General features: G+C 47.1%; 1 protein-coding gene, 2 long non-coding RNA genes and 1 pseudogene across 4 annotated transcripts; 3 read left to right on the top strand and 1 right to left on the bottom strand.

The window, feature by feature from the left end:
* The first annotated feature begins 43,456 nt into the window (after nucleotides 1-43,456).
* Nucleotides 43,457-86,330, top strand: LOC308610398. Its single transcript, XR_014014541.1, has 3 exons — nucleotides 43,457-43,617; nucleotides 44,765-44,861; nucleotides 86,254-86,330. It is a non-coding gene; the product is annotated as an uncharacterized lncRNA (long non-coding RNA).
* LOC308610396 (putative ATP-dependent RNA helicase DDX28) lies at nucleotides 78,458-84,283 on the bottom strand (annotated as a pseudogene). The gene is made up of 2 exons (XR_014017849.1): nucleotides 82,489-84,283; nucleotides 78,458-78,542 (listed from the first exon to the last, which is right to left on the bottom strand). The product of XR_014017849.1 is annotated as a putative ATP-dependent RNA helicase DDX28 (transcript).
* An 18,572-nt stretch (nucleotides 86,331-104,902) lies between the features above and the next one.
* On the top strand, nucleotides 104,903-112,503 carry LOC308610399. The gene is made up of 4 exons (XR_014014542.1): nucleotides 104,903-105,220; nucleotides 108,367-108,498; nucleotides 109,229-109,305; nucleotides 112,448-112,503. It is a non-coding gene; the product is annotated as an uncharacterized lncRNA (long non-coding RNA).
* Nucleotides 112,504-113,068: 565 nt separating this feature from the next.
* LOC308610400 (uncharacterized protein) lies at nucleotides 113,069-121,659 on the top strand. Its single transcript, XM_081259547.1, has 5 exons — nucleotides 113,069-113,386; nucleotides 116,533-116,664; nucleotides 117,395-117,471; nucleotides 120,614-120,745; nucleotides 121,476-121,659. Exons 2-5 carry the CDS (start codon nucleotides 116,580-116,582, stop codon nucleotides 121,554-121,556), a joined length of 375 nt encoding a protein of 124 aa, XP_081115673.1. The 5' UTR covers nucleotides 113,069-113,386; nucleotides 116,533-116,579; the 3' UTR covers nucleotides 121,557-121,659.
* The last annotated feature ends 2,873 nt before the right edge of the window (nucleotides 121,660-124,532 follow it).

The raw sequence follows: 124,532 nt of genomic DNA on the forward strand, positions 1-124,532 counted from the left end.
TAGGAGGAGCATAAAGGCCTCTATAGGCTCAGCATCAGGGGCTGGGGCTGCGGCTGCGGCTGGACCTGGGGCCTTAGTTAGAAACAGTGTCAAGGCCTTAGTTACCACATTGTCAGGGGAAGGCCTAGGAGGATCATAAGGGCCTCTATAGGATCAGCATCAGGGGATAGGGCTGGGGCTGGGGCTAGGGCTGGGATTGGGGCTAGGGCTGGAGTTGGGGCTAGGGGTCGGGCTAGGGCTGGGGCCTTAGTTAGTGTCACTCTCAGGGCCTTAGTTAGGTTTAGCATCAGAGCTTTCGTTAGGTATAATGACAGGGCCTGAGTTAGTAGTAGTGTCAAGGCCTGAGTTAAGGACAGTGTCAGGGCAAGGCCTAGGAGGAGCATGTGGGCCTCTGTAGGATCAGCATCAGGGGATGGGGTTCGGCCTGGGGCTGGGGCTAGGACTGGGGCTGTGGCTGGGGCTAGGGCTACAGCTAGGCCTGGGGCTGGGACTGGGGCTAGGGCTGGGGCTGGGGCTTGTGCTGGGGCTGCGGCTAGGGCTAGGGCTACGCCCTTAGTTAGGAATAGTGTGAAGGCCTTAGTTAGGGTCACAGTCAGGGCCTTACTTAGGGTTAGCGTCAGAGCCTACGTTAGGTATAATGTCAGGGCATGAGTTAGAAGTAGTGTCAGGGCCTTAGTGAGGGACAGTATCGGGGCCTCGGTTAGGACGAGTGTCAGAGCTTTTTTTATGTATAATGGCAGGGCCAGAGTTAGGAGGACATACAGTCCCTTAGACAGGGACACTGTCAGGGCCTTAGTTAGGGACAGTATCACGGCCTGAGTTATTAGTGGTGTCAAGGCCTGAGTTAAGGACAGTGTCAGGGCAAGGCCTAGGAGGAGCATAAGGGTCTCTGTAGGATCAGCATCAGGGGCTGGGGTTGGGCCTGGGGCTGTGGCTGGGGCTGGGGCTAGGGCTAGGTCTGTGGCTGGGGCTAGGGCTGGGGCTGGGGCTGGGGCTGGGGCTGGAGCTGGGGCTGGGGCTGGGGCTGGAGCTGGGGCTGAGGCTAAGCCTAGGGCTGGGTCTGGGGCTAGTGCTGGGGCTGGGGCTGGGGCTGGGGCTGGGGCTATGGCTAGGGCTGGGGCTAGGGCTGGGGCTGGGGCTGGGGCTGGGGCTGGGGCTAGGTTTAGGGCTAGGCCCTTAGTTAGGAATAGGGTCAAGGCCTTACTTAAGGACAGTGTCAGGGCAAGGCCTAGGAGGAGCATAAAGGCCTCTATAGGATCAGCATCAGGGGCTGGGGTTGGACCTGGGGCTGTGGCTGTGGCTGGGGCTAGGGCTTGGGCTAGGGCTAAGTCTGGGGCTGGGCCTGGGGTTGGGGCTGGAGCTGGGGCTGGAGCTGGGGCTGAGGCTAAGCCTAGGGCTGGGTCTGGGGCTAGTGCTGAGGATGGGGCTGGGGCTGGGGCTGGGGCGGGGGCTGGGGCTGGGGCTAGGGCTAGGCCCTTAGTTAGGAATAGGGTCAAGGCCTTACTTAAGGATAGTGTCAGGGAAAGGCCTAGGAGGAGCATAAAGGCCTCTATAGGATTAGCATCAGGGGCTGGGGCTGCGGCTGGGGCTGGACTTGGGGCCTTAGTTAGAAATAGTGTCAAGGCCTTAGTTACCACATTATCAGGGGAAGGCCTACGACGATCGTGAGGGCCTGCATAGGATCAGCATCAGGGGCTAGGCCTGTAGCTAGGGCTGGGACTGCGGCTGCGGCTGGGGCTAGGGCTGGGGCTGGGGCTTCGGCTAGGGCTGGAGCTGGGACTAGGTGTTGGGCTAGGGCTGGGGCCTTAGTTAGGAATAGTGTCAAGGCTTTAGTTAGTGTCACTGTCAGGGCCTTAGTTAGGTTTAGCATCAGAGCTTTCGTTAGGTATAATGACAGGGCCTGAGTTAGTAGTAGTGTCAAGGCCTGAGTTAAGGACAGTGTCAGGGCAAGGCCTAGGAGGAGCATAAGGGCCTCTGTGGGATCAGCATCAGGGGATGGGGTTCGGCCTGTGGCTGGGGCTAGGACTGGGGCTGTGGCTGGGGCTAGGGCTGGGGCTGGGGCTTGTGCTGGGGCTGCGGCTAGGGCTAGGGCAACGCCCTTAGTTAGGAATAGTTTGAAGGCCTTAGTTAGGGTCACAGTCAGGGCCTTACTTAGGGTTAGCGTCAGAGCCTACGTTACGTATAATGTCAGGGCATGAGTTAGAAGTAGTGTCAGGGCCTTAGTGAGGGACAGTATTGGGGCCTCGGTTAGGACGAGCTTCAGAGCTTTTTTTATGTATAATGGCAGGGCCAGAGTTAGGAGGACATCCAGTCCCTTAGACAGGGACACTGTCAGGGCCTTAGTTAGGGACAGTATCACGGCCTGAGTTATTAGTAGTGTCAAGGCCTGAGTTAAGGACAGTGTCAGAGCAAGGCCTAGGAGGAGCATAAGGGCCTCTGTAGGATCAGCATCAGGGGCTGGAGTTGGGCCTGGGGCTGGGGCTGGGGCTAGGGCTAGGTCTGTGGCTGCGGCTAGGGCAGGGGCTGGGGCTGGGGCTAGGGCAGGGGCTAGGGCTGGGGCTGGAGCAGGGGCTGAGGCTAAGCCTAGGGCTGGGTCTGGGGCTAGTGCTGGGGCTGGGCCTGGGGCTGGGGCTAGGACTGGGGCTAGGGCTAGGGCTGGGGCTAGGGCTGGGGCTGGAGCTGGGGCTAGGTTTAGGGCTAGGCCCTTAGGTATAGGGTCAAGGCCTTACTTAAGGACAGTGTCAGGGCAAGGCCTGGAGGAGCACAAAGGCCTCTATAAGATCAGCATCAGGCGATGGGGCTGCGGCTGGGGCTGGACCTGGGGCCTTAGTTAGAAATAGTGTCAAGGCCTTAGTTACCACATTGTCAGGGGAAGGCCTAGGAGGATCGCAAGGGCCTCTATAGGATCAGCATAAGGGGTTGGGGCTGGGGCTGGGGCTGGGATGGGGGTTGGGGCTAGGGGCTAGGGCTGGGGCTGGGGCTGGGGCTGGAGCTGGGGCTGAGGCTAAGCCTAGGGCTCGGTCTGGGGCTAGTGCTGGGGCTGGGGCTGGGGCTGGGGCTGGGGCTGGGGCTGGGACTGGGGCTAGGGCTAGGGCTGGGGCTAGGGCTGGGGCTGGGGCTGGGGCTAGGTTTAGGGCTAGGCCCTTAGTTAGGAATAGGGTCAAGGCCTTACTTAAGGACAGTGTCAGGGCAAGGCCTAGGAGGAGCATAAAGGCCTCTATAGGATCAGCATCAGGGGCTGGGGCTGCGGCTGCGGCTGGACTTGGGGCCGTAGTTAGAAATAGTGTCAAGGCCTTAGTTACCACATTGTCAGGGGAAGGCCTAGGAGGATCGCAAGGGCCTCTATAGGATCAGCATAAGGGGATGGGTCTGCGGCTGGGGCTGGGACGGGGGTTGGGGCTAGGGGCTAGGGCTGGGACTGTGGCTGCGGCTAGGGCTAGGGCTGGGGCTTGGGCTCGGGCTGGGGCTCGGGCTGGGGCTGGGGCTGGGGCTAGGGCTGGGGCTATGGCTGGGGCTGGGGCTAGTGCACGGGCTGGGGCTGGGCCTGGGGCTGGGGCTGGGGCTGGGACTGGGGCTAGGGCTAGGGCTGCGGCTAGGGCTGGGGCTAGGTTTAGGGCTAGGGCCTTAGTTAAGAATAGGGTCATGGCCTTACTTAAGGACTGTGTCAGGGCAAGGCCTAGGAGGAGCATAAAGGCCTCTATGGGATCAGCATCAGGGGCTGGGGCTGCGGCTGCGGCTGGACCTGGCGCCTTAGTTAGAAATAGTGTCAAGGCCTTAGTTACCACATTGTCAGGGGAAGGCCTAGGAGGATCATAAGGGCCTCTATAGGATCAGCATCAGGGGCTAGGGCTGGGGCTGGGGCTAGGGCTGGGGTTGGGGCTAGGGCTGGAGCTGGGGCTAGGAGTCGGGCTAGGGCTGGGGCCTTAGTTAGTGTCACTGTCAGGGCCTTAGTTAGGTTTAGCATCAGAGCTTTCGTTAGGTATAATGACAGGGCCTGAGTTAGTAGTAGTGTCAAGGCCTGAGTTAAGGACAGTGTCAGGGCAAGGCCTAGGAGGAGCATAAGGGCCTCTGTAGGATCAGCATCAGGGGCTTGGGTTGGGACTGGGGCTGGGGCTAGGACTGGGGTAGGGCTGGGGCTGGGGCTGGGGCTAGGTTTAGGGCTAGGCCCTTAGTTAGGTATAGGGTCAAGGCCTTACTTAAGGACAGTGTCAGGGCAAGGCCTAAGAGAAGCACAAAGGCCTCTATAGGATCAGCATCAGGGGATGGGTCTGCGGCTGGGGCTGGACCTGGGGCCTTAGTTAGAAATAGTGTCAAGGCCTTAGTTACCACATTGTCAGGGGAAGGCCTAGGAGAATCGCAAGGGCCTCTATAGGATCAGCATAAGGGGATAGGGCTGGGGCTGGGGCTGGGACTGCGGCTGCGGCTGGGGCTAGGGCTGGGGCTGGGGCTTCGGCTAGGGCTGGAGCTGGGACTAGGGGTCGGGCTAGGGCTGGGGCCTTAGGAATTGTGTCAAGGCCTTAGTTAGTGTCACTGTCAGGACCTTAGGTTTAGCATCAGAGCTTTCGTTAGGTATAATGACAGGGCCTGAGTTAGTAGTAGTGTCAAGGCCTGAGTTAAGGACAGTGTCAGGGCAAGGCCTAGGAGGAGCATGTGGGCCTCTGTAGGATCAGCATCAGGGGCTTCTGTTGGGCCTGGGGCTGGGGCTAGGACTGGGGCTAGGGCTAGGGCTGGGGCTAGGGCTGGGGCTGGAGCTGGGGCTAGGTTTAGGGCTAGGCCCTTAGGTATAGGGTCAAGGCCTTACTTAAGGACAGTGTCTGGGCAAGGCCTGGAGGAGCACAAAGGCCTCTATAAGATCAGCATCAGGCGATGGGGCTGCGGCTGGGGCTGGACCTGGGGCCTTAGTTAGAAATAGTGTCAAGGCCTTAGTTACCACATTGTCAGGGGAAGGCCTAGGAGGATCGCAAGGGCCTCTATAGGATCAGCATAAGGGGTTGGGGCTGGGGCTGGGGCTGGGATGGGGGTTGGGGCTAGGGGCTAGGGCTGGGACTGCGGCTACGGCTAGGGCTAGGGCTGGGGCTTGGGCTCGGGCTGGGGCTGGGGCTAGGGCTGGGGCTGGGGCTCGGGCTGGGTCTGGGGCTAGTGCTGGGGCTGGGGCTGGGGCTGGGCCTGGGCCTGGGGCTGGGGCTGGGACTGGGGCTAGGGCTAGGGCTGCGGCTAGGGCTGGGTCTAGGTTTAGGGCTAGGGCCTTAGTTAAGAATAGGGTCATGGCCTTACTTAAGGACAGTGTCAGGGCAAGGCCTAGGAGGAGCATAAAGGCCTCTATAGGATCAGCATCAGGGGCTGGGGCTGCGGCTGCGGCTGGACCTGGGGCCTTAGTTAGAAACAGTGTCAAGGCCTTAGTTACCACATTGTCAGGGGAAGGCCTAGGAGGATCATAAGGGCCTCTATAGGATCAGCATCAGGGGCTAGGCCTGGGGCTGGGGCTAGGGCTGGGGTTGGGGCTAGGGCTGGAGCTGGAGCCTTAGTTAGAAGCCTTACTTACCACATTATCAGGGGAAGGCCTAGGAGGATCGCAAGGGCCTCTAAAGGATCAGCATAAGGGGCTAGGCCTGGGGCTGGGGCTAAGGCGGTGGTTGGGGCTAGGTCTGGGACTGCGGCTGCGGCTAGGGATAGGGCTGGGGCTGGGGCTCGGGCTGCGGCTGGGGCTAGGGCTGGGGCTGGGGCTAGTGCTGTGGCTGGGGCTGGGCCTGGGGCTGGGGCTGGGGCTGGGGCTGGGGCTAGAGCTGCGGCTAGGGCTGTGGCTGCGGCTCTGGCTGGGGCTAGGTTTAGGGCTAGGGCCTTAGTTAGGAATAGGGTCAAGGCCTTACTTAAGGACTGTGTCAGGGCAAGGCCTAGGAGGAGCGTAAAGGCCTCTATAGGATCAGCATCAGGGGCTAGGGATGCGGCTGGGGTTGGACCTGGGGCCTTAGTTAGAAATAGTGTCAAGGCCTTAGTTACCACATTGTCAGGGGAAGGCCTAGGAGGATCATAAGGGCCTCTATAGGATCAGCATCAGGGGCTAGACCTGGGGCTGGGGCTAGGGCTGGGGCTGGGGCTGGGGCTGGGGCTAGAGCTGCGGCTAGGGCTGTGGCTGCGGCTCTGGCTGGGGCTAGGTTTAGGGCTAGGGCCTTAGTTAGGAATAGGGTCAAGGCCTTACTTAAGGACTGTGTCAGGGCAAGGCCTAGGAGGAGCGTAAAGGCCTCTATAGGATCAGCATCAGGGGCTAGGGATGCGGCTGGGGTTGGACCTGGGGCCTTAGTTAGAAATAGTGTCAAGGCCTTAGTTACCACATTGTCAGGGGAAGGCCTAGGAGGATCATAAGGGCCTCTATAGGATCAGCATCAGGGGCTAGACCTGGGGCTGGGGCTAGGGCTGGGGTTGGGGCTAGGGCTGGAGCTGGGGCTAGGGGTCGGGCTAGGGCTGGGGCCTTAGTTAGTGTCACTGTCAGGGCCTTAGTTAGGTTTAGCATCAGAGCTTTCGTTAGGTATAATGACAGGGCCTGAGTTAGTAGTAGTGTCAAGGCCTGAGTTAAGGACAGTGTCAGGGCAAGGCCTAGGAGGAGCATAAGGGCCTCTGTAGGATCAGCATCAGGGGATGGGGTTCGGCCTGGGGCTGGGGCTAGGACTGGGGCTGTGGCTGGGGCTAGGGCTGGGGCTGGGGCTTGTGCTGGGGCTGCGGCTAGGGCTAGGGCAACGCCCTTAGTTAGGAATAGTTTGAAGGCCTTAGTTAGGGTCACAGTCAGGGCCTTACTTAGGGTTAGCGTCAGAGCCTACGTTACGTATAATGTCAGGGCATGAGTTAGAAGTAGTGTCAGGGCCTTAGTGAGGGACAGTATCGGGGCCTCGGTTAGGACGAGCTTCAGAACTTTTTTTATGTATAATGGCAGGGCCAGAGTTAGGAGGATATCCAGTCCCTTAGACAGGGACACTGTCAGGGCCTTAGTTAGGGACAGTATCACGGCCTGAGTTATTAGTAGTGTCAAGGCCTGAGTTAAGGACAGTGTCAGAGCAAGGCCTAGGAGGAGCATAAGGGCCTCTGTAGGATCAGCATCAGGGGCTGGAGTTGGGCCTGGGGCTGGGGCTGGGGCTAGGGCTAGGTCTGTGGCTGCGGCTAGGGCAGGGGCTGGGGCTGGGGCTAGGGCAGGGGCTAGGGCTGGGGCTGGAGCAGGGGCTGAGGCTAAGCCTAGGGCTGGGTCTGGGGCTAGTGCTGGGGCTGGGCCTGGGGCTGGGGCTAGGACTGGGGCTAGGGCTGGGGCTAGGTTTAGGGCTAGGCCCTTAGTTAGGTATAGGGTCAAGGCCTTAGTTAAGGACAGTGTCAGGGCAAGGCCTAGGAGGAGCACAAAGGCCTCTATAGGATTAGCATCATGGGATGGGGCTTCGGCTGGGGCTGGACCTGGGGCCATTGTTAGAAATAGTGTCAAGGCCTTAGTTACCACATTGTCAGGGGAAGTTCTAGGAGAATCGCAAGGGCCTCTATAGGATCAGCATAAAGGGCTGGGGCTGGGGCGGGGGCGGGGGTTGGGGCTAGGGCTGGGACTGCGGCTGCGGCTAGGGATAGGGCTGGGGCTGGGGCTTGGGCTAGTGCTGAGGCTGGGGCTGGGGCTGGGGTGGGGGTGGGGCTGGTGCTGGGGCTAGGGCTAGGGCTGCAACTAGGGCTGAGGCTGGGGCTGGGGTGGGGCTAGGTTTAGGGCTAGGCCCTTAGTTAGGTATAGGGTCAAGGCCTTACTTAAGGACAGTGTCACGGCAAGGCCTAGGAGGAGCATAAAGGCCTCTATAGGATCAGCATCAGGGGCTGGGGCTGCGGCTGGGGCTGGACTTGGGGCCTTAGTTAGAAATAGTGTCAAGGCCTTAGTTACCACATTGTCAGGGGAAGGCCTACGAGGATCGTAAGGGCCTCCATAGGATCAGCATCAGGGGCTAGGGCTGTAGCTAGGGCTGGGACTGCGGCTGCGGCTGGGGCTAGGGCTGGGGCTGGGGCTTCGGCTAGGGCTGGAGCTGGGACTAGGGGTCGGGCTAGGGCTGGGGCCTTAGTTAGGAATAGTGTCAAGGCCTTAGTTAGTGTCACTGTCAGGGCCTTAGGTTTAGCATCAGAGCTTTCGTTAGGTAAAATGACAGGGCCTTAGTTAGTAGTAGTGTCAATGCCTGAGTTAAGGAGAGTGTCAGGGCAAGGCCTAGGAGGAGCATAAGGGCCTCTGTAGGATCAGCATCAGGGGCTTGGGTTGGGCCTGGGGCTGGGGCTAGGACTGGGGCTAGGGCTATGGCTGGGGCTAGGGCTGGGGCTGGAGCTGGGGCTAGGTTTAGGGCTAGGCCCTTAGGTATAGGGTCAAGGCCTTACTTAAGGACAGTGTCAGGGCAAGGCCTGGAGGAGCACAAAGGCCTCTATAAGATCAGCATCAGGCGATGGGGCTGCGGCTGGGGCTGGACCTGGGGCCTTAGTTAGAAATAGTGTCAAGGCCTTAGTTACCACATTGTCAGGGGAAGGCCTAGGAGGATCGCAAGGGCCTCTATAGGATCAGCATAAGGGGCTAGGCCTGGGGTTGGGGCTGGGGCTGGGGCGGGGGTTGGGGCTAGGGCTGGGACTGCGGCTGCGGCTAGGTGTAGGGCTGGGGCTGGGGCTGGGCCTTCGGCTCGGGCTGGGGCTGGGGCTAGGGCTGGATCTGGGTCTAGTGCTGTGGCTGGGGCTGGGGCTGGGGATGGGACTGGGCTGCGGATGGGGATGGGGCTTCGGCTTGGGCTGGGGCTGGGGCTAGGGCTGGATCTGGGTGTAGTGCTGTGGCTCTGGCTGGGGCTGGGGATGGGACTGGGCTGGAGCTGGGGCTGGGGCTGGGGCTGGGGCTAGAGCTGGGGCTGGGGCTAGGGCTTGGTCTGGGGCTAGTGCTGGGGCTGGGGCTGGGGCTGGGGCTGTGACTGGGGCTGGGGCTAGGGCTGGGGCTAGGGCTGGGGCTGGGGCTGGGGCAGGGGCTAGGTTTAGGGCTAGGGCCTTAGTTAGGAATAGGGTCAAGGCCTTACTTAAGGACTGTGTCAGGGCAAGGCCTAGGAGGAGCATAAAGGCCTCTATAGGATCAGCATCAGGGGCTGTGGCTGCAGCTGGGGCTGGACCTGGGGCCTTAGTTAGAAATAGTGTCAAGGCCTTAGTTACCACATTGTCAGGGCAAGGCCTAGGAGGAGCATAAGGGCCTCTGTAGGATCAGCATCAGGGGCTTGGGTTGGGACTGGGGCTGGGTCTACGACTGGGGCTAGGGCTAAGGCTGGGGTTGGGGCTGGGGCTGGGGCTGGGCCTAGGTTTTCGGCTAGGCCCTTAGTTAGGTATAGGGTCAAGGCCTTACTTAAGGACAGTGTCAGGGCAAGGCCTAGGAGGATCATAAGGGCCTCTATAGGATCAGCATCAGGGGCTAGGGCTGGGGCTGGGGCTAGGGCTGGAGCTGGGGCTAGGGGTCGGGCTAGGGCTGGGGCCTTAGTTAGTGTCACTGTCAGGGCCTTAGTTAGGTTTAGCATCAGAGCTTTCGTTAGGTATAATGACAGGGCCTGAGTTAGTAGTAGTGTCAAGGCCTGAGTTAAGGACAGTGTCAGGGCAAGGCCTAGGAGGAGCATAAGGGCCTCTGTAGGATCAGCATCAGGGGCTGGGGTTGGGACCGGGGCTGGCGCAGGTACTGGCGATGGGGATGGGGCTGGGGCTCCGGTTGGGGCTCGGGCTGGGGCTCGGTCTTGGGCTGAGGCTGGGGCTCGGGTTGGGGCTGGGGCTGGGGCTGGGACTGCGGCTGGGGCTGGGACTGGGGCTGGGACTGTGACTGGGGTTGGGTCTAAGGCTAGGCCCGTAGTTAGGAATACCATCAAGCCCTTTGTTAGGGTCACTGTCACAGCCTTAGTTAGGGTTAGCATCAGAGCCTACGTTAGGTATAATGTCAGGACTGAGTTAGAAGTAGTGTCAGGGCCTTAGTTAAACACACTGTCAGGGTAAGGCCTTGGAGGAGCAAAAGGCCCTCTGTAGGATCAGCATCAGGGGCTGGGTCTAGGGCTGGGGATTGGGATGGGGCTCGGCATGGGGCTGGGGTCGCAGCTGGGGCTGCGGATAGGGCTGGGGTAGGGCCTGGGGCTTGGGCTAGTGCTGGGTCTTGGGCTGGGGCTGGAGCTGCGGCTAGGTCTAGGGCCATAGTTAGGAATAGTGTCAAGGCCTTAGTTAGCATCACTGTCAGGGCCTTTGTTAGGGTTGGTATCAGAGCCTTCGTTAGGTATAATTCACGGCCTGAGTTAGAAGTAGTGTCAGGGCCTTAGTGAGGGACAGTGTCAGGGCCTTGGTTAGGACGAGCGACAGAGCCTTTTTTATGTATAATGGCAGGGCCAGAGTGGGGAGGATAGTCAGGCTCTTAGTTAGGCACACTGTCAGGGCCTTAGTTAGGGACAATATTACTGCCTTAGTAGTAGTGTCAAGGCCTTAGTTAAGGACAGTGTCAGGGCAAGGCCTAGGAGGAGCATAAGGGTCTCTGTAGGATCAGCATCAGGGGCTGCGGATGGAGCTGGGGCTCGAGCTGGGGCTAGGGCTTGGGCTGGGGCTGGGGCTGGTACTGGGGCTAGGGATGCGGCTAGGGCTGGGGCTGGGCCTGTGGCTAGGTCTAGGACTAGGGCCTTAGTTAGGTAAAGTCTCAAGGCCTTAATTTGCGTCACTGTCAGGGCCTTAGTTAGGGTTAGCATCAGAGCCTTCGTTAGGTATAATGTCACGGCCTGAGTTAGAAGTAGTGTCAGGACCTTAGTGAGGGACAGTGTCTTGGCCTTGGTTAGGACGAGTGTCAGAGCCTTTGTTATGTATAATGGCAGGTCCAGTATTAGGAGGAGATTCAGGCCCTTAGTTAGGGACACTGTCAGGGCCTTAGTTACGGACAGTATCACGGCCTGAGTTAGTAGTAATGTCAAGGCCTTAGTTAAGGACAGTGTCACGGCAAGACCTAGGAGGAGCATAAGGGCCTCTGTAGGTTCAGCAATTGGGGCAGGGTCAGGGGCTGGCTCTGGGACTGTGGCTGGGGTTAGGGTTGGGGCTGGGGATAGTGATGGGGCTAGGGCTGGTGCTGGGGCTCGGGCTGGGGCTATGGCTGGGGCTGGGGCTGGGGCTGGGGCTGGGGCTAGGGCTAGGACTAGGCCCTTAGTTAGAAATAGTCTCAAGGCCTTAGTTAGGGTCACTTTCAGGGCGTTCACTAGGGTTAGCAACAGAGCCTTCATTAGGTGTAATGTCAGGGCCTGAGGTAGAAGTAGTGTCAGGGCATTGGTGACAGACAGTGTGAGGGCCTTGTTAGGATGAGCGTCAGAGCCTTTTTTATGTAAAATGGCAGAGCTACAGTTAGAAGGAGAGTCAGGCCCTTAATTAGGGACACTGTCAGGGCCTTAGTTAGGGACAATATTACGGCCTCAGTTATTAGTAATGTCAATGCCTTACTTAAGGACAGTGTCAGGGCAAGGCCTAGGAAGAGGATAAGTGCCTCTGTAGGATCAGCATCAGGGGCAGGGTTTGGGGCAGGGGCTTGGGCTGGGGCTTGAGCTAGGGCTAGGGCTAGGGCTAGGACCTTAGTTAGAAATAGGGTCAAGGCCTTAGTTTGGGTCACTGTCAGGGCCTTAGTTAGGGTTAGCATCAGAGCCTTCGTTACGTATAATGTCACGGCCTGAGTTAGAAGTAGTGTCAGGGCCTTAGTGAGGGACAGTGTCTGGGCCTTGGTTAGGAGGAGCGTCAGAGCCTTTGTTATGTATAATGGCAGGTCCAGAGTTAGGAGGACACTCAGGCCCTTAGTTAGGGACACTGTCAGGGCCTTAGTTACGGACAGTATCACGGCATGAGTTAGTAGTAGTGTCAAGGCCTTAGTTAAGGACAGTGTCACGGCAAGACGTAGGAGGAGCATAAGGCCCTCTGTATGATGAGCATCTGGGGCAAGGGCTGGGCCTGGCTCTGCGGCTGCGGCTGGGGCTAGGGCTGGGGCTGGGGATAGTGATGGGGCTAGGGCTGGGGCTGGGGCTGGGGCTGGGGCTGGGGCTGGGGCTGGGACTGGGGCTGGGGCTGGGGCTGGGGCGAGGGCTAGGGCTGCGGCTGGGGCTGGGGCTAGGGCTAGGGCTGCGGCTGGGGCTGGGGCTGGGGCTAGGGCTAGGGATGGGGCTAGGGATGGGGCTGGGGCTAGGGCTAGGGCCATACTTAGAAATAGTGTCAAGGCCTTAGTTAGCGTCACTGTCAGGGCCTTAGTTAGGGTTGGCATCAGAGACTTCGTTGGGTATAATGTCAGGGCTTGAATTACAAGTAGTGTCAGGGCCTTGGTTAGGATGAGCTTCATAGCCTTTTTTATATATAATGGCAGGGAAAGTATTAAGAGAAGAGTCAGACCCTTAGTTAGGGACACTGTCAGGGCCTTAGTTAGGGACAGTATCACAGCCTGACTTAGTAGTAATGTCAAGGCCTCACTTAAGGACAGTGTCAGGGCCAGGCCTAGAAGGAGCATAAGGGCCTCTGTAAGATCAGGGGCTAGGGCTAGGGCTAGGGCTCTGGCCTTCGTTAGGTATAGTGACAAGGCCTTAGTTAAGGACACTGTCAAGGCAAGACCTAGGAGGAGCATAAAGGCCTCTGTAGGATCAGCATCCGGGCCTGGGGCTGGGGCAGGGGCTGAGGCTAGGGCTGGGGCTAGGGCTGAGGCTGGGGCTGGGGCTGGGGCTAAGGCTAGGCCCTTAGTTAGGAATAGTGCCAAGGCCTTACTTAGGTCACTGTCAGGGCGTTAGTTAGGGTTACCATCAGAGCCTTCATTAGGTATAATGTCAGGCCTGAGTTAGGAGTAGTGTCATGGCCTTAGTGAGGGAGTGTGAGGGCCTTGGTTAGGACGAGCGTCAGAGTCCTTTTTATGTAAAATGTCAGAGCCAGATTTAGGAGGAGAGTCAGGCCCTTAGTTAGGGAAAATATTACGGCCTGAGTTAGTAGTAGTGTCAAGGCTTTAGTTAACGACAGGGTCAGGGCAAGGCCTAGGAGGAGCATAAGGGCCTCTGTAAGATCAGCATCAGGGTATGCGGCTGGGGCTGGGTCTTGGGTTGGGGCTGGGGCTGGGGCTCGGGTTGGGGCTAGGGCTAAGGCTGGGGCTGGGGCTAGGCCCTTAGTTAGGAATGTCTCAAGGCCTTACTTAGTGTCACTGTCATTGCCTTAGTTACGGTTAGCATCAGAGCCTTCGTTAGGTATAATGTCACGGCCTGAGTTAGAAGTAGTGTCAGGGCCTTAGTGAGGGACAGTGTCAGGGCCTTTGTTAGGATGAGTGTCATAGCCTTTTTTATGTATAATGGCAGGGCCAGAGTTAGGAGGAGAGTCGGGCCCTTAGTTAGGGACACTGTCAGGGCCTTACTTAGGGACAGTATCACGGCCTGAGTTAGTAGTAATGTCAAGGCCTTAGTTAAGAACACTGTCAAAGCCTTACTTTCAACTAGCTTCAGAGCTTTTGTTCGGTAACATGTCAGGGCCTGATTTAGGAGTAGTGTCAAGGCCTTAAATAGGGTCAGTGTGAGGAGCTTAGTTAGGAGTACTGTCAAGGCCTTACTTAGGATTAGTGTCAGAGACTTAGTTAGGATTAGCATCAGAGCCTTCATTAGGTATCGTGTCAGCGCCTGAGCTTGGAGTAGTGTCAGGGCCTTAGTTAGGGACAGTGTCAGAGTCTGAGTTAGGACTGGCATCAGAGCCTTGGTTAGGTATCGTGTCATGGCCTGAGTTAGCCGTAGCATCAGGCCCTACTTAGGGACTGTGTCAGGGCCTTGGTTAGCACTACCATCAGAGCCTTTGTTAGGCACAGTGTCAGGGTCTTGGTTAGGACTGGCGTCCGGGCCTTGTGTTAGGTACACTGTCAGGGCCTGAGTCAGGCATAGGGTTAGGGACTTTGTTAGGGACAGTATCAGGCCCTGATGCTGTCCCTTATAGTCTCAGCTGTCACTAAATAATGCCCTGATCCTGTCCATAACTAAGGCCCTGAATATGTCCCTAAGTGCATCTCTGACGATGTCCTTAACAGCCTGAACTCTCTTCAAGTTATCTCTGAGGCTCTGACACTGGCCCTTCCTAAGGCCTCACCCCGGCGTTGTCCCAGGCTGCTGGGCAGTTTTCTCTTGTCCGTATCTCTGGCCAGCTGCCTGCCATTGGCCACTCTAAGTTTCTGCGATGCAGTGGTCCCACGTGGGATGTGCCTGTGTAGGCTCACCTGTGGGAGGAGAGTCATGGCCACTCCGCCCTGCAGGGGACTGCGGCTCAGGGTAGGAATCTCTCAGCCAGTGTCTGGAGAACGGGTTCTGTGTCCTTGTTTGTTGTAAATCCCTTGGAGTTACCTCTAACATTTTTTAAATGGATATCCCCCTCAGGATAATTTGATAATAATTTGATTACATCAATAATCAAATTACTGATAAATAATATAAATTATTTACCACATAAAAATTCAGGAATGACATTATTAGAATGAGCAGGAAAACACTGGATGCCCCCCACCCCCAATGATCTATTACTTGCAGGATTTAAAATTCTAATGAGAAAACACTCACTCTCCTCACCCTCTTGGGCGTCAGCACAAGGCGGGAAGCAGCTGCATCCTTTATTTATCCCTCTGATTTTCCAGAGCCTTTCCTTCAAGGAGAAATCTCTGGGCTCTGCGGGAGCTGTGAGTGGTGACCATCAGGTAAATCTGAGACTGAAAAGCAAGAGGAAAAGAGATAGAGGAGGAGATGAGAATCGGTGATGGGGAGAAGCAGGGGCATCCCCGTTCAATTGCAGGTCGAGGGTCTGGGTTAATCTCCAACGAAGCTAAGGACCACCAGGATCTGGCCCCACTGGCCTTGTCACCTGGTGTGGGGACTGGGGACAGCCAAACCACCATGGCCACTCTCAGAGAAATAAAGAAGGTGGGAGGGCACCCCGAGAGCCAGACTGAAAATGGTCATGCTGTGAGATAGTAAGATGCCCTTTTCAGAAAAGTGAAGACTGTTCTCTTGGCTCTCAAAGACTTGCAAATACTCTGTGTCCTTCTGGAGGCATGCTGAAGGCTTCAGCCTTTGAGGGCAATAATGGGAGTGCATCAGGGCTCAAAACCATCCAGCACTCACTCACTCCTTGAGGGTGCCGAGGATGACCAGTGACAACCCCTCGGGTGCCGTGGGGCCTGAAATTCCCTGATCACCGAGGATGGGAGGGGCCGCACAGACACTCCACTGGACCACCGGGGGCTTGGCCGGTGGGCTACATACAGTCCTTTATCAGATACATGGTTTGCAAACATCCTGCGCCATTTTGGATGGTGGATTATCTTATTCCTTGCTCCTTTTACACACAACTCCTTTTCATTTTGAGGAAGTCTAATTCATCTATTTTGTCTTTTGTTGCTTGTGCTTTTGGTAGACCTAAGATATCATGACCAAATCCAAGGTCATGAAGATTTACTCTGTTTTCTTCTATGAGTTTTATAATTTTGGCTCTTGCACCTAGGCCTTTGGTCCGTTTTGTGTTGATTTTGTATGTGGGGTGGGGGGAGGTAAGGGTCCAACTTTACTCTTCTGCATGTGGGTATCCAGTTGTTCCAGAACCTGTGCTGTTTGGGAGAAAATACCTGCAAATGATGCGACCAACAAGGTCTTAATTCTAAAATATACAAACAGCTCATACAGCTCAAAAAAGAAAAAAAAATCAAAAAATAAGCAGAAGGTCTAAACAGACATTTCTCCAAAGACATACAGATAGCCAACAGGCACATGAAAAGATGCTCCACATCGCTAATTATTAGAGAACGCAAATCAAAACTACAGCGAGTTATCACCTCATAGTGGTCAGAATGGCCATCATTAAAATGTCTAGAAAGAAATGCTGGAAGGGGTGTGGAGAAAAGGGAACCCTACTACACACACTACTGGTGGGAATGTAAATTGATGCAGCCACTATGGAAAACAGTATGGAGGTTTCTCAAAAACTAAAACTAGAATTACCATATGACCCAGCAATCCCACTCCTGGGCACATATCCAGACAAAACTATAATTCAAAAAGATACATGCACCCCAGCATTCACAGCAGCACTACTCACAATAGCCAAGACGTGGAAGCAACCTGAATGTCCCTCAGCAGATGAATGGATATAGAAGATGTGGTACATATATACAACGGAATATTACTCAGCCATAAAACAGAATGAAATAATGCCATTTGCAGCTACATGGATGGACCTTGAGATTATCATACAAAGTGAAGTAAGTCAGACAGAGAACAACAAATACCATATGATATCACTTATATGTGGATTATAAAATGAGACCCAAATGAACCTATCTACAGAACAAAAACAGACTCACAAATACAGAAAACAGACCTGTGGTTGTCAAGGGGAAGACAGGGGAGAGGGATGGATTGGGAGTTTGGTATTAGTAGATGCTAATTATTATATATAGGATGGATACATAAGGTCTTCCTGTACAGCACAGGGAGCTGTATTCAATACCCTGTAATGAACCATAATGGAAAAGAATATGAAAAATATGTATATATGTATGTACTTATGTATGAATCACTTTGCTGTGCTGCAGAAATTAACACAACATTGTAGGTTAACTATACTTCAGTATCAATTAGTTTGAAGGCACTTTTATAAATTAGGTCTTAGTTCTCTTGTCCTTTCATCCTGGGACAAATGTATAACAGAAACTAACCTGGATTACTCCGGGATGAACTCATATCACACAGAACTTTAACTGTTGAACAAACCATGAATACCAGTTACACCATGGGATGTCCTGATCCAATATGAAGTTTGTAAACCTTGTATCAAGCCTGCAGAATCCACTAAATTTGGAAATTCAAACTGAAATGAAGCCACCTATCCCATGACTTCTCCACAACTAGTTATACAACATCAACTGGAAACCATATACGATCAAATGAATGTAGACAGAAACAACTATAGCCTTCCTTTTTTTCCCTTTCAGATGAAGACGGTATTTAAGGTGATGTCTTGGGCCGTTTCAGGGTGTTACTCAATTTCCTGGGTATCTGCCATGCACACAGGAGGTACACATGTTAGTTAACTTGTTTGTGCAACTAAATGAAGGTAGTTAATACCACAAAACTGTATACATAAAGTGAATTAAATGCTAAAGTCATGTTTTGTATTTTTAATGACAATGAAAAAAAAAGTGTAGCGCTGATATTTGTTACAAAAATGAACGTTAAAAACATTCTTAGTGAAAAAAGCAATACAGAAAAGGCCCCCTAGATCCCATACTCATCTTGACTGCTTCAAATCCATCAAGGTTGTCCAAATGAGGGAGAAACTCAGTCATGGTTCCAGAAAAAGAAAACTGGATCAGGATGGAAAAAGACATTTTCATACCGTTCGGACAGTAGGTGAAGGTTGAAGTGGGGCTGAGTATTAAATTATAATGTGGACATCAGGATTTCTTCATTTAGGGGTTATGTGCTGGTGCCTTGGGCAAAACACACTGAGCATTTTCTGTCAAGTGGCAAATGTGAGTACTTTTTGCCATTATTGCAACTTTTCTGTACATTTTAAATTACTGGAAAGTAAATTACTTTTCTAGACAACCATGTCAGGATCATGCCAGAAAATCAGAGAAGACAGACATCAAATTTTTCTTATAGAGGCCAAGACTTACCCAGACCACGTTCAACCAACGTTGTGATACTTATTTCCCTTGTAGGAGTCCGCATGGGATTAAGAGGCACCGTGGGAAGAGTGTATTAGTAGCTACCATGTCGTGGGTCCTGTGGATCACCTGGGGGGCAGTAGAAATGGTGAGATTTTAGTCTTGCAATTGTTCACATTACTTCAAAAACTATGTTAAAAAATAAATTCAGTAAAGTTGCAAAATATGCACTCAATATACACAAATCAGTTTCGTTTCTATACACTAATAATGAACCACCAGCAAGAAACATTAAGAAAACAATCCCATTTACTATTCCATCCAAAAGAACGAACTATTTAGCAATGAACTTAACCAAGGACACGAAAGACCTATACTCAGAAAACTATAAAGCACTGGTAAAGAAACTGAAGACGCAATAGAAAACAGTATTCCATGCTCATGCGTCAGAAAAATTACTATTATTAAAATGTTTGGGAGAGGGGGAAGATGGCGGAAGAGTAAGACACGCAGATCACCTTCCTCTCCACACAGGTACATCACAAATACAGCTACACATGGAACCACCCCTACAGAACACCTACTGAACGCTGGCAGAAGACCTCAGACCTCCCAAAAGGCAAGAAACTCCCCACGGGGCTTCCTTGGTGGCGCAGTGGTTCAGAGTCCGCCTGCCGATGCAGGGGACACGGGTCCGTGCTCCGGTCCGGGAAGATCCCACATGCCGCTGAGCGGCTAGGCCCGTGAGCCATGGCCGCTGAGCCTGCGCGTCCGGAGCCTGTGCTCCGCAACGGGAGAGGCCACAACAGTGAGAGGCCCGTGTACCGAAGGAAAAAAAAAAAAAAAAAAAGAAACTCCCCACGTACCTGGGTAGGGCAAAAGAAAACAGAATAAACAGAGACAAAAGGATAGGGCCGGGACCTGCACCAGTGGGAGGGAGCCGTGAAGGAGAAACGGTTTCCACACACTAGGAGCCCCTTCGCGGGCGGAGACTGCGGGTGGCGGAGGGGGAAAGCTTCGGAGCCGCGGAGGAGACTGCAGCCACAGGGGTACGGAGGGCAAAGCAGAGAGATTCCCGCACAGAGGACCGGTGCCGACCGCCACTCACCAGCCCGAGAGGCTTGTCTGCTCACCCGCCCGGGCGGGCGGGGCTGGGAGCTGAGGCTCGGGCTTCAGTCAGAGCGCGCTGGCGGCGTGAACACAGCCTGAAGGGAGTTAGCCGGGAGGGAGTCCGGAGAAAAGTCTGGAGCTGCCGAAGAGGCAGGAGACTTTTCCTTCCCTCTTTGTTTCCTGGTGCGTGAGGAGAGGGGATTCAGAGCGCTGCTGAAAGGAGCTCCAGAGACGGGCGCGAGGCGCGCCTGAAAGCGCGGACCCCAGAGACGGGCGTGGTACGCTGGGGCTGCTGCTGCCGCCACCAAGAAGCCCGTGTGCGAGCGCAGGTCACTGTCCACACCTCCCCTCCCGGGAGCCTGTGCTGCCCGCCACTGCCACGGCCCCGGGCTCCACAGACAACATCCCCGGGAGAACGCACGGGCGCGCCTCGTGCTGACGCAACGTCACGCCGGCCTCCACCGACGCACGCTCGCCCCGCCTCCGTGCCCCTCCCTGCCCCGCGGCCTGAGGGAGCCAGAGTGCCCGAATCAGCGGCTCCTTTAACCCCGTCCTGTCTGAGCGAAGAACAGACGTCCTCCGGCGACCTACACGCAGAGGCGGGGCCGAATCCAAAGCTGAGCCCCGGGAGCTGTGCGAACAAAGAAGAGAAAGGGGAATCTCTCCCAGCAGCCTCAGAAGCAGCGGATTAAAGCTCCGCAATCAACTTGATGTACCCTGCATCTGTGGAATACCTGAATAGACAACGAATCATCCCAAATTGAGGAGGTGGACTTTGAGAGCAAGATTTATGATTTTTTTCCCCTTTGCCTCTTTTTGTGAATGTGTACGTGTATGCTTCTGTGTGAGATTTTGTCTGTATACCTTTGCTTTCACCATTTGTTCTAGGGTTCTATCCGTCCGTTTTTTTTTTTGGTTTTTGTGTTTTTTACTTAAAAAATTTTTCTTAATAATTCTTTATTTGAATAACTTTATTTTATTTGACCTTACTTTATTTTCTTTTATCCTCTTTCTTTCTTTCTTTCTTTCTTTCTACTTTTTCTCCCTTTTATTCTGAGCCGTGTGGATGAAAGGCTCTTGGTGCTGCAGCCAGGAGTCAGTGCTGTGCCTCTGAGGTGGGAGAGCCAACTTCAGGACACTGGTCCAAAAGAGACCTCCGAGCTCCACGTAATATCCAACGGCAAAAATCTCCCAGAGATCTCCATCTCAACACCAATACCCAGCTTATCTCAATGACCAGCAAGCTACAGTGCTGGACTCCCTATGCCAAACAACTAGCAAGACAGGAACACAACCGCACCCATTAGCAGAGAGGCTGCCTAAAATCATAATAAGTCTACAGACACCCCCAAAACACACCACCAGACGTGGACCTGCCCACCAGAAAGACAAGATCCAGCCTCATCCACCAGAACACAGGCACCCTCCACCAGGAAGCCTACACAACCCACTGAACCAACTTTAGCCACTGGGGACAGACACCAAAAACGACGGGAACTACGAACCTGCAGCCTGCAAAAAGGAGACCCCCAAACACAGTAAGATAAGCAAAATGAGAAGACAGAAAAACACACAGCAGATGAAGGAGCAAGATGAAAACCCACCAGACCTAACAAATGAAGAGGAAATAGGCAGTCTCCCTGAAAAAGAATTCAGAATAATGATAGTAAAGATGATCCAAAATCTTGGAAATAGAATAGAGAAAATGCAAGAAACATTTAACAAGGACCTAGAAGAACTAAAGATGAAACAAGCAACGATGAACAACACAATAAATGAAATTAAAAATACTCTAGAAGGGATCAATAGCAGAATAACTGAGGCAGAAGAACGGATAAGTGACCTGGAAGATAAAATAGTGGAAATAACTACTTCAGAGCAGAATAGAGAAAAAAGAATGAAAAGAACTGAGGACAGTCTCAGAGACCTCTGGGACAACATTAAACGCACCAACATTTGAATTATAGGGGTTCCAGAAGAAGAAGAGAAAAGGAAAGGGACTGAGAAACTATTTGAAGAGATTATAGTTGAAAACTTCCCTAATATGGGAAAGGAAATAGTTAATCAAGTCCAGGAAGCACAGAGAGTACCATACAGGATAAAGCCAAGGAGAAACATGCCAAGACACATATTAATCAAACTGTCAAAAATTAAATGCAAAGAAAACATATTAAAAGCAGCAAGGGAAAAACAACAAATAACACACAAGGAAATCCCCATAAGGTTAACAGCTGATCTTTCAGCAGAAACTCTGCAAGCCAGAAGGGACTGGCAGGACATATTTAAAGTGATGAAGGAGAACAACCTACAGCCAAGATTACTCTACCCAGCAAGGATCTCATTCAGATTGGATGGAGAAATTAAAACCTTCACAGACAAGCAAAAGCTGAGAGAGTTCAGCACCACCAAACCAGCTTTACAACAAATGCTAAAGGATCTTCTCTAGGCAAGAAACACAAGAGAAGGAAAAGACCTATAATAACAAACCCACGCACATATGGTCACCTTATCTTTGATAAAGTGGCAGGAATGTACAGTGGAGAAAGGACAGCCTCTTCAATAAGTGGTGCTGGGAAAACTGGACAGGTACATGTAAAAGTAGGAGATTAGATCACTCCCTAACACCATACACAAAAATAAGCTCAAAATGGACTAAAGACCTAAATGTAAGGCCAGAAACTATCAAACTCTTAGGGGAAAAACATAGGCAGAACACTCTATGACATAAATCACATCAAGATCCCTTCTGACCCACCTCCTAGAGAAATGGAAATAAAAACAAAAATAAACAAATGGGACCTAATGAAACTTCAAAGCTTTTGCACAGCAAAGGAAACCATAAACAAGATGAAAAGACAACCCTCAGAATGGGAGAAAATATTTGCAAATGAAGCAACTGTCAAAGGATTAATCTCCAAAATTTACAAGCAGCTCATGCAGCTCAATAACAAAAAAAACAAACAACCCAATCCAAAAATGGGCAGAAGACCTAAATAGACATTTCTCCAAAGAAGATATACAGACTGCCAACAAACACATGAAAGAATGCTCAACATCATCAATCATTAGAGAAATGCAAATCAAAACTACAATGAGATATCACCTCACACCAGTCAGAATGGCCATCATCAAAAAATCTAGAAACAATAAATGTTGGAGAGGATGTGGAGAAAAATGAACACTCTTGCACTGCTGGTGGGAATGTGAATTGGTCCAGCCACTATGGCGAGCAGTATGGAGGTTCCTTAAATAACTACAAATAGAACTACCATATGACCCAGCAAACCAACTACTGGGCATATACCCTGAGAAAACCATAATTCAAAATGAGTCATGTACCAAAATGTTCATTGCAGCTCTATTTACAAGAGCCAGGAGATGGAATCAACCTAAGTGTCCATCATCAGATGAATGGATAAAGAAGATGTGGCTCATATATACAATGGAATATTACTCAGCCCCCAAAATAAACGAAATTGAGCTATTCGTAATGAGGTGGATGGACCTAGAGTCTGTCATACAGAGTGAAGTAAGTCAGAAAGGGAAAGACAAATACCATATGCTGACACGTATATATGGAATTTAAGGAAAAAAATGTCATGAAGAACCTAGGGGTAAGACAGGAATAAAGACACAGACCTACTAGAGAATGGACTTGAGGATATGGGGAGGGGGAAGGATAAGCTGTGACAAAGTGAGAGAGTGGCTTGGACATATATACACTACCAAACGTAAAATAGATAGCTAGTGGGAAGCAGCCGCATAGCACAGGGAGATCAGCTTGGTGCTTTGTGACCACCTAGATGGGTGGGATAGGGAGGGTGGGAGGGAGGGAGACGCAAGAGGGAAGAGATATGGGAACATATGTATATGTTTTACCGATTCGCTTTGTTATAAAGCAGAAACTAACACACCATTGTAAAGCAATTTTACTCCAATAAAGTTGTAAAAAAATGTTTATTCTACCTAAAGCCATCAACAACCAGTGCCTGGAAAACTAGACACCGGACTCCAAAGAACGACAGTGGTCACCATCTACACTGCATATAAAGCTAACTAAAAGCACACAGTATTCCACATTAAACTCTTTCTCTCCTGAGTCCCCTGAAGATGCACCCACCCAGCCAGCAGTCAGTTGCACAGGAAGATTCTCCACACTTGCTCATTTTTTCCTCTTGCGGAGTCTCCTCACCAGTGGCTCCTGATAAAACCCAGCCCCTGTCAGTGTGGACAATGCCTCATGTTCCAGAAACCTAAGCCCTGACAGGAGACAAAGCTCCCGTCTGCTTGTCACAGAGCAAAGTCTGTGGGCAGGGTGCACCTGTGCCCCCAGGGTCAGACAGGTTGGTTTGGCACCCCCTGTGGGACGTGAGAAAAGTGCCGGGAGTGCCACACTCACAAACCCAGAGGCCTCATCCAGAAGGCAGTTCTGCTGTATATACTAAGTTTGGAAATCCAAACTGAAATGGAGCCAAGTGTCTCACTGTATCTTCTCTAAAATTGGTTAAGGAGCAATTAATTACAAACCATATGTAATGAAATGAATGTAGACACAAACATTACAACTTAAACCAAAATTCACTCAAAATTGCCCATAGAGGGCTTCCCTGGTGGCGCAGTGGTTGAGAGTCCGCCTGCCGATGCAGGGGACACGGGTTCGTGCCCCGGTCCGGGAGGATCCCACATGCCGCGGAGCGGCTGGGCCCGTGAGCCATGGCCGCTGAGCCTGCGCGTCCGGAGCCTGTGCTCTGCAACGGGAGAGGCCACAACAGTGAGAGGCCCGCGTACCGCAAAAAACAAACAAAAAAAAAAAAAAAAAAAAAAAAAAAAAGATAATATACATGACTTTGGGTCTGGTGACCTTATTCAGAAAACAGGAAGACAAACCACAAACTGCAAGGAACTATTTCCAAAACACATATCTGATAAAGGATTTGTACTCAAATTATGCCAACAATGCCATTAAAATTTAGTAAAGATTGAAACACACACCTAGCCCAGGAAGATAAACAGGCAGTAAATAAGCATACAAGAATATACTCAAGATGCTGGTGGAATGCATGTACAACCAACTTTGGAAGACAGTTTGGCAGTTTTTTCCAAATCTAAAAAGTCTCACCTTAGGATCCAAGAAGTGTACCTCTTGTATTTAGACAACTGCTTTGAAAAACTGTGTTCAAACCAAAACTAGCATCAAGTAATGCACAGCAGCTCTGTTCATAATGGCTAAAAACTTAAGATATCAGGATGTCCTTCTGTAGATGAATTCATAAGCAAATTAGGGCACATACATGTCAAGGGGAGCAGAATACACCACCCCAAAATATGCCCATTTGACAAAAGGATTATTTTGGACTGGTTAATTTAAGAAACAGCAGACCCAGGAGAATCTTTCAAAACCAAGTAGATGCCTTCCCTGGTGGCACAGTGGTTGAGAGTCTGCCTGCCGATGCAGGGGACACGGGTTCGTGCCCTAGTGTGGGAAGATCCCACATGCCGCGGAGTGGTTGGGCCCATGAGCCATGGCCGCTGAGCCTGCACGTCCAGAGCCTGTGCTCCGCAACGGGAGAGGCCACAACAGTGAGAGGCCCATGTACCACAAAAAAATAAATAAATAAATAAATTAGAAAATGCCCTTTTAGGAGGTAAATTTCCATTTATTAAGGATATCTCCATATGTAAGGGTATGTCCCTCTTTGGACCAGGAATTGAAAGATGACTAAATATCAAGAAAAGTTTGTTGGGACTTCCCTGCTGGTCTAGTGGTTAAGACTCCACACTCCCAATGCAGGGGACCAGGGTTCAATCCCTGGTCAGGGAACTAGATCCCACATGCTGCAATTAAGGGCCTGCATGCCGCCACTAAAGATTACACAGGCTGCAACTAAGACCCAGTGCAGCCAAATAAATAAATGTTTAAAAAAAAAAAACAAAGCTTGTCAATGAAATAGGCCTGGATGTAAATCTGTGTAACAACCATACCCTTGTTTACTGGGCTTTGACTAATAACATCCCTTAAATGGCCTCCTCCATTCCCTAACATCTTTCTTTTGTTCTCAGCAGAAGATAGCATTTAAGGTAATGGCTTGGGCCATTTCAGGGAGTGACTCAGTTTTCCTGGGTATCTTTCAAGTATACAGGAGGTACGCATGGTATATATTAAACTTCTGATTGTATTCTCCAGTTCGTCTCTTTTTCATTACAAGGGAGATCTCAATAAAGAACATAGAAGTGTAGAGGGAAAATTATTTTTCCTCTCATATACATGCAGTGCAATAGTATTCAGAGATATAAAGGAATGGATCATCAACCCATGCAAATATATATAGATAGATATAGATGCAACTAACACGTACATTGCTAAGTGAAAGAATCCAGTCTGAAGTGCTACACACTGTATGACCTCATTTATATGACATTCTAGAAAAGGTAAAACTGACACTGGTAAACAGTTTAAGGAATATGTGGTTGAAATAGTCCATATGATACTTTAGTGGTGAATACCTGTCACTATGCATTTGTCTACACCCACAGATTTTTACGACCCAACAAGTAATTTACAATCTACTCAAACTTAGCTACTTAGGATATGGGAGTGTCAAAGACTGGAATACAGAATGTAACAAAGAATCTAACTGTTTCAGAAATGTATGGAAAAACTCACTGTTGGTAGTGGGACAAATGGGCTGACCTAAGTTAACTTTGGAAATGTACAGAATCTGTAGGCCAAAGACAAAATTTGCCATACATACACAGTGGACTCTAAGTTCTTTCCCATGAAGGGTAGTAGCTAAGAGTACTGAAACTACTATATCAGTAATCGAATGGAACAAGCACTGAATTTAATAAATGACAAATGGTGGAAGCCAGGTTTCTTACCACTGGAGTGGGATGTTACAGTCAAACAAAGGGAAAAGGTTACGATATCCATGTCATAACAGATCCGGTTGGAGACATTGGTATAAACTATCTTTAGCCTACACATATTTCCATATGGATATCTTTATAATTATGTGTATATGCATCGGCTGGGATACATGCATGTATTTCTATGTACTGTCAGCTGAGCATATTGAGCTCCCACATGTAAGTTTTTAATACCATTCTCTAATAAAAGGAACAAGGGCTCTTTGAAGAAAGGGCTGATGCTAGGACTGAGACAGTAAATATATGAAGCAGCGTAATCTTAAAATATCAGAAAGTAAAGAAGTACCCAAAATTTTAAAAACCCACAAAAGGAAAATTATGTAAAATGAAAACAGGAGCAAATAGAAAAAGCTCTCAACAGCCAAAGCAAGAATGAACTAACCAGTCTAATAATGTAGTGCTGGATTATAAACAAAAGTTTACAATAATCATTCACGTGTCCAAACTGGTAAAAATAAATTACATAGTTTTCGATGAATGGTGTTAAATAGAAATCTCCTATGCACAAAGCTTGTAAACAATTCATATAGACACTCAGCTGTCCATCAAGGATGTGAAGCTAACCCCTCTCTCCTCAAGTGTGGCTTCTGCATTATGACTTCCTCCTAAATAAGACACACAGGATGGACACGGGAAAAAATTAACCTGTGGGAAAACTTGACAAACACTACTTCAGCTAGGTGACCAAAGTTAAGAATATAAGTGAGAAGTTTCCTTAAGGGCCTGTCCTCTTGATATATAGTGAAGAGGAAGCACTTCACCTCTGTGATCTGCTTTTTCAAAGCCAAGTCTAACCACGACAAAAACACCAAGCAAATCCCAGTGCCCGGCAGTCTATAAAATACCTGACCAGTCCTCCTCCACACTGTCAAGGTCATGGAAACAAGGAGAGTCTGAGCAACTGTCAGAGCCCAGAAGAGACTAAACAGACATGATGACCCCATGTCCTTTGAGACCCTGGAACAAGGAAAGGTATAACAAAGGGAACGTGAATAGGGACTTCAGTTAATAGTAAAGTATCAGTATTTGTTCATTATTTGTCATGATTCTGTAGAAAATTAGACAGGAAAAAGTAAACATCAAATAAGAGAAACCTACTGTAACAAACTGGAAACCTAGAGGAAAAGGGGGATTTCTTTGTAAAAACACATTACCAAAATGGTCCCTAAATTAAGGAAAACACAAAAAGGCCAATTAATCACTGAGGAACCTCTTCCTCTACTGGTTATCCTATCACTCTTCCAGGGTTTCCCTCTCCTGGGACAGGGAAGGAGCAGGGACAGAGATGTCTGGCAGCTACCCTAGTATATGACCCCACCCAGTGTCTTCACCTCCCCCAGCCACGCCTACCCAGTGAGGACACCTGAGGAAGGATCAGGGATTATTGACTCAGATGTATCAACCAGGACTTTTCTTTTCCCAGCGACTGGACACACTTACGGAAGTAAAATAAATTAGTATTTATTGTAAGGGTAGAAATACATTAATACTTGCAAGTGACAAGTTGAAGAATGGGTTTGGACCTGGCAGGTCCAGCGGCTCACACTGTCTCAGTGTGATCTTGCTTCTCTCCAAATCTTTGTCCCGCTCAGTGCCTTTGGGGGACCCCATTCACAGGCACAGGCTCTCTCACTGCCCTTGGGCCAACAGCAGTTCTAGGCTGACAACCACTCACCATCCATTTTCCGAGAAAGAGTTTCTCCTTTTCTTGGATTCCAAAAAGTCATGGTTTTAAATGCCTTTGATCTGGCGTGGGTTGCATTCTCATCATTGACCCAACACCAGAAGATGGAAAATGGGACTGGCTAGATGTGGGTTGTAAACCCTTCTTCGAGCTGGGTGGAACATGGGGTCATCCTTCTGCAACTGTTTGGACTGGAAGCAGGTGAGATGTAATTCCCAAAGGAAAACTGAGGCACTTGGGCCTGAGAACAGATGCTGGCTGGGAGAAAGCAACAGATTCTAAGTCAATGACAGCTCACTGCACAGCACAGAATCAGACACAAAAGGAAGAAAGGGGTTCACTTAGGGTCAGGGGCTGCAGCTATGTATCCAGTGCTCTTACTGTCCCTCCCAAGACTGCAAGAAGTTCTTTCACTTGCTGAAAAGTCAGGATCATTGGTGGTGGTAAACTCAAGTCTCTTTCCTTGGGCATCAGGTCCTCACATCTCAGAGGCTGGCCCAGAACAGCCCATGTGACCTCAGAAGACCCACAGACCTCATTCCTGCCCCTGAGATGTGGAAGCCCATGAGTTAAGCCATCTTCCTGGCCATATTAACTACCCATCCCTGAAAAACAATACTGCTCCTTTTCCAGTTTCTTCTCTCTCCTTTTCTAAGGGAAGAAACCAAATGCTAGGGTGGTAAGGAAACTCTTGTGCAATGAAGTAACGGGAGGCTCAAGAATTATTCCATGCCATGGAACCCATAATTGGCAGGCTTCCAGAGGCCACATGGATGCATATGGCTCTCCAAGACAATGGCAGTGTCAGTGTAAACCTCCCACTGGGAGGTCCAGGTGCTCCCATATCTTTGATTCTTAATGAATATGCATGTCAAAAGTTTCTAACAACTGAAAGGACAAAGGATTGCAGGGCCATGGTCTACTGTATGGGTGTTGTGTCAGGGACACACTCCAATGTTTAGAGGATTATTACTTCTCTTGGCAGCCTATGAGGCTGTGAGCGGGAAGCCTTTTTCTCAGCCACATGCATGTTAGTAGTTGAAACTTCTCAAAGAAATGTCTACACTGCCCAGGTAGCTCTTGAATTGCCCAGCATCATGGTCAGCTCCGTAACTGTACATGAGGGCCTGACAATGCCCAGGCTGGACTGAGCTAGAGGACCACAGATGCCTGCCTGGATAGTCAGAGGTCAAAGGCTGTCCTGCCTGAGACTTGATCATCTATTCATGCCCACTCAGATGGAACAAAGGATGCCTCCAGGGCCAGGAGGGCCCCACCAGCCCTTAAGAAGGCGGCATCTGGGGTCTGGCAGGTCACTGCCCCCAGTCCTGTATAAATCCACACGTGTCCGCTGAGTGCCCTCCTGTCTTGGCTGTGCTGGAACCTGGGGCTGCCCAGGCAGAGTAGGGCCAGCATCACCCTTCCCAAGTAGGAGGGCAGAAGGAAACCATACATGACTTCTGACACCCTCCGCAATCCTTGACAGAGGTTGAGTTGGATAAGAAACAGTCCGAGACAAGAACAGACATTTCATTCTTCTCTCAGAGCCCAGGACTGGGGGAAGGGAGGCCAGAAAAACAGTTATTGACCTCAGCTCCCTGACTCCTGTTTGACCCTGGGCAAGTCCTATCCATTCTGGAGGCTTCAGAGAGAAAGAGAGGGGAGGGCAATGAGGGCCAATTGTGCTTAAACCTAACTCTAACCTTTACCCTAATAACCCTAACCTCTAACCGTAACCCCCTAACAACCCTAGCCCCAGACCCCTAGACCCTTGCCCTGACCCCTAAACTCTAACCCCCGACCCTTTAGCCACAGCCCTCTACCAGGACGCTCCAACAATGACCCCTAACCCTAAACCGTGACCCCTGAACCCTCACACTGACTCAAACCTAGGCCTAAAGCCTGGCCTAGTGGGTACCGAGGGATGACTGTATGAACTCTCAAATAAACCAAGGAATTAAATCTTCCTGACCATGAATTTAGCAATGGTTTCTTAGATTTGACAGTAAAGCATAAGAAATGAAAGAAAAAATAGATAAATTGGATTTCCTCAAAATGACAAACCTTTGTGCATCAAAAGAGGCTATCCAGAAAGGAAGAAGACAGCCCACAGAATGGAAGACAATATTGGCACATTCTATATCTGATAAGACTCTTTACCTAGAATATACCCAGGACTTTTCCAACTCATCAACAAAAAGACAATAACATTTTTGAAACAGACAAATGGCTGCATGGACTGCTCTCCAGGCAAGACATACAAATGGTCAACAAGGACATGGAAAGATGTCAAACGTCAGTAGTCATGATGAAAATGCAAATGAAAGCCACAGTGTGATGCCCCTTCACACACACTAGAATAAAGATAAACTTTAAAATCAATTTTAAAATATATAAATAAAAATAACAAATGTTGGCAGCAATGCAGAGAAATTGGAACCCTTAAAAGTTACTTGTGGAGATGCACGATGGTGCAGTCTATGCGTACAAACCTTTACCATTTACTTAAAAATATAAAATATAGGGCCTCCCTGGTGGCGCGGTGGTTGAGAGTCCGCCTGCCGATGCAGGGGACACGGGTTCGTGCCCTGGTCTGGGAGGATCCCATATGCCGCGGAGCGGCTGGGCCCGTGAGCCGTGGCCGCTGAGCCTGCGCGTCCGGAGCCTGTGCTCCGCAACGGGAGAGGCCACAGCGGTGAGAGGCCCGCATACCGCAAAAAAAAAAAAAAAATATATATATATATATATATATATATATATATATAAAATATAATTACCATGTGGTTCAACAACTCCACTCCTAGATATATACCAAAAAAATGGAAAACAGGCATTCAAACAAAAACTTGTACACCAATTATTCATAGCAGCACTGTTCACAATAGCCCAGGGTAGAAAAGATTTAAATGTCCATCAGCAGGTAAACGGATAAGCAAAATAAGGTAGATTCATAAGCTACATTATTCTGTCATATAAAGGAATAAAGTAAAATTATACAGCCGCTGTGGAAAACTGTATGGTGGCTCCTAAAAAAACATGGATGTGATCCCTTGATTCCACTCCAGGGTGTACACCCAGAATATTAGAAAGCAAGGGCTGGAACAGACATTTGTACCCCATATTCATAGCAACATTATTCACAATAGCCAAAAGGTGGAAGCAACACAACACATCCTTCAACAGATGAACGGATAAGTACAGTGTAGTATATACACAATGGAATATGATTCAACCTTTAAAACTCAGGTAATTCTCACACATGCTACAATGTGGATGAACCTTGAAGTCATTATGCTAAGTGAAACCAGCCAGACACAAAAAGGACAAATGTTCTATGATTCCACTAGTTTGAGGTATCCAGATAAGTCAAACTCAAAGACAAAGTAGAATAAGGTTGCCAGGGGTTGAGATGAGTTCGTGTTTAATGGTTACGATTTCACATGGGGAAAATAAAGCTCTGGAGATGGATGGTGAGGATATTTTTACAACAATGTGAATGTAGTTAATGCCACAGAACTGTGTACTTACAAATGGTTTAAATGGGGCTTTCCCCATGGCACAGTGGTTAAGAATCTGCCTGCCAATGCAGGGGACACAAGTTCAAGCGCTGGTCCTGGAAGATCCCACATGCCACAGAGCAACTAAGCCCGTGAGCCACAGCTACTGAGCCCTCGTGCCACAACTACTGAAACCTGTGCGCCGAGAGCCCGTGCTCCGTAACAAGAGAAGCCACCGCAATGAGAAGCCTGCACACAGCAACGAAGAGTAGCCCCGCTCGCCGCAACTAGAGAAAGCCTGCGTGCATCAACAAAGACCCGACACAGCCAAAAAATAGAAAATAAAATAAAATAATTTTTAAAAAAGTTTTTAAAAAATGATTTAAATGGTAAATGTTATGTGTTTTTAATCACAATGGAAAAAATGAATGAAATAATGATCAATGTTACAATGTGGATAAACACTGAAAACATCCTAAGTGAAAGAAGCCATACAGAAAAACCACCCAGATCATGCTCATCTTGTACACTTTAAACCCAGCAAGGTTTTTTAAATGAGGAAAAGCCCCAGTGATGGTTCCAAGAAAAGAAAACTGGATTCGAATAGAAAAATACATTTCCACAAAGCTGGGGCAGCTGGTGAAAGTTGAAGCAGGTCTGTAGATAGGATTATAATGTGGAAACCATAATTTTTCCTCATTTTGGGGTTATGTGCTCGTTCCCTGGGAGAGTGGCCCTCCTACTCTCACAGGGTAAAACAAACTGGAGTATTTTGTGAATGTGGAAAACTTTATACTGCTATTTAAAGTTTTTTATACACTTGAAATTTACTAGAAAATAAAGTACTTATCAAAACAGCCATGTCATACCATGCCAGAAATACAGACAGAGCTATAGGGACTTGCCTGGGGGCGCGGTGGTTAAGAATCCAACTGCCAATGCAGAGGACATGGGTTCGAGCCCTCGTCCAGAAAGATAACACATGCTGCGGAGCAACTAAGCCTGTGCACCACAACTACTGAGCCTGTGCTGTAGAGCCCGTGAGCCACAACTACTGAAGCCCGAAGCCTAGAGTCCATGCTCTGCAAGAAGAGAAGCCACTGAAATGAGAAGCCCATGCACTTCAACGAAGAGTAGCCCCAACTTGCTGCAACTACAGAAAGCCCACGTGCAATAACAAAGACCCAACACAGGCCAAAAAAATTAATTAATTAAAAAAATAGAGCTACAGAGCATACAGCACTTCCACTCCTGGGTGTATATCTCGGGATAACCATAAATCCATAAGACACAGGCACTTCAACTATTAGTGCAGCCCTTTTGCAGGAGCCTCGACTTAGAAACAATATAAATGTCCTTGGAAGGAAAAAATGGATAAAGAAGATATGGTACTTATGTACAATGGAATATTACTCAGCCATGAGACCTATGAAATAAGGCCAGTTGCAGCAACTCAGGTGAACTTAGGTACAGTCATTCTAAGTGACATAAGTCAGACACAAAAAGACACTTAGCATAAGATATCACTTATAGGTGGAATCTAAAAATGGCTACACATGAACTAAATTACAAAAGAGAGTCACACATTTAGAAAACAAACTTAAGGCTGCTAAAGGGGAAAGGTGGGGTGGGGCAAGGCATAAACCAGAGGGTTGAAATTAGCACAGATAGGGTTCCAAAGACCAAATAGGTAATTGACAAGACCTACTCTATAGCTCAAAAAACTAGACTGGGCACACTCTAGTCACCATAAAAGAATATATACGACTGGTAAGTATCTGAAAAAGAATTTATGGATGTCTCTCTGTAAGTGAATCAAGTGGATGTGCAGCAGCAAGAAAGACAGCATTGAAAATCAGCTATACCCCATTATAAAAATAAATTACAAAAAAAAAAAAAAACAAGGAGAAACTGTTACAAAATTCGTTCAGGAGCTGTGATGAAACCTGCATTGACCCCATCTAGATCCACAGCTAAACGGGACAAGAGCAGAGGGCTCCATCTCTGTCTTTACGTTTACAGTCTAATGCGAGCTCAAGTCATTTTACCTCTGTTCATACACTGCGGATTATTTTCAACAAATCACAAAGATATTGGTGTTTTATATTTACTATTTGGTGCTTGAGCTGGAGTAGCAGGCAGCGCCTTGAGGATATTAATCCTGGCTGAGCTATGCTAACCTGGAGCGCTACTTGGAGATGCCCAAATCTTTAACGTAGTCATAACAGTCCCTGCACTTGTAATAATTTTCTTTATAGTTGTACCCATTATACTGCAGGGTTCAGAAACTGACTTGGGCCACTAATAACTGGGATACCTGAGGTAGCATTTCCCCAAATAAATCATGTAAACTTTTGACTACTTCCCCCATCATTCTTACTCCTACTCATATTACCAATAGTAGAAGCTGGTTCTGGTAAAAGTGGAACTGTATATTCAGCTTTAGCCTGCAATCTGGCCCACACAGGAGCCTCTGTCGAACTAACCATTTCTTCCTTACCTTTAGCAGGTGTCTCTTCAATTCTTTGTGCTAGTTCTTGTATTACTATAGTCTTTAATCCAAAACCAGCAGTCAAATCCCAATACCAAACACCATTATTTGTTTCCTCTTCCCTAACTATAGCCATATTACTATAATTACCACTCTCAGTCCAAGCAGCCAGAATTGCCACACTGTTAAGAGATAGAAATCTCAACACTACATTCTTTGACCCTGCAGGAGGAAACCGAATCCTATAGCAACACCTAGTTTGATTCTTTGGTCACCCTGAAGTGTGTATTCATGGCCTACCAGGGTTTGTTATAATTTCACACATCATTACGTACGATTTAGGACAAAAACTGCCTTTCAGCTATTTGGGGATATTATGAGTCATGTCCACTGGCCTTTTAGGATTTCTCTCGTGGGCCCATCTCATATTTACCATAAGGGTAGCTGTCGACTCAGGAGCACACTTTGCATCAGCTACCATAATTACTTCTATCCCTACAGGAGTAAAAGTATCTAGCCGACTAGAAACTCTTTATTTAATTTTTGGCTGCGTTGGGTCTTCGTTGCTGCGCACCGGCTTTCTCTGGTTGCGATGAGCGGGAGCTACTCTTCGTCGCCATGCGCAGGCTTCTCATGGCGGTGGCTTCTCTTGTTGCAGAGCACAGGCTCTAGGCATGTGGCCTTCAGTAGTTGTGGCTCACGGGCTCTAGAGGGCAGGCTCAGTAGTTGTGGCGCACGGGCTTTTTGCTCCGCAGCATGTGGAATCTTCCTGGACCGGGGATCAAACCCGTTTCACCTATATTGGCAGGCCAATTCTTTACCACTGCATCACCAGGGAAGTCCCTGATTAGCAACTCTTCACGGAGGTAATATTATATGAGATCCCACTCTATTATGAGTTTTAGGCTTTATTTTCCTTTTTACAGTAGGTGGTTTGACAGGAATCATCTTAGCCAACTCATCCCCAGACATTGTCCTCCAGGATACATACTATGTAGTAGCACACTTCCATGACGTAGTGTCCATGGGAGCAGTCTTCACTATTATAGGAGGCTTCCTACACTGATTCCCACTATTCTCAGGTTACACAGTTAACTCAGCAGTAGCAAAACTCACTTCACAGGTATATTTGTAGTAGTAAATATGACTTCCTGCAGCACTTTCTTGGCCTCTCAGGGAGGTTACTACATTCCTCTGAGGCACACACAACATGAAATATTTTGTCTTTAGGCTCATTCGTCTCAGTAGCAGCAGTAATGCTAATAATCTTCATAGTGTGAAAACCATTTGTGTCCAAACGAGAAGTCTCAGCAGTGGAAACTGCTGCTCCTAACCTAGAATGGTTGCACGGATGCCCTCCACCATATCCTATATTTGAAGTCCTACCTATGTAAATGTAAAATAAGGTAGGACCCAAGTCCTTTTCAAGCAGTTTGAAGCCAACAGCATAACAATTATGTCTTTCTCAATAAATGAGATAAAAGTAAAAAGTGATGTAAAATTTTCAAAGTGAAATTATAGGCTAAAATAGTGTATATCACGAAGGCATATCAATTTCATCTAAGCTCTCAAGATACAACATCACCGATTATGGAAGAATTTTTACATTTTCATCACACACATTAATAGTGATTTTTAAAAGAAGTTCTCTAGTCCTCTATATTATTTCACTAATATTGACAATTAAACTAACTCATATATGTACAATAGATGCACAGGTAGAGAAAATTTGAACATTTTACCAGCCATTATTGTAATCTTAGCTGCTCTATCATCATTGTGAATCCTTTACATGATACATGAAATCAATAACTCTTCCCAAAGCATAAAAACTATAGGTCAGTAATGATACTGATGCTACAAATACACAGATTAAGAAGATTTAAATGTTGACTGCTCTGTAATCCCCACATCAGAGCTAAAACCAGGAGAATAGTGATTAATAGAAGTCAACAACCGAGCACTATAGAGATAGTCATTGAAGATTAGTTTCACCTGAAATTGTTGTACACTCCTGAGCTGTTCCTTGTCAGGCCTAAAAAGAGCTGCTATCCCAGGACGCCTAAATTAAAGACTCCTAATACCGACAGGACCAGGCCTATGTTGTGGACAAGAGAGCTCGTTTTCCTGAGTTCAAAGACAGGACAGAGGGATATGGCTGAGATATGGGGTGAATCTGGAGCCCATGGGGATGCACCCTCCAAGCTCCAGGATAGGAATGGGGCCTCTGGGGTCCCAGGCCACCCGCCACGCCCTCCCGAGCAGGATCTTGGCAACATTCCCTGTCAGTGATGAGGCAGCCCTAGCACTTGTCACGCCCCAATGCTGTGTCCTATGTGGGTCCCATGCTCTTGGGACCACACCCACACTCTGCAGGTCCACGCTGCAGGGTCCTTCCTGCCTCAGGAGTACAGACCCCACAGCAAGCAGTTTCCTCCCCAACCAGCAGGAGGAGGGGAGGAGAGCAGGGGCACCAGGGGAATCTCACTCAGACAACACCCCAGGGGTGCCAGCGGGAACAGTGATGATGCAGATGAGGCACAGACCAAGAGATGGATCCAGAGGACCCAAAAGGCAGCTGGTCAGGTCCTGGCTCATCTGTACCTCAGACACCTTTGTCCCTCATACAGCCCCTTCCTCATACACCCTCTCCTTAAATGCAGATTCTTCACATGCAAACAGGCAGAGCTTCAGGCTGAAAGTCAGCTCTTCCAAAGTGACCCCTCAGCAAACACTGCAGGACTCCACTCCAGTGGGTGCCCTGGAGTCCACAACTCAGGGACTGAAGTGGATATCGGTGCCAGGGGCAGTGGGAGAGAATGGGGAGTGAGACGTTCGTGGTTGTGGAATTTTGGTTTTGCAAGATGAAAAGTCCTAGGAATGGTGGTGATGGCTCCACGAGAAAGTGAATAGATCTGATGCCTCAGAAACGTGCACTTAAAATGGTGAAGATGGTAAAGGGTATGTGACGTGTGTTTTATTTCACTTAAAATAAATTCTTAAAATAATGTCTTGTTCACTGTGATTCCATTTCGACTCCCCTTCATCACAGATGTCGGAGGCCCAGACACAGTCCACTACCTTAGGGGCCATCACGGTACCCTCACATGGCACATGGGAGACCATTCTTAGGGGGGGCTAGTCTGTGCTCACCTGACCTCTGTCCAGGGCGACCCAGGCAGTGGTGACCCCCATAGATTAGACATATGATATGATATGTTATTAATATGATACCACCAAGCATTGTCACTCACCAGAACACAGAGCAGCAACCCACTCAAACATGCCTGACCTCACATGAATGTGAGAAGACTAAGAGAAGAAAAGGTACCACAGGTTAATCAGGTCAACACCCTTAATGCAGAGGTTGGAAATCTCAAAGGGGAAAAGACACACTGCAGGCAAAGAGCACATATGGGCTCTCCCCGTACATGTGATCCTGACCCATGCAGATGTGGTGAGAGCCACACAGTCCCCACACCCTTTACCTGGGGTCGCACGTCCACACTCACCACGGTGACCCCACCTCCCTAGACCCTGCACCTAAAGTCACACATTCTCTCTCAACAGGTGACCCCTCCTACCCAGACCTCTCCACCTGAGTCACATGTCCACAGTCCCAGGGTGAACCGCCCTCCCCAGACTCCCCCAACTGGGGTCACACGTGCACAGTCTCCAGGGTGACCTCACCTCCCCAGACCCTGCACCTGGGGTGACATGTCCCCTTGGTCAGGACACCATGGCTCTGCTGGTGGATCCCCTCATGTGGAAACAAGCTGTGTTCCTGGGGCCTCCTGGGATGGGAAAATGTGGCAGGTGGGTCTCCTCTCCCCACACTTGTCCCAGAGAAGTCCTCCTCTTTTCAGTTTGATTCTGTTGATTTTACCTGTTTTTAAAGCTTTCATGCTAAAGTTGAACACACTACTTGGTTCTGGCAGGCTCAGTCCTTTCTTGTCTCACATGCTTGTTGAGATAACTCACAGGACAGCAGGGCTGAAAGCAGGGGGGCAGCTCTGGACGCTTCTGAGTAGGGACGGTAGAATGGAAGGAGAGCTCAGCAGCAGCCTCAGCTGTTACCCATCGGGCTTTTGCCCGATCTGCGTGCCCTGCGATCAATTCACCAGCTAAACCTGCCTCCCTACGCACCATGCACGTGCTGGTGAATTGGAATTATTGCCAGGTAGCCCTCCTGTGGATTCTCCACGAGCCCCAGGGAAGGTGAACCTTACAGGGATTAAGACTAAGGCCCCGACCACAGCACTGACCCTTGGGAGGACCAAGTAACCACACTCAGAAGAGAGGCTGTTACTTAGAGAAGCCCACCTCAGTTCCAGACCCCAGACATTTAAGCACTCACCTTCAGATGCAGGCACGGGGCTTCCCAGTCCTGAGGCCAGGCCGGGTTTCTACCCAGGTTCCCATAGTCCTAGCGTACACAGAACATGGTCAGGCCTAAATCTTCTTCTTATAGACAACACATGGTCAGCTCTGAACATAATCAGTAGAAAGGACATGCAGAGTTCTAAATCTACCGTGTAGACAGAACTTGACCATGTTTAAACTAGCTTAGGGCTGATCTCATAGGAGGTACAGATCACACACATGGGTCTCTCGTCTTTGGACACCCACATCAGGAAACTGAACAAAATCTTTGTCATTAAACATTTCAACAGGCAAAACAGAAATGTTACCAGTTTCTCTGGCCACCTGATGGTCAGGATCCATGGGTGAGCCATGAACTTCTGAGAGTGCAGCCCCGTCTGCTGCCAGGACAGACAAGAAGTGGCCTGATTCCAGCCTCCCAGGCTTCCAGAAGGAGGCGGCCGCACTGGAACCCAGGCAGGACAGTCCTGCATGGTCCGGGCCGGGAGATCCGGTCTGTCCATTCCACTGGCCAATTCCGGGCGGGGCGCTCAGGGCCGCTGAGAGCCCTGCACTCAGGTCCTGCTTCCCTGCAGCGTGTGCAAGTGCATGTGCGTGTGCGTGTGTGTGTGCGTGTGCGTGTGGGTGTGTGTAGAGGGGACGGTGGCTGACGGCTCCCATGGCTCCCGTCCCGGGCACCGCGCTGTCTTCGAGGGGAGTCACGGGGAGAGGTAGGGGCACAGAAGCTGTTGGAGAGGAGAACCCACCGCGGAGCTCCTTGCACACTGGCTCGCCCCACCTGGTGACCCGCCTGCCCATCGTGGGCCGCATGTCACCCCCCAGCCCCCACCCCCGAGGGCAGGGCGCCTGCTCTTTCAAAAGGACAAGGTCTCACATGAAGGAGACCCAGTGGGGACTGTCACGCCCCCACTCCTGATGCTGACTTTGGGAGAATGAACCCCCTTGACTGGGCGATGGGACACTGTGAGGAAAGAGGTGGCGGTCCCATCCAAGTCGGGGCCTGGCTGAGAGATGGGAACACAGGAGCCAAGTGCAGGGCCTGGAGGCCAGGCCAACAGGAGGGGCATCCCCAGCCTTTGCAGGGCTCTCCAACTGTGACATTGTAGCTTTAGGGGACCTGGGGCAGGTGACTGAATGTAATGGGTGTTTAAACTGGACCCTGAATGGGGCTTAAGGAAGGTGTGAAGGATGTTACTGAGACCATGACAGTCATTGGAAGACAGACTCTGTGTCAGGACATCCTGCTCCATCCATTTAAATCCCTGAGATCTGTGACCTTTACGTGGCTACGCAGGATTGTTAGAGCAGCTGCATGTGGATATATCTGCAAGTGGTTCCAGCAAACACACAGTTGTGCACACAGGCGGGCACAGCACACACACACAAACATATGTAGGTGCACAGCACAAATATATTCACACACTAGCATATGAACACACATGCACGCATATGCCCATGCACACACTTACGTGAGCAAGTGCACATTAACGAACGTGTGCAAGTGCACATACCTATGCACATGCACAGCATAGGTATGCAAACAGGCACATGCACACGCATGTACATAGCACACACACAGGGAATAAAGTGAATCCATAAAGTGAGTCCGTAAAGCATTAAGTCCTGAACACAAGTGAAGCTGACATGTATTTTTCCCTTTTCTTAGCTTTGATGTTTTTCACAATAAAAAGTTTAAGGAAAAAGTTAATGGCAAATGACTTTTGATTCATAGGACTTTCTGACGTTATTCCACAAATATTATGACAGGAGAAATGAATGTAGATAGTACATGTGTCCACTAATGGATGAATGGAGAAGAAAAACATGGTCCATCAATACAAGGGAATGTTATTCAGCCTAAAAGGGAAGGCAATTCTGACACAGGCTGCAGCAGGGATGAACCTTGAGGGCATTAATGCTCAGTGATGTAAGCTAGACACAAACAAACAAACAGTGCTTGATCCATTCATACAAGGCCCCTAGAGCAGTCGGAAACATAGAGACAGAATGTAGGATGGTGAGTGCCAGGGGATGAGGGAGGGACAATGGCGACTGAGTGTTTAATGGGGACTGTTTCAATTTTGCAGGATGAAAAAATTCTGGAGGACGATGGCGGTCAGGTTTGCACAACAGTGCGAATTACTTCTGGACCCTGAAATGTGCACTTAAAAACGGTTAAGATAGTAAAGTTTATGTTTTGTGTATTGGACCACAATTTTTTAAACTTTTAAAAGAAAACAACAGGAAGTAGTCCGTGAATAAGAGAAGATGCACAACTTCACTAACAACCGAGGGATTAAAACCGTAAGAAAACTACTGTGCACACACCTACCAGAATGGCAGACATGAAGACACAGTATCAAATATCAGCAGGATGTGGAGCAATGGAAAGCCTGGTGCGCAGTGGGGGGTGCAACCACTTCTGAAACAATCGGGCCTCAGAGAGCGAAGTCCATGCACACAGACCCACAGTGTTCCTCCCAGCTGAACACAACCCCCCCAGCCCTGCACCAGGACACACGGACATGGACTCTGCAGCCACAGGAGCCAAACCTGAAAGAACCTGAAGACCATCACAAGCGGATGCAGAAATGAACCATGCACGCTCCTATGAAGGAATATTCCACAGCAATGGAGTACATTTTGTTTAAAGGCAGTAAAACTATAAAAAATTATTTTTTTGAAAAAACTATATTCACAAGATGAAAGAATCTATAATTCTGGCACCTAAGGATTGTCAAATGCTCCTAAAAATAGATTGTTGTGGAAACGTTTATTATAAGGAAATTGATATATTCTCTAGGAAGGACGGGGTGAATGGGCCTGCTACATTTTCTACATTGAAGACATATACAGGTTTTGATTCTACTTCTGTTAACTCAAGTGGGGCTTCATTGGATTTCTGCTACCGCGGAGATAATCAAATCCTGGGTAGGGGTCAGGAGAAAACTAGCCATAGGCGTTCTCGTGTAATAATTACTGTTGAAAGTGTAAATGATCCATTTATCAGTACGACTGAGAACAGAATAACTGCTACATTACTTCATATGGGATTGTGTGTGCTACTGTCCCTAGGGCTCCAGTGAGTGAGTATTTTGAATGTGAAGCTCATCCAGATCTGAGAATGGAATAAATGGCTAGGTGTGATATGGCTAATATATATAATATGCCAACATTTATATTAATTAGTGGATAAGATACGGGAAGAGGAATTCATGTTGTGAGAGCCAGGGTTAAGGCTAGCATTGGGGCAATAATATATAAATTGAAGATGTTGATGGACATAGTGGTTCTTTAATAAGTAATTTGTATGCCTCAGCAATGGTTTGTAATCATCCATGGGGGCTGAGGATTGTTGGCCCTTTCTGGATTTGTATATAGCCTAGGATTTTCCATTTAATTAATATGAGGAATGCTATGGTGAATTAAATTGGGTCATTTGTGAAAGAATGTTGATTATAAACATATTCTTAGGAAGAGGACTTGAACCAGTGCAGATAAAGGTTTCAGTTTTACTTAATTACCGGGCTCTGCCACCTTAACAAACCCGGTTCTACAGCAGGGTATGTATAAATTAATTGAATGTAGATTATATCATCATTTAGTTTCCAGACATTTTGTAAAGTAAGCCGTAATGCTCTTGTCCTTTCCTACTGGCAGAAATCTGCAATAGACAGAAAGCAATCAGGATGACTCCAGTCTGAACTCAGATCACGTGAGACTTTAATCGTTGAACAATTAAGAGCAGTTATACCATTGAAATGTCGTGATCCAGCATCAAGGTCATAAACCATATTGCCGCTATGAACTCCAGAATACAATTACACTGTTATCCCTAGTAAAACTTGTTCTGTTGATCAGTGTTTTAGAACAGGTGATAAAGCATTTTGACTAGTTGGTCTAAATTTTGATCAGTCAGAGGTGGTTGCTTCTCCAAAAAATAAATGACACATGGGCCCAAGGCGCACCAGCTTCAGTAGTTGTGGCACACAGGCTCAGTAGTTGTAGCCCACTGGCTTAGTTGCTCCGTGGCAAGTGGGATCTTCCCAGATCAGGGATCGAACCCGTGTCCCCTGCATTGGCAGGCGAATTCTTAACCACTTCATCACCAGGGAAGTCCCAGAATCGCAGTCTCCCTTTTAGTATCCCTTAAGCCCAAAGAATCCATGGAGAATTGTTACAGAAAATAAGGCAATAAAATATTGTAAGGACTGTAACAGAAGCATATAGTACACAGTTCATATAGACACAGCCCAAGCAGTTACAAAGTATATTAAAAGGGAGGCTGCAATTTTATTTTATTATTTTTATTATTTTTTAACATCTTTATTGGAGTATAATTCCTTTACAATGATGTGTTATTTTCTGCTTTATAACAAAGTGAGTCAGTTATACATAAGCATATGCTCCCATATTTCTTCCCTCTTGCATCTCCCTCCCTCCCACCCTCCCTATCCCACTCCTCTAGGTGGTCACAAAGCACCGAGCTGGTCTCCCTGTGCTATGTGGCTGAGGGAGGCTGCAATGTTAAAAGAATAAGATAAATTATACCCACAAACTCCCAATCTTTCCTGAAACGTTGCAATCTGGAACCCTATTGTAGGAAGCAGAAGATTCCAGGAGACATTCTACAAATGAAGGACTCTAAACCCTGTGGTTGGATAAGGAATTCTGGAAGGAAGGTATCCTCAACCGAGGAGAGCAGGTTCCTATACTTGTCTAACATCACATACCTGGATAGTTCCCACTGATCTTGGTCCAGGCATTGCCTGTCCTCTTGAGAGAAAACTATGGCCATATCCTGGAATGTCAGCGGTCCCTGAAATTAAAAGTACACATACCGTGTGGCCACGGGAAGAGTTCATAATGTGACCCAAGAAGAAAAGAGCAAGTTAAGAGAACTGGTTTTAATTTAGAAGAGTGTCTTCAATTACCCACTAATATATATATATATATATATATATATATATATATATATATATATTTTACAAAGTAAGTTTCTCTATCTTATTTCTAACTATAAGAAAAGAGTGTGGCATGTGATCCACAAAACCAGTATAGAGACTATACTTATCTGGAAAAGAAATGATAAAATGATGGTTTCAACACAGGCATATGCATTTTTGAGTGTTTTATTTATATCAAATTGGATAAAATGTGTGTATTTCTCAGACAGAAAAGACGTGTCGAGGTAGAAATGTACCTTTCAACTATTCATGGGTACACAAGGACACTGGGGAGATTGTAAAAGTTCAGATTGTGATTCAGTAGGTCCGGTGGGCCTGAGTTCTATTTTTTTAACAAGCTCACTTTTAACTAGTGATGCCACAGTCTCTGATTCATTAACGACAATTGTGAATAGCAGAGACATAATTAGAAAGGTAAAAATTCATATTTAATTTTGAACTTAAAGTGTTTTATGGATTTTACACCTTTAATAGGATAGAAAGCACAGCAGCAACAATCATTTGTGAATATTTACCATAGACCGTGTATCTTTCTAACTTTGTAGTGTAGGACTCCAGGAAAAATGCCTGGGCTGCGGTCACAGTGGACGGGGCCCTCAGGCCGGGCCGCCCCTCCAGGACGCCCGACGGGGCCCTGCGCTCCTGGCGGCTCCCTCCCCCGGCGCCTCCGTCCCTCCCAGAAGGCCTCGGGGCAGAGCGGTCCCACCCCCTGCGCGCAGAGCGGAGCCCGCGTTTCCGCAGAGCTGGAGCTCCCGGCTCGGGGTCTCTTCCCTCCGCCTTCACGGAACTGCCCCGGAGCCCGCGGCGAGGGCGGCCTCACTGACGCTGCCGGCTCTCGAGGGGCCCCGGAGGCCGAAGCCGCGACAGTCGTGCGGACGGCGGGCCGGGTAAGTGGGCGCCGACCCTCCGCCTGGTACGGTGCCCGGGCGGCAGGGCAAGACCAGCTTCTGAGGGGCAGGGGTTCGCTGCCACCCGCCGCTGCTGTGCAGAAAGGGCGGCTCCCAGCGTCTGGTCCCGGGAACTTCGGTCCCTCCTCTCGCCCCTGCCCTCGGCCTGGCACGCGGGGCCTGGGGGGCGTGGGGAGGGGGTCGGCCTGAGTGTCCTGAGGGGAAACGGGGCAAGGGAGGCGCAGGGCCCGGCTACAGCGTCAGCGCGCCTCCCCCCGACTGCGGGGAAAGCGGCTAAAAACTCCTCCCGAGGCTCGCAGGCCCCTTATTCAGCGGAGTCCTTCTGCCCTCCTTCCTCCCTGAGCTAAAGGACCGGGGGAGGGGATAGGGCAGGGCACTGGCGCAGGTAATGGGGACCATCAGCAGGTGATTGTTAACTAAGGAAAACCGGCTCTCCCCACGTGAGGAATGCAGCGCTTTTCTTTGTTTGCGGAGATGCCAGAGTCTGGGCTCCCTGAATTCCTTCCTTTCATATGCACCTCAGCGCTCTGGGGCCTGCATTCTGTATTTGCATATCCTGAGATCCTCAGGGCTCGCGGCTCACACTGGAGGGCTGCAAGGGCTGATGACTGTGATATCCTTTGTTTACTGAGATGGCAAGAAATATTCCATTTCTCACAGGCTTGAGGGGCACAGAGTGAAGAGGGTAGGAGAATCTCACTCGGCATGTACTTCGGTTTACATGTAGATAATATGTACACTTAACTGTGCTACTAGAGGTTCTCAAGTGTGATCAGTTGTACCACTGCCCTCTATGTATTAACTTCTTGAATATCATAAGATAAATGCCTATAGAACTGACTTAATCCATTTAAATAGGATAATGGTTTTTAAAGGAAACATAATAGAAATATAACAACAAATCCCTTACCACTAAAGGCTGGGTCTGGAGCAACCTAAATAAATGTTCCATTGTTAAAATATTGAAAGATGTATTCAATAGAAATATCAACAAAAATGACAAATGATGAGGGCAGCAGAATGTTGAAATGTTCTATCTTTATCCTTAAAGTGGCAGAACATCATGTATTAGTAGGCGCTGGGGGCAGAAGATGCCTGATTTTATACCTTTGTCATATTTGTACAGTTGTTTCAACAAGTAACTTAAAGACCAAATGGAAAAAAAGGAGGTTTGTGCCTGAGATCATGTTGATGTGAAACCAGGGATGGCCACCTTGTCCCAGGTGAGTTAAGTTTACCTGGCAGGTAGGCCGCAGAGCTCCTGAGAAGCAAGGGTTGGAATTTTTCTGCTGGGTGCCCCTTAGATTCTGTGACTTGACTGATTGTGAGTCATGTTTTGGAAAAGACCTGATCACAGGAAAAGGGTGGGGAAGAGTGATTTGGGGAGCAGCTAACAACATGCATCACGGCTCATGGCTTGAATGAATTTTAAAGAAACAGGAAAACAAATGCTTCTTATGGAATCAGAGAATGTCCAGCCGGACAATCCCAGAAAATGAGGAACACCCATCCCCTTTTCCAGATGAGAAAACAGAGGCCCAGCAAGGTGAAATCCCTCACCCAAGTTGCACCCGTCTCTCCTCCCCACTACGTGGTTCATGAAAGCACGACTTTTCCTGTCGTGATCACTGCTGAACCCCAAAAAGGACCAGGCATCTAGCCGCTGCTCCAAAAATTTTGGTCGACTGTAGGAACAATGCTATTTTTTTCTTTCTCACTCTTATTCAGGATTGTGCCAAGAACTCCCCAGGCTGCAATGTAATTCGATAAATGTAAATATTAATGGAGTTTTGTTGTGATGAGGACTTAGGCTTTGGAGGTAACAGACTTGGTTCAGATCTTGGTTCTGCCACTCAATAGCTGTTTGGCTTTGGGAAAATTAATAAACCTCTCTGAGCTTATTTCCTCCTTTGTAAAGTGGGGATAAATGTATCTGAGCCAGCAGAGCACCTGCATGAGAGATGTGCACTAAATATTGGTCTTTCTCACTCTCCCACGCCATCTCTGTGCTTCCCAGAGAAGTTGTACAGAAAGATATAGTACTTTTTAAAATTAATTAATTAATTAATTAATTTTTGGCTGTGTTGGGTCTTCGTTGCTGTGCGCGGGCTTTCTCCAGTTGCGGCGAGCGGGGGCTACTCTTTGTTGTGGTGCGCGGGCTTCTCATTGCAGTGGCTTCTCTTGCTGCGCTTGTTGTGGAACACCGGCTCTAGGCCCACGGGCTTCAGTAGTTGTGGCCTGCAGGTTCACTAGTTGTGGCGCATGGGCATAGCTGCTCCGCAGCATGTGAGATCTTCCCTGACCAGGGCTTGAACCCATGTCCCCTGCGTTGGCAGGCATATTCTTAACCACTGCGCCACCAGGGAAGTCCAATATAGTACTTTATAAAGAGGGGTTTTAATTGATTTCAGATAGTGTACATGTTTCTTGTAGAAAAGATTTTTCCACTACAGAAACATTAACATGCAATACCACTACAAATGCAGTATTCTATGGGTTAGATATTATCAGTAAATTTTATAAGTAATTGGGCAAAGGCCAAAGCACTAGGTACTGGGGAGTAAGAAGTCTCAAGTCTGGGGTGCCCCCCCACCCCAATTTCAAGAGTAGGGTGTGTTTTTCAAATCCATATTTCATCTGGTCTTTGTTTCTCATCCATCCTCTGTGTCTGCCTTTCACAAAAGGCTCAGATCCTCCACTTTCACACCCTCCCGGCTGGCTGTTCCCCAGCTCCCGTCCTGGAACCTCTGCACGCATGGGTGTGTCTGCTCTCCCTGGGCCTCACCAGCTTTGCCAGGGAGCTGCTGTATCGTGCACTGCTAGCTGTACCCCAGAGTGCCTAGACCCTTCTGGTACATGAAGTACACCCTCATCACCATGAGTGCACGCCCATCCCCTTACCTTATATCCTGCCTCTAAGCCAGGCTTGGGGGTGACTAGTGTGCCTTCAGCTATGTGAGGTGCTGGGATCAAAGTGAAGTTCCCAGCTTTTGAAGTTGCAGGCTTGAGGGGCACACAGTGATTTAAAGTCGGGTCACCTGACTTAAAGGGGGGGCTGGTTGCTTTAAAGCCAGGGCAGCTGGCTTAAACCCTGCGTCCCTCCGCTGCAGGACGAGACCAACTTTGGCGGTGCTCGGGTTTGCTCCAAGCCAGCACTGCTGTGCAGGAAGAGCTTCCAGGAGTGCCTTAGTGCGGGGGGACTTGGTCCGTTGTCTTGCCGCTGCCCTCAGAGCGGGGCCACCTGCTCTTCTGGAGGAGAATCAGGGAGGGGGAAGTGCAGAGTCCCGGCTGGAGTTGCGGCACCCCTTGTCTGATGGCAGGGAAGGGGGGACGGGGCTGTGTGGTGTCCTGGGGCTGGACTCACCAGGTCGACTCAGCCTCTCAGCCTCCTAACCTCACCCCACACACCCCACAAGAGTCTCCAATAATATGTAATTGTGCCTTAGGTTCTCGGTCTTCAAACTCATACCCAGGCTCCCAGGTCCCTTGATTTAGCCAATTCCTCTGTGCTCTTTCTTCTATTAGATACAGTCCCAGAGGGAGGGGCTGGGGGATGGGACTGGAGGGACCCCGGCAGCACTGGCCTAGGCTGACTAAAGAGATCCAGGGCCTGCGCTATGACACATGTGCGAGGACCCTTAAGGCGCAATCGAGGGGGCCAGTTAGAGGCAGTCCTTGTTGCCTCAAGTGAGTATGGATCACCATCGGGTGGGGAGCATGCTGACCCCTGAGAAGTACTGTTAGAAGGATGTGTTCCTCCCTCAGCTTCAAGGACGTGGGTGGGCTTCAGGGCTCCATTTCCCCTCCAGACCTCCAGGTCTGACTGCACCCCAGCAGCCTTGCAGACCTGGCTTCCTGTCCCAGAACTTGCCAGGCTCCAGGAAGAATCCAGACTGCAGAGATGGTGCTTGAGCGCTCCAGCTTAAGAAGTGCTGTCCCTGGGGACCCAACAGTGGAGGGAGGAAGGGTGAAGGGAGTAGGGGGGTGGGGTTGGGAGGGGTGGCTGTCCTGGGAGACGTTGAGAGAGAAATATCGCCCCCCACACCCCCTGCCCCCTGCAACTGACTGACCCACTGATGCCATAGGATCTCAGGCCCTTTTAGTCAGAGATGCCTCGGTTTCTTTACTCCTGCGTTCAAAACTATGCAAAACCAACTCTTCATCCTCTTGCTGCCCGGCCAGGACTTGTAAAGCACTGTTCTTTTGGAGCACTCGTTCCCTAAACTGCAGTTTGGAGCTGTCCCAGCTATTTAAAGGTGTTCTCCTTAAACTGAGACTAAATCCTACTCTTTTGGAAAAACACCCTGCACTTCCGAGGAGATCATGTTTTCTGCCCATTCCTTCCTTCTACTTCCCTCTTAAGAAGCCCTGTGCTCAAAGGGCTTGGTGACTTATTTTTTGCTTGATGTCAAAAAGAAACCTTCCCCATGCACCGCAAAAATCTTTCCTGGAGCATAGGTGTTTCAAAACCATGACCGTGTTTTGCAGTCAGTATACACTGGGTAGACTGCCTAGCAGTCCCTGGAAGAGCCAGAGGTGAGCGTAATCAACGTATCTGATTGGATGCCCTTCAAGTTTAGGAAGGTCCCATTCTTATGCCCCAGCAGATAAGACAGGGCCCTGGATGGCTGTGGCTGTGATTAGATAACTTCTGATGATTTTATTTCCCTTACTGAGCTGCTGCTTCTAGGTTAAATTCATTTTATTACCTGTCCTTTTTTTTTTTTTTTTTTGCGGTACTTGGGCCGCTCACTGTTGTGGTTTCTCCCGTCGTGGAGCACAGGCTCCGGACGCACAGGCTCAGCGGCCATGGCTCATGGGCCTAGCCGCTCCGCGGCATGTGGGATCGATCCTCCCATACTGGGGCATGAACCTGTGTCCCCCGCATTGCAGGCGGACTCTCAACCACTGCGCCGCCAGAGAAGCCCTACCTATACATTTTTAAAGAAAGACTGAAAAAGTCACTGTAATAGGTCAGGAGTCTGAGCTCAGGGTTAGTGAAAGGTACTCACAGGGAGGAAGGTGGATAAACATAGGTGCGTAAAATAGGAGGGTTGGCAAGTACAGCCAGGACGACCGGGTTCACCGTGCGCACTAATAAAGGCCAGAATCTCCTCATTTATCTCTGGTGGGAAGTTCTGATGGTTTCTCAGGATCAAACTCAAATCATATTCAAACTAGGGGGCTTCCCAGAAGGCGCTGAAGCACCGGCAGAGCCCACCTGCGCTCCCACCTTGGCACTCCAGGATCAGAGTTGGGTTTGGAGATGGGGTTGCTGTAACCCCAAGGAGGTGAGCAGAGAGGAGGAGTTGATTACCGGTCTCCTCTGACTCTCTGGCCCAAATTGCCTGGCTTCATGGGGGGGGCAGAGTTTTGCTTTGAGCAACTTATGGGGCACTTCCAGACTGGTGGGGTTGCCCAGTGGCCCGACAGTCTGACAGGCTGGCTGCGGTGTGACCGCCCTTTGTTTCTTCAGAATCTGTTCATCAGGAGGTGCATGGTTGGGGAAGCCCATTCACCGCTCCCCCCAAAGGGTGAAGGCACCTTCCCTCTCTGTACCCTATGATCACCAGGTACTTGAAATGAATGCAAGGTTTTTGACTTCAAGGAAGAGCTCACATAACCCCTTCTGCCTCATAATGTGTGGGATTTACTATAATGGAAGGACATTATAAAGAACAGGTAGAAAACCCACCTGCTGGTCTCCATGTAGGAGTTTATTTTGCATGAATCTCTCCTACTCGAGCAGATAGCAGAGGTTTATTTTTGTTCCCGTGTGTGTAGTTGTGGCAGAGGACATAGGTATGGTGGTTTGAAGCCCTCAAAGAAATATTCTCAGAATTCTCAAGACTTCTCTTGATTGGAACCGAAAGAGACCTGGAAAAGGAGGAAAAGCAAAGGAGGAGGGAGAACGAATGGCTGTTTCTCAGTAAATTCACCTTCCTGGTTGATTTTTCTGTCTTCTCATTTCTTTTAACTTCTATGTATGTCTAATGGAATGATGTAGAAAGGCTGATTTGTATGCTTTAAAAGATTTTACATCACAAAGAAACTAGAAGTGGCTAACAGAACTTATTCACATCAATGTTACATAGAGACTTTGATATTAAATTTGTATACTAAAATGGGTTAATCCAAATTTTCTCTTTGTTTTTGAGTGAACATTTGTAACATATTTTTGTAGATAATAATTTATCCTAGATATACAAAATTGTGAGAATGGGTACCATTTTTCACCACTTAAATGATTTCTTTTAAATGAATAGATCGTACACTTTAAAGGCCAGTGTTGTCTTACATGTTGTTTTTTAATTCCTTGATTTCCAAAACTTGTGTTTATTTAATTGATTTCTATCTAATAATCTGTCTCTCCTTTATTGTTTCTTACTTTATATTTTATTGATCTATAGTTAATTTACATTATTATATTAGTTTCAGAGGTACAACATAGTGATTCATAAATGTTTAGGTTCTTCTCCATTTATACCTATTATAAGAGAGTGGCTCTATTCCCCATGCTATACAGAACATCACTGTAGATTATTGATTTTATACATAGTGGATTCTTCCTCAGAATCTCCTACCACTATTTTGCTCCTCCACCCTGTCTCTCCCTGCTGGTAACCACTAGTCTGTTGTTTAATCTGTGAGTCTGTTTCATTGTTGTTGTTGTTGTATTCAGTGTTTTAGATGCCACGTGTAAGTGATAACCTACCAGGCTTGTTTTCTCTGCGGCTTATTTTACTAAGCATAATACCCTCCAAGTCCATCCATGTTCTTGCAAATAGCAACATTTCACTTTTTGCTGAAGTCATCATAAATATCATTTTTTATCCCCTAACCTATTGATGAACCCTTAGTTTGACTCTATATCTTGGCTATGGCAAATAACACTGTTATGAACATTGGTGTGCAGTTATTTTTTTTTAAATAGTGTTTTTGTTTTCTTCTTATATACCCAAGAGGGAAATTGCTGGATATTATGGTAGTTCTATTTTTAGTTTTTTGTGGAACCTCCGTTCTTCTTTCCACAGTAGCTGCACTACTTCACATTCACATCAAGGGTTTACAAGTTTCCCTTTCTCCACATCCTCACTAACCTTTTTTATTTGTGACCTTTTTGATGACAGCCATTCTGACAAGACTGAGGTGATATATCTCATAGTTTTGATTTGCATTTTATTGCTGATTAGCTATGTTTAGCATCTTTGTGCATTCTGGCTGTCTATCTGTATTTTTTCCTTGGAAAAATGTCTATTTAAGTCTTCTCATTTTTTAAAAAAATATTTTGGGTGCAGTTCTGATATTGAGTTGTATGTGCTGTTTCTGTAGTTTAGATATGAACCCTTGCTTGGTCACCTTTTTGGTGTTAACCTCTTATCATGTGCAAATATTGTCTCCTTCAGCAGGTTGTCTTTTCATTTTGTCTTTGGTTTCCTTTGCTGTGCAAAATCTTTTAAGTTTAGTGAAGTCCCATTTGTTTATTTTTGCTTTTGTTTCATTTGCCTTAGTAGACTGAACGCAAAACTGTTGCTATCATTTATGTTGAAGAATGTTCTGTATTTTCCTCTCGGGGTTTTATGGTCCTACATTTAGGTCTTTATTCAGTTTTGCGTTAATTTTATATACGGTGTGCTAAAATACTCTAATTTTATTCTTTTCCATGTAGCTGACCAGTTTTCCTAGTACCACTTATTGAAGAGACAGTTTTTCCTCCATATTGCCTGCTTTGTCATAAATCAATTAAATATACGTGTGTGGGCTTATTTCTGGGATCTCTATTCTATCCCAGTGATCTTTGTGTCTGTTTTTGCTCCGGTCCGATGCTCTTTGATTACTGTCGCTTTGCACTATAATCTGAAGTCAAGGTGCGTGATGCCTCCAGCTCTGTTCTTTCTCAAGATTGTTTGGCTATTTGGGGTCTTTGTGTTTCTATACAAATTTTAAAATTACTTTTTCAAGTTCTATGAAAATGCTTTGGTATTCTGATAGGGATTGCATTAAATCTGTAGATTGTCTTTGGCAGTATGGTTATTTTAACAGTATTAATTCTTCCAGTCCATGCACCTGGTATATTTTCTCATCTTTTTCTGTTGCCTTCAACTTCTTTCACCAATGGCTGATACATTTCTGAGTACGTGTCTTTTACCTGCTTAGGTGTGTTTGTTCTTAGGTATCTTATTATTTTTAGTGTGATTGCATATGGTATTGTTTTCTTAATTTTTTTCTTTCTGACAGCTTTGAGTTTTGTTTTTTTCTTCTTTTTCTAATTCCTTCAGGTGTAATGTTAGGTTGTTTATTTGATATTTTTCTTGTTTCCTAAGAATAAGCTTGTATCACTATAACTTCCCCCTGTGAACTGCGTTGGCTGTGTCCCATAGATTTTGGATCACTGTGTGTTCATTTTCATTTCTCTTGGGTATTTTTAGAATCCCTCTTTAATTTCTTCACTGTTCCTTTCTTCCCCTTTTATTCACCTGTGATGTGAGGACTATCTTTAATATGATGTTTGGATTTCTTTCAGTTGTGTGTGTGTGTGTGTGTGTGATTATTTCAGTTGCTGAGCTCTTAGTTTCACGTGGACACTAACAACCCTGCATTGTTACTCTGCTCCCCCACAGTTACTGAATTTGACCTTATATTTTACATCTACTTGTTTTGTGTGTCCCTTAACTTCTTATTGTGAATATAGATGATTTTATTACTGTTTTCTTTCATCCTTCCTATTAGCTGTGTACGTGGTTGATTTACTGCCTTTGTTGAATATTTGCCTTATCCAATGAGGTTTTTCAGTTAGTAAGTTTCCTTTTCTAATTTTTATGTTTCAGTCATGGCCTTTTCTTTTTCACTGAGAAAAGCCCCTTTAAGATTTCTCATAAAGCTGGTTTGGCGATGCTGTGCTCTTTTAGTTTTGCTTCTCTGTAAAACTTTAGATCTCACCATCAAATCTGAAGGAGAGCCTTGCTGGGTAGCGTATTTTTGGTTATAGGCTTTTCCCTTTCATGACTTTAAATATACCATGCCACTCCCTTCTGGCATGCAGAGGTTATCCTGAAAAGTCAGCTGATAACTTAATGCAAGTTCCATGTTTGTAACTTGTTGCTTTTCCTTTGCTCCTTTTAATAGTGTCTTTTTATCTTTATTTTTTTGCCATTTTAATTACAATGAGTCTTGGTGTGGTCCTCTTTGGGTTGATCCTGTTTTGGCCTTACTGTGTTTACTGGACTTGGATGTCTGTTTTCTTTCCCAGGTTATGGAAGTTTTCAGCTCTTATGTCTTCAGGTATGCTCTACACTGCTTTCTCTTTCCTTTTTGCTTCTGGGACCAGTATAATGCAAATATTAGTACACTTGATGTTTCACATGTCTGTTCAACTTTCTTCATTTCATTTTAATCTATTGTTTTACAGTTCATCTTCAGTGATTGCCAGTACACTCTCCTTCAGTTTTCTGATTCACTCCTCTGTGTCATTTAGTCTACAGTAGTTTCCTTTTAGTGTATTTTTCATTTCAGTTATTGTATTCCTCATCTCTGTTTTGTTGTTCTTTAATGCTCTAACTCTTTTTTAAAAAATTCTACCTTCTTGCTCTGGTCGTCCATTCTTCTCCTGAGTTCTTTGATCATCTTTATAGTCATTACCTTGAACGATTTTTTGAGGAGATTGGTTACCTCCACTTCACTTAGATCTTCTTCTGAGTTCTTATCTTGTTCCTTCATTTGGATCGTGTTTCAGTGTCACCTCATTTTTCTTAACTTGCTGTTTTTATTGCTATGTATGTAGTATGTTTGTTACATTTCCTGACCTTCTAGAAGTGGCCTTTTGTAGGAGAGGTCCTATGTGTCCCAGAAGCCCACTGTCCCCTGGTCACTAGAACTATATATTCTAGGTGTACCCCCTATGTTGGCTACTTGGGCTCTTCTATTGTGGTGGGCTGACTACTGTGGGTGGTCTGGTAGGCTTGGCTGCCCCCAGACTGCTTGTTTGACAGACTCTGCCTTGTATGGAGGCTGTCTGTGCTGCTTGGTGAGGCTAAATCATAAGGCAGTTGGCTGCACAACTCTGTGGGACACCAAATCTAGTGCTGGTTCACTTATGGGTAGAATTGCAGTCCAGGTGATATCAGGGCTAGTGCCCAGTCACTGCGGTGATGCTGGCTACTGGGAGGAAGACACAGGTCCTGAGTTCTGGCTGCAGGGCCCAGGAGTCTCAGAGTTGGTGTTGGATCACTGTTCCTGACACAGCTATCTGCAGGGTCTGGGGTATCCCTAATCTTGTGTTGTCATTCTTATGGGCAGGGTCAAGACCCAAGTGAGTCCATGGCTGCTTCTGGCCTGCAAATGAGTGTTCTGGTCACACAGGCTGCTGGGCTGTGGTATTCCTGGAGCTGGTGTGTGCTTGTTGGTGTATGAGGCTGATCCCACTGCTAGAGCAGATTTGCTGTTGGGTAGGTCCAAGCTCCATCCAGTCCCTGTGCAGTAATCACCTGCCGACGGTGAGACTGATTCCAAGGCCAGAGCAGGCTCACTTGTCAGAGGGGCCAAGGACTCTGGGGCTGGTGCCTCTCCACTTAGGTGTGGAGGCTGGTCCTGGGGCTTTTGGTTGCTGGGCCCATGTCCAGCGGCAGCTGTGCATTGAGAGGGTCTGAAAGCAGCCTGTTTGCTGGTGGATGGGGCTATGCCCCTGCTCAGTTAGTTGCTTGGCCTGCAGCATCCTAGTACTTGTGTCTATAGTCTGGTGGAAATGGGTAGGGCTAGACCCTGAGGCTAAAAAGATAGAGGGAGGACTCTGAAATTATGCTTGCTGGTACCAGTGGCCACGAGGTAGAAGGAGCTCCCCCAAGTGGCTGCTGCCAGTGTCTATGTCCCTGAGGCTGTGCTGTAGTTGCCTCTGGACTCTCTGGGAGACTCTCCAAGATCAGGAGGTAGGTGTGACCCAGGATCCTTTCAAATGAGTCATACCTGGGGTTTCTAAGGAGTTATATACACAGTTGCTATTTGGATTGCTTGTTGATGAAGATCAGTGGAAAAACTAGAGTCGTTTCCAAGTGTAGGTAAGATATAATGAGAGGATGGAGGTGGGAAGTAGGGAGGCCCAGAGAAAAGTGGGAAGGTCATACTGGGCCAAGATGGTGGTAATATCCAGCAGAACGGATGGTAGGGCAGACTGTGGTTTCACCTTTTTTATTTCGGCTCCCCACCTCATCCTTAATAATTCTTTGGGAATATTTCATTGCTCTGTGATGCAGGTACAGAATTCGAGTGAGGAGACTACACTCTCAGCGTCCAGCTGTCTGAGTCCTCAGTGTGCTTCAAATGATGGAGAACTATTGCTTCTTTATGAGAAGAGTTAGTACCTCGTAGCTAAGCTTTAGCTGGAGCTTATGCAGGATTGATTCCAATTTATATATACTGTTGGCATGGAGGTTCCTCCTCCTCTTTTCTTGACCATTATGAAATGAATCTATATTTCTCAATGTTTGTGTGTATCAGATAAATACATTAAGTAAAGGAATCTTATATATTGCTCCCTGCATAGTTTGCTCTTTCTTGTTTCTCTTTTACCTTTACTAAATTAGCACAGTGAGAGACCGTGCAATGTTCTAATCAGGAGAGATTAGAATATCATATTTCTAGAGAGGTTGGTTGGACAGAGCAGGGGTCCCAGTGAGAATCAAAGCTTCTGTTTCTACTTGGAAGTGTACCTGTATAGAGTAGAGGGCTCCAGGAAATATCCTAGAATATTGCAATGTCCCTGCGGGAGATCATTAAGAGAGGCAGGATCTGGTCCCAGATCAGTGCACTATGACATGTTTGTCAGTCATCTGGTGTGAGATTCTCAGAGCCAATCCCATATGGTAAGGCTGAGTGCAGAGTATGAAGCACCTGTGAAAGCCTTTGATTGAATGTTAAAGATGAAGCTCTGATTTTGGGGAGAATTTTCTTACCTGACTGAATGTCACCCTTCTGTGGGGATGAGATTCTGTGCTTTTCTTCTCTTGATGACCACTGACTGAAAGTCATTAGAGGATCATGTCTAGACGGCATTCTTTATTTAATTTCTTAAAGAAGAAAACATAGAAAGCATTTTTATCCACTTTCAAATTGAGGATCAAGGGAAATGACATCAGTGAAAATGTCAGAGTAGGGAACTCTAGCTTGTGCCATCACCAGAAACACTGACATACGTGGTAAAACCTGTCAGAATGATCTTATCAACACATGTAAGTTTTCTTTTCTTTTCACCCTGTAGATTTATCTTTCACCGAAACTTAACTTACTACAAGATGTGGAGAATAAACAGGGAAGTAGAAACTGCATTTCCTGATGAGAGAATCACTAAGTCACATTAGTTGTTCTGAGCTATGTCTTACTCACCGTGACTGTAATTAAAACAAACAAACAAACAAAACACTTTTTTTTGGTAAGTCAGTTCTGACATTTCCTCGTTAAAGACAAGGTAACAGATACAGATTTAGATCTACCAGAATTGAGCAAAATGTTGATTGTACCTGTGCTGCATATATGAGCATGACCTGCTACAAATCTTCATTATACTTATTGCCACAACTGACAAATTCACTTTGGCCACTCCTGATATGTTGCGTGTAAGGAATGCATAGGACACTAACCCCAGCTGGTCACAGGTAAACTCTGCCACGTGGATTACTGCATGTTTTCCTGCTGGAAGACCACACATTCTCGAGTATCATGACTGCAGAGTATGTGGGCTCTTCTTTTTTCTGGATAAAGGTTAGATAGTCACCTAATTTTATGAGAAATATATAAATTGTATTTGCATATTCTTCAGGTTTTTATTTATCCATTCTCTTTCAAGTCCTAAGTGCAAATATTAAAGTGATTTCCAAGAGGGTGGTAAATAAGACAGCTACGTTTATGTTCCAAAATTATCAATAAAGCATAATACAATTGTAAATGCATTAATGTGTGATTAATATGTAGATACTATGTAAATGCAATTTTAGTAATGCTTTGTGGAGAGCTTCAGAATCTAGGTATTTAAAAAAAAAAGAAGAAGGAGTTTTTGAAACTCTCAGGAATTATATAGAAGTTTTTGTGTCTATAATTATCAATCTGGAATAATGCATTTTCTCAGAAATAAACTAGGCATAAAATTGTACGAAAAAACTTCATGAAATGAAAGAGCATGTGAGGTGGGCATACAAGAAAAAGAATATTCTCAGAGAATAATGAACAGTGTGAAGTTCAGCAGAAGTGTAATACAGATTCAAAGAGTAAAACTTTGGAGAGCCTATTTATGAGTTCCTCATATTGCATCTTTGGAGAGACGGTAGTCATTTGAAATATGATGTTATAAGATGACGTTAACATACTTAAATACTTTCATTTAGAAATGACCACTTAGAACCAGAATAAATGAAAGAGAGCACAAAATTATGTTTTTGTTGATTTTTGAAGATCTCAGGTGAGTGCTGATAATTTAAATGTATATGATGTCAGGCTTCCCTGGTGGTGCAGTGGTTGAGAGTCTGCCTGCCGATGCAGGGGACACGGGTTCATGCCCCAGTCCGGGAAGATCCCACATGCCACGAAGCGGCTAGGCCCGTGAGCCATGGCCGCTGAGCCTGCACGTCCGGAGCCTATGCTCCACAATGGGAGAGCCCACAACACTGATAGGCCCGCGTACTGCAAAAAAAAGCAAAAAAAACAAAAAAAAACATGGTGTCTTTCACTGCGAAATAAAGGAGCTTTGGAGGATTCCTGGAATGAATGTCAATATTATGACAATAGTATGAGTGTGTTTCATGTTTGGTAATTACAATCATTGTTGCTTTTGCTGTGGTCATCCATTTACAATGTTTGGTGTCAGTTGATTTTTCTCTTGTAAAAATAAAATGCAGTCTGTGTGTGTGGAAAAAAAACATACATGATGTCGTGATAAAGTTGTATGTAATTTGAGATCTGGCAAAAAGCATTTCTTTTCTGTAATGCTAGGATGCTAATTGGACATTTTTGCAAGAAAGAGATTTCAGGATGCAAATCTCGTGTCTCTAAGGTGGGAAGCCAGTTGGTGGAACATTCTATTAAACTTGTGTAAGTGCAGAAATATTTTTTTGGAAGAAAGAGGTCATGAATCCCTTTTTTTTTTTTTTTTTTTTTTTTTTTTTTTCTGTACGCGGGCCTCTCACTGCTGTGGCCCCTCCCGTTGCGGAGCACAGGCTCCGGACACACAGGCTCCGCGGCCATGGCTCGCGGGCCCAGCCGCTCCACGGCATGCGGGATCCTCCGGGATAGGGGCACGAACCCGTGTCCCCCGCATCGGCAGGCGGACTCCCAACCACTGCGCCACCAGGGAAGCCCATGAATCCCTTTTTAACAGTTAGTGGTTTATAGTATACTGAATGAGCAAAATGGGTATTTCTGAACTTTAGAAAAAAATAATATAGTTTTTCTGCAGTTATATTATGCAGCTGATGTAGAATATCAAAAATTCTTTATTTTGAAAAACAATGTAATCAGTTTGACATAATTCATATATATTGAACCTGTGGTACACACACACAATAAAACATACATTCAAAAAATCTTTTTCACTTAAGAAATATTTTCTAGTGTAGTTGATTTACAACGTTGTGGTATTTTAAAATACATGTTTATTAGAGTATAATTGCTTTATAACACTGTGTTAGTTTCTGCTTTACAACAAAGTGAATCACCTGTATGTATACATATATCCCCATATCCCCCCGTCTTGAGGCTCCCTCCCAGACTCCCTATCCCACCCCTGTGGGGGACATAAAGCACCGAGCTGATCTCCCTGTGCTATGCGGCAGCTTCCCACTAGCTCTTTTACATTTGGTAGTGTACATATGTCAGTGCTACTCTCTCACTACGTCCCTGTCTCCCCTTCAGCCCTGTGTCCTGAAGTCCGTTCTCTACATCCGTGTCTTTATTCCTGCCCTGTCACTAGGTTCGTCAGTACCATTTTTCTAGATTCCATATATATGTGTTCACGTACAGTATTTGTTTTTCTCTTTCTGACGTACTTCACTCTGTATGACAGACTCTACGTCCAACCACCTCACTACAAATAACTCAATTTTGTTCCTTTTTATGGCTGAGTAATACTCCATTGTATATATAGGCCACATCTTCTTTCTGTATTCATCTGTTGATGGACACTTAGGTTGGCTCTATGTCCTGGCTATTGTAAATAGTGCTACAGTGAATATTGTGGTACATGTATCTTTTTGAATTATGGTTTTCTCCGGGTATATGCCCAGTAGTGGGATTGCTGGGTCATATGGTAGTTCTATTTTTAGCTTTTAAGGAACCTCCATATTGTTCTCCATAGTGGCTGTATCAGTTTACTTTCCCACCAACAGTGCAGGAGGGTTCCCTTTTCTCCACACCCTCTGCAGACTTTATATATTATTGTATTAATTTCTGCTGTGCAGCAAAGTGATTCAGTCATATATATATATATATATATATATATATATATATATTCGTTTCCATTATGGTTTATCACAGGATACTGAATATAGATTCCTCTGCTGTACAGTAGGTCTCTGTGGCTTGTCCATCCTATGTAGAATAGTTTGCTTCTGCTATTCCAAAACTCCGAATCTTTCCATCACTCTCTCCTTGGCAACCACAACTCTGTTTTCTTTTTTTTTTTTTTTTTATTAATTTATTTTTGCTGTGTTGGTTCTTCGTTTCTGTGCAAGGGCTTTCTCCAGTTGCGGCAAGTGGGGGCCACTCCTCATCGCGGTGCGCGGGACTCTCACCATCGCGACCTCTCTTGTTGCGGAGTACAGGCTCCAGACGCGCAGGCTCAGCAGCTGTGGCCCACGGGCCCAGTTGCTCCGCGGCATGTGGGATCCTCCCAGACCAGGGCTCGAACCCGTGTCCCCCGCATTAGCAGGCAGACTCTCAACCACTGCGCCACCAGGGAAGCCCCTGTTTTCTATATCTGTGTGTTTGTTTCTGTTTTGCTGACATGTTCATTTGTGTCCTGTTTTCGATTCCACATGTAAGTGATATTATACGGTATTTGTCTTTCTCTTTCTGACTTACCTCACTTTGTATCATTATCTCTATGTCCATCCATGTTGCTGCAAATGATATTACTTCATTATTTTTTATGTCTGAGTAATATCTTTTGTATACGTATACCACACTTTCTTTATACATTCATTTTTCAATGAACATTTAGGTTGTTTCCATGTCTTGGCTATTATAAATAGTGCTGCTATGAACATAGGGTTTTATGTATTTTTTTGAATTATAGTTTTGTCTAGATATATGTCCACAGGTGGGATTGCTAGATCATATGGCAACTCTCTTTATAGTTTTTTTGAGGAAGCTCCATACTGTTTTCCATAGTGACTGCACCAATTTACACGGCCACCAACAGTGTAGAAGGGTTCCCTTTTCTCTATACCCCATCCAGCATTTGTTAATTGTAGATTGTTTTTAATGATGGCCATTCTGATCAGTGTGAAGTGATACCTCATTGTAATTTGGATTTGCATTTCTCTAATAATTAGTGATGATGAGCATCTTTTCATGTGCCTATTGGCTATCTGTATGTCTTCTTTAGAGAAATGTTTATTTAGTTCTTCTACCCATTTTTCCATTGAGTTATTTGTTATATTGTTATTGAGTTGTATGAGCTGTTTGTATAGTTTGTAAATTAAGCCATTGTCAGTCTCATCATTTACTAATATTTTCTCCCAGCCCATAGGTTGTATTTTCATTTTGATTATGGTTTCCTTTGCTGTGCAAAAGCTTATAAGTTTGATGAGTTCCTGTTTCTTTTTTGCTTTTACTGTAAGTCCCCTGCATATGAACAAGTTCTGTTCCAAGAGTGCGTTTGTACGTCCAATTTGTTTGTAAGTCCAACAAAGTTAGCCGAGGTACCCAGGTTACACAGTCAGCTATACAGTATTGTACCGTAATAGGTTTATAATACTTTTCACAGAAACAATACATAAGAAGCAAACACAAAAACAAAACATTTTTAGTCTTACAGTACAGTAACTTGAAAAGTACAGTAATACAGTACAACAGCTGGGATACTAAGGCTGGCATCAAGGGAACAGGCGAGGAGAGTTACTGATTGGAGGAGGGAGAGGAGGTGGGAGATGGTAGAGGTGAAGGAGTATCAGCAGTAGGAGACAGAGGGCAAGTTCCAATTTCACTCATACCTGACATTGATGACACAGGTTCTGGTTCCTTGCTGGATTTAATTCTATCTACCCTCTTGAAGAAATGACCCATTGATGTCTGGGTTGTAGCTCGTTTCTTCTCATCATAGATGATGACACGGTAGCACTGGTTTGCGTTCTGAATGGCTGCTGCCACCTTTGGGTACCATTGTAGGTTCGAGCCCTGTGCCTCAGAAACTAACAGTGCCTCCTCAAAGTTAGAAGATGCCCTTGGCATTTTCTGTGTCGTGAATCTCTTCAGTTCTTCAGTTACTTCTTCTTCCTCCTGTCCCTCTTCATCCTTTCTCTGCGCCTCCAATTCCATCAGTAAGCTCCTCATGTTGCACAGCAAGGAGTTCAATAAAATCGTCCTCTTGCAGATCTAGCTCCAGCTTCTCGCTGAGGGTCACTACGTTGCTGAAGACCTCTTCAGACTTCTGATCTGCCTTCTCAAATCCACAAACATCATGAACAAACTGTGGGCAAAGGTTCTTCCAAACCCCATTCATGGTGACCACCATACACTCACACCATGCAAAGTTTTTTATGGCCTTGTAGATGTTATAGTCCTTCCAAAATTGTCCCTAGGTTCTTCCTGATTTGTCACTTACCTTTACTGCCTGACAAAAAGTGTGACATAAATAATATTTCTTGAAAGTCGCTATAACTCCCTGGTCCATAGGATGGATGAGCAATGCAGTATTCGGTGACAGATACACTACTTTGACGTTGGGAAAAGTCATCCATGAATGGGGGGTGGCCCAGAGCATTGTCGAGCAGCAGAAGAATGTTTTTTTGGGACGTCCTTCTCTGAGCAATATTTCTCTACATCTGGGATAAAGTGGTGGCAAAACCAGTCCTGGAATGTGGCCTGTGTAATCCAGGATTTGGGGTTACGCTTCCACACAATAGGAAGAGAGTCATTGGCTATGTTTTTAAGGGTTCTTGGGTTCTCTGAATGATGAACTAAGGGAGGCTTCAGCTTCATCTCACTGGAAGATTTGCCACCAAACAACAGTTAGCCTATCTGTTGCTGCTTTACAGCCCGGCATCAACTTTTCCTTCTTACTGATGTAACTTCGGTCTGGCATCCTCTTCCAGTACAGTTGTGTCTCATCCATATTAAACACCTGGTTGGGTAAATGCACACCATTATCAATAATTTCTCAAAGTGTTTCAGGAAGTTCCTGGACAGCTACCCTATCTGCACCTGCTGCCTGTCCACTTACTTTTACCTTGTTGAGGTTGGCTCTACCCTTGAACCGATGAAAACAGCCATGGCTGGCATTAAAAAATATGCCCTCTGATTCTTTCCCGTGTTTCTTCTTCAAGTCTTCATAAAGGCTTTTAGCTTTCTATTAAGTCACCATTAAGCTGAGCAGGATTTAGCGCTGATGTTGATCCTGCACCTGCACACTGAGAAGTTTCTCCATCTCCTCCATCACTTTTCCGTGCTTCTTTGATATTTTGTCATGAACATTGAGTATTATATTGGCTGTGGGTTTGTCATAAATAGCTTTTATTATGTTGAGATATGTTTCCTTTATACCCATTTTGGTAAGCGTTATTATCATGAGTGGATGTTGAAGTTTCTCAAATGCTTTTTCGGCATCTATTGAGATGATCATTTGTTTTGTGTTTTCCTTTGTTGATGGAGTGTATCATGTTGATTGATTGGCATATGTTGGAAGAACTTTGTGACACGGGGGTGAATCAAATTGGATCATGGTGTATGATCCTCTTATGTGTAGTTTTCTAATATTCAGTTGAGAATTTTTGCATCCATATTTATCAGAGATATTGGCCTGCAATTTTCTTTTTTGGTAGTGTCTTTCTCTGTGTTTTTTTTTTTTTAGTCTTTATTGAATTTGTTACATTATTGCTTCTGTTTTATGTTTTGGTTTCTTATTTGTGAGGCATGTGGGATCTTAGCTCTACCACTAGGGATTGAACCCACACCCCCTGCACTGCAAGGCGAAATCTTAACTGCAGGACCACCAGAAAAGTCCCCATCTGTGTTTTTTTTCCAGTAAATTTCTTTCTTTATTTTTGGATGTATTGGGTGTTCGTTGCTGTGCACGGGCTCTCTCTAGTTGTGGCGCATGGGGGTTACTCTTCGTTGTGGTGTGTGGGCTGTTCACTGCACTGGCTTCTTTTTTGCAGAGCATGGGCTCTAGGTGCGTGGGTTTCAGTAGTTGTGGCTATCAGGCTCAGTAGTTGTGGCTCGTGGGCTGTAGAGCACAGGCTCAGTAGTTGTGGCACACAGGCTTAGTTGCTCCACGGCATGTGGGATCTTCACAGATCAGGGCTTGAACCTATGTCCCCTGCATTGGTAGACGGATTCTTAACCACTGTGCCACCAGGGAAGTCCCCCCCCCATCTGTTTTTGATATCAGGGTGATGGTGGCTTCATAGAATGTCATTGGATGTATTCCTTACTCTTCAATCTTTTCGAAGAGTTTGAGAAGAATCAGTGTAAGTTTTGCTTTGTATATTTGGTAGAATTTGACTGTGAAACCATCTGATCCTGGATTTTTGTTGGTAGGGAGTTTTTGTAAATTACAGATTCTATTTTGCTTGTAGTGATCAGTCTGTTCAAGTTATCTATTTCTTCTTGATTCAGTTTTGTTTGGCTGTAAAAAACAGCATATATTTTTAAGTTATGTTAGCAGCTAAATACTTACCATGTATTAGACCACAAAATAGCAAAGAAAAAAATATTAAAATATTTTTTCAAATAGAAAAAATATTTAAATATTTTTAAGAAATTGGGATAATAATATTAGTTACAATAATGACAAATTGTTCTGAACTTAAACACTACTTTATCTAAGATGCATATTATATGCTTATCGTTTTACTGTTTTTAAATACATGGAATGTTTTCTCCTTTCTAACGTAATTCTTTTATTTTACCTATATATTGGGAAAAAATTTTAGTTGCACATAATATAAAAAATTACACTTTAATAGGAGACATTAATCCATTTACATTGCTGTAGTATTGAATATATTTAGGTTTAGAGTTACCATGTTATTGAGTACTCTATTTTATTTATTTATTTTTAAAAAGATTTAATTTTGGGGAGGTGTAAATTATTTATTTATTTATAGCATCTTTATTGGACTATAATTGCTTTACAATGGTGTGTTAGTTTCTGCTGTATAACAAAGTGAATCAGCTATACATATACATATATCCCGACTTCTCCTCCCTCTTGCATCTCCCTCCCACCCTCCCTATCCCACCCCTCTAAGTGGTCACAAAGCACTGAGCTGATCTCCCCGTGCTATGCAGCTGTTTCTACTAGCTATCTATTTTACATTTGGTAGTGTATATAAGTCCATGCCACTCTCTCACTTCATCGCAGCTTACGCTTCCCCCTCCCCCTGTCCTCAAGTCCATTCTCTACGTCTGCGTCTATATTCCTGTCCTGCCCGTAGTTTCTTCCCAACCATTTTTTTCCTCTTTTTTTAGATTCCATATATATGTGTTAGCATAGAGTATTTGTTTTTGTCTTTCTGACTTACTTCACTCTGTATGACAGACTCTAGGTCCATCTGCCTCACTATAAATAACTCAATTTAATTTCTTTTTATGGCTGATAATATTCCATTTTATATGGAAGATGTGCAAAATCTTTTTTATCCATTCATCAGTTGATGGACACTTAGGTTGCTTCCATGTCCTGGCTATTGCAAATAGAGTTGCAATGAACATTGTGGAACATGACTCTTTTTGAATTATGGTTTTCTCCAGGTATATGCCCAGTAGTGGGATTGCTGTGTCATATGGTAGTTCTATTTTTAGTTTTTTAAGGAACCTCCGTACTGTTCTACATAGTGGCTGTGTATCAATTTACATTCCCACCAACCGTGCAAGAGGGTTCCCTTTTCTCCACACCTCTGCAGCATTTATTGTTTGTAGATTCTTTGAATGATGGCCATTCTTACCTGTGTGGGATGATACCTCATTGTAATTTTGATTTGTATTTCTCTAATGATCAGTGATGTTGAGCATTCTTTCATGTGTTTCCTGGCAATCTGTATATCTTCTTTGGAGAAATGTCTAATAGGTCTTCTGCCCATTGATGGATTGGGTTGTTTGTTTCTTTGATATTGAGCTGCATGGGCTGCTTGTAAAGTTTGGAGATTAATCCTTTGTCAGTTGCTTCATTGGCAAATATTTTATCCCATTCTGGGGGTTGTCTTTTCATCTTGTTTATGTTTTCCTTTGCTGTGCAAAAGCTTTGAAGTCTCATTAGGTCCTATGTTTTTATTTTTGCTTTTATTTCCATTTCTCTAGGAGGTGGGTCAAAAAGGATCTTGCTGTGATGGATGTCATAGAGTGTTCTGTCTATGTTTTCCTCTAAGAATTTTATAGTGTCTGGTTTACATTGAGTCTTTAATCCATTTTGAGTTTATTTTTGTGTATGGTGTTAGGGAGTCTTCTAATTTCATTCTTTTACCTGTAGCTCTCCAGTTTTCCCAGCACCACTTATTGAAGAGACTGTGATTTCTCCATTGTAAATTCTTGCCTCCTTTATCAAAAATAAGGTGACCATATGTGTATGGGTTTATCACTGGGCTTTCTCTCCTGATCCATCGATCTATATTTCTGTTTTTGTGCCAGTACCATACTGTGTTGATTACTGTAGCTTTGTAGTATAGTCTGAAGTCAGGGATCCTGATTACTCCAGCTCTGTTTTTCTTCTCAAGATTGCTTTTGCTGTTCGGGGTCTTTTGTGTTTCCATACAAATTGGGAAATATTTTGTTGTAGTTTTCTGAAAAATGCCATTGGTAGTTTGATAGGGATTGCATTGAATCTGTAGATTGCTTTGTGTAGTATAGTCATTTCACAATGTTGATTCTTCCCATCCAAGAACATGGTATATCTCTCCACCTGTTTGTGTCATCTTTGATTTCTTTCATCAGTGTCTTATAGTTTTCTGAGTAAGTCTTTTGTCTCCTTAGGTAGGTTTATTCCTAGATATTTTATTCTTTTTGTTGCATGAGTAAATGGGAGTGTTTCCTTGATTTCCCTTTCAGATTTTTCATCTTTAGTGTATGGGAATGAAAGAGATATCTGTACATTAATTTTGTATCCTGCAGCCTTACAAAATTCATTGATTAACTCTAGTAGGTTTCTGGTAGCACCTTTAGGGTTCTCTATATAGTATCATGTCATCTAGTGGCAAACAGTGACAGCTTAACTTCTTTTCCGATTTAGATTCCTTTTATTTCTTTTTCTTATCTGATTGTTATAGGTAAAAATTCCAAAAGTGTGTTGAATAATAGTGGTGTGAGTGGGCAACCTTTTCTTTTGCCTGATCTTAGTGGAAATGGTTTCACTTTTTCACCATTGAGAACAATGTTGGCTGTGGGTTTGTCATATATGGCCTTTATTATGTTGAGGAAATTTCCCTCTATGCCTACTTTCTAGAGGGTTATCATAAATGGGTGTTTAATATTGTCAAAAGCATTTTCTGCATGTGTTGAGATGATCATATGGTTTTTATCCTTCAGGTTTTTTTAATATGGTGTATCACATTGATTTGCATGTATTGAAGAATCCTTGCATCCCTGGGATAAACCCAACTTGATTATGGTGTATGATCCTTTGAAGGTGCTGTTGGATTCTTTTTGCTAGTATTTTGCTGAGGATTTTTGCATGTATGTTCATCAGTGATATTGGCCTGTAGTTTTCATTCTTTGTGACATCTTTGTCTGGTTTTGGTATCAGGGAGATGGTAGTCTCATAGAATAAGTTTGGGAGAGTTCCTCCCTCTGCTATATTTTGGAAGAGTTTGAGAAGGTTAGGTGTTAACTCTTCTATTTGATAGAATTTGCCTTTGAAGCCATCTGGTCCTGGGCTTCTGTTTGTTGGAAGATTTTAATGACAGGCTCAATTTCAGTGCTTGGGATTGGTTTGTTTATAGTTTCTATTTCTTCCTGGTTCAGTCTTGGAAGGTTGTGCTTTTCTAAGAATTTGTCCATTTCTTCCAGGTTGTCCATTTTATTGGCATATAGTTGCTTGCAGTAACCTCTCATAATCCTTTGTATTTCTGCAGTATCAGTTGTTACTTCTCCTTTTTCGTTCGTAATTTTATTGATTTGAGTCTTCTCCCATTTTTTCTTGATGAGTCTGGCTAATGGTTTTATCAATTTTGTTTATCTTCTCAAAGAACCAGCTTTTAGTTTTTTTGATCTTTGCTGTTGTTTCCTTCACTTCTTTTTCATTTATTTCTGATCTGACCTTTATGATTTCTTTCCTCTGCTGACTTTGGGTTTTTTTTTTTTTCTCTAATTGCTTTAGGTGTAAGTTTAGCTTTTTTATTTGAGATGTTTCTAGTTTCTTGAGGCAGGATTGTATTGCTATAAACTTCCCTCTTAGAACTGCTTTTGCTGCATCCTATAGGTTTGGGGTCGTCATGTTTTCATTGTCATTTGTTTCTAGGTATTTTTTAATTTCCTCTTTGATTTCTTCAGTGATCTCTTGGTCATTAAGTAGTGTATTGTTTAGCGTCCATGTGTTTGTATTCTTTTACAGATTTTTTCCTGTAATTGATATCTAGTCTGATAGCATTGTTGTCGGAAAAGATACATGATACAATTTCAATTTTCTTAAATTTACCAAGGCTTGATTTGTGACCCAAGATATGATCTATCCTGCAGAATGTTCCTCGAGAACTTGAGAAAGAGTGTATTCTGTTGTTTTTGGATGGAATGTCCTATAAATATCCATTAATTCCATCTTGTTTAATGTATCATTTAAAGCTTGTGTTTCCTTATTTATTTTCATTTTGGATGATGTGTTCATTGGTGAAAGAGGGGTGTTAAAGTCCCCTACTATGATTGTGTTACTGTTCATGTCCCCTTTTATGGCTGTTAGCCTTTTCCTTATGTATTGAGGTGCTCCTATATTGGGTGCATAAATATGTACAATTGTTATATCTTCTTCTTAGGTTGATCCCTTGTTGATTACTTAGTGTCCTTCTTTGTCTCATGTAATATTCTTTATCTTAAAGTCTCTTTTATCTGATATGAGAATTGCTACTCTAGCTTTCTTCTGATTTCCATTTGCATGGAATATTTTATTCCATCCCCTCACTTTCAGTCTGTATGTGTCCCTAGGTCTGAAGTGGGTCTCTTGTAGACTGCATATATACCGGTCGTGTTTTCAGATCCATTCAGCCAGTCTGTGTCTTTTGGTTGGAGCATTTATTGCATTTACATTTAAGGTAATTATTGATATTTATGTTCTTATTACCATTTTCTTGATTGTTTTGGGTTTGTCATTGTATGTCTTTTCCTTCTCTTGTGTTTCCTGCCTAGAGAAGTTCCTTTAGCATTTGTTGTAAAGCTGGTTTGGTTGTGCTGCATTCTCTTAGCTTTTGCTCGTCTGTAAAGGTTTTAATTTCTCTGTCGGATCTGAATGAGATCCTTGATGGGTAGAGTAATCTTGGTTGTAGCTTTTCCCCTTTCATCACTTTAAATATGTCTTGCCTGTCCCTTCTGGCTTGCAGAGTTTCTGCTGAAAGGTCAGCTGTTAACCTTATGGGGATTCCCTTGTATATTATTTGTTGTTTTTCCCTTGCCGCTTTTAATATTTTTTCTTTGTATTTAATTTTTGATAGTTTGATTAATATATGTTTGGGCATGTTTCTTCTTGGGTTTATCTTATATGGGACTCTCTGTGCTTCCTGGACTTGATTAACGATTTCCTTTCACATATTAGCGAAGTTTTCAACTATTATCTCTTCAAATATTTTCTCTGTCTCTTTCTTTTTCTCTTCTACTTCTGTGACCCCTATATTCGAATGTTGGTGTGTTTAATGTTGTCCCAGAAGTGTCTCAGATTGTCCTCAATTCTTTTCATTCTTTTTTTTTTTATTCTGCTTTGTGGTAGTTATTTCCACTATTTTATCTTCCAGGTCATTTATCCATTCTTTTGCGTCAGTTATTCTTCTATTGTTGCCTTCTAGAGAACTTTTAATTCCATTTACTGTGTTCATCATTGTTTGTTTGCTCTTTAGTTCTTCTAGGTCCTTGTTAAATGTGTCTTGTATATTCTCCATTCCAGTTCCAAGATTTGGGATAATATTTAGTATCATTACTCTGAATTCTTTTTCAGGTAGACTGCCTATTTCCTCTACATTTTTTTGGTCTCGTGGGTTTTTACCTTTTTCCTTCATCTGCTGTGTGTTTCTCTGTCTTCTCATTTGGCTTTGGGGACAGTGTTTGGGGTCTCCTATTTGCAGGCTGCAGATTTGTAGTTCCCGTTATTTTTGGTGTCTGCCCCCAGTGGCTAAGGTTGGTTCAGTGGGTTGTGTAGGCTTTCTGGTGGAGAGGACTGGTGGCTGTGTTCTGGTGGGTGTGTCTGGATCTTGTCTTTCTGGTGGGCCGGTCTGCATCCAGTGGTGTGTTTTTGGTGTGTGTGTGACCTTATTATGATTTTACGCAGCCTCTCTGATAATGGGTGGGCCTGCATTCCTGTCTTGCTAGTTGTTTGGCATGGGATGTCCAGCACTGGTTCTTACTAGTCTTTGAGTGGAGCTGGTTCTTAGCGTTGAGGTGGATATCTCTGGGAGGCTTTCACTGTTTTGATATTACAAGGAGCCGGAGGTCTCTGGTAGACCAATGTCCTGAACTCGGCTCTCCCAACTCAGAGACTCAGGCCTGACATCCGGCCGGAGCACCAAGACCCTCTCAGCCACACAGCTGGGGGTGAGAGCAAGAGCTAGCTTTGGTACGTCTCAAAGAACACCAATGAGATTCACTCACCATTTTCTCTGTCAGCGAAGAAAACAAAATTCAGTGCTCAGTGAGTCAGCCACTTTGGTAGCCTGCCTCCAAGATGGCCCTAACCATCCCCTAATTATCTCCCAGTCGTCGTGCACCTGTGTGCCTCGTCACACTTGAAAAGGGCTGACGTTTTAACTAATAAGACATTGCAGAAATGACAAAGTGCAGCTTCCAAAGGTATAAAACATATTGGAGCTTCTGCTTTGGTTTCTGCTAGATCACTCATCCTGGGGTAAGCCAGCTGCCATATCATGAGGACACTCAAGCAGCCCTAAGGAGAGATTCATGTGGCAAGGAGCTGAGGCCTCTTACCTACAGCCACATGAGTCTGTCATCTCACAATTCACAATACTTAATTTTATTTATTTTTGGTTGCGTTGGGTCTTGGATGCTGCACAGGGTTTCTCTACTTGTGTCGAGCAGGGGCTACTCATCGTTGTGGTACACGGGTTTCTCCTTGTGGTGGTTTCTCTTCTTGTGGAGTATGGGCTCTAGGTGCATGGACTTCAGTAGTTATGTCACACAGGCTCAGTAGTTGTTGCTTGCAGTCTCTAGAGCGCAGGCTAAGTAGTTGTGGCACACGGGCTTAGTTGCTCTGCAGCATGTGGGATCTTCCCAGACCAGGGATTGAACCCCTGTCCCCTGCATTGGCAGGCAAATTCTTACCCACTGTGCCACCAGGGAAGTCCAGTGTGCTCTATTTTAAACCTAGGCTGTTTTCATTATTTTCTATCTTAACTATTCTATATTAAATAAAAAAATAATAATATTCCTTTCTACCCCTCCTCTTTGAGGATTATATATGAAGAAGTTTGTCTTATTTATTCATCTGAAATTTTCACCTTACTTTTAAGAAGTAATAACAATGTCAAGTATTTAATACCTTTCACTTGCACCTTGAAAAGCATGGATATTAAAGTGCTAATATAATTACCTTCCCTAGTCTATCATTTTTACTTTTTGTTACGTATAAAAAACAACTATAAACATGCATGGTTTGTAAGGAAATGACAAATTTCAGAAAATTCAGAATCTGAATACACTCGATACATAGCTTCTAGATACAGACACAGAAGATTGCCAGATACTCAGAGACCCCTTGTCCAATTCTAGTGACTACCCTTAAGGTTTAATAATGTTCTGGTATCTAACAAAAAGATCACTTTACCTGTATTTTATATACACATAAATAAATTTTATATAAATTTTATATAAATATAATATATATATTATATTTATATAATATATATAATATATAATTTTATATAAATATAAATGTAATGGCACAGTAAAATCACTTTTGGATTGGGCTTTTTTATTTCATGTTGTTTTTGAATATGCCTATATGGTTGCCTGTTGTTGTCATGCATTGCCACTGTTGCATAGGATTCCACAGTGTAAATATTTAACTATTAATTAATTTTTTCCAAAGTGTATTACAATATGAGTGATTTTCAGTTTGGGTCTATTGAGAATAGCACTGGTATATAAATACTAGAACTTGAGCTTTGTTGGTATGTGTATAAATTATTGTTCAATATACATGTAGTAGTAAAATTTTTGAGTCATAGCTTTCATCTGTTTATCTTTTTAGATATTTCTAAATATTTTCAGAACATTTGTATGATTTTTCATAATCAGCAGCAGTGAATGAGATTCAAGGATTATACACATTCTTGTCAAACTTGATAATACCTGTCATTTTCATTTGAACTTTCTGGTTGGTGAGTGATAATTCCAGGTATCACTTTTTTGCATTTCATTGACTACTAAGAAGCCAAGCATCTTTTGATATGTTTACTTAACATTCTGTACTCTCTTTCTTGAAATATCTTTTGGTATATTTTTCCCATCTTTGCTGTTACATTATCTTCTTATTGAAGACTTTTTTTTTTTAACATCTGAAGACTTCTTATTTAGGAGTTTTAAATATATGCTTGATATGAGTTCTTCTCTCTTTCTGTCTCTCTTTCAATAGATGAGTGTCAGTGTTTAATGTTAATAACATCTTATTTGTTATTTTCCTCTATTTATTTAGTCTTATTTCTATTTATTTATGTAGTCTTCTTATCTGTAGCAGAACACATATATTTTAAACCACAAATATGTTTTCGTTTCTTCAATAAATCTAATTATTAAGCTTTAAATTTAACTTAACTTTCTAAACTAAATAGGTTGTATCATAGTGAGTATTAATTTGTCTATGACAGCTGAACAGTTACATTTATTCAGAAAATGTTGTATTCAGCTTTCTTTTCATTTGCTCCTATTTCTCACTGATTCACAGAGGTAAACATCACTTCATCCATGGATCTGACTTTGTTTGATTTCTCATGGTCATTCTCATTAATTCTTCTTGCCTCGTGAAATCTTTAGGCATCGCATTATTCCACAAAAGCAAAAAGCTTCCTTGGGTCTTTTTCCTCAGAAGATTGATTATTCCCACATTTTTTTTTTTTTTTTTTTTTTTTACAGTGAACATGTATTACTTTTATTTATTTATTTATTTATTTATTTATTTAATTTATTTTTTTTGCGGTACGCAGGCCTCTCACTGCTGTGGCCTCTCCCGTTGCGGAGCACAGGCTCCAGACGCACAGGCTCCGTGGCCATGGCTCGCGGGCACAGCCGCTCCGCGGCATGTGGGATCTTCCAGGATCGGGGCACGAACCTGTGTCCCCTGCATCGGCAGGCGGACTCTCAACCACTGTGCCACCAGGGAAGCCCTATTCCCACATTTTAAATGGGAGATTGCAATAAGTTAGGAGAAAATGCCACAGGGGTCTCTCATTTTTTTTTCACATCTCGTATCAGCCTCTGCTTGCACTCTGTGTTCAAAGATTTTTGTACAACACATTGATAGAAGTGCCAGTTGTTTCTCTCCTTGGGGCAAAAGACAGATTAATTACCTGACAAATAAAATAAAGACAGTGTCTTTCTCTGTCCAAATGTTGGAAAGGATTGCTTGCATCCTAATTTAAAAGTTTCAGGTGAGTGAAGCTTAAGATTCCAAAGCTTTAATCCATACTTGCACCATGCACAGCATCCAACAGGACTGCTTTACATAACTCCATGAGACTTTTGTGTGCAAGTGAAATAGATAAAAATATAAAACTATTGATGTCTTTTTGGGTCATAAAAAAGATTTTTTGTCTCATTTAAAATAATTTTTTTCTAAAATGCAAAAACGTGTCAGGCTAAAATATTGGAATTTCAAACATGGTAAACCCCCTTTTGAACGATGCGTAGTGAGACTTCTTTGTAGTGCGGATTTGCATTGCCCACTTGTTTGGTTGGCCAAAAAGGGCCTACATGATTTTTCCTGAATATATTCAGGAAAAAAAAAAAAAACGTACGCCCTTTTTGGCCAACTGCATCATTGTCGAAGTTCTGCTGTTTTCACGTGCTTTAAAGGCGACTCCAATCTACCTCTTGAAAACGGTTTCCTGCAATTCTGCCTTGTTTTCAAATCCTCTTCGTTGCCTTACCTCCATAAGGTACGAAAGTTGTCATTTATAATCCTGCAGGTTTGTGAATTTTAGTGCCCCTGAGATCCATTTTCCAACTCGCCTTTTTGTGAGCTGGCCGCCAAACCGCAGGATTGCTTCAGACCCTATTCTGATTCCAGAGGGCAGGCTGAGCCTTTGGTTAATTCTTCTTCCTGATTGGAAATTAGAGTGACATGTGTCTGTCCAAACACCTAGAGCTGATCTCTCATTGGTTCCCCCTGTTCCCGTTCAACCTCTGGACAAATTGCAAACTGTACGAAACAGGAGGTTAAAGGTGCTGATTCTCCAAGTGGGGAGATTGTTGGTAAAGCAGCTGGAATGGTGAACCCGAGCACCACGAGATGAAAAATGAGGTGCGTTTTAGAAACCTTTCCCGATCATACAGTGTACCATCCTCTGGGTTTCCCATGCATGTTTTAGCTGTAGGAAGATTCCCATGAACCTGGAGATTTCTGACCCATGGAACGGGTAGCACACAGTATTACTTTAAAGGGTCTGCATTTGCTCACCCAACCTCACCAATCCGGTCACCCCCAAGAGTGTCCAGCCTTATGTCTCTTCCAGCTGTGGGTCTAGATGTGGTCAATACAGGTTGCATCACAGCCACTGAACGAATTTTGTAAGAATTTCTCTCTTTTTCACTATCTTTGCTTTTTTTTGTAATTTATATTTATAATGGGGGTTAGCTGATTTTCAATGCTGTGGTTATGCCCCTTTACACCCACTATATTCACTTACTGAGAAATATCAATAAATACTTTTTAAGTTTCTTACTACGCAGATATATTCTTCTGTGGTGAATAGGGTGTGTTGAGTCCAGTTCACTGAGCAATGAGTAGGTCTACTCTATTACATATTTGGTTGATGGAACGGTATCTGTGCTAATTTCAAACTATTGTTTTATGCATCACCCCACCTCACCTTTCCCCTTAAGCAGCCATAAGTGTGTTTTCTAAATGTGTGACTCTGTTCTGTTTTGTAATTTAGTTCATGTAGCGATTTTTACATTCCGTCTATAACTGATATCTTATAAGTTTCTTTATCTGTGTGACATATTTCTCTTAGAATCATCATACCTAAATCTACTCATTATGCTGCTACTAGCCTTAGGACATTGATTTCATGGCTGAGTGATATTCCATTGTACAAAAGTACCACAACTTGTTTATCAATTTTTCTCTTTCGTGAGATACTTAAGGCGTACCCGAGTCGAGGATTTTGTGAACAGAGCAGCCCTAAAATTTGGGGTGCCTGTGTCCTGTCGATTTCTGGTTTTCCCAAGATATACGCCCATGAGTGGAAGTGCCTTGTGGTCTGTAGCTCTGTTTTTTAGATGTTTTAGGAAACACCATACACTTCTCCAGAATGGCCGTTGGCAATTTACATCCCACCCATCAGCGTAAAAAAGCTCCCTTTTCTCCTTGGCCTGTCCGGCATTTCTGGTTTTTACACTTTTTCAGCATGGCCCTTTTGACCAATGCCTAGTGAGACTTCTTTGCAGTGTTGATTTGCATTGCCCGCTTGTTTGGTTGGCCAAAAAGGGCAAATGCATTTTTTCCTGAATATATTCAGGTGCTCACCAGGGCGTGTAGCAGGTGTGGGTGAGTGTCACGTAGCGCACACCCAGCACATAGAAGGTACGCAGGATGGAGAGGCAACTGTCCAGTGAGTGGCCGCCCTCCACACCAGTGAGGCAAGCCAACATCCGGGTATTGTTGAGAGCTGGGGGCAGGTAGGTTAGATGATCATTTTCAGAGGCAGGGGTAGCTTACTGAAGTCCCTAACACCCACCACCACCGGTCTGTTTACCTCTTTTTTTGGCCGTGCCGCGCAGCATGAGGGCTCTTGGTTCCCCCACCGGGGATCAAACCCGAGCCCCCTGCAGTGGAAGCGTGTTGTCTTAACCTCTAGACTACCAGGGAAGTCCCCCGTCTAACTTTAACTGAGGTCACAAGCTCCAGCTCCGAATAGGAGGCACACATGAGGCGGATGAGGTCAATTTGTTCCATGGTGAGGCGCACAGCATCCCGTTTCTGGGTCTGGCATGGGACGTAGGCTGACCAGAACTGAGGGAAGGCCAGGGCTTAGTTTGTGCTTTGGAACTCCTTGGGCTTCTCTTAGCCTCCTCAGCTGGCACAGCACTCACTGTGCCCAGAAGTCACATGTAATGCATTGCTTTTTCTGTGGTACTTGGAAGCCCGTCAGGTGGGCTCACTGTGACCCCTGTAGCCCCCAGCATCCATGGCATGGCACTTTCTAGGTCACTATGGTAACTTCGTTCCAATGTGACTAACCTGTGGTCTCTGAGGCCCCCAAACTGCCCCACATTCCCCAGCAGCCATGGTGGCACCTTGTGTGTCCCTTTGGTACCTGGCCACCCACGAGACCATCTTTCAGCCTGTCCAAGCTGGTCTAGCCATTGCTGAAATTGCGCAGATTAACATGCTGTAGCCCATTGTGGTAAAACTGCCTCAGGACCAGGGGCATGTTGTTGTGGCTGGAGGGAGGTCAAGGCAAATGGGTGGGCTCCTTAGGTCTTGGGATCGGGCAGGACACATTGCCTGGCCTGGGCCAGCCTGGGGGTCCCCCACCTCACACTGTCACACAGACTATACTAGGAGCAGCTGAGGCCTGGGCTGAGGGGTTCTCGCCAGGGAGGGGATGACAGAGAAGGGGAAGGGCATCCATAGATGATGGAGAGGACATCCAGGGGTGGTGTGAGGGAGCCTCCCCACTAGCGCTGCATGCTCCAGACCTCCTCCCCTGCCCAGGGCCAGGCTAGGCCCCCACCGGCCCCCAGCAGCCCGCACACACTGCAGCCACCCTTCCACAAGCGGGAAGTCCTGCATCAGGGCCCGCGTGCGCTCCCGCGGACTTGGGGTGCTGGAGGTGCCCAGCGTGGTCTGCACGCGGGTTACCGATCACAGCAGCAGACCCAGCAGGAGCAGCAGGCACAGCAGAGGCCATGGCTGCGTGCACGGGGACCTTCGAGGCCCCTGGGGCGCAAGCTGCGCAGGGCAAGGCAGGCGGGCCGAGGCGGGTCTGAGAGGGGCGGGTGATGGGGTTCTGCCCGTCGAAACAGGCCACCCAGCGGCGCGGCCTCGCGAGGGGGACGGGGTGAGGGAGGGGATACAGAGTCACAGGACCCTGCGAGTCGTGTGCGGAGAGCTGCGATCCGGATCCGGGAAGCCCGGCAGCCACAGGGTGGCACTGCGCTCCCGCCCCATGCTCAGAGGCAGCTCCCGCGGGCTAAGCTGGCCTCTGCTGAGAGCCCACTCGCCTCCCATCGCGGGTTCCCTCCGCCCCCGCCCCTCTTCCCACTCCCACTGCTCCGAGGGGGCGCCCTAGGTTGCTCACCCCGCCTCTAACCTTCCTGTCCAAGCTGGGGTGCTTCTCTCAGAGGACCACCTGCAGCCCGAGGACTCCCGGGAGCACACCTCGTCCCCATCTGCATGCAGCCGGCCCCGCCCACCCCGAGGGCTGCGTGCGAGGGTCTCTGTGGCCACAAGTGCTCTGGGCTCCCAGTTTCCCGGTACTGGGCCATGGGGGCTTTTGTGGGGGAAGAGATAGTTTCTGGAAATGGGGTGGGGTAACCTTGTGAGCTGTGGATTCAGGAAGGGGCCTTCTGCCCCTAACGTTTTCTCTCCTCCTACTTGACTCCCCAGCCTGCATGACCATTCTCTGGGGACTTGAACCAGCTCCTGGGAACTATCAGGAACCTCCCCCACTTCTGTCAGCCAGCCTCAGGAGAGCGCCCTCAGGAGCTGCTACACCTCCCCAGGGCCTGAATAGAGGGACTTTTGGGAGGTGAACTGAACAACCTTCTGGGGAGAGTCAACGACCCTTTAACTCAACAGAGCAGGAACCCAGTCAGCAGGCTGTTTGAGTGGAAGGAAATGAAGTCGTTTCCGTGGCAGCAGAGCCCCCGCCGCAGCAACCTTCGTCCCAGAGCTGCTGGCTGACCTTCTGGCCAGGATCCCTCATACCTCAGCTTGGAAGGCCCGGCCTCCTGGAAAGTATAGGTTCTGAAGAAAGACCTGGCACCTGGGTTCTGCTGCTACACTTGCCTTGTCTCGTGGCCCTTGTGGCTCTAACTTTCCCAGAAACCTCAAGGGTTAAGTGCCTGTGCTTGCTCAGAGGCCGCACGCCATTCCCCATTTCCAGCCTCAGGCCCTCCCGCTAGCTGCCTCCTCTAGGGACCCCCTCCCCCCCCCATACACACACACTGGGGATGTGCCTTCTCACAGGAGCTCAACCACTGAGATGATTTAGGGACTGTGCCCAAACTCCTGTATCCCCAGCCTCTCAAGTTTTTGCTCTGATCCCTGGCACCCCCTGGAGCTGTTCCACCTTTGGAACCTTTCCTAGGTGGCAGGAGTGCCTAGCACAGGGGTAGTGACCTAAGTCTGAGCACTGGCGACCCTACAAATCTGTTACAGAAAAACATTTTATTGAGCAGTAAGGGACCCCACTGGGGACAGAAAGGGCTGGCAATAAAGGAGCATGTGAACCTCGGGGCGGGGTGTGTGCTGCTTGACTCTCCATCCTGTTCTTGCTTCAGGGAGCAGGGCTTCCTGGGCCTCTCTGTCCTGCCTCCTGAGACCCCAGGCAGGAGGCTCTTTGGGAAGCCACAGATTGCTGCTTTCAGTTTCAAAAAGCCCAGCTCCCCGCTGGTTTGTGGTGGTGGCCGCTGACAATGGCTCAGGGCAGGAGCCCATGTGGTAGACTGCTAAGGCTTCTCTGCACCCTGTCTCTGCTCCTGCATCCTCCTCGGCTCGCAGAGTGCAGACTTTACTTTCGTCAGCTCACAAAGGGCCCCCTGAGGATTGAGCAGAGGAATGCCAGGTTTTCTTCCAGGCCAGCTTCCGCCCTGGGATGTTCAGGGCAGACTCATTTCAAACCTCAGTTTCTGAGGCTCCTGGATTATGGCTATTTAGTGTGCAGGGAGGCTCCTGGCTGAGGAAGGCTCAGACAGAACGACGCAGGTTCTAATGTGTGGTAGTGGGCAGTGGGGGGGAGCGGGAGGGGCCACTGCAGGAAGAGGCATTTGCTGCCTTAGGCAGTTAAACCATTGCCCTGTCTTCAGAATGGTTCAGCCAGCAAGATTCTGTGGAGTCCGCCTCCTGGCACCATGCTACAATTGCCGGATTTTGGGTCTGGAGCAACCGAGATCTTCGTCCGACTCTTCCGGAGCGGGCTTTCTCTCGGGAGCACGTCTGGGGACTGGCTTCTCAGCTTCCGCCTTTGCTGGCGTGGCCAAAGGAGCATCCCCGTATGCCCGGTAGCCACCAACCAGGCAGTATGTCTCCCCATGCCAGACCCCCTGCGTTTCTCCACACCCTCGGTTGAGGACATGGTAGTGACCAGGTGTAGGAGGAGAAACGGGAGTCACAGCTGCTGCAAAGAAAATCAGAACTGATCAGTCACTTCTGCTGTACACAGTCTCCTGCCAGAATTTCCCTCTCTCATGTCTCTCCCAGTTTCTGGCTGAAGACCTTTAATCTACTTGACATCCAAAACACAGCCTTGGCCCATCACCTCTATGAGTCCCTGGAGAAGGGACACTGGCTGCAAAAGCAATTCCTAGAGCCTACGGTTGCATCAGGTGAGGTAGCCTCTTCACCGTTTCCAGGGAAAACTGTAGAACCCGAAAGAAATTGCAATCATGATCCTCTCCATCTCTCCTTTCCACAACAGAAAACATTTCTTGCAGTGTGTCACTTCTGAGGCTTTAATGGAAACGTCTTTCAAGTTTTGGAAAAAGATAATCTAATATAAATTGGTTAAGGGCCCCTCCCACCTTGGCAACCCCTCTTGGGCCCCACTTATACTGCCTGTTACAACCACACTGAACTCTAGCCCTCTGATACTTTTATCTAGATTAGATCAAGGCCAAATACTGAGGCAGAGTGATCAGGAGGCTCAGAACCGGGTTCTGGGTACCAAGTGTAGGCTCACATCCACCCAGCCTCCTGGGACACCATCTGCTCAGCCCTCCAGTCTCACTAGCGCTTCATCACCCCCCTTGGTCCTTCCAGTCTTCCCATGAATAGGGCACCACCCTCTCCCCTAGTACTCAGCAGCTCAGTATGGGATGTGTCTGAGGGGACCGACATAGATGCGTACATGACAACACAGAGGCGCCTGGGTTGGAAGGTGCGGTTGAAGAGTGGCCCTCTTCCAACTGCTCCGTTTACCATCTGCCAACAAAAATGCGCTTGTCTTTTGCTAAGAGGCCAATCAGGAAAGGGTCTGAATGGAAGCATCCTGTAGCCCAAAGCGGAAGGCAACATTTATAAAGATCAGAAGCTTCCTGAACACTAGTTCAGGGATGACCTTTCCCTTGTCCTCAGCAGTGAGCACTGTGGGACCCTGAAGGTGTCCCAGGTCACTGGTATTACTTACAGCTGGGAAAGTGCTGAGGTTTACGTAGTGGGCAAGCCCCACAGGAACATGTGGCAGCCAGGTGAGGTTGTGTGTACACCATGCCTCTTCTACAGATGCCCGGTCTCGGTGTACCTGCTGCACTGCCCAGCCAGGGAACAGAGCACAGGTTTGAGTAAATATAGACGATCCGGGAAGACATTCTCTCTCAGACAACCAAAGACATTGGTATCTGGTGGAGATCTGGTAGGGAAGTTTCTCTGAGGGCAGCACGTTTCCATAGTTACGCTGCCATGGAAATTGTGAGAAGGCCTGTGAGGTCATCACTACCCAGTGAGGTCATCATAAGGAACCTGTGACTTGCGGTCAGGCTTCAGGAGGAGGGGCAGTTTTGTGGAGGAGAGCAGGGTGGAGGCAGAGGTACTCTGCCTGGTCCCTCACACCTGGGCTTCCTCACCCATGCCCTAGTCTAGTAGACACCCCATGTGGGGCGTGCAGGTGGGCTGGTACAGGAGGGCAAGAGAGACCCACATTCTGAAATTGGCTTGAGAGGCAAGATTAATGATAAGAGACAGCTAGGTTATATGGCACTGACCCTAAGAAGCAGAGAATTGTGTGGACTGGGGAATCAGGGAAGGCTCCTTGGCAGTGGGCCTGAAGGGCAAGTGAGATTTGGACCCATGGGGAAGAGAGGGAAGACATTCCAGTTTGGAAGAATAAAAGCAAAGACACACTCTTCTCGACCTTGTCCTGCCCCAAATATAAATTCATAGAACCCTCACATTTTTACACCTGAGGGCTTAAGAAAACCAAGATGTTAAGGGGCCTACCCAGTGTTACACAGGTAGTGGAGAGGGGTTCTGCTCAATGGTTACGTTCATGTCGGGCCTCCGGATTTACAGCTGATAGGAATGTGAGGACAAGCTCATGCCATTTCAAACATTTCCAAGTGATACTGAGAGAGATGTTAAAGGTGCAAAATGAGGGTGCTGAATGACCTCACAAAGTGGGAATGGTGGGCCCATTTTAATATGAAATTCAAAACAAATTCATGACAAAAGGACATAATACAAAATGACAACATAATCATTACACTCCCCTCTCCCCTAGAAGTAAAAATCATTATAATCCTCTCTCTCTCCACCATGAAATGAAGAGATAAAGGCTCAGCAGCAGCCCCCGTGAAAAACATGGTCAACACTGTGAAGAGGGGTTAGTAAGACGACTTGGTCCGACTCAGAGAAGGAAAGAGACAACTCTGCCCTTAGCCTGATCAGGCCCACAGGAAGGAACCACACTTGGGGCAGCTTTTGATAGTGTGGCAATGAGAGAGAACCTTCTTTAGGAGGGGAGTCCCTGTTGCCAACCTTGAAAAAGCAAAGATGGGACCTTCGTTTACTGGGGCTGTTGCAGAGGGGATGTGCCCATGAGGTAGAGACTGCTTGGACTACCCTTTTAGAGGGTGGGCCACCCTGGTTGAGAACCACAGCACCTTCTATCCCTAAACTGCTTGAATCAGTGGGTGCCCGTTAGGACAGACGAAGTCAGGCCTCATTGGAGCAGACTGCCTTTGGGAGTGGTAGAAGGTAAATGTGAAGGGGAATGCTTGCTCTGGCGGAGGTTTGTCACGGCAGGTGGGCCAGCATGAGACCATTCAGAATCTCCAAGGCTCCGGAGATTACTTGGCTGGGAGCATCCCTCTGATGTGGTGTGGGGACTCCTACCTTAACAGGACCTGGCTGGGCATCTGGGGGAGGCAGAATAAACGGTTTATTAACTTAAGAGAGCGAGAGAATCACCTGGGGGGTTCCCCCAAACCACTTAAAAAGCCTTGTACCTGGATTATTGAGCCAACCCTCAGAAAACTTATCTAGATCTGGAGTAGGGCTCAGGAAGCTGCACTTTTAATAAGCTTCCTGGGCAGTCCCACCACAGTGGTCCATGGATAGAGTGACCAAATTATTGTGTATTCTCGGTTGCTTTTGGGAGTCAAAGTGGTCAATATTAAAAACTGGAGCAGGCATACGTATAAACGGAATATTCAAGGCAAGCAGAGGTGTATAGTTATTCTACACATGAATCAGATTTGAGAAAAGCTAGCCTGGTGGTTAAAGAACACAACCCTGAGGGCAGACAGACCAGATTGTTTCCTACTTACTTGTGTGATTTTGACCAAGTTCTTTTATCCTTCTGACTGTTTCTTCATATGGAAAAGAGCTATGACTGTACATTTAGCACAATATTCTCTTTCGGCAAAGGTTGCTCTGGGTCCATTTGTGTTCTCTGCAACTTAACCCTTTCCAGTGTGCAAGCATTTTTAAGTTGTTTGGTGAAGTATTACATTTGACTTTCAACAGTTCATTACTTTGGGCAAAGCTTATATAATGCTGCAGAGACTAGAACCTATGCAGAGATAGTGAGAGGATGTTATAAGCTTATTCTGCCGGTTTATAAAAAAAGATTATCCTTTTCTCCTCTTCCTCCACCTGCCACCAAGAGATGAGAAAGAAGGCAGAGCCTGGAAATACACACCAAGCAATACTTCGGTGTCAGTTTGCCTTTTAGTTCTCTGCCAGTACTTCCCAGAGAGATTTCACCAAAAGTGCCTAAGCTTGCCATGGCCATTGTTGTGAAGAAGATTTCTCTCTATTGCTAGTCACATCCCCTTTTCCTTCTCCTGTGGGCTTAATGGATGTTTGGGGCAGGAAACAAAATCTAAACTAAAACATCAATTGAAAGAGCCTTCGTCCTAAGTGTGGTAGTTTGGAGTGTGAATGTTCTCAGAGTCTACTGAATTCTGCCGCAGTGGAAACTGTTATTAAGGGGCACCCATAGAAACATAGCTTATTGTTAGAAACCATGACATAATACAGAGCCAAGATCGACATTATTCTTCACGTGAAAGACTACAGAGAGCCGAGCTCAGTAGTTCACCCTCCAGTGTTGGCCAGCAACTTACCTTTTGAAGCCAGACAGCAGCCCGGGTCTTCAGAAGGTGACTAGGCAGTCCAGAGCACCCTACTGACAAGTGTGCTCACCCATCCAGCACAGAGGGAAAGGTCCCTGTTATGGCATCATATATAAGCCTGCTGCAATAAGGTTTGCTGGTGCAAAGGCTCTCTCACTGAGGACCCCAGTCCTGGAAGGCTTCTCCTCTGGCAAGCTGCCAGTTCAATCTTCTGAGCCAGGCTCACGTCCCTGGGATGGGTCACAAAGCTGACGACGGTGCCTGGCACCTCGCTCCCCACCCGGCCCATCCTCCCTGCTCTGTGGATGTAGTCTTGCAGGATGAGAGGGATGACTAGCTCCACCTGGGTGCTGTCCAGGCCCTGAGAGGTGATGTCTGTGCAGAGAAGAATGCCTCGGGAGCCCTTCTGGAAGGACTGGAAGATGCCTGCTTTCATTGAGGCAGGCATCTGTCCCTGCAGTCTTAAGTGTTGGATTTTGTGGTCATCCAGAATATATACCCCAGCCAGTTCACAGTGCTGTAGCAATTACAGAACACCAGAACAGTTCCTGCGGGGCCAGTCCTATATGCTCTGTCATGCTGCCTGAGGATCTGCACCAACCCAGTCACCTTTTCTGTTCCCTTTGGCCTCATGAATGTCTGTCTGACATGAGGCATGATGCAGTGGAGCTTGTCACTGGTAACGGTGGTTAGAGAGTCTAAGCTGGCAACTTTACTCACCAGCTGGCCTACAGCTTCGGGAAATGTGGCCCCCACCAGCACTAACTGAGCTTTGGGATTGAAGGGGTCTTTTAAGTCAGCTGGGCCTTATGCTATATGGCTCCCGTCCAAGATGTAATCCACCAGTTCCAGGAAGCTTTCATCCAACAGCGTGTGTGCATCATCCAACACCAAGAAGGAGAGCTGCTCCAGGCTGATCAGTTGAGTTTTCAGGGCCTTCCACAGAGCCCCCGGAGTGGCCACCAGAATATCTGCTGGAGGTTGTTTGGACAGTTGCAGCCTGATCCTCCTCATGCCATGGCCTCCCCCTAACTCCCGCACCTGGAGGTCCAAGGAGCTGCCCAAGGGCTGGGCCACGGCCCGCACCAGTTCGGCTAATTCTCGAGAAGGCACAAGAACCAGGCCTCGAGGAGCAGGGATACGACAGGGGTCCAGGCTTGGCTGGCCCAAGAGCCGTTGAAGGAGAGGTAGCATGTAGCTGTGAGATTTGCCACTGCCGGTTTCTGCGGCGCAGAGGATGTGGCGGCCGCGAAGGAGTTGGGGAATGGTACTCCACTGCACGGTTGTGGGCCGACCAACTTCGGGAGCAGCCTCTTGTAGTGCGCTCAGAACGCGGAGCTCCAGACCCAGTTAGGTGCAGCTGCCCTTGGGCGAGAGGTTCCGCAGCACTGGAGCCTCATGTTGCGCGCGCTCGGTGGAGAAATGGTCCGCGTGGGCGCGCCGATTCCTCCAGCCGTGCGAAGCGAGTGGCGCGGGTTCCAAGGGCCCAGCGTGAGGTGTGCCGGCTGGTTCAACTCCGGTCACCGCGCTGACAACAGCAAAGGCCCAGGTCGCGCCAGCACCGGCCGCGGGGGCCCCGCTGCCCGCTCTGCCGCTCTTCCTGCCGCCGCTGTAGAGCCCGCGGGATGCGCACCACGGGCAGGGGCTCGTTGGGACCGCGAACCGCCAGGTCCCCGGGAGGCGCCAGAAGCAACCGAGCCGCGAGCGACCACAGCCGCAGCCGGCGTACCAGAGCCATACTTCGCTTGCTGCGGAAGAGGCGCACGACAGTGACGTCACGGGCGCGCCAAGGCCTCGCGGACGGTGGCCGGCGCGGCTCAGTAAGGCCCGCGGAATTGGCGAACTGTGTGGAAGGAGCGGGATCTGTAGAGCTCAGCAGCGGCGAGGTCGGTAGGTCCGAACAGGGGATGGTGACTCCAGACCCCGGCCAACCTTGGGGAAGGGTGCGCGATGGAGGCAGGACCGGGGTCCGGCGATGCGCGGCGATGGGGCCCTGGCATTACGAACCAGGAGGGCGGAGGGCTTCTGGCGATCCGATGTCCGATCCCTGCTGTGCTCTTTTGTCGCCCTCACAGCTCCTGTCATGGCTTGGCCAGTTCGGGTCTCCCCCTGTGACTTATGATGAGGGTGCGGCGATGTTTTCCCAGATGTGGTCCCCGTGTAAGGTCTTTTAATACAAGTATTTATTGAGAGTCTGAGTGAATGGTCAGGCCTGGTGGCCGAGACCAGGAGTCCGGAGTTGTAGGTCCAGGCTCACCCTTCCCTTAGAGCTCCCCAGAGAGCTGAGGGCCCCAAGGGCAAGCTCATGGCCTTCAGCGTATCTTCTCTTCAGTCAAGAGAACTCATCTCTTGGTAATTTTCCCTTTTCTTTTCAGCTGAGGTTCATTCTCCCCTCCGTTGTCTCCCTTTCCAACTTCTCAACCTGAACCCACTGCTTTCTTGGGTAGTTCACCTCCACCGGCTTTCCAGTCAGATACCTCAATTCCGTAAATAGCAGCGAGGCGGGTCCTGCTACAGGTTTGTGGCTTGTCTCACAAAGCCATGGTCAGGCAGAATATTTTACTTGAATTCAGTTGTTCAGGTTGCCGAAAAGCCTTACACTACTGGTACTTCTTGAACGGATCCCAAAAATGGGTGTCCGATCATTTCTGTAATTTCCAGTGCCTGGGGTAGGAGATAAGGTAAACGTGGATTAACCACCTGGGAGGTTCTTACCATCTGGAGAAAGAGTTTTACTTTGATCAGTTACTGTTACAGAGATAACTACTATTAAATTTCAAATAGCATTTTGATACACAATAGACTTTCTGGAGAGTTACCTGTTAAGCCTGCAGAGGAGAGAGTTTTGAGTACTCATGGGTGAACAGAGTCATTGGATAGAGCAGTGGCTCTTGAGTGAGGGTGAATTTGCCCTCACCCTTCCTCCAGGACGTTTGACAATGGCTGGAGACGTTTTTCTTTGTCACATCCGGGTTGGGGGTCGTGGTGCTGCAGTCATCTAGTGGGTAGGGGCCACGATGCTGCTAAATAACGTACAAGGCATAGGACAGCCCTCCCCACCACCCCAAAAGAATTGTCTGGCCCAAAATGTCCACAGCGTGCTCTGGAGAAACCTTGGATAGAGGCTGAGGACTGAAGAGAGGCTGAGGTTGGCACATGTACTCTCACTTCAGGTAGTCAGTCACATTTGCCAGCCTCTTGTGTGGCCCTGCCCCTTTCCTAGAACCTGTAGCAGGCACACTGATGCCATTGCTTGTCATGTCCTTGGGATGAGAAAACCTTGGGGGCTCCTCCAAGTCATAAACACAGGAAGGAGTGATTTAGGAGGGTGACGTGGGAGAAGAGAGCTTTAGGAAGAACAAAATTGTCCTCATGTGTTTGAGAAATGTGCCAGATGGAAAAGAGATGAGGTGTGCCATGGGGTGTACCGTTGCAGAAGTCAGACTGGGACTGATGCGTGACAGGGAGTCAGATTCTGAATTTGATATAGACTGCTGTAGCAACTAGAAATGCCTAGATCTGTCTAGAGAGTGCTGGGTTTTCTGTCACTGCAAAGTTCATGTATAGGCTGATGACCACTGATTGGTGGTATGATAGAGGGGAGTTGATATAAAGGATGCTCTAAGATATTGTGATTCTACACTACTTTTACGATTCTTTCCCAGAACTTGGAGCTCCTCGTTCGTTAGCTGAAGAGCTCCTTGGATGTCTGCTGTGACATGTTTCATCCATTTACATGGGCCACTCATCTTTCAGGTACAAAACAAAGAATCGCTTTGCACAAAGGCAGAAGAGATACACTGGAAGAATGATCAGAAAAGAATAATACATAGATATGTATTTGCATTGACTTTCTCCAAATATTTGAGACAGGGTAGCTGGTTAGTGGCTGCTTTCTCATGCTCGAGCCCTTACAACGTGATCACCTCAGACTGTCATAGGGATTGGAGCCTGTCTGAGCCTGTCTGTCTCTGCCCGTGGCCCCTAGTTTCTTCTTGTCATTGCTTTAGATACTGTGTAAGGCCCTTCTCTTTTCCTCCGATCACAGCAGACATTGAGTAACCTCTAGGTGTGACTGAGATGCATATTTCACAGTATAGTACTTTAGAAATGAGAAAGGTTTACTTATTGTGGAAACAAATGTAGGCCCCTGGGAGTGTTAGTGTCACTTGGTAATGTTTTTCCCAGGACTTCCATGGTAACTGACGTTGCCTGGTTACTCCCTAAGTTTTGAAAAGAATTCTTCCTTGCATCTCGGGTGATAGTGGTACATTCCTTCCTTCATTTATTCATTCAGTAAATATTTTTTGAGCACCATGTATGTGCCAGGTACTTTTCATATGGACAGTGAACGAAACAGACAAAATTCCTGCCCTAGTGAACTGTATATTCTGATTTAATTGGCTTGGGGTGAGGCCTGGCCATTGGTAGTATTAAAAATCTCCCCAGATGTTTCTAATGTACAGCTAGGTTTGAGAATCACAGTTATAAATGAAGCACTTTGGGAATTGCAAAGGCACTGCAGAAATAAAAAGTGGCTATTGGTATTCCTTCGCTATTCCTGCATTCTCCTGCCTGCATCAGGATTGTTGTATAAGTGCCGATCATTTTCTTTTCAGCCCTTTTCGCTCTTTGCCTAGACCCTTTATCCCTCTTTCTAACCTAACACCCTACCTCCTTCTGGTCTTTCAACCTCCAGTCCATCATCTGTTTGGGATTTATCCTAAACTTGGTGGGAAGCCATTGCAGGGTGTAAACAGAGAAGTGGTGTTAGCAGAGATGCCTTTTTCAGACACCATACTGGCCATTGTAAGAGAATGGATAGGAGCGGGCAGGAGAAGATTTGGGGAGACTCATTAGGAGACTGGCTTTGTGCACAGTGGTGGCCTTGGAGGTGGAGTAAAGCAGGCAGGTTAGAGTCATATTTGGAAGGTTAGTGATGGCTTGGAGGCGAATAGGAGCAAGTGATGAATTGGATGTGGGGAATGTGGGTTAAGGATGTGTAATTTGGTAAATGGATGTGCTACTTACTGAAATGGGGAAAATTTTCTCCTCACATATTGGCCTGATAAACACCTTCTCACCCTTTAGACCCTGAATCAGAGATTCTTTCTTTTTTTATTTTAATATATTTTATTTCATTTTTTATTTGGGCTGCGATGCCAGCTTGCAGCATCTTAGTTCCCCAACCAGGGATTGAACCCAGGCCCTCTGAACTGGAGGCATAGGGTCCTAACCACTGGACCACCGGGGAATTCCCAGCAGAGATTCTTTCTTTTTTTTTTTTTAAATATACGTTTTAATTAATTAATTAATTTTTGGTTGCGTTGGGTCTCTGTTGCCGCGCGTGGGCTTTCTGTCGTTGCGGCGAGCAGGGGCTACTCTTCTTTGCGGTGCACGGGCTTCTCACTGCAGTGGCTTCTCTTGTTGCGGAGCACGGGCTCTATGCGGGCGGGCTTCAGAAGTTGTGGTGCATGGGCTCAGTAGTGGTGGCTCGCGGGCTTAGTTGCTCGCAGGCATGTGGGATCCTCCCGGACCAGGGAGCAAACCCGTGTCCCCTCCATTGGCAGGCTGATTCTTGTTTTTGTTTTTGTTTTTTTTTACATATTTGTTGGAGTATAATTCCTTTACAATGGTGTGTTAGTTTCTGCTGTATAACAAAGTGAATCAGCTATATGCATACGTATATCCCCATATTCCCTCCCTCTTGCGTCTCCCTCCCACTCTCTTGATCCCACCCCTCTAGGTGGTCGCAAGGCACTGAACTGATCTCTCTGAGCTACGCAGCTGCTTCCCACTAGCTAGCTATCTTACATTTGGTATTGTATATATGTCAGTGCTACTCTCTTATTTCGTCGCAGCTTACCCTTCCCCCTCTCCGTGTCCTCAAGTCCATTCTTTACGTCTGCGTCTTTATTCCTGTCCTCCCCCTAGGTTCATCAGAACCATTTTATGTTTTTGGATTCCATATATATGTGTTAGCATACAGTATTTGTTTTTCTCTTTCTGTCTTATTTCACTCTGTATGACAGACTCTAGGTCTATCCACCTCGCTACAAGTAACTCAATTTCATTTCTTTTTATGGCTGAGAAATATTCCATTGTATATATGTGCCACATCTTCTTTATCTATTCGTCTGTCGATGGACACTTAGGTTGCCTCCATGACCTGGCTATTGTAAATAGTGCTGGCAGGCGGATTCTGAACCACTGCGCCACCAGGGAAGTCCCCAGAGATTATTTCTTAAGGGAGGCCCTCCTCAACCCCCATCAGTCTCTTCCCTGCTGAGCTAGACTCCCACAGACGTACGTAACTGCTCCTTCATAGCACCATGCACACTTTTAATTTCACACATATTTGTAAGTTCCCTTTCTATAACCCTCTGTTCTATTGAACCTTTCCCTCCTGCCTCATCATTTTGTCTCTAGTGCCTAACAGTGCTTGGTATATCTTAGGGGCTCAATAAGTGTCTGTTGAATAAATAATTGTAGACCGAGGGCAAGGCTTAGGAGGGGAGATCAAGGCTTTGTTTTCTACACGTGGAGTAGGAGATGCCCTTAACACATCCGAGTGGGGATGTGTTTTGAGCAGTTGGTGTGAGGTTGGGATGCCTTTGGAGATGATCATGGCTGATATTTTAAACCATGGGAGTGAATAAATTTGTGAGGGAGGATGTGTGAAATTAGAAGGGAAGAGGGCCCACGACTGAGGAGCAACCTCAACATGTGAGGGGAGGAGGTGAAACCAGCAAAAGAGACTGCAAAGCAGGGGTAGAGAGAAAAACTGGGAGAGTGTGCGGTCGACGAACCCAGGGAGGAGAGAGATCAAGCAAGAGGGGAGGCTCCACCGTGCCACATGCTGCTAGCAGAACAAGATTGAGGACAGGTCAGTGTCTCGTCAACTGAGCCACTTCGAGGTAATTGGTGACTTTAACCAGAGCAGTTTTGGGAGAGTGGCAGAGGGGGAGGGCATGCTGGAGTGGGCTGAGGAGTAAAAAGTTAGTACCTCTGAGAAGAGCATCCTTGGCAAGCTTTGTGGTTTTTAGAGGGGACCATGTTTGCTTAGAATAAATAAATTAACAGTTATCTCTGGGACATGGGATTTTGATTTTCTTTGTTTTATTCCTGTTGCTCTACCTTCAAAATATTTTTAGAATGTGACCACTTCTCACCACCTCCCCTACTATCTCTCCGTCCGGAGCCACCATCATCTCTGACATCGGTGACTGAAGAGCCTTCTAACTGATCTGCCTGTGCCTACCGTGGCCCCCACAGTCTGTTTTTCATACAGCAGTCACCGTGATGATGGGGAATGTGATCAGCCATGCCACTCCTCTCCTTAAAACCCTTCACTGGCTCCTATTGTGAAGAGCTAACAAAGCCCGCAGAGCATCCTACAAGGCCATTCGGGGTCTGACCGCTGTGTCCTACCTGCTTACTGCTCTCCATGCATTGTGTATCTGACTTCCATTACTCTCTTCTCCTTTCTGTGCTGCAACCATAGTGGCCTCCTTCCTGTTCTTCTAACACACCAGACAAGCTCCTGCCCCAGGGTCTTTGCACTGGCCCTTTCCTCTCCTGTGCACTCTTCCACTAGATACCGATTTGGCTAACTCAAATCTCTGCTCAGGTGTCATCTTCTCATTGAAGCTTATCTGGGCTTTTCTATTTAAAATTTTAACCTATTGGGATTAGGGATTAGGGATTAGGGCCAGGGCAGTCTCTCACGAGAAGCTGCAGGATATCATCAGGAACATTCCGAGTGTTCTTGCACACCCACCAGGCCGCTGAGTGGGAAAAGATGACAGCTGCCTGTGACACTTCTAGGGCTCGCCGTGCCACAGCATGCAAGACATGGGACAAGTCCACCATCATGGCCAGTCGGTTCATTTCTGCCACCACCTTCTACAGGAACAGGATGGTGAGAGGGCATCAGGGCTGCATTTATCTTGTGTGCATTTATCTGTAGGGAACAGGCGGGGCTGTACATTCATGTGGGGCAGGGTATGGAACCCGGGTACTTACCTTGCCAAGCCGGTGACCCAACTGACATTGCTGTAGAAGGGGTGGATACCCTTTGCTGTGCTCTGTGTCCTGCAGGATGGCCAGGAGGCAGTCTGACTGGTGGCCATGACTTGGCTACAAGAGCCTAGAAAGAGGTTCTTTCGAACCGTCTACACCTGCAACTCCCTGGTGCAAGAGGAGGGACCCAAACTAGGCTCTGCATGGCAGTGGGAGGGCCCTTCTGGGGACTGAGTCTTGAATATATATTCAGGAAAAAAGTACATACGCCCTTTTTGGTCAACTGCATCATTGTCAAAGTTCTGTCTCTTTTCACTTGCTTTAAAGGCGACTCCAATCTACCTCTTGAAAACTGTTTCCTGCAATTCTGCCTTGCTTTCAAATCCTCTTCGTTGCCTTCCCTCAATATATTTTTGGATGATAGTTGTCGTTTATAACTCTACAGGTTTGTGAATTGCAGTGCCCCTGAGCTCCATCTTTCAACTCGCTTTTTTGTGAGCTGGCCACAAAACCGCATGATTGCTTCAGGCCCTATTCTGGTTCTGGGGGGCAGGCTGAGCCTTTGGTTAATTCTTATTATTGATTGGAAATTAGAGTGACATATGCATATCCAAACCAATGAGAGCTGGTCTCTCATTGGTTCCCTCTCTCCCCGTTCATCCTCTGGACAATTTGCAAACTATCCAAAACAGGAGGTTAAAGGTGCTGATTCTCCAAGTAGGGAGATTGTTATTAAAGCAGCTGGAATGGCAAACCCGAGCACCAGGAGATGAAAAATAAGGTGCGTTTTAGAAACCTTTCCCGATCACTGGGTGTACCATCCTCTGAGTTTCCCATGCATGTTTTACCTGTAGGAAGATTCCCTTGAACCTGGAGATTTGGGAGCCATGGAATGGGTGGCATGCATTATTGCTTTAAAGGGTCTGAATTTGCTCACCCAATCTCACCAATCCTGTCGGACTCAAGAGTGTCCAGCCTTATGTCTCTTCCAGCTGTGGGTCTAGATGTGGTCAATCCAGGTTGCATCACAACTCCTGAACGAATTTTGTAATAATTTCTCTCTCTTTCACTATCTTTTTTCTCTTTTTTTGTAATTTATATTTATAATGGGGTTTAGCTGATTTTCAATGCTGTGTTTATGCCGCTTTTCACCCACTTGATTCACTTACAGAGAGATATCAATAAATACTTTTTAAGATTCTTACTATGCAGATATATTCTTCTGTGGTGAATAGGGTGTGTTGAGTCCTGTTCACTGAGCAATGAGTAGGTCTTGTCTATTATATATTTGGTTGATGGAACAGTATCTGTGCTAATTTCAAACTCTTGTTTTATGCATCACCCCACCTCATCTTTCCCTGTAAGCAGCCATAGTGTGTTTCCTAAATGTGTGACTCCGTTCTGTTTTGTAATTCAGTTCACGTGTAGAGATTTTTACGTTCTGTCTATAAGTGATATCTTATGATAAGTTTCTTTACCTGTGTGACTTATTTCTCTTAGTATCATCATACCTAAATCACTCATTATGCTGCTACTAGCCTTAGGACATTGATTTCATGGCTGAGTGATATTCCATTGTACATAAGTACCACACTTGTTTACCCATTTTTTTGTTTCCTGGGATATTTAAGGTGTACCCGAGTCGAGGTCTTTGTAAACCGAGCAGCCCTAAAATTTGGGGTGCCTGTGTCCTGTCGATTTTTGGTTTTCCGAATATATACGCCCATGAGTGGAAGTGCCCTATGCACTGTAGCTCTGTTTTTTAGATGTTTTAGGAAACACCATACACTTCTCCAGAGTGGCTGTTGGCATTTTACATCCCGCCCATCAGCGTAACAAGGCTCCCTGTTCTCCATGGCTTGTCCTGCATTTCTGGTTTTTACACTTTTCCAGGATGGCCCTTTTGACAGATGGGAGTGAGACTTCTTTGTAGTGCTGATTTGCATTGCCCGCTTGCTTGGTTGGCCAAAAAGGGCGTCTGCGTTTTTTACTAAATATATTCAGGAAAAACGCATAGGCCCTTTTTGGCTAACTGCACCATTGTCGAAGTTCTGCCGATTTTCATGTGCTTTAAAGGCGACTCCAAACTATCTCTTGAAAACTGTTTCTTGCAATTCTGCCTTGCTCTCAAATCCTTTTCGTTGACTTACCTCAAAATATTTTTGGAAGATTGTTATCATTTATAAACCTTCAGGGTTGTCCATTGCAGTGACCCTGAGCTCCATTTTTTAAGTCCCTTTTTTGGGCACTGGCCACAAAACCCCAGGATTGCTTCAGGCCCTATTCTTCTTCCAGGGTGCAGGATGAGACTTTGGTTAGTTCTTCTTCCTGCTTAAAAATTAGAGTGACGTGTGCCTGTCCGAACACCTAGGACTTGTCTCTCATTGTTTCTCATCCTTCCGCTTCATCCTCTGGACAAATTCCAAACTGTGTGCAACAGGGGGTTGACGGTGCTGACATCCCCAACTGAGGAGATTGTTAGGAAAGATGCTGGAGGGGTGAACGCGAGCACCAGGAGATGAGGAGATGAGATGCCTTTGCCAAACTCTTCCCGATCAAATGGTGTACCATCCTCTGGGTATGACAGGCATGTTTTAGCAGTAGGAAGGGTCCCGTGCATGTAAGGAGAACACCAGGGATTTTTCCAAATCAGTGCCTCCCCGAACCCCAAACTGGGAAATTTTTAAGCTACGGTACACGTATGTTCATTAAGGGCCTTAGGCAGTAGTCAGAGTCCGAGCTTTACTTGATTGAAATCTTCAGGGTCAGAAGCGCTCACCATTGGCCTCCCTTAGGTTACATTTTATCTGTCATTGATAAACGATGTAGATATAGATATGTATTCTTATTCAGATTATTTCCCCTTATAGGTTATTACAAAATATTGAATGTTGTTCCCTGTGTTATACAGAAGTTCCTTGTTGATGATCTGTTTTATACATAGCAGTGTGTATGTGTTAATCCCAAACTGTTAATTTATCCCTCCTCCCGCATTTCCCGTTTGGTAATAATATGGTATAAGGTTTTTTACTTCTCGGAAATGGGGGAGCTGAAAGAGAGGTCTCATTTTCAGTGGAAAAGCATTCAAAACAAGATTGAAGCTTCAGCCAAGATTATTAGATGTACATCCTTGGAAAGAAATCACGTCATTTCTCTAATATTGACCTGACAAATAAGACAAACCCCTCTACTGAACTTGCTTATAATAAAGTGATGGAAATATCAAATGGAAGTCTTAGAAACATCTTATTTTACCGGAGCCTTATACACTGCTCTATGTTAATTACAGTTTGGCTCACACATCTGTTCACTGAAGATACAATGTTCTCAATTTCTGTTACTGATCCTCCAGAGTGGGTCCCAACAAGTGTCCCCCTGCCCAGTGTCGTTGGAGCCAAAAGAACGAGACTGAGTTTGGTTCAGAAGCAAAGGAACACTTTATATTTTGATCAGAGAATGGAGAGGTGAGAGCGTGCGCCCCCCCGCGGGTTGTGGGCGGTGCTGCTGGGTAGGGATCCCAGCAGCGTCCGCGTCAGCAGGAGGGAGGGGACGGAGCTATCGAGGGCCCGGTTGACTGGAGCTCAGGCTCTATGTCGCGGAGTCTGCAGGGGCCCCGCGAGCTGAGGTGTCGGCGCAGCCATCCTGCACTAGGAAATCGAGTCTGAAGTGCCAGGTGTGGGACCTGTGCATGCGGAAACCTAGGAGCAAATGAAATTAGACAAAGCACAAAGGAAAAAAGGGTTAGACTTTATTTTATTGCCCAGATTCTATTTTTATCTCCCAGGAATTTTTAATGGGCTTTGCCGGTGACAAACCCCTCCTCTGCCTTTTGTCCCGTTTCTCATTCTTCGGGTGCTGAGGGTACAGACCGCTCTTATGTAAATGCTTCGTGCTGAGTTGGCAATTCTCATACCCGGGGGGGAGGGGCAGAACTTCTCCCCAGCAGCCTCCAGGTGAGGATGATTGTCCCCAGGCCTCTTGCCTCACTGCTCGTCCGCCTGAGAACCAGCATTGGAAGTGTTATAGATTCTAATGACCTTTAAGGGTCCAGGAAAGAGATGTGCAGAGACGCTGGGGGGGCCGGTTTTACCCCGCCCCACAGTTCTTCGGCCACCTCAGGATGACGGTTTCTGCCAGCCTAGATGCTCTGAACAGTAGTCTGTGCTTTCTTCAATTAGGTCACTGAATTAACATACAAACAGCACCAGGTATCAGAGCCCTTCCTGCTCAACTCCCAGACAGTCCAGGGCCGGTGATGATCCAAGACCATGACGGCCACTGAGTCACTGGCCTTTTGAAGTAGCCAGGAGTCCAGCCAGTCTTTTTGGCCACCATCACCGCGGTGTCTGTAGGCTTTTCTATGGTGACAGCATTATCTCCAGTTTCCGCGACAAGCTTATTAGCTCCCCTCTGGGTGCAATAAGTCCTGCAAGCAGTAGTCTGCTCTTTCGGGGCACACTTTTGTTGTTTTCTGAGAGAAGCTCCAGGTCAATTGATAGTCACATGAGTCATCATGCGGACCCGTTGCCCCCGGTTGTCTCTCTTGAGGTTGAAGTTGGAGGGCCTCCTCACTCGAGGTCAGTGTGTCCACGGAGCGATCCCTGCTCTGCAACTTCAGGGCATGGTGGGTGGTTAGGATCACCACGTGGGGTCCTTTTCCCTTAGGAGGGAGCTGGCCTTGTGGGCTGCTGATTTCCAGGTTTTTACATACCCCCAGTATCCTGGCCGGATGGGGCGGCGGGCCAAGCCCTTGGTGACCGTAGCTTCTCCTACCTGGATGGCATACTTGAGTTGTTACAGTTCAAGTGGTCCCAGTGTTTGCACTAATGCTCCAAGGGCGGTTCACTTTCGACCGAGAATGTAAAGGTCAACGGGTTTAGCTAAGCTAGGGAGTTCCAGGGCAAGGGTCTGAAGTGACTGCTCCTTCCATTCTTGAAAGGCTGCTTCTGGATTCTATTCAAAAGGATCATCATCTTTTCGTGTCAGTGTTTCTTATAGAGGCCCAGCTATTAGACTGTAGTTAGGGATCCAGATGCAGCAAACCGCGGCCTCCCCAGGAACCCCTAAGCTGTCTTCTAGTTTTAGAAGGGGTAAGGCTGCAAATGGCTTCTTCCCTTTGCTGGGATGGGCTTTTCCGACCTTCTGTGAGAAGGCAGTCCAGGCAGGTTACCTTAGTCTGTGATATTTGAGCCTTTTTCTTGGACACCTTCTATCCTTTCTTGGCTAGGTAGCTCAGAGGCCTCCTTAGTAGGGCTGGCGAGCAGAATGTGGTCTGCATATTGAAGGAAGGTTCCCTTCTCCAGAGGTAGATCTTTTAGGTTTTAGTTAAGTTTCCCCATAGACGGTGTGGGAATTTTTGAACCCCTGGGGCAGGACGGCCCCAGCGGTATTGTCTTCGTTGTATGTTGAGTCCTGCCCACCACAAGCCCAAATTTCTTGTGACTCTGGGACTAATGGAATACAGAAGAAGGCATCATCGAAGTCTAATACAGAATACCATGTCCTGGTGGATGGTAGAATGACCAGCAGGGTGTGGGAATTAGGATCTACTGGATGTATATTCTTGGTGGCTTCACTGACTGTCCTGACGTTCGTTACCAGGTACCCAGTAGCCCTCGGGGCTCTCGTGGTCAGGCCCCTTCCAGGATATGGAGTTCACCTGGGCAGTTACCCAGCAGCTCACGGGGCTCTCGTGGTCAGGCCCCTCCCAGGATATGGAGCTCACCTGGACAGGTACCCAGCAGCCCACGGGGCTCTCGTGGTCAGGCCCCTACACGGGTATGGAGCTCACCTGGGCAGGCACCCAGCAAGCCTGGGCACACAGGAACCGTGCACATAGCCCTCATTGCAGAGCGCCCCCAGCCCACCTGTCGGTTGAGCTGACACAGAGCACCTCAGAGCAGGACTTGAACTAACAAACAGCAGCTCTGACGGGTCTGTGACCCTGGGCATCACTCTGTGCAGCCTCCCTCTGCCTGGTCTTCCAGAGGCTTCCACTGCAGCCGGGGCACCAGACCTCTGTCTCCACCCGCCACCCCTCCTCTCCCTGACTTCTGGGTTCCTCTCATTAATAGAGGGTCTTCTTGAAGTTGTCTCCCACTCATGGGGCAGCTAAATTGAATAGCAAACAAGCCAGGGCTGCAGCCCCTTGTCTCTCCTGACTCTCAGGAGCCCACACCTCTTCCTTGTACGTGGCCGGTGCCGCAAGGGCCATTTTCTGCAAATGTGAGCCGCTGAGGGGTGAGGATTGGCTGACCCGGCGGGGCAGCCCTCCCCAGGTGTGCCTGGGTTGAGGTCAATATAAACACCACTCCAGGCAGCAAGAGCCCCTGCAGCTGTGCCTGACGCCATATTTTCTGCCCCGTCAGCAGTGTCGGGGCTGGGCTGGTGGGAGGGAGCGAGGGGCCGTGCGTGGCTTTTTGGGTGGCCCGGTGTGAGTGGGGCTCTGCTGGACTTTCTGCAGGAGTTGCCAGGCTGCCACCCGCTAAAGAAGAGGATGTGTCACCCATACCTGCTGCTGGAATTGCTCGCCGGGCAGAGGTGAGGAAGGAAAAAAGCAGTGGGGGCCGGGACAGGAGGGGTATCTCAGGCAGGGAAGTGGAAAGCTTCCAGAAGAGCGTCCGGGCCAGGACCATCCTGGCTGGCCTGCCGGCACCAAGTCGGCCTGCGTGCTGTCGCTGGTGTGGCTCCACGGCCCTTCCTGTGGGCTTTCAAGTCCTTGCACACAGTCAGGTGTTTTACCTGGGAAGGGTGGGAACAGTTCAGCAGCAGCTGGCCTGGGGCTCAGCTCCTGTTTACTCACAGACGCCTCGGCACGGTCCCCCAGCTTTGCAGTGAGGACGCTCCTTGCGGGGGGCCTGCTGGCTGCATGGGAGATGATTCCCCACCTGTGACCCACTTCAGACTTGTTTAACACTGGAGCAAGTGCCCTGGTAGGGTTTTCCTCTGTGTAACTGGTGGGTTCTGATTTTTTGTCTTTTTCTTTTTTGGTTCAAGCTAGGGTTTATTCCTATTTTTTGTATTTATAGATATAAGCATGGAAATCATTCATTCACATAAATACAGCTTTGGGAAGGGAAGAACTTCTTTTTCTGTTTTACTTTTTAAATTTTATTTATTATTTTAATTTTTAAATTTTATTTTATTTGTTTTTTTATACAGCAGGTTCTTATTGGTTATCTATTTTATACATATAAGTGTGCACATGTGAATCCCAATTCATCCCACCACCACCCTCACATGGCGTTCCCCCCTTGGTGTCCATAGGTTTGTTCTCTACCTCTGTGTCTCTACTTCTGCCCTGCAAACTGGTTCATCTGTACCATTTTTCTAGGTTCCACATATATGCCTTAATATACAATATTTGTTTTTCTCTTTCTGACTTACTTCACTCTGTGTGACAGTCTCTGGATCCATCCATGTCTCTACAAATGACCCAATTTCATTCCTTTTTATGGCTGAGAAATATTCCATTTTATATACGTACCACATCTTTATCCATTCGCCTGCCTGTGGGCATTTAGGTGGCTTCCATTACCTGGCTATTGTAAAGAGTGCTGCAATGAACATTGTGGTGAATGTTTCTGTTTGACTTATGGTTTTCTCTGGGTATATACCCAGTAGTGGCATTGCTGGATCATATGGTAATTCTATTTTTAGATTTTTAAGGAACCTCCATACTAGTCTCCATAGTGACGGAATCAATTTACATTCCCACCAGTAGTGGAAGAGGGTTCCTTTTCTCCAGCCCTCTTCAGCATTTGTTGTTTGTAGATTTTCTGATGATGCCCATTCTAACAGGTGTGAGGTGATACCTCGTAGTTTTGATTTGCATTTCTCTAATTAGTGACGTTGAGCACCTTTTCATGTGCTTCTTGGCCATCTCTATGTCTTCTTGGAAGAAGTGTGTATTTAGGTCTTCTGCCCATTTTTGTATTGGGTTGTTTGTTTTTTTTAATATTGAGCTGCATGAGCTGTTTGTTTATATTGGAGATTAATCCTTTGTCTGTTGATTCATTTGCAAATATTTCTCCTATTCTGAGAGTTGTCTTTTCATCTTGTGTGTAGTTTCCTTTGCTTTGCAGAAGCTTTTACGTTTCATTAGGACCCATTTGTTTATTTTGTTTTTTATTCCGTTACTCTAGGAGGTGCATCAGAAAAGATCATGTTGTGGTTTATGTCCGAGAATTCTTCCTATGTTTTCCTCTAAGTTTTATACTGTCCGGTCTTACATTAAGGTCTCTAATCCATTTTGAATTTATTTTTGTGTATGGTGTTAGGGAGTGTTCAAATTTCATTCTTTTACACGTAGCTGTCTAGTTTTCCCAGCACCACTGATCGAAGAGACTGTCTTTTATCCATTGTATAGTCTTGCCTCCTTTGTCATAGATTAGTTGACCATAGGTGTGTAGGTTTATCTCTGGGCTTTCTTTTTTTCTCTTTTACACCTTTATTGGTATGTAATTGCTTTACAATGGTGTGTTAGCTTCTGCTGTATAACAAAGTGAATCAGCTATACATATACAAATATGACACTGTTGTTGTTTTCTGAGAGAAACTCCAGGTCAAGTGATGGTCCCACGAGTCGTCATGGGGGCCCGTTGACCCTGGTTGTCTCTCTGGAGGTTGGGGTTGGAGGGCCTCCTCACTCGAGGTCAGTGTGTCCACGGAGCGATCCCTGCTCTGCAACTTCAGGGCATGGTGGGTGGTTAGGATCACCACGTGGGGTCCTTTTCCCTTAGGAGGGAGCTGGCCTTGTGGGCTGCTGATTTCCAGGTTTTTAGATACCCCCAGTATCCTGGCCGGATGGGGCGGCGGGCCAAGCCCTTGGTGACCGTAGCTTCTCCTACCTGGATGGCATACTTGAGTTGTTACAGTTCAAGTGGTCCCAGTGTTTGCACTAATGCTCCAAGGGCGGTTCACTTTCGACCGAGAATGTAAAGGTCAACGGGTTTAGCTAAACTAGGGAGTTCCAGGGCAAGGGTCTGAAGTGACTGCTCCTTCCATTCTTGAAAGGCTGCTTCTGGATTCTATTCAAAAGGATCATCATCTTTTCGTGTCAGTGTTTCTTATAGAGGCCCAGCTATTAGACTGTAGTTAGGGATCCAGATGCAGCAAACCGCGGCCTCCCCAGGAACCCCTAAGCTGTCTTCTAGTTTTAGAAGGGGTAAGGCTGCAAATGGCTTCTTCCCTTTGCTGGGATGGGCTTTTCCGACCTTCTGTGAGAAGGCAGTCCAGGCAGGTTACCTTAGTCTGTGATATTTGAGCCTTTTTCTTGGACACCTTCTATCCTTTCTTGGCTAGGTAGCTCAGAGGCCTCCTTAGTAGGGCTGGCGAGCAGAATGTGGTCTGCATATTGAAGGAAGGTTCCCTTCTCCAGAGGTAGATCTTTTAGGTTTTAGTTAAGTTTCCCCATAGACGGTGTGGGAATTTTTGAACCCCTGGGGCAGGACGGCCCCAGCGGTATTGTCTTCGTTGTATGTTGAGTCCTGCCCACCACAAGCCCAAATTTCTTGTGACTCTGGGACTAATGGAATACAGAAGAAGGCATCATCGAAGTCTAATACAGAATACCATGTCCTGGTGGATGGTAGAATGACCAGCAGGGTGTGGGAATTAGGATCTACTGGATGTATATTCTTGGTGGCTTCACTGACTGTCCTGACGTTCGTTACCAGGTACCCAGTAGCCCTCGGGGCTCTCGTGGTCAGGCCCCTTCCAGGATATGGAGTTCACCTGGGCAGTTACCCAGCAGCTCACGGGGCTCTCGTGGTCAGGCCCCTCCCAGGATATGGAGCTCACCTGGACAGGTACCCAGCAGCCCACGGGGCTCTCGTGGTCAGGCCCCTACACGGGTATGGAGCTCACCTGGGCAGGCACCCAGCAAGCCTGGGCACACAGGAACCGTGCACATAGCCCTCATTGCAGAGCGCCCCCAGCCCACCTGTCGGTTGAGCTGACACAGAGCACCTCAGAGCAGGACTTGAACTAACAAACAGCAGCTCTGACGGGTCTGTGACCCTGGGCATCACTCTGTGCAGCCTCCCTCTGCCTGGTCTTCCAGAGGCTTCCACTGCAGCCGGGGCACCAGACCTCTGTCTCCACCCGCCACCCCTCCTCTCCCTGACTTCTGGGTTCCTCTCATTAATAGAGGGTCTTCTTGAAGTTGTCTCCCACTCATGGGGCAGCTAAATTGAATAGCAAACAAGCCAGGGCTGCAGCCCCTTGTCTCTCCTGACTCTCAGGAGCCCACACCTCTTCCTTGTACGTGGCCGGTGCCGCAAGGGCCATTTTCTGCAAATGTGAGCCGCTGAGGGGTGAGGATTGGCTGACCCGGCGGGCCAGCCCTCCCCAGGTGTGCCTGGGTTGAGGTCAATATAAACACCACTCCAGGCAGCAAGAGCCCCTGCAGCTGTGCCTGACGCCATATTTTCTGCCCCGTCAGCAGTGTCGGGGCTGGGCTGGTGGGAGGGAGCGAGGGGCCGTGCGTGGCTTTTTGGGTGGCCCGGTGTGAGTGGGGCTCTGCTGGACTTTCTGCAGGAGTTGCCAGGCTGCCACCCGCTAAAGAAGAGGATGTGTCACCCATACCTGCTGCTGGAATTGCTCGCCGGGCAGAGGTGAGGAAGGAAAAAAGCAGTGGGGGCCGGGACAGGAGGGGTATCTCAGGCAGGGAAGTGGAAAGCTTCCAGAAGAGCGTCTGGGCCAGGACCATCCTGGCTGGCCTGCCGGCACCAAGTCGGCCTGCGTGCTGTCGCTGGTGTGGCTCCACGGCCCTTCCTGTGGGCTTTCAAGTCCTTGCACACAGTCAGGTGTTTTACCTGGGAAGGGTGGGAACAGTTCAGCAGCAGCTGGCCTGGGGCTCAGCTCCTGTTTACTCACAGACGCCTCGGCACGGTCCCCCAGCTTTGCAGTGAGGACGCTCCTTGCGGGGGGCCTGCTGGCTGCATGGGAGATGATTCCCCACCTGTGACCAACTTCAGACTTGTTTAACACTGGAGCAAGTGCCCTGGTAGGGTTTTCCTCTGTGTAACTGGTGGGTTCTGATTTTTTGTCTTTTTCTTTTTTGGTTCAAGCTAGGGTTTATTCCTATTTTTTGTATTTATAGATATAAGCATGGAAATCATTCATTCATATAAATACAGCTTTGGGAAGGGAAGAACTTCTTTTTCTGTTTTACTTTTTAAATTTTATTTATTATTTTAATTTTTAAATTTTATTTGTTTTGTTTTTTTATACAGCAGGTTCTTATTGGTTATCTATTTTATACATATAAGTGTGCACATGTGAATCCCAATCTCCCAATTCATCCCACCACCACCCTCGCATGGCGTTCCCCCCTTGGTGTCCATAGGTTTGTTCTCTACCTCTGTGTCTCTACTTCTGCCCTGCAAACTGGTTCATCTGTACCATTTTTCTAGGTTCCACATATATGCCTTAATATACAATATTTGTTTTTCTCTTTCTGACTTACTTCACTCTGTATGACAGTCTCTGGATCCATCCATGTCTCTACAAATGACCCAATTTCATTCCTTTTTATGGCTGAGAAATATTCCATTTTATATACGTACCACATCTTTATCCATTCGCCTGCCTGTGGGCATTTAGGTGGCTTCCATTACCTGGCTATTGTAAAGAGTGCTGCAATGAACATTGTGGTGAATGTTTCTGTTTGACTTATGGTTTTCTCTGGGTATATACCCAGTAGTGGCATTGCTGGATCATATGGTAATTCTATTTTTAGATTTTTAAGGAACCTCCATACTGTTCTCCATAGTGACTGAATCAATTTACATTCCCACCAGTAGTGGAAGAGGGTTCCTTTTCTCCAGCCCTCTTCAGCATTTGTTGTTTGTAGATTTTCTGATGATGCCCATTCTAACAGGTGTGAGGTGATACCTCGTAGTTTTGATTTGCATTTCTCTAATTAGTGACGTTGAGCACCTTTTCATGTGCTTCTTGGCCATCTCTATGTCTTCTTGGAAGAAGTGTGTATTTAGGTCTTCTGCCCATTTTTGTATTGGGTTGTTTGTTTTTTTTTAATATTGAGCTGCATGAGCTGTTTGTTTATATTGGAGATTAATCCTTTGTCTGTTGATTCATTTGCAAATATTTCTCCTATTCTGAGAGTTGTCTTTTCATCTTGTGTGTAGTTGCCTTTGCTTTGCAGAAGCTTTTACGTTTCATTAGGACCCATTTGTTTATTTTGTTTTTTATTCCGTTACTCTAGGAGGTGCATCAGAAAAGATCATGTTGTGGTTTATGTCCGAGAACTCTTCCTATGTTTTCCTCTAAGTTTTATACTGTCCGGTCTTACATTAAGGTCTCTAATCCATTTTGAATTTATTTTTGTGTATGGTGTTAGGGAGTGTTCAAATTTCATTCTTTTACACGTAGCTGTCTAGTTTTCCCAGCACCACTGATCGAAGAGACTGTCTTTTATCCATTGTATAGTCTTGCCTCCTTTGTCATAGATTAGTTGACCATAGGTGTGTAGGTTTATCTCTGGGCTTTCTTTTTTTCTCTTTTACACCTTTATTGGTATGTAATTGCTTTACAATGGTGTGTTAGCTTCTGCTGTATAACAAAGTGAATCAGCTATACATATACAAATATGACACTGTTGTTGTTTTCTGAGAGAAACTCCAGGTCAAGTGATGGTCCCACGAGTCGTCATGGGGGCCCGTTGACCCTGGTTGTCTCTCTGGAGGTTGGGGTTGGAGGGCCTCCTCACTCGAGGTCAGTGTGTCCACGGAGCGATCCCTGCTCTGCAACTTCAGGGCATGGTGGGTGGTTAGGATCACCACGTGGGGTCCTTTTCCCTTAGGAGGGAGCTGGCCTTGTGGGCTGCTGATTTCCAGGTTTTTAGATACCCCCAGTATCCTGGCCGGATGGGGCGGCGGGCCAAGCCCTTGGTGACCGTAGCTTCTCCTACCTGGATGGCATACTTGAGTTGTTACAGTTCAAGTGGTCCCAGTGTTTGCACTAATGCTCCAAGGGCGGTTCACTTTCGACCGAGAATGTAAAGGTCAACGGGTTTAGCTAAGCTAGGGAGTTCCAGGGCAAGGGTCTGAAGTGACTGCTCCTTCCATTCTTGAAAGGCTGCTTCTGGATTCTATTCAAAAGGATCATCATCTTTTCGTGTCAGTGTTTCTTATAGAGGCCCAGCTATTAGACTGTAGTTAGGGATCCAGATGCAGCAAACCGCGGCCTCCCCAGGAACCCCTAAGCTGTCTTCTAGTTTTAGAAGGGGTAAGGCTGCAAATGGCTTCTTCCCTTTCCTGGGATGGGCTTTTCCGACCTTCTGTGAGAAGGCAGTCCAGGCAGGTTACCTTAGTCTGTGATATTTGAGCCTTTTTCTTGGACACCTTCTATCCTTTCTTGGCTAGGTAGCTCAGAGGCCTCCTTAGTAGGGCTGGCGAGCAGAATGTGGTCTGCATATTGAAGGAAGGTTCCCTTCTCCAGAGGTAGATCTTTTAGGTTTTAGTTAAGTTTCCCCATAGACGGTGTGGGAATTTTTGAACCCTTGGGGCAGGACGGCCCCAGCGGTATTGTCTTCGTTGTATGTTGAGTCCTGCCCATCACAAGCCCAAATTTCTTGTGACTCTGGGACTAATGGAATACAGAAGAAGGCATCATCGAAGTCTAATACAGAATACCATGTCCTGGTGGATGGTAGAGTGACCAGCAGGGTGTGGGAATTAGGATCTACTGGATGTATATTCTTGGTGGCTTCACTGACTGTCCTGACGTTCGTTACCAGGTACCCAGTAGCCCTCGGGGCTCTCGTGGTCAGGCCCCTTCCAGGATATGGAGTTCACCTGGGCAGTTACCCAGCAGCTCACGGGGCTCTCGTGGTCAGGCCCCTCCCAGGATATGGAGCTCACCTGGAGAGGTACCCAGCAGCCCACGGGGCTCTCGTGGTCAGGCCCCTACACGGGTATGGAGCTCACCTGGGCAGGCACCCAGCAAGCCTGGGCACACAGGAACCGTGCACATAGCCCTCATTGCAGAGCGCCCCCAGCCCACCTGTCGGTTGAGCTGACACAGAGCACCTCAGAGCAGGACTTGAACTAACAAACAGCAGCTCTGACGGGTCTGTGACCCTGGGCATCACTCTGTGCAGCCTCCCTCTGCCTGGTCTTCCAGAGGCTTCCACTGCAGCCGGGGCACCAGACCTCTGTCTCCACCCGCCACCCCTCCTCTCCCTGACTTCTGGGTTCCTCTCATTAATAGAGGGTCTTCTTGAAGTTGTCTCCCACTCATGGGGCAGCTAAATTGAATAGCAAACAAGCCAGGGCTGCAGCCCCTTGTCTCTCCTGACTCTCAGGAGCCCACACCTCTTCCTTGTACGTGGCCGGTGCCGCAAGGGCCATTTTCTGCAAATGTGAGCCGCTGAGGGGTGAGGATTGGCTGACCCGGCGGGGCAGCCCTCCCCAGGTGTGCCTGGGTTGAGGTCAATATAAACACCACTCCAGGCAGCAAGAGCCCCTGCAGCTGTGCCTGACGCCATATTTTCTGCCCCGTCAGCAGTGTCGGGGCTGGGCTGGTGGGAGGGAGTGAGGGGCCGTGCGTGGCTTTTTGGGTGGCCCGGTGTGAGTGGGGCTCTGCTGGACTTTCTGCAGGAGTTGCCAGGCTGCCACCCGCTAAAGAAGAGGATGTGTCACCCATACCTGCTGCTGGAATTGCTCGCCGGGCAGAGGTGAGGAAGGAAAAAAGCAGTGGGGGCCGGGACAGGAGGGGTATCTCAGGCAGGGAAGTGGAAAGCTTCCAGAAGAGCGTCTGGGCCAGGACCATCCTGGCTGGCCTGCCGGCACCAAGTCGGCCTGCGTGCTGTCGCTGGTGTGGCTCCACGGCCCTTCCTGTGGGCTTTCAAGTCCTTGCACACAGTCAGGTGTTTTACCTGGGAAGGGTGGGAACAGTTCAGCAGCAGCTGGCCTGGGGCTCAGCTCCTGTTTACTCACAGACGCCTCGGCACGGTCCCCCAGCTTTGCAGTGAGGACGCTCCTTGCGGGGGGCCTGCTGGCTGCATGGGAGATGATTCCCCACCTGTGACCCACTTCAGACTTGTTTAACACTGGAGCAAGTGCCCTGGTAGGGTTTTCCTCTGTGTAACTGGTGGGTTCTGATTTTTTGTCTTTTTCTTTTTTGGTTCAAGCTAGGGTTTATTCCTATTTTTTGTATTTATAGATATAAGCATGGAAATCATTCATTCATATAAATACAGCTTTGGGAAGGGAAGAACTTCTTTTTCTGTTTTACTTTTTAAATTTTATTTATTATTTTAATTTTTAAATTTTATTTGTTTTGTTTTTTTATACAGCAGGTTCTTATTGGTTATCTATTTTATACATATAAGTGTGCACATGTGAATCCCAATCTCCCAATTCATCCCACCACCACCCTCACATGGCGTTCCCCCCTTGGTGTCCATAGGTTTGTTCTCTACCTCTGTGTCTCTACTTCTGCCCTGCAAACTGGTTCATCTGTACCATTTTTCTAGGTTCCACATATATGCCTTAATATACAATATTTGTTTTTCTCTTTCTGACTTACTTCACTCTGTATGACAGTCTCTGGATCCATCCATGTCTCTACAAATGACCCAATTTCATTCCTTTTTATGGCTGAGAAATATTCCATTTTATATACGTACCACATCTTTATCCATTCGCCTGCCTGTGGGCATTTAGGTGGCTTCCATTACCTGGCTATTGTAAAGAGTGCTGCAATGAACATTGTGGTGAATGTTTCTGTTTGACTTATGGTTTTCTCTGGGTATATACCCAGTAGTGGCATTGCTGGATCATATGGTAATTCTATTTTTAGATTTTTAAGGAACCTCCATACTAGTCTCCATAGTGACGGAATCAATTTACATTCCCACCAGTAGTGGAAGAGGGTTCCTTTTCTCCAGCCCTCTTCAGCATTTGTTGTTTGTAGATTTTCTGATGATGCCCATTCTAACAGGTGTGAGGTGATACCTCGTAGTTTTGATTTGCATTTCTCTAATTAGTGACGTTGAGCACCTTTTCATGTGCTTCTTGGCCATCTCTATGTCTTCTTGGAAGAAGTGTGTATTTAGGTCTTCTGCCCATTTTTGTATTGGGTTGTTTGTTTTTTTTTAATATTGAGCTGCATGAGCTGTTTGTTTATATTGGAGATTAATCCTTTGTCTGTTGATTCATTTGCAAATATTTCTCCTATTCTGAGAGTTGTCTTTTCATCTTGTGTGTAGTTTCCTTTGCTTTGCAGAAGCTTTTACGTTTCATTAGGACCCATTTGTTTATTTTGTTTTTTATTCCGTTACTCTAGGAGGTGCATCAGAAAAGATCATGTTGTGGTTTATGTCCGAGAATTCTTCCTATGTTTTCCTCTAAGTTTTATACTGTCCGGTCTTACATTAAGGTCTCTAATCCATTTTGAATTTATTTTTGTGTATGGTGTTAGGGAGTGTTCAAATTTCATTCTTTTACACGTAGCTGTCTAGTTTTCCCAGCACCACTGATCGAAGAGACTGTCTTTTATCCATTGTATAGTCTTGCCTCCTTTGTCATAGATTAGTTGACCATAGGTGTGTAGGTTTATCTCTGGGCTTTCTTTTTTTCTCTTTTACACCTTTATTGGTATGTAATTGCTTTACAATGGTGTGTTAGCTTCTGCTGTATAACAAAGTGAATCAGCTATACATATACAAATATGACACTGTTGTTGTTTTCTGAGAGAAACTCCAGGTCAAGTGATGGTCCCACGAGTCGTCATGGGGGCCCGTTGACCCTGGTTGTCTCTCTGGAGGTTGGGGTTGGAGGGCCTCCTCACTCGAGGTCAGTGTGTCCACGGAGCGATCCCTGCTCTGCAACTTCAGGGCATGGTGGGTGGTTAGGATCACCACGTGGGGTCCTTTTCCCTTAGGAGGGAGCTGGCCTTGTGGGCTGCTGATTTCCAGGTTTTTAGATACCCCCAGTATCCTGGCCGGATGGGGCGGCGGGCCAAGCCCTTGGTGACCGTAGCTTCTCCTACCTGGATGGCATACTTGAGTTGTTACAGTTCAAGTGGTCCCAGTGTTTGCACTAATGCTCCAAGGGCGGTTCACTTTCGACCGAGAATGTAAAGGTCAACGGGTTTAGCTAAGCTAGGGAGTTCCAGGGCAAGGGTCTGAAGTGACTGCTCCTTCCATTCTTGAAAGGCTGCTTCTGGATTCTATTCAAAAGGATCATCATCTTTTCGTGTCAGTGTTTCTTATAGAGGCCCAGCTATTAGACTGTAGTTAGGGATCCAGATGCAGCAAACCGCGGCCTCCCCAGGAACCCCTAAGCTGTCTTCTAGTTTTAGAAGGGGTAAGGCTGCAAATGGCTTCTTCCCTTTCCTGGGATGGGCTTTTCCGACCTTCTGTGAGAAGGCAGTCCAGGCAGGTTACCTTAGTCTGTGATATTTGAGCCTTTTTCTTGGACACCTTCTATCCTTTCTTGGCTAGGTAGCTCAGAGGCCTCCTTAGTAGGGCTGGCGAGCAGAATGTGGTCTGCATATTGAAGGAAGGTTCCCTTCTCCAGAGGTAGATCTTTTAGGTTTTAGTTAAGTTTCCCCATAGACGGTGTGGGAATTTTTGAACCCCTGGGGCAGGACGGCCCCAGCGGTATTGTCTTCGTTGTATGTTGAGTCCTGCCCACCACAAGCCCAAATTTCTTGTGACTCTGGGACTAATGGAATACAGAAGAAGGCATCATCGAAGTCTAATACAGAATACCATGTCCTGGTGGATGGTAGAATGACCAGCAGGGTGTGGGAATTAGGATCTACTGGATGTATATTCTTGGTGGCTTCACTGACTGTCCTGACGTTCGTTACCAGGTACCCAGTAGCCCTCGGGGCTCTCGTGGTCAGGCCCCTTCCAGGATATGGAGTTCACCTGGGCAGTTACCCAGCAGCTCACGGGGCTCTCGTGGTCAGGCCCCTCCCAGGATATGGAGCTCACCTGGACAGGTACCCAGCAGCCCACGGGGCTCTCGTGGTCAGGCCCCTACACGGGTATGGAGCTCACCTGGGCAGGCACCCAGCAAGCCTGGGCACACAGGAACCGTGCACATAGCCCTCATTGCAGAGCGCCCCCAGCCCACCTGTCGGTTGAGCTGACACAGAGCACCTCAGAGCAGGACTTGAACTAACAAACAGCAGCTCTGACGGGTCTGTGACCCTGGGCATCACTCTGTGCAGCCTCCCTCTGCCTGGTCTTCCAGAGGCTTCCACTGCAGCCGGGGCACCAGACCTCTGTCTCCACCCGCCACCCCTCCTCTCCCTGACTTCTGGGTTCCTCTCATTAATAGAGGGTCTTCTTGAAGTTGTCTCCCACTCATGGGGCAGCTAAATTGAATAGCAAACAAGCCAGGGCTGCAGCCCCTTGTCTCTCCTGACTCTCAGGAGCCCACACCTCTTCCTTGTACGTGGCCGGTGCCGCAAGGGCCATTTTCTGCAAATGTGAGCCGCTGAGGGGTGAGGATTGGCTGACCCGGCGGGGCAGCCCTCCCCAGGTGTGCCTGGGTTGAGGTCAATATAAACACCACTCCAGGCAGCAAGAGCCCCTGCAGCTGTGCCTGACGCCATATTTTCTGCCCCGTCAGCAGTGTCGGGGCTGGGCTGGTGGGAGGGAGTGAGGGGCCGTGCGTGGCTTTTTGGGTGGCCCGGTGTGAGTGGGGCTCTGCTGGACTTTCTGCAGGAGTTGCCAGGCTGCCACCCGCTAAAGAAGAGGATGTGTCACCCATACCTGCTGCTGGAATTGCTCGCCGGGCAGAGGTGAGGAAGGAAAAAAGCAGTGGGGGCCGGGACAGGAGGGGTATCTCAGGCAGGGAAGTGGAAAGCTTCCAGAAGAGCGTCTGGGCCAGGACCATCCTGGCTGGCCTGCCGGCACCAAGTCGGCCTGCGTGCTGTCGCTGGTGTGGCTCCACGGCCCTTCCTGTGGGCTTTCAAGTCCTTGCACACAGTCAGGTGTTTTACCTGGGAAGGGTGGGAACAGTTCAGCAGCAGCTGGCCTGGGGCTCAGCTCCTGTTTACTCACAGACGCCTCGGCACGGTCCCCCAGCTTTGCAGTGAGGACGCTCCTTGCGGGGGGCCTGCTGGCTGCATGGGAGATGATTCCCCACCTGTGACCCACTTCAGACTTGTTTAACACTGGAGCAAGTGCCCTGGTAGGGTTTTCCTCTGTGTAACTGGTGGGTTCTGATTTTTTGTCTTTTTCTTTTTTGGTTCAAGCTAGGGTTTATTCCTATTTTTTGTATTTATAGATATAAGCATGGAAATCATTCATTCATATAAATACAGCTTTGGGAAGGGAAGAACTTCTTTTTCTGTTTTACTTTTTAAATTTTATTATTTTAATTTTTAAATTTTATTTGTTTTGTTTTTTTATACAGCAGGTTCTTATTGGTTATCTATTTTATACATATAAGTGTGCACATGTGAATCCCAATCTCCCAATTCATCCCACCACCACCCTCACATGGCGTTCCCCCCTTGGTGTCCATAGGTTTGTTCTCTACCTCTGTGTCTCTACTTCTGCCCTGCAAACTGGTTCATCTGTACCATTTTTCTAGGTTCCACATATATGCCTTAATATACAATATTTGTTTTTCTCTTTCTGACTTACTTCACTCTGTATGACAGTCTCTGGATCCATCCATGTCTCTACAAATGACCCAATTTCATTCCTTTTTATGGCTGAGAAATATTCCATTTTATATACGTACCACATCTTTATCCATTCGCCTGCCTGTGGGCATTTAGGTGGCTTCCATTACCTGGCTATTGTAAAGAGTGCTGCAATGAACATTGTGGTGAATGTTTCTGTTTGACTTATGGTTTTCTCTGGGTATATACCCAGTAGTGGCATTGCTGGATCATATGGTAATTCTATTTTTAGATTTTTAAGGAACCTCCATACTAGTCTCCATAGTGACGGAATCAATTTACATTCCCACCAGTAGTGGAAGAGGGTTCCTTTTCTCCAGCCCTCTTCAGCATTTGTTGTTTGTAGATTTTCTGATGATGCCCATTCTAACAGGTGTGAGGTGATACCTCGTAGTTTTGATTTGCATTTCTCTAATTAGTGACGTTGAGCACCTTTTCATGTGCTTCTTGGCCATCTCTATGTCTTCTTGGAAGAAGTGTGTATTTAGGTCTTCTGCCCATTTTTGTATTGGGTTGTTTGTTTTTTTTTAATATTGAGCTGCATGAGCTGTTTGTTTATATTGGAGATTAATCCTTTGTCTGTTGATTCATTTGCAAATATTTCTCCTATTCTGAGAGTTGTCTTTTCATCTTGTGTGTAGTTTCCTTTGCTTTGCAGAAGCTTTTACGTTTCATTAGGACCCATTTGTTTATTTTGTTTTTTATTCCGTTACTCTAGGAGGTGCATCAGAAAAGATCATGTTGTGGTTTATGTCCGAGAATTCTTCCTATGTTTTCCTCTAAGTTTTATACTGTCCGGTCTTACATTAAGGTCTCTAATCCATTTTGAATTTATTTTTGTGTATGGTGTTAGGGAGTGTTCAAATTTCATTCTTTTACACGTAGCTGTCTAGTTTTCCCAGCACCACTGATCGAAGAGACTGTCTTTTATCCATTGTATAGTCTTGCCTCCTTTGTCATAGATTAGTTGACCATAGGTGTGTAGGTTTATCTCTGGGCTTTCTTTTTTTCTCTTTTACACCTTTATTGGTATGTAATTGCTTTACAATGGTGTGTTAGCTTCTGCTGTATAACAAAGTGAATCAGCTATACATATACAAATATGACACTGTTGTTGTTTTCTGAGAGAAACTCCAGGTCAAGTGATGGTCCCACGAGTCGTCATGGGGGCCCGTTGACCCTGGTTGTCTCTCTGGAGGTTGGGGTTGGAGGGCCTCCTCACTCGAGGTCAGTGTGTCCACGGAGCGATCCCTGCTCTGCAACTTCAGGGCATGGTGGGTGGTTAGGATCACCACGTGGGGTCCTTTTCCCTTAGGAGGGAGCTGGCCTTGTGGGCTGCTGATTTCCAGGTTTTTACATACCCCCAGTATCCTGGCCGGATGGGGCGGCGGGCCAAGCCCTTGGTGACCGTAGCTTCTCCTACCTGGATGGCATACTTGAGTTGTTACAGTTCAAGTGGTCCCAGTGTTTGCACTAATGCTCCAAGGGCGGTTCACTTTCGACCGAGAATGTAAAGGTCAACGGGTTTAGCTAAGCTAGGGAGTTCCAGGGCAAGGGTCTGAAGTGACTGCTCCTTCCATTCTTGAAAGGCTGCTTCTGGATTCTATTCAAAAGGATCATCATCTTTTCGTGTCAGTGTTTCTTATAGAGGCCCAGCTATTAGACTGTAGTTAGGGATCCAGATGCAGCAAACCGCGGCCTCCCCAGGAACCCCTAAGCTGTCTTCTAGTTTTAGAAGGGGTAAGGCTGCAAATGGCTTCTTCCCTTTCCTGGGATGGGCTTTTCCGACCTTCTGTGAGAAGGCAGTCCAGGCAGGTTACCTTAGTCTGTGATATTTGAGCCTTTTTCTTGGACACCTTCTATCCTTTCTTGGCTAGGTAGCTCAGAGGCCTCCTTAGTAGGGCTGGCGAGCAGAATGTGGTCTGCATATTGAAGGAAGGTTCCCTTCTCCAGAGGTAGATCTTTTAGGTTTTAGTTAAGTTTCCCCATAGACGGTGTGGGAATTTTTGAACCCCTGGGGCAGGACGGCCCCAGCGGTATTGTCTTCGTTGTATGTTGAGTCCTGCCCACCACAAGCCCAAATTTCTTGTGACTCTGGGACTAATGGAATACAGAAGAAGGCATCATCGAAGTCTAATACAGAATACCATGTCCTGGTGGATGGTAGAATGACCAGCAGGGTGTGGGAATTAGGATCTACTGGATGTATATTCTTGGTGGCTTCACTGACTGTCCTGACGTTCGTTACCAGGTACCCAGTAGCCCTCGGGGCTCTCGTGGTCAGGCCCCTTCCAGGATATGGAGTTCACCTGGGCAGTTACCCAGCAGCTCACGGGGCTCTCGTGGTCAGGCCCCTCCCAGGATATGGAGCTCACCTGGAGAGGTACCCAGCAGCCCACGGGGCTCTCGTGGTCAGGCCCCTACACGGGTATGGAGCTCACCTGGGCAGGCACCCAGCAAGCCTGGGCACACAGGAACCGTGCACATAGCCCTCATTGCAGAGCGCCCCCAGCCCACCTGTCGGTTGAGCTGACACAGAGCACCTCAGAGCAGGACTTGAACTAACAAACAGCAGCTCTGACGGGTCTGTGACCCTGGGCATCACTCTGTGCAGCCTCCCTCTGCCTGGTCTTCCAGAGGCTTCCACTGCAGCCGGGGCACCAGACCTCTGTCTCCACCCGCCACCCCTCCTCTCCCTGACTTCTGGGTTCCTCTCATTAATAGAGGGTCTTCTTGAAGTTGTCTCCCACTCATGGGGCAGCTAAATTGAATAGCAAACAAGCCAGGGCTGCAGCCCCTTGTCTCTCCTGACTCTCAGGAGCCCACACCTCTTCCTTGTACGTGGCCGGTGCCGCAAGGGCCATTTTCTGCAAATGTGAGCCGCTGAGGGGTGAGGATTGGCTGACCCGGCGGGGCAGCCCTCCCCAGGTGTGCCTGGGTTGAGGTCAATATAAACACCACTCCAGGCAGCAAGAGCCCCTGCAGCTGTGCCTGACGCCATATTTTCTGCCCCGTCAGCAGTGTCGGGGCTGGGCTGGTGGGAGGGAGTGAGGGGCCGTGCGTGGCTTTTTGGGTGGCCCGGTGTGAGTGGGGCTCTGCTGGACTTTCTGCAGGAGTTGCCAGGCTGCCACCCGCTAAAGAAGAGGATGTGTCACCCATACCTGCTGCTGGAATTGCTCGCCGGGCAGAGGTGAGGAAGGAAAAAAGCAGTGGGGGCCGGGACAGGAGGGGTATCTCAGGCAGGGAAGTGGAAAGCTTCCAGAAGAGCGTCTGGGCCAGGACCATCCTGGCTGGCCTGCCGGCACCAAGTCGGCCTGCGTGCTGTCGCTGGTGTGGCTCCACGGCCCTTCCTGTGGGCTTTCAAGTCCTTGCACACAGTCAGGTGTTTTACCTGGGAAGGGTGGGAACAGTTCAGCAGCAGCTGGCCTGGGGCTCAGCTCCTGTTTACTCACAGACGCCTCGGCACGGTCCCCCAGCTTTGCAGTGAGGACGCTCCTTGCGGGGGGCCTGCTGGCTGCATGGGAGATGATTCCCCACCTGTGACCCACTTCAGACTTGTTTAACACTGGAGCAAGTGCCCTGGTAGGGTTTTCCTCTGTGTAACTGGTGGGTTCTGATTTTTTGTCTTTTTCTTTTTTGGTTCAAGCTAGGGTTTATTCCTATTTTTTGTATTTATAGATATAAGCATGGAAATCATTCATTCATATAAATACAGCTTTGGGAAGGGAAGAACTTCTTTTTCTGTTTTACTTTTTAAATTTTATTTATTATTTTAATTTTTAAATTTTATTTGTTTTGTTTTTTTATACAGCAGGTTCTTATTGGTTATCTATTTTATACATATAAGTGTGCACATGTGAATCCCAATCTCCCAATTCATCCCACCACCACCCTCACATGGCGTTCCCCCCTTGGTGTCCATAGGTTTGTTCTCTACCTCTGTGTCTCTACTTCTGCCCTGCAAACTGGTTCATCTGTACCATTTTTCTAGGTTCCACATATATGCCTTAATATACAATATTTGTTTTTCTCTTTCTGACTTACTTCACTCTGTATGACAGTCTCTGGATCCATCCATGTCTCTACAAATGACCCAATTTCATTCCTTTTTATGGCTGAGAAATATTCCATTTTATATACGTACCACATCTTTATCCATTCGCCTGCCTGTGGGCATTTAGGTGGCTTCCATTACCTGGCTATTGTAAAGAGTGCTGCAATGAACATTGTGGTGAATGTTTCTGTTTGACTTATGGTTTTCTCTGGGTATATACCCAGTAGTGGCATTGCTGGATCATATGGTAATTCTATTTTTAGATTTTTAAGGAACCTCCATACTGTTCTCCATAGTGACGGAATCAATTTACATTCCCACCAGTAGTGGAAGAGGGTTCCTTTTCTCCAGCCCTCTTCAGCATTTGTTGTTTGTAGATTTTCTGATGATGCCCATTCTAACAGGTGTGAGGTGATACCTCGTAGTTTTGATTTGCATTTCTCTAATTAGTGACGTTGAGCACCTTTTCATGTGCTTCTTGGCCATCTCTATGTCTTCTTGGAAGAAGTGTGTATTTAGGTCTTCTGCCCATTTTTGTATTGGGTTGTTTGTTTTTTTTTAATATTGAGCTGCATGAGCTGTTTGTTTATATTGGAGATTAATCCTTTGTCTGTTGATTCATTTGCAAATATTTCTCCTATTCTGAGAGTTGTCTTTTCATCTTGTGTGTAGTTTCCTTTGCTTTGCAGAAGCTTTTACGTTTCATTAGGACCCATTTGTTTATTTTGTTTTTTATTCCGTTACTCTAGGAGGTGCATCAGAAAAGATCATGTTGTGGTTTATGTCCGAGAATTCTTCCTATGTTTTCCTCTAAGTTTTATACTGTCCGGTCTTACATTAAGGTCTCTAATCCATTTTGAATTTATTTTTGTGTATGGTGTTAGGGAGTGTTCAAATTTCATTCTTTTACACGTAGCTGTCTAGTTTTCCCAGCACCACTGATCGAAGAGACTGTCTTTTATCCATTGTATAGTCTTGCCTCCTTTGTCATAGATTAGTTGACCATAGGTGTGTAGGTTTATCTCTGGGCTTTCTTTTTTTCTCTTTTACACCTTTATTGGTATGTAATTGCTTTACAATGGTGTGTTAGCTTCTGCTGTATAACAAAGTGAATCAGCTATACATATACAAATATGACACTGTTGTTGTTTTCTGAGAGAAACTCCAGGTCAAGTGATGGTCCCACGAGTCGTCATGGGGGCCCGTTGACCCTGGTTGTCTCTCTGGAGGTTGGGGTTGGAGGGCCTCCTCACTCGAGGTCAGTGTGTCCACGGAGCGATCCCTGCTCTGCAACTTCAGGGCATGGTGGGTGGTTAGGATCACCACGTGGGGTCCTTTTCCCTTAGGAGGGAGCTGGCCTTGTGGGCTGCTGATTTCCAGGTTTTTAGATACCCCCAGTATCCTGGCCGGATGGGGCGGCGGGCCAAGCCCTTGGTGACCGTAGCTTCTCCTACCTGGATGGCATACTTGAGTTGTTACAGTTCAAGTGGTCCCAGTGTTTGCACTAATGCTCCAAGGGCGGTTCACTTTCGACCGAGAATGTAAAGGTCAACGGGTTTAGCTAAGCTAGGGAGTTCCAGGGCAAGGGTCTGAAGTGACTGCTCCTTCCATTCTTGAAAGGCTGCTTCTGGATTCTATTCAAAAGGATCATCATCTTTTCGTGTCAGTGTTTCTTATAGAGGCCCAGCTATTAGACTGTAGTTAGGGATCCAGATGCAGCAAACCGCGGCCTCCCCAGGAACCCCTAAGCTGTCTTCTAGTTTTAGAAGGGGTAAGGCTGCAAATGGCTTCTTCCCTTTCCTGGGATGGGCTTTTCCGACCTTCTGTGAGAAGGCAGTCCAGGCAGGTTACCTTAGTCTGTGATATTTGAGCCTTTTTCTTGGACACCTTCTATCCTTTCTTGGCTAGGTAGCTCAGAGGCCTCCTTAGTAGGGCTGGCGAGCAGAATGTGGTCTGCATATTGAAGGAAGGTTCCCTTCTCCAGAGGTAGATCTTTTAGGTTTTAGTTAAGTTTCCCCATAGACGGTGTGGGAATTTTTGAACCCCTGGGGCAGGACGGCCCCAGCGGTATTGTCTTCGTTGTATGTTGAGTCCTGCCCACCACAAGCCCAAATTTCTTGTGACTCTGGGACTAATGGAATACAGAAGAAGGCATCATCGAAGTCTAATACAGAATACCATGTCCTGGTGGATGGTAGAATGACCAGCAGGGTGTGGGAATTAGGATCTACTGGATGTATATTCTTGGTGGCTTCACTGACTGTCCTGACGTTCGTTACCAGGTACCCAGTAGCCCTCGGGGCTCTCGTGGTCAGGCCCCTTCCAGGATATGGAGTTCACCTGGGCAGTTACCCAGCAGCTCACGGGGCTCTCGTGGTCAGGCCCCTCCCAGGATATGGAGCTCACCTGGACAGGTACCCAGCAGCCCACGGGGCTCTCGTGGTCAGGCCCCTACACGGGTATGGAGCTCACCTGGGCAGGCACCCAGCAAGCCTGGGCACACAGGAACCGTGCACATAGCCCTCATTGCAGAGCGCCCCCAGCCCACCTGTCGGTTGAGCTGACACAGAGCACCTCAGAGCAGGACTTGAACTAACAAACAGCAGCTCTGACGGGTCTGTGACCCTGGGCATCACTCTGTGCAGCCTCCCTCTGCCTGGTCTTCCAGAGGCTTCCACTGCAGCCGGGGCACCAGACCTCTGTCTCCACCCGCCACCCCTCCTCTCCCTGACTTCTGGGTTCCTCTCATTAATAGAGGGTCTTCTTGAAGTTGTCTCCCACTCATGGGGCAGCTAAATTGAATAGCAAACAAGCCAGGGCTGCAGCCCCTTGTCTCTCCTGACTCTCAGGAGCCCACACCTCTTCCTTGTACGTGGCCGGTGCCGCAAGGGCCATTTTCTGCAAATGTGAGCCGCTGAGGGGTGAGGATTGGCTGACCCGGCGGGGCAGCCCTCCCCAGGTGTGCCTGGGTTGAGGTCAATATAAACACCACTCCAGGCAGCAAGAGCCCCTGCAGCTGTGCCTGACGCCATATTTTCTGCCCCGTCAGCAGTGTCGGGGCTGGGCTGGTGGGAGGGAGTGAGGGGCCGTGCGTGGCTTTTTGGGTGGCCCGGTGTGAGTGGGGCTCTGCTGGACTTTCTGCAGGAGTTGCCAGGCTGCCACCCGCTAAAGAAGAGGATGTGTCACCCATACCTGCTGCTGGAATTGCTCGCCGGGCAGAGGTGAGGAAGGAAAAAAGCAGTGGGGGCCGGGACAGGAGGGGTATCTCAGGCAGGGAAGTGGAAAGCTTCCAGAAGAGCGTCTGGGCCAGGACCATCCTGGCTGGCCTGCCGGCACCAAGTCGGCCTGCGTGCTGTCGCTGGTGTGGCTCCACGGCCCTTCCTGTGGGCTTTCAAGTCCTTGCACACAGTCAGGTGTTTTACCTGGGAAGGGTGGGAACAGTTCAGCAGCAGCTGGCCTGGGGCTCAGCTCCTGTTTACTCACAGACGCCTCGGCACGGTCCCCCAGCTTTGCAGTGAGGACGCTCCTTGCGGGGGGCCTGCTGGCTGCATGGGAGATGATTCCCCACCTGTGACCCACTTCAGACTTGTTTAACACTGGAGCAAGTGCCCTGGTAGGGTTTTCCTCTGTGTAACTGGTGGGTTCTGATTTTTTGTCTTTTTCTTTTTTGGTTCAAGCTAGGGTTTATTCCTATTTTTTGTATTTATAGATATAAGCATGGAAATCATTCATTCATATAAATACAGCTTTGGGAAGGGAAGAACTTCTTTTTCTGTTTTACTTTTTAAATTTTATTATTTTAATTTTTAAATTTTATTTGTTTTGTTTTTTTATACAGCAGGTTCTTATTGGTTATCTATTTTATACATATAAGTGTGCACATGTGAATCCCAATCTCCCAATTCATCCCACCACCACCCTCACATGGCGTTCCCCCCTTGGTGTCCATAGGTTTGTTCTCTACCTCTGTGTCTCTACTTCTGCCCTGCAAACTGGTTCATCTGTACCATTTTTCTAGGTTCCACATATATGCCTTAATATACAATATTTGTTTTTCTCTTTCTGACTTACTTCACTCTGTATGACAGTCTCTGGATCCATCCATGTCTCTACAAATGACCCAATTTCATTCCTTTTTATGGCTGAGAAATATTCCATTTTATATACGTACCACATCTTTATCCATTCGCCTGCCTGTGGGCATTTAGGTGGCTTCCATTACCTGGCTATTGTAAAGAGTGCTGCAATGAACATTGTGGTGAATGTTTCTGTTTGACTTATGGTTTTCTCTGGGTATATACCCAGTAGTGGCATTGCTGGATCATATGGTAATTCTATTTTTAGATTTTTAAGGAACCTCCATACTAGTCTCCATAGTGACGGAATCAATTTACATTCCCACCAGTAGTGGAAGAGGGTTCCTTTTCTCCAGCCCTCTTCAGCATTTGTTGTTTGTAGATTTTCTGATGATGCCCATTCTAACAGGTGTGAGGTGATACCTCGTAGTTTTGATTTGCATTTCTCTAATTAGTGACGTTGAGCACCTTTTCATGTGCTTCTTGGCCATCTCTATGTCTTCTTGGAAGAAGTGTGTATTTAGGTCTTCTGCCCATTTTTGTATTGGGTTGTTTGTTTTTTTTTAATATTGAGCTGCATGAGCTGTTTGTTTATATTGGAGATTAATCCTTTGTCTGTTGATTCATTTGCAAATATTTCTCCTATTCTGAGAGTTGTCTTTTCATCTTGTGTGTAGTTTCCTTTGCTTTGCAGAAGCTTTTACGTTTCATTAGGACCCATTTGTTTATTTTGTTTTTTATTCCGTTACTCTAGGAGGTGCATCAGAAAAGATCATGTTGTGGTTTATGTCCGAGAATTCTTCCTATGTTTTCCTCTAAGTTTTATACTGTCCGGTCTTACATTAAGGTCTCTAATCCATTTTGAATTTATTTTTGTGTATGGTGTTAGGGAGTGTTCAAATTTCATTCTTTTACACGTAGCTGTCTAGTTTTCCCAGCACCACTGATCGAAGAGACTGTCTTTTATCCATTGTATAGTCTTGCCTCCTTTGTCATAGATTAGTTGACCATAGGTGTGTAGGTTTATCTCTGGGCTTTCTTTTTTTCTCTTTTACACCTTTATTGGTATGTAATTGCTTTACAATGGTGTGTTAGCTTCTGCTGTATAACAAAGTGAATCAGCTATACATATACAAATATGACACTGTTGTTGTTTTCTGAGAGAAACTCCAGGTCAAGTGATGGTCCCACGAGTCGTCATGGGGGCCCGTTGACCCTGGTTGTCTCTCTGGAGGTTGGGGTTGGAGGGCCTCCTCACTCGAGGTCAGTGTGTCCACGGAGCGATCCCTGCTCTGCAACTTCAGGGCATGGTGGGTGGTTAGGATCACCACGTGGGGTCCTTTTCCCTTAGGAGGGAGCTGGCCTTGTGGGCTGCTGATTTCCAGGTTTTTACATACCCCCAGTATCCTGGCCGGATGGGGCGGCGGGCCAAGCCCTTGGTGACCGTAGCTTCTCCTACCTGGATGGCATACTTGAGTTGTTACAGTTCAAGTGGTCCCAGTGTTTGCACTAATGCTCCAAGGGCGGTTCACTTTCGACCGAGAATGTAAAGGTCAACGGGTTTAGCTAAGCTAGGGAGTTCCAGGGCAAGGGTCTGAAGTGACTGCTCCTTCCATTCTTGAAAGGCTGCTTCTGGATTCTATTCAAAAGGATCATCATCTTTTCGTGTCAGTGTTTCTTATAGAGGCCCAGCTATTAGACTGTAGTTAGGGATCCAGATGCAGCAAACCGCGGCCTCCCCAGGAACCCCTAAGCTGTCTTCTAGTTTTAGAAGGGGTAAGGCTGCAAATGGCTTCTTCCCTTTCCTGGGATGGGCTTTTCCGACCTTCTGTGAGAAGGCAGTCCAGGCAGGTTACCTTAGTCTGTGATATTTGAGCCTTTTTCTTGGACACCTTCTATCCTTTCTTGGCTAGGTAGCTCAGAGGCCTCCTTAGTAGGGCTGGCGAGCAGAATGTGGTCTGCATATTGAAGGAAGGTTCCCTTCTCCAGAGGTAGATCTTTTAGGTTTTAGTTAAGTTTCCCCATAGACGGTGTGGGAATTTTTGAACCCCTGGGGCAGGACGGCCCCAGCGGTATTGTCTTCGTTGTATGTTGAGTCCTGCCCACCACAAGCCCAAATTTCTTGTGACTCTGGGACTAATGGAATACAGAAGAAGGCATCATCGAAGTCTAATACAGAATACCATGTCCTGGTGGATGGTAGAATGACCAGCAGGGTGTGGGAATTAGGATCTACTGGATGTATATTCTTGGTGGCTTCACTGACTGTCCTGACGTTCGTTACCAGGTACCCAGTAGCCCTCGGGGCTCTCGTGGTCAGGCCCCTTCCAGGATATGGAGTTCACCTGGGCAGTTACCCAGCAGCTCACGGGGCTCTCGTGGTCAGGCCCCTCCCAGGATATGGAGCTCACCTGGACAGGTACCCAGCAGCCCACGGGGCTCTCGTGGTCAGGCCCCTACACGGGTATGGAGCTCACCTGGGCAGGCACCCAGCAAGCCTGGGCACACAGGAACCGTGCACATAGCCCTCATTGCAGAGCGCCCCCAGCCCACCTGTCGGTTGAGCTGACACAGAGCACCTCAGAGCAGGACTTGAACTAACAAACAGCAGCTCTGACGGGTCTGTGACCCTGGGCATCACTCTGTGCAGCCTCCCTCTGCCTGGTCTTCCAGAGGCTTCCACTGCAGCCGGGGCACCAGACCTCTGTCTCCACCCGCCACCCCTCCTCTCCCTGACTTCTGGGTTCCTCTCATTAATAGAGGGTCTTCTTGAAGTTGTCTCCCACTCATGGGGCAGCTAAATTGAATAGCAAACAAGCCAGGGCTGCAGCCCCTTGTCTCTCCTGACTCTCAGGAGCCCACACCTCTTCCTTGTACGTGGCCGGTGCCGCAAGGGCCATTTTCTGCAAATGTGAGCCGCTGAGGGGTGAGGATTGGCTGACCCGGTGGGGCAGCCCTCCCCAGGTGTGCCTGGGTTGAGGTCAATATAAACACCACTCCAGGCAGCAAGAGCCCCTGCAGCTGTGCCTGACGCCATATTTTCTGCCCCGTCAGCAGTGTCGGGGCGGGGCTGGTGGGAGGGAGGGAGGGGCCGTGCGTGGCTTTTTGGGTGGCCCGGTGTGAGTGGGGCTCTGCTGGACTTTCTGCAGGAGTTGCCAGGCTGCCACCCGCTAAAGAAGAGGATGTGTCACCCATACCTGCTGCTGGAATTGCTCGCCGGGCAGAGGTGAGGAAGGAAAAAAGCAGTGGGGGCCGGGACAGGAGGGGTATCTCAGGCAGGGAAGTGGAAAGCTTCCAGAAGAGCGTCTGGGCCAGGACCATCCTGGCTGGCCTGCCGGCACCAAGTCGGCCTGCGTGCTGTCGCTGGTGTGGCTCCACGGCCCTTCCTGTGGGCTTTCAAGTCCTTGCACACAGTCAGGTGTTTTACCTGGGAAGGGTGGGAACAGTTCAGCAGCAGCTGGCCTGGGGCTCAGCTCCTGTTTACTCACAGACGCCTCGGCACGGTCCCCCAGCTTTGCAGTGAGGACGCTCCTTGCGGGGGGCCTGCTGGCTGCATGGGAGATGATTCCCCACCTGTGACCAACTTCAGACTTGTTTAACACTGGAGCAAGTGCCCTGGTAGGGTTTTCCTCTGTGTAACTGGTGGGTTCTGATTTTTTGTCTTTTTCTTTTTTGGTTCAAGCTAGGGTTTATTCCTATTTTTTGTATTTATAGATATAAGCATGGAAATCATTCATTCATATAAATACAGCTTTGGGAAGGGAAGAACTTCTTTCTCTGTTTTACTTTTTAAATTTTATTTATTATTTTAATTTTTAAATTTTATTTTATTTGTTTTTTTATACAGCAGGTTCTTATTGGTTATCTATTTTATACATATAAGTGTGCACATGTGAATCCCAATCTCCCAATTCATCCCACCACCACCCTCACATGGCGTTCCCCCCTTGGTGTCCATAGGTTTGTTCTCTACCTCTGTGTCTCTACTTCTGCCCTGCAAACTGGTTCATCTGTACCATTTTTCTAGGTTCCACATATATGCCTTAATATACAATATTTGTTTTTCTCTTTCTGACTTACTTCACTCTGTATGACAGTCTCTAGATCCATCCATGTCTCTACAAATGACCCAATTTCATTCCTTTTTATGGCTGAGAAATATTCCATTTTATATACGTACCACATCTTTATCCATTCGCCTGCCTGTGGGCATTTAGGTGGCTTCCATTACCTGGCTATTGTAAAGAGTGCTGCAATGAACATTGTGGTGAATGTTTCTGTTTGACTTATGGTTTTCTCTGGGTATATACCCAGTAGTGGCATTGCTGGATCATATGGTAATTCTATTTTTAGATTTTTAAGGAACCTCCATACTAGTCTCCATAGTGACTGAATCAATTTACATTCCCACCAGTAGTGGAAGAGGGTTCCTTTTCTCCAGCCCTCTTCAGCATTTGTTGTTTGTAGATTTTCTGATGATGCCCATTCTAACAGGTGTGAGGTGATACCTCGTAGTTTTGATTTGCATTTCTCTAATTAGTGACGTTGAGCACCTTTTCATGTGCTTCTTGGCCATCTCTATGTCTTCTTGGAAGAAGTGTGTATTTAGGTCTTCTGCCCATTTTTGTATTGGGTTGTTTGTTTTTTTTATTTTTATTTTATTTTATTTATTTATTTTTTTTTGTGTGTTACGTGGGCCTCTCACTGTTGTGGCTTCTCCCGTTGTGGAGCACAGGCTCCGGATGTGCAGGCTCAGTGGCAATGGCTCACGGGCCCAGCTACTCCGCGGCATGTGGGATCTTCCCAGACCGGGGCACGAACCCATGTCCCTTGCATCGGCAGGCGGACTCTCAACCACTGCGCCACCCGGGAAGCCCTTTGTTTTTTTTTAATATTGAGCTGCATGAGCTGTTTGTTTATATTGGAGATTAATCCTTTGTCTGTTGATTCATTTGCAAATATTTCTCCTATTCTGAGAGTTGTCTTTTCATCTTGTGTGTAGTTTCCTTTGCTTTGCAGAAGCTTTTACGTTTCATTAGGACCCATTTGTTTATTTTGTTTTTTATTCCGTTACTCTAGGAGGTGCATCAGAAAAGATCATGTTGTGGTTTATGTCCGAGAATTCTTCCTATGTTTTCCTCTAAGTTTTATACTGTCCGGTCTTACATTAAGGTCTCTAATCCATTTTGAATTTATTTTTGTGTATGGTGTTAGGGAGTGTTCAAATTTCATTCTTTTACACGTAGCTGTCTAGTTTTCCCAGCACCACTGATCGAAGAGACTGTCTTTTATCCATTGTATAGTCTTGCCTCCTTTGTCATAGATTAGTTGACCATAGGTGTGTAGGTTTATCTCTGGGCTTTCTTTTTTTCTGTTTTACACCTTTATTGGTATGTAATTGCTTTACAATGGTGTGTTAGCTTCTGCTGTATAACAAAGTGAATCAGCTATACATATACAAATATGACACTGTTGTTGTTTTCTGAGAGAAACTCCAGGTCAAGTGATGGTCCCACGAGTCGTCATGGGGGCCCGTTGACCCTGGTTGTCTCTCTGGAGGTTGGGGTTGGAGGGCCTCCTCACTCGAGGTCAGTGTGTCCACGGAGCGATCCCTGCTCTGCAACTTCAGGGCATGGTGGGTGGTTAGGATCACCACGTGGGGTCCTTTTCCCTTAGGAGGGAGCTGGCCTTGTGGGCTGCTGATTTCCAGGTTTTTACATACCCCCAGTATCCTGGCCGGATGGGGCGGCGGGCCAAGCCCTTGGTGACCGTAGCTTCTCCTACCTGGATGGCATACTTGAGTTGTTACAGTTCAAGTGGTCCCAGTGTTTGCACTAATGCTCCAAGGGCGGTTCACTTTCGACCGAGAATGTAAAGGTCAACGGGTTTAGCTAAGCTAGGGAGTTCCAGGGCAAGGGTCTGAAGTGACTGCTCCTTCCATTCTTGAAAGGCTGCTTCTGGATTCTATTCAAAAGGATCATCATCTTTTCGTGTCAGTGTTTCTTATAGAGGCCCAGCTATTAGACTGTAGTTAGGGATCCAGATGCAGCAAACCGCGGCCTCCCCAGGAACCCCTAAGCTGTCTTCTAGTTTTAGAAGGGGTAAGGCTGCAAATGGCTTCTTCCCTTTGCTGGGATGGGCTTTTCCGACCTTCTGTGAGAAGGCAGTCCAGGCAGGTTACCTTAGTCTGTGATATTTGAGCCTTT

This window comes from Mesoplodon bidens, assembly GCF_964165515.1.
Source record: "Mesoplodon bidens genome assembly, contig: HAP1_SCAFFOLD_290, whole genome shotgun sequence".
NCBI classification, from domain to species: Eukaryota; Metazoa; Chordata; class Mammalia; order Artiodactyla; family Ziphiidae; genus Mesoplodon; species Mesoplodon bidens.

Coding starts and splice junctions, on each gene's coding strand:
- LOC308610400 (XM_081259547.1), top strand. CDS start 116,580: ATGGAGTTCACCTGGGCAGTTACCCAGCAGCTCACGGGGCTCTCGTGG. Junction 116,665..117,394: donor TATGGAGCTCACCTGGACAG/GTACCCAGCAGC, acceptor GACTTTCTGCAG/GAGTTGCCAGGCTGCCACCC. Junction 117,472..120,613: donor GAATTGCTCGCCGGGCAGAG/GTGAGGAAGGAA, acceptor GTTCGTTACCAG/GTACCCAGTAGCCCTCGGGG.